General features: G+C 42.1%; 2 protein-coding genes across 6 annotated transcripts; both read right to left on the bottom strand.

Annotated features, from left to right (window-relative positions):
* Positions 1-26245: 26245 nt before the first annotated feature.
* On the bottom strand, positions 26246-69290 carry tle5 (TLE family member 5, transcriptional modulator). 2 transcript variants are annotated; one of them, XM_029751276.1, is made up of 7 exons: positions 68279-69290; positions 39234-39322; positions 36454-36517; positions 32637-32681; positions 31165-31227; positions 30750-30824; positions 26246-29759 (listed from the first exon to the last, which is right to left on the bottom strand). In XM_029751276.1, the coding sequence occupies exons 1-7, from the start codon at positions 68303-68305 to the stop codon at positions 29532-29534; spliced, it is 591 nt and encodes a 196-aa protein (XP_029607136.1). In that variant the 5' UTR covers positions 68306-69290; the 3' UTR covers positions 26246-29531. The 2 variants fall into 2 exon arrangements, with proteins under 2 accessions (XP_029607136.1, XP_029607137.1); XM_029751277.1 differs by having other exon boundaries at positions 29532-29756; positions 68279-69289.
* Positions 69291-69539: 249 nt separating this feature from the next.
* Positions 69540-140354, bottom strand: LOC115192595 (guanine nucleotide-binding protein subunit alpha-11). Of its 4 annotated transcripts, none has more exons than XM_029751273.1 (8): positions 139423-140348; positions 139135-139260; positions 84595-84779; positions 83236-83390; positions 80164-80292; positions 77518-77647; positions 75464-75617; positions 69540-75018 (listed from the first exon to the last, which is right to left on the bottom strand). In XM_029751273.1, the coding sequence occupies exons 2-8, from the start codon at positions 139253-139255 to the stop codon at positions 74828-74830; spliced, it is 1065 nt and encodes a 354-aa protein (XP_029607133.1). In that variant the 5' UTR covers positions 139256-139260; positions 139423-140348; the 3' UTR covers positions 69540-74827. The 4 variants fall into 4 exon arrangements, with proteins under 4 accessions (XP_029607133.1, XP_029607134.1, XP_029607135.1 ...); XM_029751274.1 differs by having other exon boundaries at positions 139427-140348; XM_029751275.1 differs by lacking the exon at positions 80164-80292 and adding an exon at positions 80823-80951 and having other exon boundaries at positions 139135-140354.
* Between the last annotated feature and the right edge of the window lie 3825 nt (positions 140355-144179).

Raw genomic sequence — 144179 nt, 5'->3', positions numbered from 1 at the left:
GATCTGAATACTTAAAGTATGTACACTACCGGTCAAAAGTTTTAGAACACCAACTTATTCAAGCGTTTTTTATTTTTACCTTTATTTAACTAGGCAAGTCAGTTAAGACTTGTTAACAAATTCTTATTTACAATGATGGCTGAGGAACAGTGGGTTAACTGCCTTGTTCAGGGGCAGAACGACAGATTTTTACCTTGTCAGCTCAGGGATTCGATCTAGCAACCTTTCAGTTACTGGCCCAACGCTCTAACCACAAAGCTACCTGCCGTTTTTCTTTATTTTTTACTATTTTCTACATTGAAGAATATGAGTGAAGACATCCAAACTATGAAATAGCACATATGGAATCATGTATTAACCAAAAAAGTATTAAACAAATGAAAATATATTTTATATTTGAGATTCTTCAAATAGCCACTCTTTGCCTTGATGACAGCTTTGCACACTCTTGGCATTCTCTCAACCAGCTTCATGAGGTAGTCACCTGTAATGCATTTCAATTAACAGGTTGCCTTCTTAAAAGTTCATTTGTGGAATTTCTTTCCTTCTTAATGCATTTGAGCCAATCAGTTGTGTTGTGACAAGGTCGAGGGGTATACAGAAGATAGCCCTATTTGGTTAAAGACCAAGTCCATAGTATGGCAAGAACAGCTCAAATAAGCAAAGAGAAACGACAGCCCATCCTTACTTTAAGACATGAAGTCAGTTAATACGGAAAATTTCATGAACTTTGAAAGTTTCTTCAAGTGCAGGAATGGAAGAACCAGAGTTACCTCTGCTGCAGAGGATAAGTTCATTAGAGTTACCAGCCTCAGAAATTGCAGCCCAAATAACTGCTTCACACAAGGAACAGACATCTCAACATCAACTGTTCAGAGGAGACTGTGTGAATCATGCCTTCATAGTCGAATTGCTGCAAAGAAACCACTACTAAAGGACACCAATAATAAGAAGAGACTTGCTTGGGCCAAGAAACACGAGCAATGGACATTAGACGGGTGGAAATGTGTCCTTTGGTCTAGAGTCCAAATTGGAGATTTTTGGTTCCAACCTCTGTGTCTTTGTGAGACGCGGTGTGGGTGAACGAATGATCTCTTCATGTGTATTTTCCACCGAAAAGCATGGAGGAGGAGATGTAATGGTGTGGGGGTGCTTTGCTGGTGACACTGTCTGTGATTTATTTAGAATTCATGGCACACTTAACCAGCATCGCTACCACAGCATTCTGCAGCGATACGCCATCCCATCTGGTTTGGGCTTAGTGGGACTATCATTTGTTTATCAACAGGACAATGACCCAAAACACACCTCCAGACTGTGTAAGGGCTATTTTACCAAGAAGGAGAGTGATGGAGTGCTGCATCAGATGACCTGGCCTCCACAATCCCCCAACCTCAACCAAATTGAGATGGTTTGGGATGAGTCGGACCACAGAGTGAAGGAAAAGCAGCCAGCAAGTGCTCAGCATATGTGGGAACTCCTTCAAGGTGAATTCCAGGTGAAGCTGTTTGAGAGAATTCCAGGTGAAGCTGTTTGAGAGAATGCCAGATTGTGCAAAGCTGTCAAGGCAAAGGGTGACTATTTGAAGAATCTGAAAAATAAAATATATTTTGATTTGTTTAACACTTTTTGGTAACTACATGATTCCATATGTGTTATTTCATAGTTTTGATGTCTTCACTATTATTCTACAATGTAGATACTATTAAAAATAAAGAAAAACCTTTGAATGAGGTGTTCTAAAACTTTTGACCGGTAGTGTAAATGTGATATTTCAGTTTATTATTAATACATTTGAAAAAATGTCTAAAAACCTGTTTTGGCTTTGTCATTATGGGGTATTTTGTGTAGATTGATCAGGGGGAAGAAATTAATCAATTTTAGAAGAAGGCTGTAACATAATAAAATGTGGAAAGGGGTCTGAATAGTGGAGGGGTCTGAATACTTTCTGAATGCCGTGTATGTCTCATGTCTGGGCTGTTGAATTGCTACTCTACTTTGTTCCTGTACTGTCGTTTTGCCTCTAATCGTCACAGTGGAAACAATATCCTTTATGCACTTTCTGATGAACCCCGTTACCGAGTCAGGGTTTACGAGTCAGGTATACTATTCTCAGAGGCGACCTGGACCATTTCCCAGTCTGCATGATCAAAACAATCTTGAAGTATAGATTCTGATTGGTCAGACCAACGTTAAACAGTCCTTACCACGGGAGCTCCCTGTTTAAGTTTCTGCCTATAGGTGGGGAGGAGCAGAATGGAGGCATGATCTGATTTTCTGAAGGGAGGGTGGGGTAGGGCCTTGTAGCCATCCTGAAAGGGAGAGTAGCAATGATCCAGGGTCCGTGTTGCGCGTGTAGCACAGGAGATGTGTTGATAGACTTTTGGTAGTATTTTCCTCAGATTTCCTTTATTAAAGTCTACAGTTTGCACTTAGTCCAGTGTAGTTCCTTGAGAGCCATCGCGTGTTGGCTTGGGGGGGAATATAAACGGCAGTGACGATGACAAAGGAAATTCTCTCGTGTGGTAATGTGATCGGCATTTGATAGTGAGGTATTTGAGATTGAAAGAATGGTATGCACGCCGCCTGAGTCTGACTAGGGCCCTGCTCCTTCTACCTCTTCTCTGGCATTGGCTTTGTGGTGCAGCCCCGGGATGAATAGAGCTTCCTCTGGAAGTTCCAACAAAGGATCCAGGTCAGGGAAGTCGAATTTCTGCTTGAATATCTGGTGAGTGACCGCTGATCTAACATCCAAAAGTTATTGCCGGCTGTAGGTAATAATACAAGAAACGTTCTGAGCAAATAATTTAAGAAATAACACAAAAAAAATTAAATACTGCAAAGTTGGCTAAGAGCTAGAAACAGGGTGACGGTGCCAGCTTGTGCGTGCGTGCGTGTGTGTGTGTGTGTGTGTGTGTGTGTGTGTGTTGAGGTGGTCATTGTGTTTTGATATGAATGTGGAGAATCTCCAATCTCCAGGAAACAAGACAAGCATCCAAACTTGGATCAGGCTCATTTCCATCTCACTACCGCCTCCCGCTCACACACATGGACTTGTGTTGGCAGCTACTCATATTTGTGTGTGTGTGTGTGTCTCTCTCTCTCTCTCTCTGGGTTCTATAAAGCATACATGCCTGGTGGCGTTTTGTGTAAGCTTGCATACAGTTTGTGAGGTTGTGAGTTTGCATGCATGTTACTATTGACATATTGGTTATATGTTGCCATTTTTGTTCAGTGCTCCATCTTTCCTCTATGTGTAGGACTGTGTAATATATCACACATACAGGTATAAAGGTAGCAGGTAGCCTAGCGGTTAGAGCGTTGGGCCAGTAAATGAAAGGTCGCTGGTTCGAAATACCAGAGCCGGTGAAAAATCTGTCTATGTGCCCTTGAGCAAGGCACATAATCCTAATCTGCTCCAGGGGCGGCGTACTACAATTGCTGACCCTGTAAAAACAACACATTTCACTGCACCTATCTGGTGTATGTAACAATAAAACACTATTTTGTACAATATGGTGTGTATGACGTATGTATAATGTTGTTGTATATACTGTACGTGTAGGCGTATATAAGCGCATAAATATTTACAGTACCTCCACTGTATATCTCCTGTTTATCTGTGTGAGTCAGTGTCCCTATGAAGCCAGCCAGCACATCCTTGGTGCTGCCTGTGAGTGGAGTGCTGCAGTACTTTCCTTTGGGCTATGTACTGTACTCTGATCACGCTGCTTGGCTAAAGCCAATTGTGTGACTAATTGGGATTCAGGCAGGCTGCAGTGCAAAACAGCTTTTTTCAATGCCTGGCTCTGTGGAAGGCTGGAGTGTATGGTAGTGTCGAGGGAGGACAATGTAAGTTATGCATAAGACAAAATACACACCACACCCAAAACACACACACACACACAAACGTGCATGCATACACACATCATGCATGCACAAACACGCAGTGTGCATGTCACACAGTGACAAAACCCAATGGTCAAGTGCATATATTTGGAACAAATACATAACATGTACTATGACCATGTACAGTGCATTCCGCCCCTTCCCTGTTTCCAGATTTTGTTACGTTACAGCCTTATTCTAAAATTGATTAAATAAAAAATGTTCCTCATCAATCTACACACAATACCTTATAATGACAAAGCGAAGAAAGGTTTTTATAATTTTTTAAAATGTATAAAAAACTAAAAATGTAAATACCTTATTTACAGTTGAAGTCGGAAGTTTACATAGAGTTAGGTTGGCCCATCTGCTAGCCTGATAGCCGCGGCCCGCTAGCTGTCTAGAGCATATTGGACTGTTAGCTGAAGAGATCCATTGACCAATTTCTTGGGCCACTATACCTACTTTGCCAATTGGACTGGACCCCTTTACTACACGGAACCCTACTAATCCATCACGACTGGACTACCGACGTAACAGCACGAGGAGGCTCCGCACGAGGAGGCTATAACAGACTTTGTCCATCGCGACGTCCCTCTAAGGCCCTTCTGCTAGCTTGCTAGCACCGGCCCGCTAGCTGTCTGAATCGCCGTGTCTCCAGCCAGCCTAACTAGTCACTGGGCTCCTATGATCACTCGGCTACGCATGCCTCTCCCTAATGTCAATATGCCTTGTTCTTTGCTGTTCTGGTTCGTGATTATTGTCTTATTTCACTGTAGAGCCTCTAGCCCTGCTCAATATGCCTTAGCTAACCCTTTAGTTCCACCTCCCACACACGTGGTGACATCACCTGGTTTAAATGACGTTCTAGAGACAATATCTCTCTCATCATCACTCAATGCCTAGGTTTACCTCCACTGTATTCACATCCTACCATACCTCTGTCTGTACATTACACCTTGAATCTATTCTATCGCGTCCAGAAACCTGCTCCTTTTACTCTCTGTTCCAAACGTACTAGACGACCAGTTCTTATAGCCTTTAGCCGTACCCTTATCCTACTCCTCCTCTGTTCCTCTGGTGATGTAGAGGTTAACCCAGGCCCTGCAGTCCCTAGCTCCACTCCCATTCCCCAGGCACTCTCGTTTGTTGACTTCTGTAACTTTAAAAGCCTTGGTTTCATGCATGTTAACATTAGAAGCCTCCTCCCTAAGTTTGTTTTATTCACTGCTTTAGCAAACTCTGCCAACCTGGATGTCCTAGCCATGTCTGAATCCTGGCTTAGGAAGACCACCAAAAATTCTGACATTTCCATCCCTAACTATAACATTTTCCGACAAGATAGAACTGCCAAAGGGGGCGGAGTTGCAATCTACTGCAGAGATAGCCTGCAGAGTTCTGTCTTACTATCCAGGTCTGTACCCAAACAATTCGAGCTTCTACTTTTAAAAATCCACCTTTCCAGAAACAAGTCTCTCACCGTTGCCGCTTACTACAGACCACCCTCTGCCCCCAGCTGTGCCCTGGACACCATATGTGAATTGATTGCCCCCATCTATCTTCAGAGCTCGTGCTGCTAGGTGACCTAAACTGGGACATGCTTAACACATCGGCCATCCTACAATCTAAGCTTGATGCCCTCAATCTCACACAAATTATCAATGAACCTACCAGGTACAACCCCAAATCCGTAAACACGGGCACCTTCATAGATATCATCCTAACCAACTTGCTCTCCAAATACATCTTTGCTGTCTTCAACCAAGATCTCAGCGATCACTGCCACATTGTCTGCATACGTAATGGGCCTGCGGTCAAACGACCACCCCTCATCACTGTCAAACACTCCCCAAAACACTTCAGCGAGCAGGCCTTTCTAATAGACCTGGCCCCGGTATCCTGGAAGGATATTGACTTCATCCCGTCAGTAGAGGATGCCTTGTTATTCTTTAAAAGTGCCTTTCTCACCATCTTAAATAAGCATGCCCCATTTAAAAAATGTAGAACCAGGAACAGATATAGCCCTGGGTTCACTCCAGACCTGATTGCCCTTGACCAGCACAAAAACATCCTGTGGCGTACTGCATTAGCATTTAATAGCCCCCGTGATATGCATCTTTTCAGGAAAGTTAGGAACCAATATACACAGGCCGTTAGGAAAGCTAAGGCTAGCTTTTTCAAACAGAAATTTGCATCCTGTAGCACAAACTCAAAAAAGTCCTGGGACACTGTAAAGTCCATGGACTCCCAGCTGCCCACTGCACTGAGGCTAGGAAACACTGTCACCACCGATAAATCCACTATAATTGAGAATTTCAATAAGCGTTTTTCTACGGCTGGCCATACCTTCCACCTGACTACCCCTACCCCGGTCAACATCTCTGCACCCCCCACAGCAACTCTCCCAAGCCTCCCCCATTTCTCCTTAACCCAAATCCAGATAGCTGATGTTCTGAAAGAGCTGCAAAATCCGGACCCCTACAAATCAGCCAGGTTAGACAATTTGGACCCTCTCTTTCTAAAGTTATCTGCCGAAATTGTTGCAACCCCTATTACTAGCCTGTTCAACCTCTCTTTGGAAAGATTGGAAAGCTGCCGCGGTCATCCCCCTCTTCAAAGGTGGTGACACTCTAGACCCAAACTGCTGCAGACCTATATCTGTCCTACCCTACCTTTCTAAGGTCTTCGAAAGCCAAGTTAACAAACAGATTACCGACCATTTCAAATCCCACCGTATCTTCTCCCCTATGCAATCTGGTTTCAGAGCTGGTCATGGGTGTACCTCAGCCACGCTCAAGGCCCTAAACGATATCATAACCGGCATCGATAAGAGACAATACTGTGCAGCCGTATTCATCGACCTGGCCAAGGCTTTCGACTCCGTCAATCACCACATTCTTAACGGCAGACTCAACAGCCTTGGTTTCTCAAATGACTGCCTTGCCTGGTTCACCAACTACTTCGCTGATAGAGTTCAGTGTGTCAAATCGGAGGGCCTGTTGTCTGGACCTCTAGCAGTGCCACAGGGTTCAATTCTCGGGGTGACTCTCTTCTCTGTATACATCAATGATGTCGCTCTTGCTGCTGGTGATTCTCTGATCCACCTCTACGCAGACGAGACCATTCTGTATACTTCTGGCCCTTCTTTGGACACTGTGTTAACTAACCTCCAGATAAGCCTCCAACTGCTGGCCTCCAACTGCTCTTAAATGCAAGCAAAACTAAATGCATGCTCTTCAACCGATCGCTGCCCGCACCTGCCCGCCCGTCCAGCATCACTACTCTGGACGGTTCTGACTTAGAATATGTGGACAACTACAAATACCTAGGTGTCTGGTTAGACTGTAAACTCTCCTTCCAGACTCACATTAAGCATCTCCAATCCAAAATTAAATCTAGAATCGGCTTCCTATTTCACAACAAAGTATCCTTCACTCATGCTGCCAAACATACCCTCGTAAAACTGACCATCCTAACGATCCTCGACTTCGGCGATGTCATTTTCAAAATAGCCTTCTACCCTCTACTCAACAAATTGGATGCAGTCTATCACAGTGCCATCCGTTTTGTCACCAAAGCCCCATATACTACCCACCACTGCGACCTGTACGCTCTTGTTGGCTAGACCTTGCTTCATATTCGTCGCCAAACCCACTGGCTCCAGCTCTTCTACAAGTCTCTGCTAGGTAAAGCCCTGCCATATCTCAGCTCACTGGTCACCATAGCAGCACCCATCCGTGGCACGGGCCCAGCAGGTATATTTCACTGGTCACCCCCAAAGCCAATTCCTCCTTTGGCCGCCTTTCCTTCCAGTTTTCTGCTGCCAATGACTGGAAGGAACTGCAAAAATCACTGAAGCTGGAGACTCATATCTCTCTCACTAACTTTAAGCACCAGCTGTCAGAGCAGCTCACAGATGACTGCACCTGTACATAGCCCATCTGTAAATAGCCCATCCAACTACCTCATCCCCATACTGTATTTATTTATTTATCTTGCTCCTTTGCACCCCAGTATCTCTACTTGAACATTCATCTTCTGCTTATCTATCACTCCAGTGTTTAATTGCTATATCGTAATTACTTCGCCACCTTGGCCTATTTATTGCCTTACCTTCCTTATCTTACCTCATTTGCACACAATGTATACAGACTTTTTCTACTGTATTATTGATTGTATGTTTGTTTATTCCATGTGTAACTCTGTCTTGTTGTATGTGTCGAACTGCTTTGCTTTATCTTGGCCAGGTCGCAGTTGTAAATGAGAACTTGTTCTCAACTAGCCTACCTGGTAAAATAGAGGTGAAATAAAAAAATACATTAATACTCGTTTTTCAACCACTCCACAAATGTCCTGTTAACAAACTATACTTTTGGCAAGTCGGTTAGGACATCTACTTTGTGCATGACACAAGTCATTTTTCCAATAATTGTTTACTGACAGATTATTTCACTTATAATTCACTGTATCACAATTCCAGTGGGTCAGAAGTTTACAAACACTAAGTTGACTGTGCCTTTAAACAGCTTGGAAAATTCAAGAAAATTATGTCATGGCTTTAGAAGCTTCTGATAGGCTAATTGACATAATTTGAGTAAATTGGAGGTGTACCTGTGGATGTATTTCAGGGCCTACCTTCAAACTCAGTGCCTCTTTGCTTGATATCATGGGAAAATCAAAAGAAATCAGCCAAGACCTCAGAAAAAAATTGTAGGCCTCCAAAAGTCTGGTTCATCCTTGGGAGCAATTTCCAAACACCTGAAGGCACCACATTCATCTGTACAAACAATAGTACACAAGTATAAACACCATGGGACCACGCAGCCATCATACCTCTCAGGAAGGAGACGCGTTCTGTCTCCTAGAGATGAACGTACTTTGGTGCGAAAAGTGCAAATCAATCCCAGAACAACAGCAAAGGACCTTGTGAAGATGCTGGAGGAAACAAGTACAAAAGTATCGATATCCACAGTAAAACGAGCCCTATATTGACATAACCTGAAAGGCCGCTCAGCAAGGAAGAAGACAATGCTCCAAAACCGCCATAAAAAAGCCAGACTACGGTTTGCAACTGCACAGGGAGACAAATATCGTACTTTTTGGAGAAATGTCTTCTGGTCTGATGAAACAAGAATAGAACTGTTTTGCCATAATGACCATACTTATGTTTGGAGGAAAAAGGGGGAGGCTTGCAAGCTGAAGAATACCATCCCAACCGTGAAGCACGGGGGTGGCAGCATCATGTTGTGGGGGTGCTTTGCTGCAGGAGGGACTGGTGCACTTCATAAAATAGATGGCTTCATGAGAAAGTAAAATTATGTGGATATATTGAAGCAACATCTCAAGACATCAGTCAGGAAGTTAAAGCTTGGTCGCAAATGGGTCTTCCAAATGGACAATGACCCCAAGCATAATTCCAAAGTTTGGCAAAATGGCTTAAGGACAACAAAGTCAAGGTATTGGAGTGGCCATCACAAAGCCCTGACCTCAATCCTATAGAAAAAACGTTTGACCCAAGATAAACAATTTAAAGGCAATGCTACCAAATACTAATTGAGTGTATGTAAACTTCTGACCCACTGGGAATGTAATGAAAGAAATCAAATATGAAAGAAATCATTCTCTCTATTATTATTCTGACATTTCACATTCTTAAAATAAAGTGGTGTTTCAGATTGACCTAAAACAGAGAATTTTTACTAGGATTAAATGTCAGGAATTGTGAAAAACTGAGTTTAAATGTATTTGGCTAAGGTGTATGTGAACTTCCAACTTCAACTTGTAGATGTGTGGATAAACCACTTCTCCAATCTTTTTGGCTCTATAACAAAGAACAAACAGCAAAAAGATATACATGATAAATTACAAACCTTATAATCAACTGTTAAAGACTACCAGAGCCCACTGGATTCTCCAATTACATTGAATGAACTATAGGACTAAATACAAACCCTCCAACCCAAAAAGGCCTGTGGTGTTGATGGTACATTCCCAAATATTTGGAACCAAGGACTGATAACCCCAATCCACAAAAGTGGAGACAAATTTGACCACAATAACTACTGTGGGATATGCGTCAACAACAACCTTGGGGAAATCCGCTGCATTATCATGAACAGCAGACTTTTACATTTCCTCAGTGAAAGCAATGTACTGAGAAAATGTCAAATTGTCTTTTTACTACATTACCGTACGACAGACCACGTATTCGCCCTGCACATCCTAATTGACAAACAAACGAAACAAAGCAAAGGCAAAGTCTTCTTATGCTTTGTTGACTTCAAAAAAACTTTTCACTAAATTTGGCAGGCATGACGGTCTGCTATACAAATTGGTGGAAAGTGGTGTTGGGGGAAAAACATACAACATTATAAAATCCATGTACACAATAAACACACACAGGGCAGTGGGGTGAGACAGGGATGCAGCTTAAGCCCCATCCTCTTCAACATATATATCAAGAAATTGGCGGGGGCACTAGAACAGTCTGCAGCACCCGGCCTCACCCTACTAGAATCTGAAATGTCTACTGTTTGCTGATGATCTGGTGCTTCTGTCCCCAACCAAAGAGGGACTACAGCAGCACATAGATCTTCTTAAGTCTGTCGGACCTGTGCCCTGACAGTAAATCGTAGGAAGACAAAAATAACGGTGTTCCAAAAAAGGTCCAATTGCCAGGACCATAAATACAAATTCCATCTACACACCTTTGCCCTAGAGCATACAAAAAATGATACAAACCTCGGCCTAAACATCAGCGCCACAGGTAACTTCCACAGAGCTGTAAACGATCTGAGAGACAAGGCAAGAAGGGCCTTCTATTTTTTTAATTTTTTTTAATTTAACTAGGCAAGTCAGTTAAGAACAAATTCTTATTTAGAATGACGGCCTACCCCGGCCAAACGACGCTTGGCCAATTGGGCGCCGCCCTATGGGACTCCCAGTCATGTCTGGTTGTGATACAGCCTGGAACATGCCATCAAAAGGAACATCAAATTTGACATACCAATTAGGATCTGGCTAAAAATACTTGAATCAGTTATAGAACCCATTGCCCTTCATGTTTGTGAGGTCTGGGGTCCACTCACCAACCAAGAATTCACAAAATGGGAAAAAGACCAGATTGAGACTGCATGCACAATTCTGCAAAAATATCATTTGTGTACAACGTAAAACACCAAATAATGCATGCAGAGCAGAATTAGGCCAATACCCACTAAAGGAGACATTAAATTCTACAACCACCTAAAAGGAAGCGATTCCCAAACCTTCCATAACAAAGTCATCACCTACAGAGAGATGAACCTGGAGAAGAGCCCCCTAAACAAGCTGGTCCTTGGGCTCTGTTCTAAAACACAAACAGACCCCACAGGACAGCAACACAATTAGACCCAACAAAATCATGAGAAAACAGAAAGATAATTACTTGACACATTGGAAAGAATTAACCAAAAAACTAACTAGAATGCTATTTGGCCCAAAACAGAGAGTACACTGTAATTGACCCAAAATTAAGGAAAGGTTTGACTATGTACAGACTCAGTGAGCATAACCTTGCTATTGAGAAAGATTGCCGTAGGCAGACCTGGCTCTCAAGAGAAGACAGGCTATGTGCACACTGCCCACAAAATGAGGTGGAAACTGAGATGCACTTCCTAACCTCCTGCCCATTGTATGACCATATTAGAGACACATATTTCCCTCAGATTACACAAAGAATTCGAAAACAAATCCAATTTTGATAAATTCCCATATCTATTGGGTGAAATACCACGGTGTGCAATCACAGCAGCAAGATTTGTGACCTGTTGCCACAAGAATGTGGCAACCAGTGAAGAACAAACACCATTGCAAATACAACCCATATTTATTTTCCCTTTTGTACTTTAACTATTTGCACATCGCTACAACACTGTATATATACATAATATGACATTTGAAATGTCTTTATTCATTTTGGAACTTGTGTGAGTGTAATATTTACTGTCCACTTTTTATTGCTTATTTCACTTTTGTTTATCCATTTCACTTGCTTTGGCAATGTAAACATATGTTTCCCATGCCAATAAAGCCCCTTGAATTGAATTGAGAAAGCGAGAGCGAGAGCGTGTGCCTGCTGGCTGAGGGGCAGACAGTGGATGTCAATGTTGAAAAAATCATGATGCCATGTTTGGAAAATCCTTCGGGGAGCTTTGTTGTTTAACTGGCCCAAAACAACTGTGCTACGGGAGAGTGTGGACAACACTGACCACATTTACATGCACTCCAATATCCAGTCATTATTCTGGATACTCAAGTATTCTGTTTTTGAGTTGACGCAAAAAACATCATATCCCGTTTTACAATAACCCGAAAAAGCTTGGTTAAGGGTTTGGAGTTAAGGTTAGGGTTTGGTTAAGGTTTAGGGTTAGAGGTAGAGGTCTTCATGGATCCACCTGTACCCGAATACCCAAGACCCAATCCGGGACCCAAGCGGGTCATAACATCACGGTTCTGGGTTGGATCTGATATGATTGTCAGGGGTCTCAGGTATGTATAATCTTAACTGACTTGTCTGGAAGGGCCCGTAAAGATCCGAACGCGACTGCTGCAGTAGAGAGACATTTTATAATTCCCTTGCATTTCACAAGAGTGGAGCTTGGTGCGTATTGCTTGTTGTTGGCAATCATAAGTCATCAAAGCAGCAATAGGCTACTGTCCAGAGTCTCCGTGTGTGGAAAAAAGTTAGGAGATATCTAATCAATGGAAGATGGAATTAAAATGACGGAATTAAAAGTTAAAGGAGAAGAATAGGCTACAACAACCAAGAGCCAACAGGTAGGCTGCTACTTAATATTCTGGAGTTGTTGATATTTGTAACTGTAGGATGACAAAGCGCATGCACTGCAGCCTCAATTAGCATAGCTATCTAACATTAGCCAGCTTAACTAGTTTCACCTGGTTTAACACAGTCAATATAAGTACTATGTAATCAAATTTGATGATAAATAACCTAGCTATGGCAGCTATTAGTCTACTATAGTGTGAGTCGGCTTGGTTGGTTGCTGTCTCTCATCTCTCCCTCCTCTCTGCTCCTGTCACTCACTCACAGTATGGCCCCTCCCCCGGCTGCTAGAGCAGCACCGCTCTCTTGCATGCTTTATCAGCTCCGGTTAATAAAGTAGCTTACAAAAATTACGTTTCTGCTTCTTCCCTCACTCTAATCGGAACGGGTCTGGATTTGACCAGGTCTATACAGAACGGGTCTAGTTGTCCTCCAGTCCGTTCGGAACGCGTCTCTATATTTAAAAACATTTATTTATGTATATCGGGTCCAGGTGGAAACATTTTGGACCCGTGAAGATCTCTAGTTAGGGGTTAAGGGAAATATGACTTTGAATGGGAATCAATTGTTTAGTCCGTGTGTATGTTGGTGTGTGCGTGTGTGTGCATACAATAGGCACACGTAACAAGAAAGTAGTAGGAGTGCCTGTCTGTGTGTGAACCAGTGGAGGCTCCTCAGAGGAGGAAGGGGAGGACCATCCTACTCAGTCAATTTCATAAAAATAAAAATAGTGGAACATTAAAGTTATCCTTTTTAGATAAAACTATACTAAATATATTCATGTCACCAAATAATTGATTAAAACATACTGTTTTGCAATGAAGGTCTCCAGTAGCCTCAACAGCACTCTGTAGGGTTGCATCATGGTGTAGCCAGAGGACACCTAGTTTCTGTCCTCCTCTGGGTATATTGATTTCAATACAAATCCTAGGAGGTTCATGGTTATCAACCCCTTCCATAGACGTACACAGTAATTATGACAACTTCCTGAGGACGTCCTCTAACCCATCAGAGCTCTTGCAGCCTGAACTGACATGTTGTCCTCCCAATCAAAGGATCAGAGAATTAATCTAGTACTGAAAGCATAAGCTACAGCTAGTTAGCACTGCAGTGCATAAAATGTGGTGAGTAGTTGACTCAGAGAGAAAGCTAGCTATATTTCTTTGTATTTCTTTCACTTTCACTTAGCTAGCGAATGCAGCAAGCTAGTTTAGCCTACTCAAACACCCGGCTCAAACAGAGAAGGATGCTATGTTAGCTATCTGGCTATCCAACACTGGAACTCTTCCAAGTCAGGGTTTTATTAATTTACTTCCATCAGGGCTTGCCGGTGTAACTGCTAAACTGCTTGCTGACTACAGTGTACTGCATGATTGTAGCAGGTTTACTAATACGTTAGTTCTAGTAGCTATGTTGAATATGATGTGAGCTAATATGGTGACAATGATGTAGGCTGTGTGTAGTGGTTAGCGGTAATGATATGAACATTTGGCTTGGAAAGGTTTTTACGCCTGGTCGCAGACAGTTGATGTGTTGTGTACTGAAATCCACAAGCGAATGGAAAAGGTGAGAGGATGAGAGCGTGTAGATGCTACAAGGAATTATACAACGAGCAAAATTATCATGCTGTTTGTTTGTGGCTGCTATGAAAGTGAACTGTGTTTGTGTATGATCAGGCGTGTATTCGTTCCGCCGATTCTGTTGAAAAACGTTTCTTAAATGGAAGCAAATGGAACAAAGATACACATACCTGAATATGTCCAATAGAAACTCTCGTTTGCAATTGTTGGACTAATGATTACACCCTAGATCAGCTAGATGCAGGCAAGAGTGTGCAAGGTGGTATGGAATGTGTCACTGTCACCTTGATTACTCAAATTGCTCTCGAGCTCTGCACCTACGTTGTAAACTTTCATTCATAGGCTAGGTTGTAGTAACCTCATGATTGGTATAGGGAAAACTGGAGTATTATGTAGTAGCCTAAACTTCCCGAAGTTACATTGAACTGGGTGAATGGAATATGAATGACAGTCATCCAACATGCTGTAATAGAAATAAGGCCATTAAACCTCATTAAAAGAAAGTCTCGTCCTCCCTCATCTTAAACGTTACTAACCGCCACTGGTGTGATCATCCACGTGAACAAAAGGAGAGAGGAACTGCATTACACAAGATCTGGTGGATTACACCAGATAAAGCCCTGAAATGTCCTATGTTCAACAGAAAACCGCATTGAGGAAGGCTTACTTTGTTGTACCCAGCCAAGTCCAAATGTTAAAAGAGAACAGTTAAAACACTACAGGCAATCCGGTAATGGAAACTGACTACACAACACACGTATGTGATAAGCTGTTTAATCGTCTATTTTCATTATTATTCACATGCAAAACATTATAGGCCTCAAATATGTATTGTTTTACAGAATGGAGGCAAATAGAAGTGGAAAGATAGATGGGCTGATAAACAGATGAGGTATCAAATCCCTCCCATCTCTTTCCTTCCCTCACTCCCTTTCATTTTTCTCTCCCTATCTCCCTCACTCCCTCCTTACCTGTCTTCCTCTCCCTCTCTCTCCCCATCCATCCCTCTCTCCACACACACAGCTGTGGAATGTCCAGGCAGGTTGGCTGGGTGCCTGGTTCATGTCATGCCAATTAAGTTCAGCAGCTAATAGTCTTCCATTTGGGAATCCATCCTGTTACAGACAACATTAACCCTTCCCTGAACTGAGAGTAACTAATACACACTCTCACATGCATGGAAATGGGCAGGCATGCTGTGACGAACACACACACACACACACACGCACACGCACACACACACACACACACACGCAGATGCACATACTAGTAGCTATGTTGACTATTTATTCATGTGTATGTGCGGGTGTTTGTTAAAAGCAGAACTAAAATTTGGGTTGGACCTTGTGGGTAATTCAGCAATAAAGTGATATTAAGCTTAATCTCCCACCAGCCTCCTCTGATAAATATACATACAAATATACATTTACAGAACACATGTAAACACAGCCACAATAATTTATACAAAAACCGACCCTCTCTCAATTATGCACATTGAAAACATTTTCCAAATAGAAATCCAGATGTTACATCCCCCTCTCCCACATTCCATTTGAACATGTTCTCGATATCATCAAAGCACGACGGCAGAAATGAGATACAGTACATTAACAAAGGAAGTGAAAAATATGGAAAGAGAGACATGATTGTGGGATGGATGGATGATGGTGGGGTATAGGGAGGGGGTGTTGAGAGAGGGACACAGAGAGACATCTACATCATTTGGCCTAATGACACCATCTGGTGGATGGTAGGGACATCAAGATCACACTCACACAAAGAGGAGGGAAGTGGGTGAAGTGTAATGAAGAATTTGGTTCTGGGGGAAAAACACTTATGAGAAAATTCAGTTTTCAAATCAAATAAAATCCAAATGTATTTGTCACATGCGCCGAATACAGGTGTAGACCTTTCTGTGAAATGCTTACTTACAACCCCTTAACCAACAATGCAGTTTTAAGAAAATATAGTTAAGAAAATATTATCTAAATAAATTAAGGTAAAAAGTTACACAATTAAATAACAATAATGAGGCTATATGCAGGGGGTATCAGTACCGAGTCAATGTGCGGGGGTACAGGTTAGTCAAGGTAATTTGTACATGTAGGTAGGGGTAAAGTGAGAGAACAGTCTATGACTTGGGTGACTGGAGTCTCTGACACTTTTTTGGGCCTTCTTCTGTATATAGATCCTGGATGGCAGGAAGCTTGGCCCCAGTGATGTACTGGGCCGTACGCACTACCCTCTACAGCGCCTTACGGCTGGATGTCGAGCAGTTGCCATACCAAGCGGTGATGCAACCGGTCAGGATGCTCTCGATGGTGCAGCTGCATAACTTTCTGAGGATCTGGTGACCCATGCCAAATCTTTTCAGTTTCCTGAGGGGAAAAAGGCATTGTTGTGCCCTCTTCACAAGTTTCTTGGTGTATTTGGACCATAATAGTTTGTCGTTGATGTGGACATCAAGGAATTTGAAACTCTCAACCCGCTTGACCTTACAGCCCCGTAGATGTGAATGGGGGCGTGTTCGGCCCTCCCTTTCCTGTAGTGCTGATACTTGACTCTTTTCCCACATTATACACAGTTATGGTAAAAATACACCTGTATAGTGGGCTTCTGTTTTGTATTGAATTCTTATCAGCGTGTACAGTATGTGAGCTGCCATTTTGCATTGAGTTCCCTTCAGTGTGGATGTTTCCCTGTGAGAGTAAATGTCAGAGTGATTGAGCGGGCAGCAGCGGCGTTGTCTGGTGAGGCTCTGTGGGTTGGACCAGCCAGGGATTCCCTCAGGACTGGAGCACTGTGACTGCATGTTCCACAGCTGTCAGCAGCCATTGACTCACCACTAGACACCACTGACTCACACACTGAAACTCTCACACACACTGATTCTCTCACACACACTGCACAAACACGATTGTACACACACACACACACACACACACACACACACACACACACACACACACACACACACACTCTCTATGACTGCAGAATGACACCCCTTGTCACACTAGTGACCACTATCGTCACACACCAGACCCCAAAGCCCACACACACCATATACAGGACACACACTTAACCCCCAAATGAGACCTTGAATCTGTCCCAGTACTTCATGTCAATGAGGTATCATCACTGTCGCTGTAGACATACAGTACATTCAGTGGGATTTTGTGGCTTTGTTGAATCCTCTGCATAGAAAACCATACAAATATAACTGAACCGAATTAAATCAAATCATGCCAACCCCATCCCCTCCCTCTGTCTGTTTCCAACCCCCTCCCCTCCCTCTGTCTATTTCCAACCACCTCCCAGCTGTACCTCTCCCCTCTCCGTGACCCTCAGATCCCTCTCTCCACAATTCTCTCCTTCCCTCTCGCGTCTTCCCTCCCTATGCCTCACTCTCTCTACACCTCTCTGTCACTCTTCTCTCTCCCCATCCTCTGCCCTGTCTCTGACCTCACAGTGGGGCGTCTCTGTGCAGCATCTGACCCCCTGGCCGCCTGTCTCACAAATCTCCCATAGAGCCTCTAATGGCTTCTACACATGCAGCCGTGACAGGACATTATACACTACCTGTACTCATTAGATACTGGCTACTGCTGCCGCTTCACTCTGTGGATCACACTGTGGATAGACTGGTGCTGTAGTGTGTGCTTCTATCCTTACCTGTCTTCACCTTCATGTAACCTGGAATGAAGAGCTGACCTTTACTAATCCAATCACATACTAATCAGCAAATATCTCAAAAGAGTGAGGATGGAGGCATTTCACAGTATTGGAACATGGCCCTACTTTTCAGTCCTTCTTGAATGAGATTGTTCGTTCCTCTGAAGGAGATGATCCAATTAACATGCAGTTCAAATTTGTCTTTGGGTGAAAAGCATCATTTCTGCAAGATCATTTATGACATGTATCATTTTCTCCCAGTTCATTATGACTTACAGGCTAGCCTCATGGCAGGCTATGATGGTAAATGACTTTTCTCAGCTCATTGCCAGATTATTCAGGATGTGGAGCACACTAGCTCTCATAGTGTAATAATGAGATGATCGACAGTAGGAAAGAGAGCTATGAGAGGTCCAGAGACGGCAGCGTGTACATTTACATTTTTTTATTTAACCTTTATTTAACTAGGCAAGTCAGTTAAGAACAAATTCTTATTTACAATGACGGCCTACCCCGGTCAAACCCTAACCCGGACAACGATGGGCTAATTGTGCACCGCCCTATGGGACTCCCAATCACAGCCAGACGTGATACAGCCTGGATTCGAAGCAGGTACTATAGTGACGCCTCTAGCACTGAGATGCAGTGTCTTAGACTGCTCCGCCACTCGGGAGCCCTCAAAAAGAGTGAGAGAATGTGTGTGTGTGTGTGTGTGTGTGTGTGTGTCTCTCTGTGCGTGCATGTATGTACACTGGCTTTCTAATCACACCCTAGCAGAACCACAGAGGGTTTCATTGGGAAACGCCAGTCAGCAGACAGAAAGTCACAAGCCCAGTCAGAGAGCAGGAAGAACCACACTGGCAGTGCAACGAGACCTCAGTATGACCACACCACAACCACACGCCACTCGCCCAACGACCACAGCTTAGGGGTAGGCCAGCACCAGAGCACGGTCCTCTGGGAGTGGAGACTGGAGAGGAAGGGCGAACTGGGACAACAGTACCATCATACAGTACTAAGACTCATAGGGCTGATTGATTGACTGACAAAGAGGGGGATCCAACTTATTACAACAGTAATAACCCTATCATTATCATGTCATTGACACTTACACTGTTGCTTACTGTCTGGGACAAGGGAACATTAGCAAAAAGACAGGAGTTAATAAGAGGAGAGACCATGTGACAGAAAGATATAGTGAAGAAAGGCACTATTGTACATGTAGCTGGAGGTGCTTTCCTACTTCAGAGTGGTGATGGATGGAGGTTGTAAAGGGATGAATAAGAGATGAGGATCAGGATGAAAGGGCTTTCCAGAAACAGCAGCCTTAGTCACACAGCTGGGCTGGGACCCCTGAGCCTACGGGGCCACACCACACCACAGCCAGCCTCACTGATCAACACAGACACACACACAAAGTAACAAACACACACAGTCATATGCAGTCACACAAACACACACCTCCCAAGAATGCAGATTCCAGCTCCAGCCTAACCCTATACCCAGCCCCAGTTGACATGAGAGTCAGAGGGAGGGAAGGAGGAAGAGAGGGAGGGAGGGAGGAGGACTGCCAGCCAGCCAGAGAGGTGGAAGGGAGGAAGAGAGGAGGACTGCCAGCCAGCCAGAGAGGTGGAAGGGAGGAAGAGAGGAGGACTGTGCTGGTCTGTTCAACGCTGGTCCGACCTATCTGATTCCACGCTTCAAGATTGCTTCGATCACGTGGACTGGGATATGTTCCGGATAGCATCGGACAATAACATTGATGTATAGACTGATTCGGTGAGCGAGTTTATTAGCAAGTGCATCGGTGATGTGGTACCCACGGTGACCATTAAATCCTTCCCCAACCAGAAACCGTGGATTGATGGCAGCATTCACGCAAAACTGAAAGCGCAAACCACTGCTTTTAATCATGGCAAGGCGACCGGAAACATGACAGAATACAAAAACAGTGTAGCAATTCCCTCCACAAGACAATCAAACAAGCTAAGCGTCAGTATAGAGACAAAGTTGAGTCACAATTCAACAGCTCAGACACGAGACGTATGTGGCAGAGTCTACAGTCAATCACGGACTACAAAAAGAAAACCAGCCCCGTCACGGACACCGATGTCTTGCTCCCATACAAACTAAACAACTTCTTTGCGCAGACCAGCTGGCTGGTGTGTTTACGGACATATTCAATCAATCCCTATCCCAGTCTGCTGTTCCCACATGCTTTAAGAGTGCCACCATTGTTCCTGTTCCCAAGAAATCTAAGGTAACTGAGCTAAACGACTATCGCCCCGTAGCACTCACTTCCGTCATCATGAAGTGCTTTGAAAGACTAATCAAGGATCATATCACCTCCACCCTACCTGACACCCTAGACCCACTCCAATTTGCTTACCGCCCCAATAGGTCCACAGACGACACAATCGCAACCACACTGCACACTGCCCTAACCCATCTGGACAAGAGGAAAACCTATGTAAGAATGCTGTTCATCGATTACAGCTCAGCATTTAACACCATAGCACCCTCCAAACTCGTCATTAAGCTCAAGACCCTGGGTCTCGACCCCGCCCTGTGCAACTGGGTCCTGGACTTCCTGACGGGCCGCCCCCAGGTGGTGAGGGTAGGAAACAACTCCACCCCGCTGATCCTCAACACTGGGGCTCCACAAGGGTGTGTTCTCAGCCCTCTCCTGTACTCCCTGTTCACCCATGACTGTGTGGCCATGCACACCTCCAACTCAATCATCAAGTTTGCAGACGACACTACAGTGGTAGGCTTGATTACCAACAACGATGAGACGGCCTACAGGGAGGAGGTGAGGGCCCTCGGAGTGTGGTGTCAGGAAAATAACCTCACACTCAACGTCAGCAAAACAAAGGAAATGATCGTGGACTTCAGGAAACAGCAGAGGGAGCACCCCCCATCCACATCGACGGGACAGTAGTGGAGAAGGTGAAAAGTTAAGCTCCTCTGATTACACATCACGGACAAACTGAAATGGTCCACCCACACAGACAGCGTGGTGAAGAAGGAGCAATAGCACCTCTTCAACCTCAGGAAGCTGAAGAAATTTGGCTTGTCACCAAAAACACTCAAATTTTTACAGATGCACAATCGAGAGCATCCTGTTGGGCTGTATCACCGCCTGGTACGGCAACTGCTCCGCCCACAACCATAAGGCTCTCCAGAGGGTAGTGAGGTCTGCACCACGCATCACCGGGGGCAAACTACCTGCCCTCCAGGACACCTACACCACCCGATGTCACAGGAAGGCCAAAAAGATCATCAAGGACAACAACCACCCGAGCCACTGCCTGTTCACCCCGCTTCCATCCAGAAGGCGAGGTCAGTACAGGTGCATCAAAGCTGAGACCGAGAGACTGAAAAACAGCTTCTATCTCAAGGCCAGACTGTTAAACAGCCATTCCTAACATTGAGTGGCTTCTGCCAACATACAGACTCAATCTCTAGCCACTTTAATAATTAATAATTGGATGTAATAAATGTATCACTAGTCACTTAAACAATGCCACTTTATATAATGTTTACATACCCTACATTACTCATCTCATATGTATATACTGTACTCTATACCATCTACTGCATCTTGCCTATGTCGTTTGGCCATCGCTCATCCATATATTTATATGTACATATTCTTAATCATTCCTTTACACTTGTGTGTATAAGGTAGTTGTTGTGAAATTGTTAATTACTTGTTAGATATTACTGCACGGTCGGAACTAGAAGCACAAGCATTTCGACTACACTCACATTAACATCTACTAACCATGTGTATGTGACCAATAACATTTGATTTGATGAGGGAAGAAGAGAGGACTGCCAGCCAGAAAGGTGGGGGTGGGAGGGAGGGAGGAAGAGAGGAGGACTGCCAGCCAGCCAGCCAGCCAGCCAGCCAGAGAGGTGGGGGTGAGAGAGGAAGAGAGGAGGACTGCCAGCCAGCCAGAGAGGTGGGGGTGAGGCGGGAGGGAGGAAGAGAGGAGGACTGCCAGCCAATCAGCCAGAGAGGTGGGGGTGAGGAGGGAGGGAGGAAGAGAGGACTGCCAGCTAGCCAGCCAGAGAGGTGGGGGTCAGGAGGGAGGAGGACTGCCAGCCAGAGAGGTGGGGGTGAGGGAGGGAGGAAGAGAGAAGGACTGCCAGCCAGACAGTCAGAGAGGTGGGGGTCAGGAGGGAGGGAGGGAGGAAGAGAGGAGGACTGCCAGCCAGTCAGAGAGGTGGGGGTGAGGAGGGAGGAAGGGAGGAAGGAAGGAAGGAAGAGAGGAGGACTGCCAACCAGCCAGCCAGTCAGAGAGGTGGTGGTGAGGAGGGAGGGAGGAAGAGAGGAGGACTGCCAGCCAGTCAGAGAGGTGGGGGTGAGGAGGGAGGAAGGGAGGAAGGAAGGAAGGAAGAGAGGAGGACTGCCAACCAGCCAGCCAGTCAGAGAGGTGGTGGTGAGGAGGGAGGGAGGAAGAGAGGAGGACTGTCAGCCAGCCAGCCAGCCAGCCAGCCAGAGAGGTGGAAGTGAGGAGGGAGGGAGGGAGGGAGGGAGGAAGAGAGGTGGACTGCCAGCCAGCCAGCCAGAGTGGTGGTGGTGAGGAGGGAGGGAGGAAGAGAGGAGGACTGTCAGCCAGCCAGCCAGCCAGAGAGGTGGGGGTGAGGAGGGACGGAGGAAGAGAGGTGGACTGCCAGCCAGCCAGTCAGAGAGGTGGTGGTGAGGAGGGAGGGAGGAAGAGAGGAGGACTGTCAGCCAGCCAGCCAGCCAGAGAGGTGGAAGTGAGGAGGGAGGGAGGGAGGGAGGAAGAGAGGTGGACTGCCAGCCAGCCAGCCAGAGAGGTGGTGGTGAGGAGGGAGGGAGGAAGAGAGGAGGACTGTCAGCCAGCCAGCCAGCCAGCCAGAGAGGTGGTGGTGAGGGGGGAAGGAGGAAGAGAGGAGGACTGCCAGGCAGCCAGAGAGGTGGGGGTGGGTGGGGAGGGAGGGAGGGAGGGAGAGAGGAGGACTGACAGCCAGCCAGTCAGAGAGGTAGGGGTGAGGAGGGAGGAGGGAGGAAGAGAGGACTGCCAGGCAGCCAGAGAGGTGGGGGTGAGGAGGGAGGGAGGGAGGGAGGGAGGGAGGGAGGGAGGAGGACTGACAGCCAGCCAGTCAGAGAGGTAGGGGTGAGGAGGGAGGAAGAGAGGAGGACTGCCAGCCATCCAGAGAGGTAGGGGTGAGGAGGGAGGAAGAGAGGAGGACTGCCAGCCATCCAGAGAGTTGGGGGTGAGGAGGCATGCTGCTAATAGAGCTAGGAGGAGGAGTGCACACTAAATTCATTTGGCTTTGAGCAAGGGGGAGTCTACAACACTGTGTCAGTGGTGTGTGTGTTTGTGAATGTGAGTCAGTATGTGTGTGTTTTGCGCCAAGGTTGTGTGTGTGACTGCGTGTGTGTGTGTGTCTATGAGAGCCAGAGAGTAGGTGGTGGAGGGGAGGGGTGTGTGTAAGGATGGGGCCAGGTGGAACTCTAGCTAGCTCTGTGTGTGGTGTCACTGGGATGGGAAGTGACAGGCAGGAAGCCCCACAGACAGCTGGGTAACAGCTCACTCCCACACTGGAGAGGGCTTTACACTGAACACCAAAAGTACTGCCTCTCCTCTCCTCTCATTCATTATTTTTTTCTCTCACTAGCACTGGATAGAGGGGGAGGATGATTCATAGAAAGAGAGAGGAAGAGAGAACGATAGAGGGTGGAAGAGTGAGAAGGAGGGATAAAAGAGTCTCAGGATAGATTGGGAGGTAGGGTGAGACAGGGAAATGAGAGAGGAAGATGTTGAGCAAGAACAGAGATAAAGAGAGAACAGAAAGAAGGTGAGAGGGAATTATAGAGGAGGACATGAGAGACGGGGGAGATAGAGCGGGAAGGACAGTGAAGGAGAGAATAGATAGGCAGTGAAGAAAAAAGGGGGCGATGTTTGTATTCACATGACTCCATTAAACAGTCCTCATTTCTCCAGTTAGGTTTCCTGCTACTAGATCACCAAAACAGCTACCGCAAATCCCACAGCCGACCAATGATGAGACACATTTTCCCCCCTCTCTCTCTCTCACACACACACACACACACACACACACACACACACACACACACACACACACACCTAAGGGACAGAGTAGAGAGGCAGTGAGAGGAGGATACAGTGCCTTCAGGAAGTATTCATACCCTTTGACTTATTCCACATTTCGTTGTTACGCGCTGAATTGTCAACATGGACTCCTCCAGCTGGGTCGTGTCTACATGGACTCCTCCAGCTGGGTCGTGTCAACATGGACTCCTCCAGCTGGGTCGTGTCAACATGGACTCCTCCAGCTGGGTCGTGTCAACATGGACTCCTCCAGCTGGGTCGTGTCAACATGGACTCCTCCAGCTGGGTCGTGTCAACATGGACTCCTCCAGCTGGGTCGTGTCAACATGGACTCCTCCAGCTGGGATGGGCCATACTATACACTCCACTCACACAGAGAATGAAGATGAAGACAGACACAGAGAGAAACAGATGAGAAAAAAATAAGAGATTGACAGGGAGGAAACAAGGGTTGAATTGGGTGTGTGTGTGCGTGTGCGTGTGCGTGTGTGTGTGCGTGTAAAAGAAAGACATGAGAAATAAATGAAGATTAAGATAAATAGGGAGGCCTTTGCAGAAAAAAAACAAAGACCGCCACAGATGTAAGAGTCAGAACAAAAGAGAGGGAGTGACAGAGGGAGAGTGACAGAGGGAGGCAGTGAGGGAATGACAGGAGGAGAGATAGACGGAGGGATGGAGGGGAGGATGGATGAGAAGCAGACAGATTGACAGCTTCCGTTCCCTGGGACACATGAATAAACCAGCACAGCATATATTGCCTTGGAGAGAGAGGGATGACAGAGAGAGATAGGGATGAGAGAGAGTGAGGAGAGAGAGGGATGACAGAGAGGCAAGAGAGAGGAGAGAAAGGAGGAGATGAAGAGAGAGCGTCTCCATAATCAAGCCATCAAGGAGAGCAGGAGCGAGGGAGTGATGGGGGAAGCAGCGATGTCTCTGAATGAGTCAATCATGATTAATCAAAACGCTTCTTGCTCTCCATTCAGGCGCTCCCCTCTATCTCCTCTGCTCAGTACATGCACATGGTTACTCGACATCACAATATGGTCTTCTGGGCATTTCCATCAAATCAAATGTTATAGGTCACATACACATATTTAGCAGATGTTATTGCGGGTGTAGTGAAATGCTTGTGTTCCTAGCTCCAACGGTGCAGTAATATCTAACTATACACACATCTAAAAAGACACTGTATATGTGTTAGTGTTGCTAATATAACCGTTGAAGTGAAATCCAAATGATTTTCTCAGCCTTTACGTACAATGTGTTGTGTCGCAGAGGAAAAAAACATTCCCACCACATCAGTGCTTCTCAGAGGAGTCCTGTATCCTGACAGAAAATAGGGCACTTTCATATTTATTTAAGTACTGGGCTCAGATCCAGAGGAGTCCTTGGGAAGAAACAGAGCGGGCAGGAGAGGAGGAAGCGGGTTGGAGCCACAGTAGCTCTGAGGTTTCACCAGCACTGCCTCTGAGCACACAAACACACACAGCCAAGGGCACACTGTCATTCAACACGCACAGCAGAAATAACCAATATGGATAGGGTGTGTGTAACCGCCTGTGTGTGCGCGCGTAACACTATCTGGGTGTGTAATAAAAATAGCCGTGAATGCAATGACACAAGTTGTGCGTTTGACAGATAGATGGGATATCTACATGAGGGTTGTGCGTTTGACAGATAGATGGGATATCTACATGAGGGTTGTGCGTTTGACAGATAGATGGGATATCTACATGAGGGTTGTGCAGCGGTACCAACTGGGATATGTCCCAATGTCTTCAATGTTACAATAATAAAACAGAACATCTGGTGGTGAAAAACTAAACCTCAAATCAGGAACGCCATGGAACAGACATACACTACCATTCCTCGACTACTTCATGCATCTGTGACAGACGGACATGGAGGGACACCTCAGCAATTATCCAGCAGTGGAGAAATGACACAGGATGTTTTTAAATCAACACTTCCTCCGTGTGGAGTGACAATGAACTACAGGGACCTCAAAGCTCCACAGGCATTCAGGCTGCTAGGCTAGTATTAGTCATCAAAAGGTCATCCTTCATTTAGTAGTAATACTGAGAAATGTATAGTAACATTACACCATTGATGCTTTAGCTCCACTGCATTTCCACTGGGACAAGATGCACAAGAACAAAACAGACAACAAGTGATTTGATTGACTTTATTTGTAAAGGCACCAAAAGTACTTCCTTACTGCAGAACATTTCATTTATTTATAGTAAATGTTTATTTTTATATTTCACCATTTCTTTAAATGAAGCTATAATTACATGACACAAATTGTTTTGTTTTTTTGGGGCCAAAGTATGAACTTCAGTATTTTTTCATTATACACAAAATATGTATTCAAAAAATGACCTATACAAAGCTTAAAATGCTTACAATGCTTCACGCTATGGGGCAACGGGTAAAGGGCAAACAGTGGGTCAGGGGTTAAAGAGGGACAGGTATAGATCAAAGTACTGCAGTTCCTCTAGTGTCACATCAGTACTGTAGGACAGAGCACAGGAATCATCCAGGACAGACACAGAAGATGCAGCCATATACCTGGGGTGTCCAATCAAAAACGCATATTTTGACCATTTGGCAAAACAATGTTACTCATCTAAGAAAACCAATGGTCCAAACCTCATATCTCTATCATAATCCATTCAAAAGTTATTGGAGTGTGTACCCTTGTAGGATGGCCAGAATTAGGGTGATTAAATCAATGGAAGCCAGAGAAAAAACAGGGTCAAAAATCTGGAGAATTGCATTGTGTCAGCTGGATTCTGTGCAAGAATTAAGGCTACTGGTTACCTGACAGGCCCACTTTCCCGTTGAACTCATCTTCCTTCTCGAAGCCGCAGGACATAAATTAGAGGTAATATGGATATCGATTTGAGACATGATGTAGTACTTTCTTATTTTAGTACACGGTTTTCATATTAATTCAAAATTCCTATTCCTTTTTGAAGATTCTTCACAAAAACAAGCGTTATCTCCAAAATGTCAACAGAGCAATGAGTGTATTTTCAAAGCTTTTTACATTTAATACAGCTCATGCCAATTTAGCTTCATGCGACCAGCAGAAACTTTGAAGACGACCACAAAATGTCAAATCCTCAAAAGTTGTTATGCGAAACCTGCACCGCTATGTCAACAGAACTCAGTGCTTATTACCGGATGCATTAGGTTACAAAATCAGACTTTTGGGATATAATATTAATGATATGTTAGAGAGACCCCACTGATCCATTCAGAACATGAAGAATCTTATTTGTCTTGGTAAAATGTATTTTAGAACATAAGTGAAATGATCACCAAAGCGCGTTTTCACCCACTCTGAGCAGAGTGGGTGGACACCCTACATATACACATAAAGCTTTAGATGTATAACTGTATACATAGACTGGCCCTCCACTACTAAACAAATACATCGTTAATTTAGCGGAATCTCTAAAAGCCTTTTACTCTCATTCTATTTCATAGCGATAATATTCAAACAAAAGTGTATTGATCACAGAAAATGTGGACCAAACTTTAAAACATTTCTTCGCTAATAGAAAGGAATACAGTTCCCCAAGAGACATGCGTTTGTGTGCATCTACCCACACGCATTGCATATCACTACTGTTTATGTCGATAAGAGTACGGTGTGCTGTTCACAAGCAGTATTAGACTTAAAACAAAAGCCACATGTCAATCCCAGGTTCACCACTGACTGACCAAAGTTCAAATCTATATTACAGAGGTTTATGAATGCATTCACATACGGCTATGAAATCAGAGTTTTCTTGTGACGCTTTATCTAAGACATTTACACAGATCTCTACACCCTCACAGTGTAACCCACCATCAAACAGAGGATGTCTATTAATATAAGGGGAATACAAAAAACATACAATACATCACACGCTGTATAACAAGCTGGGTTCAAAACAATGGTCAGACAATAACACCAATCCCTTCCCAGTCATACAGTAAAACCAGCAGTCAGCTTCACATCTTCTATCCCATTCTCCATAGCTCTGAAGATGCCTCGACCTTCAATCTTTACTTCTAGCCTACAGCGGCACTTACAGGTCCAGCTAATAATCGCACACTTTCTCCAACAGGCTGAGAGAAACATGTTGGGGTTTGTAGAAAATATATATATATATTTTTTTTTTTTACGTAAATGCACACCAAAATGATGGCGATTTGTGCTTTATCTACTCAAATGACTGATCAAAAACTTTCATTTAAAACTATTCATTGGCCATGGACAATGCATCCACATTTGTGAGTGCTGTATATGTATTCTATACGAGAGCTAAATCATGCATCATTTCTTCTTACACAGAGACTCATCTTTTGAGTGAAAAGATAGTGGGCGCAGTGGACATTTTGTTCTATGCCGCTGCCTAACATGAGACCGAGATGTCAACCTGTTTCCTAGAATAGACCAGAGATCCCTGTTCAAAAGAGGTGACTCAGTGGATGTCAGAGCTGCTTTCTAAAAGACTTACTGCTTTCTAGTGTTGAAGAGGCAACGGGCACTCTCCTACTGCATCACCACCAGGGAGAGAAAAGATCTGAATAAGTTTTCTATCTCGCACAATGCTAATCATCGCTGCGATCTGTACATTCAGACTGTTATGATAGTATTGATAGCATGCCTTTCATGGAAGCGGTCTAAAGTAGCTCAGTGGGTTAGACAGGGCTCTCTGGGGACTGGAGTTACCAAGTTACACGCTTCACCAAGAACACTGACATCTTTCAACTACTCTCCTTAACCTGGGGAGGAATCCTAACCTGAAAATCAAAGTGAGGCCAACAAATTTTCAGAACATTTTCTCACTGATATCAATGCAGGATTTTGACGTTAGGATTCAGACATTCACAGACAGTTTTTGCTGTTGCTTGTCTAAAAGTGTGTTTATGAAAACAGTATTGTGAGAGTTACCCCACATCAACCAACCGAATCAAGTTGACACAACAGAGGCTAGAGATCTGGGTGACGCAAGCCTGTCTGTTGGATCTCTTCTGGTTTGTTATTCCACTTATACTATGTGACATTCAGGCTCCCAGATGGGCCTTGGTAAAAGAGAGAGGAAGGAGACGCTCAGCCAGGGTGGCGTAAAAACACAGATCCATTTACCACTGGGCCATAAAGGGAGCAGAATGAGGGAAAAACAAATGAGCAAAAAGACAAGTCAAGATCAAATCACAAAAATAAAACACAAAATAAAAAGATATATACATGAAAGAAATGATAGTAAAAAAATCGATACTGTACACAAATTGGAGCAGTTGGAATGACGGCATCAGATAGGCCGTAGAATTCTAAGTGGGAGGACTAAAGGGAGGGATGGGGTAGAGGAGAGGGACTGTCATGGATAGATAGATATACAGGACCACAGCCCTCTGATGCAGCGGTAGTTAATATGCGGTGGAGGGCAGGAGGGAGCTTTAGTCGGACTTGTCCCCGTCCTCCTCACGGTGGCTGTCAGCTCCCTCGCGAGAAGCCTTCTCCTCCTTTGCCAGCTGGGCCTGCGAGGCCAGGATGGAGGAGAGGGAGAAGAGGCCTGAAGAGGAGGTGACGGCCGGCAGGGTTGACTGACTCAGGCCCAGGGGCATAGGGGTCATGGGCAGGGCCAGACCCTGGAGCTGGGACAGCTGGTGAGCCTGGAGCTGCTGCTGTGGACAACACACACACAGCTCAAACACAGGGGAGACAGAGATGGGTACATATGGCTCTCACACATGCACACACACATATATTGGCAGCCTTGCACTTTTCTTAAAAGACCTACCTATTTCTTTGAAAATAAGTTATTGGATTTTCAACATCGCAGAACCATACATTATTTTGTAAACTTAAGTTGACAATTTGAAATGAAAAAAATGAAGACAAATGGCATGGATAAACGTATTGGCACCCTGGAGCTAATATTTCACTGCACAGCCTTTGGCCAAGATAACTCCCAACAAATGCTTATTGTAGCCACCAATGAGCTTGCTGCAACTTTTATTGGAAATTTAGCCCACTTTTCTACAGCAAACTTGTCCAAGTGCTGTTTCTAGCTCTTGCCATAGGTTATGGATGTGGTTCAGATCTGGACTCTTCACTGGCCACTCCAGAACAGTCCAGCGCTTCTTCTTGAACCATTCCAGGGTGCTTTTGATGTGTGTTTGGGGTCGTTGTCCTGCTGGATGACCAACAACCTTTAACAGTCACAGTTTATAACACTGGACTCCAAAAAACCTTGATAATATACTGATTTCACGAGGTCCTGCACAAATCCAGGACCAGGGAAAGCAAAGCAACCCCACAGTACTATCAAACCTCCCCATGTTTGATTGTAGGGCGAGTGATCTTGTCTTTGAATGCTTCATTTGGTCGTTGGTGCCAATCATTTTGTCAATGCCGTTAGTCTTTATTTGCTAAATTAAAATGTTAAACTTAAGTTTACAAAAAAAACTACAAAAAAGTGTACAAACTGTGCACATCCATTCCACAACTGGTTCTTCACAAAGAACTTTTTATCATCATCAATATCATCATCATGTAAAGCACCAAACATAAAGCTCCATTAAAAGCCAGAGCATCAGATGCATCATCATAATGAAGGATTGATAATGATGAGTGTCAGACCCATAGAGGACATCCTGGAGGGAGCAGCCTACCCGGATGATGGAGTTCATCTCTGGAGGGGTGACCTGCTTGGCCCTCTCGATGGCCCCCAGGACCTGCTGCTGGTGCTGGGACACACACACACAGAGAGGGGGGTTAGATGGCTCAATACTACCAACACTGACCCTGTGCTCCTCACCCATTCAATTATTAAGTCACTAACACAAGGCTGGGCTTTGATGGAGAATCAATGATCCACTCCCATGTTGTAATGGGTCCTCTCGTCATGGACACAAATTAGCATATCTTATCTGGATCACAGCAGAGCGCTCTGGCCCCTTTCATTACAGGGCTCGCAATGATGAATGGAGATATATATGGGGGAGAGGAGTCCAATAAGAATGATCTCATTCCAGGCTGCAGGGCACCGCGTGGGGTAAGGGGTCAGGGGTTAGAGGGTGTTCTTACCTCCTGGGACAGATAGGGGAGGACTTGGGCACAGATCCCGTTCAATCTCTTCACAATCTCAGCCTGAGGAGATAAAACACATCAGCACTTAGCTTCATTTAACACCACCACAGTCTCACATCAACATACACCCCACCCTCCCAAAGGGCACTTCACAAGCACACACATATATTACTTTACGTTCCAGCAGTAATTATCATAACAAACTTCAATATGCAAAGCAGTGTTAATTGTGTTACTTTCTAATTCAGTGTGATATCTGAGAAGACACTCATTTACGATGCACCGCCATTCCAGACGAAACACCACACTTATCACTCCATCATCATGCACACTGACATCGCGCTCTCCTCTTAAAATGCATTTTGTGCCTCTTTCTATATGTGAGGAAGAATATGATGCACACACAGGAAAGTAAGAGGAAATGCCAAATGTTCTGTCAGGTGGGAGAACAATTCATTCAAGCTAACCGGAGAGGGGGTCTTGCAACTGGCAGGGATGGGATTTTGTTTTTAAAGTGGAGGGAGACAAAGAAGAAACAATAACCCCTTTTCAATATATCCCCAGCACACGCTGACTAAACTGTCTACAGCTCCTCAGCTGGAGAGAAGAGAAAGCTTGGGGAGGAGAAAGAGAACGAAAGAAAGAAAATGAGAACGAAAGAAAGGGAGAAAGAAAAAGATAGAAATGGAGAAAGAGAAAAATTGAGAGAAGACGGTGAGAGAGAAAGAGCAGGCTGAACACAAAACACAGACGTGAATTCTCCTCGACATTCAGTTCTACACATCCCCTTCAATTTCAACCCTCTAATGCTGCCGCAGTTCATCTGCACCCAGTCACACACACACACACACACACAAAGGCACACAAAGCATGCACACACACGCGCTAACATAATTGGGGATCCACACACAGCCCCCCCGATTTTGTAAATATTTCATCCCCGCCCAATAAAGGAATAGGGGTGATGAATTGTACTCATGAGGAAGAGGGCTGTGTGTGTATGAGCGTGTGTGTTCTCGAGCGTGTGTGCACGACTAGATTTTTCACTGCGTGTTCTTTGCTGCCGGTGTGGCTGTCAGGGAGGAGCCGTCAATCTTTTAGCGCACCAGACAAGGTCACAGATAAGGCCGGGTCCACAGAGGCCCATCGCTCTCCCCCAGTAGCCGGCCCATAAATTACCACCCCCCCCCCCCCCGATCTATAGGCACCGGATTAGCCCCTTAGACAGCAGTATGCTACTCTTCACTGACCATGTAGTAATATACAGAGACTAGAGCTTTACAATGCGCAGTACTGTACTGCTCCTTCCTTTAGAACAATCCCTCTGAATAGGGATGTTTTCTCAGCGATGCCAGAGAGAGATGTTTCACTGTCTGTCTACAGGGGGCATGATGATAAGAACCGATTCCCATCTCCGACAGCACCGCTGAAGGAGGGTTTCCTATTAACGTAGACAGAGAGAGACTTACCTGCTTGTGCATTTCGATGTTCAGCCCATAGGACATCTCATAGTACTGTAAAGCAGAAGGAAGATGAGGCGTTGTTATACAGTATAATAACAGAAACAGGGAAACTCCATCATGTCCTGTAAAGTGTAGACAGACTGTCTAGCAATATGCATTTCCTTCTGTCCCACAGAGCCATCTACAGGAGACATCCCCTGGTTGTCATGCATCATGTCAATACTGTTACACCAGGTAAAACCCTTCACACACACACACACCCAGTTGTCCTCCTGTGTCGCTGTGAGACGGAAAGAGATGGTGTGTGTGTGTGTGTGTTTGGTGTTAATGAGCAGGCCAGTGGCTCAGCATTAGCCCTGTTAAATCACCAGCTCTGTCTGTGAGGGCACAGGCTCCAGCGTTCAAAAACACACGTGCGCGCGACGGGGAGTGCAGGCTGACCAGCCCAAACTGCACATCCCTAAAGCAATTATAGTGCTGGGGAAATGGAGGTGCTGGCGATAGCAGCCGGCGATGCAGGGGAACCCGATAGGCAATTAAGGGAGGGTGGACCAGGCTGGGGCTACACACACACACTGATCCGCTGATGGATACGAGTGCAGCGCTGCACAGATTAGATGAGATTAAGCCAGTCAATGGATCAATTAGAGACAGAATCAGACAGCTACACGGACCTTGCCAGAGACAATGAGATTAGCTAGAGGTGGAGAGTATGTGTTGGGGGGAAGAGAGAGACGATGACAACACCAGAGACAAAAGGACCACAGATGAGACTAGAGGAGGAATCATAAGAGGGAGGAGAGACAGAAAGACTGAGAACAATGACATGGAAAAAAGAGAGAGAGAGAGAGAGAGAGAGAGATGGGCACAGGGCTACAGAGAGGAAGGGGTGGGAGAATATATACAGGAGACAAAGGTAAAAGAGCAAGATGGTATTTTCAATATTGCTGTATGTTGTAGTTGCTAGACTGAAATGGTGCCAAATTAAATTTGTTGTAAAAAAATGTCCTAGAATAAAAGGTGAAAATATGTTTTGTTGACATATTGTTGCAGTGTTAAACATCCCCCTGCCTGTAGAGGTGGTGGTAGGTGGTATGAATGCAGTGTTTCCCCTATATTCATTTAGCAGCGGTGCCCCAAATATACACTGATCAAAAATTAAAAACGCAACAGTTCATATAAAGAAATCAGTAAACTGAAATAGGCCCTAATCATTTCACATGACTAGGAATATAGATATGCATCTGTATCCCAGCACGACACATCTCCTTCACATAGAGATGATCAGACTGTTGATTGTGGCCTGTGGAATGTTGTCCCAATCCTCTTCAATGGCTGTGTGAAGTTGCTGGATATTGGCGGAAACACTGTCGTACGTGTAGATCCAGAGCATCCCAAACATGCTCAATGGGTGACATGTCTGGTGAGTATGCAGGTCATGGAAGAACTGGGACATTTCCAGCTTCCAGGAATTGTGTACAGATCCTTGCAACAGAGGGCCGTGCATTATCATGCTGAAACATGAGGCGATGGCAGCAGATGAATGGCACGACTATTGGCCTCAGTTACTCGTCAAGGTAACTGTGCATTCAAATTGCCATCGATAAAATGCAAGTGTGTTCATTGTCCTTAGCTTATGCCTGCCCATAACATAACCCCACCACCACCATGGGGCACTCTGTTCACAACGTTGACATCAGCAAACCGCTTGTCCACATGAGGACATACACACCATCTGCCATCAGCCCAGTACAGTTGAAACCGGGATTCATCCATGAAGAGCACACTTTTCCAGCAGTCTGCAGTCAGGTCAAGACTCTGGTGAGGATGACAAGCACTCAGATGAGCTTCCCTGAGACAAAAAAAAAAAACAATTTGCAGAGGGATGCACCTGATTGGCAATGATGTTCAGATATCCTGTGGCTAGGGCTGGGCGATATGGCCAAAATCTCATATCGGTCATTTCATATCCCGATAACGATACATAACACGATATACATATTTTCTGTCAATTCAATGAATAAATAATTTATATAAAATGACCACATCCGCTGCCATCACCTCATATTTCTTATTACATTTTGATTATACTCAACAAATAAAAGGTATTTGCATTTGGTACATTGGGTCGAGTGTTAGCACCAACTCACGAATCGCCCGTTTCTCGACCGTGTAAATTGGGGCCATGTCTTTGCAGATGTAAGTTGTAACCGCAGCTGTTATCTCCTTCCATCTTCGTGATTCTTTGCCATATGGTGTGCCGCGGGCAAAAGCCTCTTGCAACGTCTGAGTCGGGGGTTTGTTTTGACCACTCAACTGTACTTTTTTGGGTCTCATCCGTAGACTCTCTCCGTACTGTTTCACATGATTCATGCGGAGGTGGTAAGAGGTTAGTTGTGTTTGAGCCTGTTGTCGGGACCGGCCTGCAGCATATTTTGCAGAGGACGGTTTTCTGGTCCGTGTCAGACTTTTCATACCCAAACCACGTCCATGCGACCGAAGTAGCCCCTCTTTTAGGTACGAGCTCCGTGTCTCCGTGCTCTGTGTCACGTTCACTCTCCTCTATGTTTGTTTGTGTGGCAAATTTCCTTCCACACCGCACATGTGTGAAAAACGCAAAGCGACGTCCAATTGACGAAAAATATTGCTGTAAAGAGTGCGATTTGCGACACAACGAAATAAACGATAGAGCATAATATGAAACGATATATCGTGTGACGATAGAATAACGTCTATATCGTCATATCGCCCAGCCCTACCTGTGGCATTCAAACATTGCTCAAGACTACCAATGAGTGCCATGAAAACACACCCCACACCACCACCAACAGCCTGTAATGTCAACACATGGCATAATGGATGCATGTACAGTATTCATGTGGTTTTCTCCATACCCTAATCCTCCAATCAGCTTGAAAGAGCAGGAACCCGGGACTCATCAGACCAGGCAATGTTTTCCAATTCTCCAGTGTTTTCGTTCCTTAGCCCACTGGAACCGCAGTTTCTTGTTTTTTTGCTGAAAATAGTTGAACGCTGAGGTCGTCGGCTGCCATACCCCATTTGTGTCAAGGTATGACGAGTTGTGCATTGTTTTATGGGTCTTTGGGCACCAATGTTGTACTGGACTGTCAGTTGACTAACTGTAGCCCATCCGTTGCTCTGCACAATTCGTGTCAGCCTCCGTTGTCCTCTTTCACCAATTACCTGTTTTCGACCACTGGCTGGATGTCCTTTGGAGGGTGGACCATTCTTGATACACACAGGAAACCGTGGAACGTGAAAAACCCAGCAGCGCTGCAGTTCTTCACACACTCAAACCGGTGCGCCCGGCACCTACTACTATACCCCATTCAAAGGCACTTAATTAAACCTTTTGTCATGCCCATTCACCATCTGAATGGCACCCATACACACACCTATGTCTCAATTGTCTCAAGGCTTAACAATCCTTCTTTAACCTGTCTCCTCCCCTTAATCTACACTGATTGAAGTGATATGATGACATCAATAAGGGGTCATAGCTTTCACCTGGATTCACCTGGTCAGTCTACATCATGGAAAGAACAGTTCCTAATATTTTGTACTCAGTGTATATGTACCAAACAGACCTAGCAGTCGCACACATGAGCGCACAGCCACCGCTTGCTCCTCATCTCCCTACAGTGCATCAGTTATATTTCAGATGGTGTCAACATCATTACATTGTAATGCATTTGAGTATAATGTCCTTTTAAAAAGTGACATTGACAGAGCAGGGTCACTCACACAGTAGCACACACACAGGCTGACACAGGCAAACACAGACACACAAAAAAAACCTCACCATGATATAATGACGTTGCATCTCAGACTTCTCACTGGCCAGCTTGTCACACTCCAGCTTCAAACTGCAAAGAGATCAAAATAGAAAATCTTTAGGCTCCAGGAAGCATCACTCATACCTCTTCAGGAAGACAGGAAATGAATTCATCCTTCCCTCATCGGATCTAACAAGGTGTCAATCCACCAAAAGAGAAAAAAGCCTCCCAAATAAACCCTAATAAAATACCCATATTCACACCCAGAGTGATTTAAATGTCCTGCCTATAAAAAGCGGACGGTTGGTGGATGTGGATGACGTGGATGTGCAGCTCTGCTCTGTGATGCGTCGCAGACAGCCATTAGCTGTAATCATGTCACAGCGCTCGCTGCAAGAGTTACAGGAGGTGACAGGACAAAGGAGGCCAAGTCTCTACTGTCACACCACTTATCACAAGCTTTCATATTGGAATGGCGTTGGTGTTGACATCCCCCTCTGTAGAGCGTTCCAGTGCATCAACATTAACCAGGAGGGAGCAGTTCTGAATATCAGACCAGGGTTTATAATGGTGTGTTTACGTTAAGATTGTTTTTGGGATCTAGATCTGTGCCGTCCGCGTCACTGTGAATGAAGACTCAAATTAGGCAGAGCGTTAGCTGTGGTGAATCCTCATCATTGTTCCCAACTGGGAAAATGCTGCTCATAGCCACCGCTGATTCTGTCACTGACATGGAAAAATAGTTGATGCAAATGGGATCACATCAGTGGCGCCGTTAACTCAGCCCAAAGTGAAAAGGTTAAAGGATTCTTTATTTATTTTTTCACAACCAAATCTCTATTTCTGATGTATATGCCATGTTATAGATGGGTCCAGACACCTTTGTGATTTCACTTGTTTTTGATAAACATAAGTTTATACTATAAGGACAAACCCGCTCTATACTTCTGCATAGGGGACTAGAAGATTAGGGATGAGATTCACAATGACAATACACAGAGCTTTGCAGTTTTTGAAAAGGAGGCATTTGTGTTTGTTCATGTCTTTTCAGGGCCCTCATACTGCACAACTCGAGAATGAGGAAGTGATTCGTTGTTTGGGGTAAGTCTACCAAAAACAAGTGAAATCACCAAAAAAACAGGTGTCTGGACCCTTCTATAACATGCCATTTACATCTAAAATTTAGTTCTTTTTACAAACAAATATTTTCCTTTAAAGAATAAACCTCATTACAATTCAACAGCAGTCCTCAGATTCTCTGACCAAACAAGTGCTCAGGGGGGCGCATTTCATTCAGACAGCTCCCTCTCTCCCTCCATCCGTCCGTCTCTACTCCTCTTTCGCCTGCAGCCTTCACTTAGCCAAATCGCTTTTTCCTCCTAAAAAAATAATATCTGCAGCAGCGCGTGCGCAAACACAGGGGTTGGTTGTCATGACGACCAGCCTCCCCTGCTGCCACCCTACCTGAGAGCGGATTGTGATTGTCTTTGTGCGCATGTGATTGGTGGAGGTGGCCCGGGGGCTCGGAGAGACACTCTCAAACGACACTTTGATGGAGTTTTATTGCCGCTCCTTCCGCCTCTAAATCGCTCCTGCTGTCATCTTTATTTTGATTTATGTATTCCCTGATCTATTTATGCATGTGGGGGGGGGGGGGGGCACGACAGTTACAATGCTCACTACTGTGCTCAGGAGACCACCTGCAGAACATTTCCCTAAAAGGGCTGAACGCAGCGTTCTACAAAGCCTCGTCTATGGCTCCTCAGCTCAAATCATTAGGCAGCGTGTATGCAAGCTCTGAATACGGCGTAGAGAAAAGGTATTCTTTCAACTGCTTCTGAAGGGGGTTAAACGGTGGGGCGGTGGGTTGTCTGGGGAATTACACACCAAAGCCCAGGCTCTGAGGTGTTCCTACTACACTAGGAATGGACTGATGATCAGAGACAGAAATTTCACACAATGAACAAACATGCAGGCTTTTATCTGCTTCTCCTCTGATGAAGCTCAATAGAACAGGGAGGAAAGAAAACCTCAGCCAATACACTTCCTAGTTCCTATACCACAGGTAAATAGACGGAGGGAATCAGAGGCAGTTGTAGCCCTGCTGCTTCAAAGGCTTGAAATCCATAAAGTGGAAACCTTCCTTGGGTAACATGAGATCCACGAACTCCACACATTTAGTCATGAATCAAACAGAGCAATACACTGTACTCTCGTATATCTCAATCCAGGTAAAAAATAAATGACCTTGTACCATCTAGCAATTGCCAATCTTGTTAGGTTGTGGTTATAGCAGGACATCAATAACAGTAATTTCTATTACATGAAAGAGAACAAAGTTCTAGACTAGGGTTCTAAATAGAATTGACACACACATCCATTGGTCTGCTCTTAAAACATATGCCCTATTTTCATGTCTTCTCCTCCGGAACAACAGCACACTCCTAGAATACGTATTCTTTCAACTGCTTCCATCTGCCTCTGAAGGGGGTTAAACGGTGGGGTGAAATAAAATGTATTAGTCTTGCTGTGATTTATTTGATATTCTAGTCATGTAGGTTATTCCAGTGGGCTTTTGCACAGAACTATGTGCAGCAGTGTACTCTAGTACTGCACACTGTATACTTACGCAACATAACTCATAGCAGAATATAATTCAAGTGTTCTAATCTGTACACTCACCTACAAAGATATGGTTATGCTCAGAGTATTCGCAAATGGCAGACAGGTTTAGTATCTTAACCCCTAGTTCCTCAGATAAGCCTTGGTTGAAGGGTTTGTGTGAGAAACAGTGCTAAATGGATACCTGTGGTATTGTGCTTGGAGGAACTGGAACTCGTCCTTGATTCGGTCACACGAATCGGAGGTTGTGAATTTCAGCTGCTGCGATGAAGCCTGCAAGACGGACAGACAAACACCATCAAAACACGTCAGTGAAATACAACTAGTCTGGCCTGGTTCACACTAGGGTCGTTCCATCTCAAAAAGCACATGGGGATTGACAGAAACCATCTAAGATGATCGTTTCTGTAGTTACTGTTGAAACATTTCGGAGAAATTAAGTCAATTGATTGCACCCAAATGTACCATTTTAAATTGTAGGATTCAGATACAGTACCTTCAGAAAGCATTCACACGCCTTGACTTTTTCCACATTTTGTGTTACAGCCAGACTTTAAAATGGATTAAATTGAGATTGTGTCACTTGCCCCATAATGTCAGTGTATTTATGTAGACATTTTTACCAATGAATAAAAAATGAAAAGCTGATATGTCTTGAGTCAATAAGTATTCAACACATTTGTTATGGCAAGCATAAGTAAAAATGTTGCATGGACTGAGTGTGCAATAATACAGTGCCTTCAGAAAGTATTCACACCCTCAACATTTTTCCTCCAAAAATTGTGTTACAAAGTGCGATTAAAATGGATTTAAATTGTCAATGACCCTACACAAAATACTTGAACGCCAAAGTGGAAGAAACATTTTTTTTTTTTTAAATTGATGGAAAATAAAATAAATATATCTTGAATAGATAAGTAGTCACACCCATAATTCAATACATGTTAGAACCACCTTTGGCAATGATTAGAGCTGTGAGTCTTTCTGGGTAAGTCTAAGAGCTTTGCACACATAGATTGTACAATATTTGCATATTCATTATTTAAAAAAATGAAACTGTCAAGTTGGATGTTGACCATTGCTAAACAGCCATTTTCAAGCCTTGCTATAGATTTAAGCCAATTTAGGTCAAACTGTAACTAGGCCACTCAGGAACATTCAATGTCTTGGTAAGCATCTCCAGTGTATATTTGGCCTTGTGTTTTAGGTAATCGTACTGCTGAAAGGTGAATTTGTCTCCCAGTGTCTGTTGGAAAGCAGATAACCAGGTTTTCCCTCTAGGATTTTGTGCTTGGCTCCGTTGTTTCTTTTAATCCTAATAAACGTCCTAGTCCTTGCCAATGACAAGCATCCCCTTAACCTTAACATGATGCAGCCACCACCAGGCTTGAAAATATGAAGAGTGGTTCTCAGTGATGTGTTGGATTTGCCCCAAACATAATGCTTTGTATTCAGAACAAAAAGTTAATTTCTTTGCCACATTTTTGGCAGTATTACTTTAGTGCCTGATTGCAAACAGGATGCATGTTTAGGAATATTTTTTTTTGTACAGGCTTCATGCTTTTCATTCTGTAATTTTGGTTAGTATTGTGGAGTAACTACAATGTTGTTGATCCATCCTCAGTTTTCTCCTATTTATTTATTTAACCTTTATTTTACTAGGCAAGTCAGTTAAGAACAAATTCTTATTTACAATGACAGCCTAGGTACAGTAGGTTAACTGCCTTGTTCAGGGGCAGACCGACAGATTTTTACCTTGTCAGCTCGCGGATTCAATCTAGCAACCTTTCGGTTACTGGCCCAATGCTCTAACCATGAGGCTAACTGCAGCCCCAATCACAGCCATTAAACTAACTGTTTTAGAAAGTCACCGTTGGCCTCATGGTGAAATTTGCTTTTATGGAGGACTGGCTTGAATTGTGAGGATGACCACAATTTACTTTCATTATGAGCCAAATCTTAGTTTCCTACTCAAAGTTGCAATGGAAATGTTGTGATCTAGTTCATAAAAAAACACGAGACCAGCGCAATAGACAAGTGTGGTGGTATAGCAGGAACAGCGGCATCTAGTGGTCAAAACCTGATAATTTCAAACTACTGTATGGTAAATAATGCAAGAGACATCAATTACTAATGTCTCTGAACAGGGTATGAAGAAGCAATACTCCAAGCCCCAGCATCATACTACTTGTCAAACAGAGAATTGATACTGTATACTGGTTGTTGCGGTGGGATTGGCCTGGGGTCTGTGGGTGGCTGGAGAATTTTTTTTGGGGGGGCCCTCATCTTACTCATTGGTAGGAAGAAGTTTTGTCCAAATCGGATGTAGGGTACTATATTTATTGAACTTATTTGAATCCTATAAAGTTAAAATGGCCAATTTGGGTGCAATCAATTAGCTTACATTTTCAGATTTTAAAAGAAGTATACAAAATAATGTTTCAGGAATGTCAATCTTACCTGTTTCTAACTACAGAAACAATTTCAGAAAAATCTGAGATGGTGGGTGTCATAGTTTGCTGAAATGACTCAACAGTACGAGTGGGTATTGTATGGTCATTACACTTTACAAGCAGTGGTGGTAATGGATGTAAAATATAAAACGCAACATGTTAAGTGCTGGTCCCATTTTTCATGAGCTGAAATAAAATATCCCAGAAATGTTCCAGTCGCACAAAAAGCATCTCTAAAATGTGCAGAAATTTGTTTACATCCCTGTCAGTGAGCATTTCTCCTTCGCCAAGATAATCCATCCACCTGACAGGTATGTGATATCAGGAATCTGATTAAACAGCGTGATCATTACACAGGTGCACCTTGTGCTGGGGACAATAAAAGGCCACTCTAAAATGTGCAGTTTTGTCACACAGCGCCACAGATGTCTCAAGTTGAGGGAAAGTGCAATTGGCATGCTGACTGTAGGAATTTCACCAGAGCTGTTGTCACAGAATTGAGTGTTAATTTCTCTACCATAAGCTGCCTCCAATGTTGTTTTAGAGAATTTGGCAGTATGTCCAACTGGCCTCACAACCACACCAGCCCAAGACCACCACATCCAGCTTTTTCACCTGTGGGATCGTCTGAGACCAGCCACCTGGACAGCTGATGAAACTGGGTTTGGACAAGCTAAGAATTTCTGCACAAACTATCAGAAATAATCCCGGTGGAAGTACATCTGCATGCTTGTTGTCCTCACCAGGGTCTTGGCCTGAGTGCAGTTCGGCGTTCAGTGGGAAAATTGTCACCGTTGGTTGCCACTGGCACACTGGAGAAGTGTGCTCTTCACGGATGAATCCTGGTTACAACTGTACTGGACAGATGGCAGACTGTGTGTGTGGCGTCATGTGGGCGAGCGTTTTGCTGATGTCAACGTTGTGAACAGAGTGCACCATAACCATTGCGAGAACTTCCAGTGCGCGTTTACAGTGACCACTGAGGCTGTACCCCTACAGTTTTAGACAGTAGCCAATAGACTCTCAATAGACAATAGCCAATAGATTGTGGCTATCAAGCATAATGTAGGCATACCAACAAAACCAATGGAGCAAATCCCACAACATTTTCACATATATAACCTACAGTAGCCTATATTTGGTGTTCAATGCTGGCCTACATTGCATGAGACTTAAACAGTTTACATTATGAAGGGCTTGAATGTTTTTTTACTTGGTCTGTAACACCATGGGCCAAATAGGTGACTGTACATTGTATGATGCAAGAAACCACTTCAAAATAAAATTAGTTATTATTACCATACAGAGAATTAGACAATGTAGGCTACCCCTCTGTTGATTTGCATATTCAAGCCTCTGAAAATACTACACTGCCCCTTTAATTAAGACATAAGCTTTATAACTGACTGGCTTTTCAAAGACAGCTTGAAATGTAGCCTACACATTTTGTGCTCTTGTAGGAAGCAGTAACTCCCCATTGCTGACCTATACTTATCCATAATTGGGTTAATTACTCGTTAACTAGCAAAGATTAGCAATAAATGTGCACACGCTCTGCTCTGAAACATGCATTAACTCACGGGTGATTGAAAGCCCACTCGTGGGCTACCTGCCAATAGAATTCTACACTGTTGCGCTTTGGCTCTGCCTACAAAGTCACAGACTGAATTTTGAAAAGTTAGATTCTTTTTTGGGGATTGAAAAAGGGGCTGCTATGATGTTGATTCGATCACAGAAAAAAAACATCTAAATAGTACAAACTAATGGGGCGAACTCAATGAAGTCTTTCTCTGCGCGGCCTGGAATTTCTTCAGCATGGCAGTCCTGGAGGAGGTGTGCGGCTTAAGAGGGAACATTGGTTATGGTATGGGAAGGCATAAGCAACAGACAACGAACACAACTGCATTTTATCGATGGTAATTTGAATGCACAGAGATACCGTGATGAGATCCTGAAGCCCATTGTCGTGCCATTCACCCGCCGCCATCACCTCATGTTTCAGCATGACAATGCACGGCCCCATGTTGCAAGGATCTGTACACAATTCCTGGAAGCTGAAAATGGCCTGCATTCTCAGAAATGTCACCCAATGAGCATGTTTGGGATGCTCTGGATCAACGCATACAACAGCGTTTCAGTTCTAGCCAATATCCAGAAACTTTACACAGCCATTGAAGAGGAATGGGGCAACATTCCACAATCAACAGCCTGATCAACTATGTGAAGGAGATGCCTCGTGCAGCTTGAGGCAAATGGTGGTCACACCAGATACTGACTGGTTTTCTCCTACCTTTTATTGAAGGCATCTGTTACCAACAGATGCGTATCTGTATTCCCAGTCAAGTGAAATCCATAGATTAGGGCCTAATAAATTAATTTCAATTGACTGATTTCCTTATATGAACTGTAACTCAGTAAAATCTTTGAAATTGTCACGTTGTGTTTCGTTTTTTGTTCAGTTTAGTTGTGTCTTTGTGCCAGACTCACTGCAGCTTTATACCCAAATAGGAACGTTTTATATATTTTTTTGCAGATTGCATAATGGGTCAAGTGGGAAATCTCTAAAATGTTCCCACTCTAAAGAGTTTCAAAGCAAGGCATAACTGCATATATTATTTTGCAAATCTGCAATTTCAGCAATAATAACAGCTATACAAAAAAATTACCTGTCACATTCAGAATCCCATTCAAGACATTGCAGAATTGATGTTTGTGATGAATCATAAATGGGCTTCTTCACTAAAAAGGAGTCTCACTACATTGGGAGTTTGGACAACACTTACAACATGTTGGAATACAATTATTTTCCTTATAATTTCAACAATGCAACCAGTTTGGAAATGTGCACCCTCCGTCTTGCTGTAGATACTGTGACGTCAGGAGGTACGCCTAATAGTAGACACCTTTTCCTAAAAAGAACACAGCTGGTTCCAGATCCGACAGATTGACTGACTTGAGGTTTTGCCAAACCCGTTTTAACTTTGAAAAGATTTACAGACTTTTGATAGTCAGTATGTTAACAATCCTAAGACAAAGGAAGGCTAAATGCTAGGCCACATTCCCTACAATCAAAACACTTGGAGACCAAGTGAAAACCGCTACGTACAAGTAGGCCTCATCCATTACAATCATCGTTATCACTAAGCAAAATCTCTACACAAACATAGCCTACAGGCTCAAATTTCCAATTGATCTAACCTTTAACATCTATCCAGCCAACCGTTGCAAAGACAAAGCAAACCGTGGCTATAGTCAGCCTGACGGTGCAGGTAGCCCCCAGACAGAGCTAGGACTGGGGAGGGAATCTGGCTTCCTCAGTGTGTAACAGTGTGCAAACACTTAATATACCAAAAGGTTATCGGAGTCAATAGCCTCAGAATTTATATACCTCGACATTGCTCATTCTGATATTGCTCGTTACAAAATGACAAACTTTTATTTTTCACTTTTTGGATTATGTGTGTATTGTTATTGTATTGCTAGGTATTACTGAACTGCTGGAACTAGAAACATAAGCATTTCGCTGCACCGGCGATAACATCAGCAAATCTGTGTACGCAACCAATAAACTGATTCGATTTGAGGTACTCCAGGCTATATAAACATGCAGTAGTACTGAGTCTACTGTTGATGGTGCAGTGCTGCAAAGTAACCGAAACAAGAGTCTCTATGGGGCCTTAGAGCACACAACAGATGGATGCACATAATGTTAATGAAATACTGCCGTAATATTGTGACACATGCCATCTGGTGTGACGAAAAAAGGTGCCTGCTCGCTGTGAGAGCGTAAAACGTGTGTGCATGTGTGTACGTGCATGTGAGAATGTGTATTGTAAGTATGAGTGTGTAAGTGCGCAAATGTGTGTTTTAGTTTGTGAAGTCAGCACGTCTCAATGCAGAGAGAGATAAGCCTCCATAAAGATGCTCTGCTGCTGCCAGTGAAGCCAACACCTAGTCCTTGGAATGAATCATGCACACGCATACATAAATAAATCCAGCCTACTTTTACTCTGCCTCTCTCACAAACACACACAAGTACTGTTCACACACAGCTCCAAAATGTAGGACAATCCCTAATTTGATTCTGCCCCACTCCTTTGAGACGCAATTAAAGCATAAAAAAGCTTTGTGCTCTGGTGGGGCAATAGTCTTCACTGACTACATGGGATTCATAATTTCAGGCAATTTGCAGCCCCCACCCATCCCTTTCCTCCTCCCCCACCCAGCCCAACTACTGAAAAAAAAACAACAACATATAATCCAAGTGAAATCTACTCCGCACCATAATGTCTATCTTAAACAAGGATTACAAATCCAATCCTGTTTCTGCTCGGCAGATCAGACCACAGGCTATGCTTCATGCATGCGCACACACGCCGACAATAACACAGAGTATCATCAGAAAACATCCTCCTCAATTGTAAATCCTGCCTGAGGGGAACAGCAGCGTGGGGATTGCATTTCCTGGAGCTCCGGCTCCCTGTTTACATCTCCACGGTAAGGAGAGGAGGGGGGGGGGGGGGTTTAATCATTCACCAATGACAGGATATTGCCATGACCAACTTCTGCATCACCACATTCAGGGTGGAACAGAACCAGCAGGGAATCTCTCATAGACAGATAATTAGAGGGGGATAAGGGAAATATGATACGCAACGCAAATCTGTTTACTAACGCATATGGACATTTGAACAACACTTAACACAAACCTACCTGAAACACAAATTGTTTACTGCCTTAGATGGACTCCTATAGCGACAGTAAACAAACATAGCACACAGATGTGCGTAACTTGGGGGACGGGGACAAGACGCCTCCCCCCCCCAATATTAGAAACACATAAATTTGACCCCATCCCCAATATTATAACATGATCAGTTTGATGGATTTGAAAACATTTTCAGACTGTAAAGCACCAGGCAGCTACTGGCTTTATGTGGCTTTAAAACTGACTCAGTTCCTCATTTTCTACAAAACAAAAGTATACTGAACAAAAATGACAACAGCTCTGGTGGACATTCCTGCAGTCAGCATGCCAATTGCACGCTCCCTCAAAAAATTAGATATCTGTGGCATTGTGTTGTGTGACAAAACTGCACATTTTAGAGTGGCCTTTTGTTGTCCCCAGCACAAGGTGCACCTGTGTAATGATCATGCTGTTTAATCAGCTTCTTGATATACCACACCGGTCAGGTGGATTAATTATCTTGGCAAAGGAGAAATGTTCACTAACAGGGATGTAAACACATTTGTGCACAACATTTTAGATAAATACATTTTTGTGCATATGGAAAAATTCTGGGATCTTTTATTTCAGCTCATGAAACCAACACTTCACATGTTGCGTTTATATTTTTGTTCAGAATATGATTAGATCCCCAACCACCAAATATGCTTTCGGTTGCGCCCGGTCCCCAGAGGCAACCGGCTGACATACTGCTTTGATCTGCAGTAACAGTTCAGCGGCACGCACTTGCTCTCTCTCTTTGTGGTGTTCGCTGTGGAGAGGTAGCTACAGGGATCATAATTAAGGGCGTGCCGTAGAAAATATGTCTGGGATGGTTCTGGCATCATAGATCCAAAATCCATACAACCACTGTAGGGCTTGCATCAAAACATGTTAAAAATGCAAATGAGGTTGATGCCACAGATCAGAACGTTTAGCTTAAAATGTTGATGTGTGTATTTCTTCACATTATAAGCACACCAATGCGCACACAGCAGTGGCTGTTGAATAATGAAAGAATGTTGATTTGAAAAGTAATAGAACATGAAAGAAATGCTGGTTACAATGGCATAAGGAAGTGTTTATAAAAAAATCCCTCAACATTTCTATGGTCTTACTTTGGCAAGGCTACTTCGAAAGGTAAGCCTAAGACATGCCTCAGAAAATGACAATCTCCAGGTTTTAAAACAATTACATTTATGGTTAAATAGTTTCAAAATGCTGACTGCCTCCTCTCAGATTGCAAGGTGGGTGATGGGTGATGCGCAATAGTCACTGGCCTTTCTCTCCGCTCGTGACCATTTAATTCTGAACAAACTGTGCCTCGAGTAGGCCTGGGTCAACAGAATATAGCCTTTAGACGTGAATGTTAATTATCCTACATCACATTTGTCAAACATGACTGGCGTTTAGCCTATATTTATGTAATTAAAAGTCTCATTAAAAGTTTGGTTACATTTTCTGGCGCCTCCCTCATGTCAGCATTGGTGTGGACTTATCATATAGGCTACACTTTGAGATGTAGACAAATTATTTATGTACAGGTAACTGCCAAAATAAAGGAAACACCAACATAAAGTGTCTTTATGGGGCGTTGGGCCACCATGAGCCAGAACAGCTTCAATGCACCCTGGCATAGATTCTACAAGTGTCAGGAACTCTATTGGAGGGCTGGAACAACATTCTTCCACAAGAAATTCCACACACTTTAAACTAGAGGTCGGCCGATTACGTTTTTTCAACGCCGATACCGATTATTGGAGGACCAAAAACGCTGATACCGATTAAATCGACCGATTTTTTAAATGTAATTGTAATAATGACAATTACAACAATACTGAATGAACACTTATTTTAACTTAATATAATACATCAATAAAATCAATTTAGCCTCAAATAAATAATGATACATGTTCAATTTGGTTTAAATAATGCAAAAACAAAGTGTTGGAGAAGAAAGAAAAGTGCAATATGTGCCATGTAAGAAAGCTAACGTTTAAGTTCCTTGCTCAGAACATGAGAACATATGAAAGCTGGTGGTTCCTTTTAACATGCGTCTTCAATATTTCCAGGTAAGAAGTTTTAGGTTGTAGTTATTATAGGAATTATAGGACTATTTCTCTCCATACGATTTGTATTTCATATACCTTTGACTATTGGATGTTCTTATAGGCACTTTAGTATTGCCAGTGGAACAGTATAGCTTCCGTCCCTCTCCTCGCTCCTACCTGGGCTCGAACCAGGAACACATCGACAACAGCCACCCTCGAAGCAGCGTTACCCATGCAGAGCAAGGGGAACAACTACTCCAAGTCTCAGAGCGAGTGACGTTTGAAACGCTATTAGTGCGCACCCCGCTAACTAGCTAGCCATTTCACATCGGTTACACCAGCCTAATCTTGGGAGTTGATAGGCTTGAAGTCATAAACAGCGCCATTCTTGAAGCACAGCGAAGAGCTGCTGGCAAAACGCACGAAAGTGCTGTTTGAATGAATGCTTACGAGCGTACTGCTGCCTACCACCGCTCAGTCAGACTGCTCTATCAAATCATAGACTTAATTATAACACAATAACATACAGAAATACGAGCCTTTGGTCATTAATATGGTTGAATCCGGAAACTATCATCTCGAAAACAAAACGTTTTTCCTTTCAGTGAAATACGGAACCTTTCCGTATTTTATCTAACGGGTGGCATCCCTTAGTCTAAATATTGCTGTTACATTGCACAACCTTCAATGTTATGTCATAATTACGTAAAATTCTGGCAAATTAGTTCGTAACGAGCCAGGCGGCCCAAACTGTTGCATATACCCTGACTCTGTGTGCAATGAACGCAAGAGAAATGACACAATTTCACCTGGTTAATATTGCCTGCTAACCTGGATTTCTTTTAGCTAAATATGCAGGTTTAAAAATATATACTTCAGTGTATTGATTTTAAGAAAGGCATTAATGTTTATGGTTAGGTACAGTCATGCAACGATTGTGCTTTCTTCGCAAATGCGCTTTTGTTAAATCATCCCCCGTTTGGCGAAGTCGGCTTTCTTTGTTAGGAAGAAATAGTCTTCACAGTTCGCAATTAGCCAGCTGGCCCAAACTGATGCATATACCCTGAGTCTGTTGCAAGAGAAGTGCCACATTTTCCCTAGTTAAAATAAATTCATGTTAGCAGGCAATATTAACTAAATACGCAGGTTTAAAAATATATACTTGTGTATTGATTTTAAGAAAGGCATTGATGTTTATGGTTGGAGCAACGTGTACCTAAGCGATTATATGCAACGCAGGACAGGGAAGATAAACTAGTAATATCATCAACCATGTGTAGTTAACTAGTGATTATGATTGATTGATTGTTTTTTATAAGATAAGTTTAATGTTAGCTAGCAACTTACCTTGTAAGAACTTACCTTGGCTTCTTACTGCTAAGTTAAATAAAGGTGTAAATTATTAGAAAAAATTTTTAAAGGCCAAATCGGCATCCAAAAATTCTGATTTCCGATTGTTATGAAAACGTGAAATCGGCCCTAACTAATCGGCCGACCTCTACTTTAAACCCATATGCTCCTTTGAGAGTGTCTTTCAAAGTCACTGAGATCTCTTCTTCTAGCCATGGTAGCCAAAATAATGGGCAACTGGGCATTTTTATACATCACCCCAAGCATGATGGGATGTTATTGCTTAATTAACTCACGAACCAGCCGTGTGGAAACAGCTGCTTTCAATACAGCCTACTTTGTATCCCTCATTTACTCAAGTTCTTTTATTTTGTCAGTTGCCTGTCCCTTTATGAAACCTTTATTTGAATATTATTCCAGTATTGGCCTTTTTATACGCACATTTTTTTTATGTGAATTTCTTGCTCATTTGACAGACCCATTTATTTATTTATTTATTTCAGTAGTACCCTTATTAGCCGTTTAAAAATCACTGAATGACCTAGGTCCATGAATAAACCCATGTTGGCATTTCAAAACAAAAATAAACAACAAATGTTAATTTGGGATGGTTGAAATTGCACTTCGGGACGATTCTGGTATGATGAAAAAAGTTAGTCTCTAGCCCTGGGCAGCTATATTCATGAGTGTCCCCATGTATAAATGTTTGAACATTAAAAACAAGTAAAAGTTCATGAACATTTCATAAATGTATTCCTATGTTGTGAAACTAGTAAACTATCAGTGATGAGATTGTGTAAAGAGTTGTACCGACTGATGCAATGCTGAGTTGTCTATTTTAGCTAGGCTAACGTTAGATGGCTAGCTAGCACAGTATCTGCAGTTTCAAATGAGCAGCACTCAGTGAGTCAGTGTTCACTCTAGTGAAAAAGTAGCTAGAGCCTTTAATTTATGGCTTGGGGGCGCCATTTTCACATCCGGATTAAAAGTGTGCCCAAAGTTAACTGCCCGCTACTCAGGCCCAGAAGCTAGGATATGCATATAATTGGTAGATTTGGATAGAAAACTCTAAAGTTTCTGAAACTGTTTGAATGTCTGTGAGTATAACAGAACTTATTTGGCAGGCGAAACCCCCGAGGACAAACCATCCAGGAAAAAAAATATTTGAGGTCACTCTTTTCAATGGGTTTTCATTGAGAATCTAGAATTCTAAAGGTAGTTGCTTGCAGTTCATATCGCTTCCACTGGATGTCAACAGTCTTTAGAAATTGGTTGACGTTTTTCCTTTGTGTAATGAAGAAGTAGCCCTGTTCAGAACGAGGGTAGAGTGAAGTGTACTGTTTGATAGAGGCGCGTGACCTGAAAAGCACGCTCCACTTTGTTTTCCTCCGGTATTGAACGCAGTTTATCCCGTCTAAAATGTTATCGATTATTTACGTAAAAAAAATACCTAAAGTTGTATTAGGAAAGTTGTTTGAAATGTTTGGACAAAGATTACAGGTAATTTATGAGATATTTTGTAGTCATGTTGCGGGAGTTGGAACCGGTGTTTTTCTGGATCAAACGCGCCAAATAAATGGACATTTTGGATATATAACAACGGAATTAATCGAACAAAAGGACCATTTGTGATGTTTATGGGACATATTGGAGTGCCAACAGAAGAAGCTTGTCAAAGGTAAGGCATGAATTATAGCGTTATTTCTGGCGGGAAATAACTGGCGGGATGAAATATGATTGTCTGTTTGTTTGATGGGGTGCTGTCCTCAGATAATAGCATGGTTTGCTTTCGCCGTAAAGCCTTTTTGAAATCTGACACGGTGGCTAGATTAAGATTAAGTTCAGCTTTAAGATTAAGTTCAGCTTTAATTTGGTGTATTGCACTTGTGAATGTAATAAAGTTAAATATTTTTTATATTTTCTTTGGAATTTGGCGCTCTGCCATTTCACCGGATGTTGTAAAATCGATCCCGTTAACGGGATTTGAGCCATAAGAAGTTAAATAGAGGTCAAAGAGGATAAAAGTGCAGGACATAATATTTTTGGGAGTAGTACTGAGAACTAACTGAATGAATGGCTACATAGCTAGCTAGCTAACTTCACTGTACAATTCAGAATAGACTGGCACTATGTAGTGAGCTAGCTAGTGTTGTGTCTTTGCTATGGATTAAATGATATGACATGCTATTTTATAAAATCAATTCTGTAATTAATATTACCTGATTAAACTAATCATGTAAAGGTAATTAACTAGGAAGTCGGGGCACCATAGAAGAATGTTTATAGAGCTGTTGTCTTCCGAATAAACTCTTAAAGACCTGGTAATCTTTTATATCAGCAGTCAATTATTAATCGTCACCTTATTCAGTCTCATCTGAACGTCGTAAATTCTTGGTTATCTTCACTAACCCTGGCTAACAAGTTGAATCAGCAATACCATTTTTTTTATTTATTAACTAAATAATCACACAGAATTACATATACACAGGAAGGATCATACATTGATTACTAATTATGTCATAAAAGAAAACATCCCTAGCGGAATAAACTGATATGACGGCTGGTTATACAAAGAAAGAGGGGTGGGTTTGAATGAAAGCCTTACCTTATGAAGCTATGCCATCGTAAATCAGAATCTTATGCATTCTAAATAACCACCCATTCGGAAAAAGAAAATGAAAGAAATATATTTACTCTGAGCTGCGCTTTAATAGATTGGCCAAAGATGGAAGGCTGGGTTGCCCAGCAGAGATCTCCCTTGTCCTTTGAAGAATATTTCTGGGCGGATACGTTGTAGTCTGTCGTCGTGTGGTAGAACGGATACGTTGTAGTACCCAGTCTTTCTGAAGAGATGGTTCGTCCTTTCCTAGGCCACACACATTTACAGCGGCTGCTGAAAACTCGACGTCTAGGTTGTATCACTTCTTTAGTGAATAAGAGTTCAAAGTTCATACCAAGTTGCCATACTATAAGCTCATGCTATATTCTGGCTGGTATTGTCGAAATTCATCCTTCCAGCGTGGCGATCGTCACCTCCATGTTGAAATTCGCCCTTCTAAACGTATGAACATCAGTCCTCACGTCGTCGGGAACACAATGTTAATTTCGTTCAACCATTTGCAACCAGAGCTCACGCTGAGGTTGGCTTAGTTCGCCGTCAATTGGGTCACAGGGGCTCTTATAGAAATGGAGAAAAGGGGTTGGTTCATTTCCAACCATTCACGTGGGCGTGGCCACTGATTGAGCATTTTTTTCTTATGAAAACAATTCTCTCATTTTAAAAACTAAAACTACATTTAATCTTTTCACAAATAGTTTCATATTTAAACATTTAAGTTGATTCTAGGTGAATCTGATAACTAGAATGTGTAGACTTTCCAAGATACAGTTTGTCATCCTATCATCAGTAATAATGTCTCAGACGACAACTGATCTGACATCATATTCTTTAAGTACCAACGGATACTTTCAACTGGTTGGATTACCTAAAGATTGTTCTTTCCCCCAACCTTTTGATGTTACAATACTCTCTCTATGTTAACAAAGGGCTTTCCAAGAGACCATTCTGTAGAGTGGAGAGAAAAGGGATTTACGGGGGGGAAGGGGGGGGGGTCATAAACCACCCCCAACCTGGCAACGTCATGACACTAGCTATAGCTATTGCCACATAGTAAATAAATAATTTAGCTAATAAAAAGAAAAGAATTCTGCTTAATAAGCTAACCCAATCATTGTTAAGGCCATCCATTTTCCCCCCATATTATAATGGTATTTGGTCATGTGATTATGGCAGGGTTCAAAGATAGGAGAGAGAGAGAGAGCACCGCTCACGTTGAGACAGGGAGAGGACGAACAGGTCATCAGGTGAGAATTTGAGTTATAAAAGCACTATCAGTTCAACTCATCTTCACTGACTGTAGCCCAAGTGCTATAACAAATGTTGTTGCCTGCATTTTGATTTCATTTGGTTGTCATGGAGATTGAAGACGTGGCTGCTCTTAACAATGACACAAAGCAGATTGAACTGTTGCCGTCTGTCATATCCACCAGGAGAAGCTGGATACCATAGATAGGAAAACAATATGCCCAAATGTCATTTCTGCCAGTGACCCGCATAAACAGGTATTTGGTGCATTTAAGTAAATTGAGGCTGTAGAGCTGACCCCTCTCTGTACCACTATATGCCCACCTTTGTATAAGGTTGCAACCAGTTATTGACTGTTTTGAATGTGTATGTTTTTTACTTTATGGTGAATGATGAGTTGTTGCTATGTATTTTTTTTAATCTATTGCTTGAGCATGACGCCATACTGATGTTCATGTTGAAGTCTACTGCTTGATCCATATTGAAGCATTAGGTTTTGACTGTCACTGAAATATTTTATGAATTAATACAGCAATTAAATTATGTAACCAAGTAAGAAGTTTCTGGACTCAGACTGCCTCGACTCCTTTTAAATGAACTTGGTATAAGAAACGAGTTATTCAAGACCATATACTAGACAAGCGTAGTAAAGGGTACACAAATAGAATAATGGGTTGACATTTAAATGCCGCTAAAGGGGTGGTGACTTTCTGAACTTAAGAGTAAGAACACAGTTTAAAGTAATACAGAAACATTGGTGTGGGGGGGTGGCATGCCCTTGGACCACCCTGGAGGTGTGTTGACACCGGAACTCATTGACTCTGACCCCCCCCCCAATATCCACCAAAGTTACAGCCTTGCACACAGACCTACATAACAGGGAATATACTACAACGGACGATAAGATCTTCCATCCAAGAAGAGCTCCCACAAACAATTCCATCTAACCGCCCCAGCGTAGAGGTTGTAAAGCAGTGTACCCAGTGGTGAGCGTGAGCTGGCTGGCTCAGGGCTAACCCCTGCATGTTAGGGGCTGAGGAATTGGATTGTGTCTTAAGTGCCGGACTGGGCTTTAGACACAGCAACAGGGAGTCTAATCCAGTTTGGGCCAGGAATTTGATTATTATCGCCATGGACCAGGCTGGGGCTTACCCCCATTCCAGAGACGCAGTTATCCCCCACCCTGAGCCCAGCTGATTTGACCTCGTTAAGATGCTTTAAAATGTGATTATTCTACTTTTATCACTTCTAGTGAAGTGCACTCGCAAACATAGGCTGCCCCCACCCCACCGCAAAGCCGGCCAAGAATGGCAGTCAAAACGCACAACGCAATGACATGGAGGGCATACCAGCACACACAAGCCAGGGCAAGAGCACAGGGGCTGTAACAAGCCGAAGGAGACAGCCACGCAAGGGGAAATTTGTCACGAGCGGGGAAAGCAGTGAGGGCAACAGGGCTGTAGGTTTGGAGACCATGGGCAAGATTCAAAATATCCTGGTGAAGGAGGCTGTGAGATTAGAGAGTGTGTGGTTGTGCCTGTGATTGATGTCTCGTTCTAAAAAGCAAGGTTATTACTTACAAGGGTCCAAAAGGGCAGTACAATGATTACTCCCAGCTTCAGAAACAAATAAAAAATGGACAATGAAAGCAGAAGGCTGGAAGGCCTGACATGCATCGGACACTAAAATGCTCCCTCTGGACCCTGACTCCTATCTGCTAAACAACGAAGGTAGCTACCTGGCTAGTTAGACCCAGCTGGCCCACAGCCTAACCCTGGGCACTACCAGTCCAGTCTGGGAGTGCTTCCTGCCATAGATCTCTGGGGTTTTCAATGAGCTCCAAGATTAGGTGTTTTGTTGCTCAAGTCTTTCTCCTGCCTTGCGTGTATGAAGGGAGAGAGTACAGCTAATTCTCTTCTTGTCTGGTCTCCGCAGTGCCTGTGTTCTGGCAGGTCTGGGGCCTGTGCCGGGGTTGGCCAATCAAAAGCCCCCTCGCCTAGCCGCTTTGTTCCAGTCCAGTGCTCTGCTCAGGGGTGCGGTTACACCCCCCCCACACCCACACAGCCACTGCTGAATACTGATGGAGGCACTGCTCCACTTCTAACCCCCCTTCTCACACACTCCCACACATACTGCTTGTACCCTCACTGACACACACACACACATACAAACATCCTCATCATGCTCTGCTTTCTCCCTTTCATCATCCTCCACTTTGTCCTTTTCTTTCTCCTCACACACACACACACACACACACACACACACACACACAGATTCGGGAATAAGGTATGCAGACAACAAAAGGCCAACCCACACAAACAAAGCATGCAATCATTTATGAACACATAAAACAGAGGCTCATAAAATATACCCCCACACATCACTCAGAGAGAGCGGCCAGATGGGCGGTAACAGGTGTCTCTTCATGCAATCTTCAGGTCTCTGAATAATAAGAGAAACAACTCTTTCAGGTAGCACAATATAAATGCTGTGGTTCTTTCACTTCTCTAAGGATTTGAGAAGTAATGAATTCTAACCAGGAGCTCAAAATATATATTTTTTTACATACTCACTTGCAGCAATGGCAAAGTCACATTTTCAACACTATTTAGCCTTAGCATTTCATCTAGTTGGCAATCACTGAAATTGCTTTTAGTGAAATAAAATGTTTTTTGGGGGGCAGAACCAGTCTCGTGTGTTAGTCCTCCATAACTGGGACGTATGAACCCAGGATGGGGAGAGGTGTATGGTGTGCATACCCTGCATAGAATGTGTGTTCATGATGGGGAATTGGAGACTGTCCCAATCCCCCAACCCCATAGTCACTTGATAACCAGCCAGTGTGGCCCCCCACAAAAATCCATATCACCTGTGACCCGTGGCCTGCACTCAGCCCTCAATAGCTGTGCCCCCCCGCGGGGTTGGTGGGGCACTGGGCCCTCTGGCATACTAATGAGCAGCCCTGACATCTGCTGGCTGTGTGTGTGTCAAGCTCCACATTTAATTTGTTCAAAAAAACAGAATGCAGATGAGACCATTGAAGCCACTAAGGATATCTGTGTGTGTTTTAAGACATGTCTGTTATTGAGGTTGTGTATGGGTGAGTAGGAGAGTGTGAAAGACACGGGAAATCTTTATTTTAAAATGGGTGTGCAATCATTAGTGCATTGACGAGTGGATGTCAGCTTTGGCTAGAGAAAGGTGAAGATGGCACCCTTGTGTGTGTGTGTGTGAGAGACAGCGAGAGAGTGAGCGATTGAGCAGGGGTGGGTGGGAGTTTGTTTAATGGGCGATACAGGGGACCAGGGATTTAACCCCCCCCTCTCCCGTTGGAGGCTTTGGATAAAAAGGCTGGGGGCTGTACTATTAATTCAAGTGGCCTTAATAATGCCTGTGCATCCTCTGCCCCAACCCTCCCACCACGGCATCAGATCTGGGAGGAAACTCATGATAAAGCGAAACAAGCGGGGTGTGTGTGTGTGTGTGTGTGTGTGATCATGTACCTGTGAATCAAGGCCAAACTTCTTGTATTGTCTATAGGTTTGAGATTTTACTCCCATATTGCCACATTTAGCAGCGGCGACAAGCTGTTCTGTGGGTTCTACTTACAGCAGAAATAGCTTTATCCATCATCTGCTTATCACTCACAACCAAATGTATGCAAATACACCTGGGTTGAAACACCTGGTGCTGGTAACAGGGGCTTGAAAGATGAGAGATCATGCTGTAACTGCTACACTACCGCCTGGACTGTAAGCACATTCGCTTTCTTAAACCTCATTTGCACAGGAGTAGTTTTATTGGGGGAGATAATTATGTGCACGAGCAGAAACTACCACATCAGTAATTTAAGTCCCATCCGAATCTGCCGAAAATTCCAGCCGAAAACCTACTAACTCCAAGGTCCTCTGATACTACTAGTCCTGTGCGACTCGACATCCCTATGTTTTGAGAGACATGTCCAAGGATAACAGGTGTTGCTCGAAGTTTGAGCAAGAAAACAATTGATTCAATAAATTAATGCTTAAAACAAATGTGCTGTGCAAAGCCTATATATGAAGGGCCTACATGTATAAACTTTCACGGTGGATGCTTTTGTTTATATGTTGCGACAATGAATTGAACATCGCCAAATGCACACGTAAAAAAAGTGTATATTTAATGCAACCCTTGCTGTTAATAGATCGCAAAGCAGCAATTCAACTAAGCTAAACTTTTTGAAATGACAAGTTCACTATCATAACACTACCATAACACATGCATCTCAAGTGAAAGTGCGCTGTTGAGCACACATCTGAAGGCTGGGGGGATTTTAGGACGTCTTCCACTGCGGATGGCTAAAATATTCTAATGATTATGATCACACTTCCTTCATTCAAATATTATGGCGACGCTACACCAAAGAAGGTTTGGTGCGATTTAGAAACTTGGGAAGCCAAGCTCAAGTTATCAGTGTAACCTGTTATCGCCTGGACATGTTGAAATATCTTCACGCCCAGAATGAAGGGGTAATACTTACATAACCAACGTTCTCTAGTAATACTAGTCCTGTGTGAATAGGGCTTCAAAACCATTCAAATTATAACACCTTAATTGCATAGGAATAAAGGTAAAATAGCGTAAACTTAAAATTGTCACCATAACTTGGAATATACTTTGTTTATTACAGAAATATATGAAGGAGAAATATTCTACTTTAAGCATTTCACAGTTTGAGAGAGCATCTCAGATCTTAATCTCCAGTTTAAATCTTCCATCATGACAGTTCTAATCTGACACATACACTACCGTTCAAAAGTTTAGAAAAGTCCTTGTTTTATTTTTAATAAACATAAAATTGATCAGCAATACAGTGTAGACATTGGTAATGTTGCAAATTACTATTGTAGCCGGAAACAGCAGATTATTTTATGGAATATCTACATAGGCGTACAGAGGACCATTATCAGCAACCATCACTCCTGTGTTCCAATGGCATGTTGTGTTAGCTAATCCAAGTGTATCATTTTAAGAGGCTAACTGATCATTAGAAAACCCTTTTGCAATTATGTTAGCACAGCTGAAAACTATTGTTCTGATTAAAGAAGAAATAAAACTGGCTTTTTTTTTTTTACTTTAGACTTGTTGAGTATCTGGAGCATCAGCATTTGTGGGTTCGATTACAGGCTCAAAATGGCTTTCTTCTGAAACTCATCAGTCTATTCTTGTTCTGAGAAATGAAGGCTATTCCATGCGAAAAACTGCCAAGAAACTGACAATCTCGTACATCGCTGGGTACTACTCCCTTCACAGAACAGCGCAAACTGGCTCTAACCAGAATAGAAAGAGTGAGAGGCACCGGTGCACAACTGAGCAAGAGGACAAGTACATTAGTGTGTCTAGTTTGAGAAACAGATGCCTCACAAGTCCTCAACTGGCAGCTTCATTAAATAGTACCCGCAAAACACCAGTCTCAACGTCAACAGTGAAGAGGTGCCTCCGGGATACTGGCCTTCTAAGCAGACTTGCAAAGAAAAAGCCATATCTCAGACTGGCCAATAAAAAGAAAAAGATTAAGATGGGCAAAAGAACACAGACACTGGACAGAGGAAGATTGGAAAAAAGTGTCAGACAAATCTAAGTTTGAGGTGTTTGGATCACAAAGAAGAACATTCGTGAGATGCAGAAAAAATGAAAAGATGCTCGAGTGCTTGATGTCATCTGTCAAGCATGGTGGAGGCAACATGATGGTCTGGGGGTGCTTGGTGGTGGTAAAGTGGGAGATTTGTACAGGGTAAAAGGGATCTTGAAGAAGGAAGGCTATCACTCTATTTTGTAACGCCATACCATACCCTGTGGACGGCGCTTAATTGGAGCCAATTTCCTCCTACAACAGGACAATGACGCAAAGCACAGCTCCAAACTAAGCAATAACTATTTAGGGAAGAAGCAGTCAGCTGGTATTCTGTCTATAATGGAGTGGCCAGCACAGTCACCGGATCTCAACCCTATTGAGCTGTTGTGGGAGCAGCTTGACCATATGATACGCAAGAAGTGCCCATCAAGCCAATCCAACTTGTGGGAGGGGCTTCAGGAAGCATGGGGTGAAATCTCTTCAGATTACCTCAACAAATTGACAACTAGAATGCCAAAGGTCTGCAAGGCTGTAATTGCTGCAAATGGAGGATTCTTTGATGAAAGCAAAGTTTGAAGGACACTATTTCAATTACAAATCATTATTTATAACCTTGTCAACTTCTTGACTATATTTCCTATTCATTTTGCAACTCATTTCATGTATGTTTTCATGGAAAACAAGGACATTTCTAAGTGACCCCAAACTTTTGAATGGTATTGTATCTACAGTGCCTTCAAAAACTACTCATACCCCTTGACTTATTCCACTTTGCCCCATGACAAAGTGAAAACAGGTTCATAGAAATTTTTTGAAATGTATTGAAAATGAAAACAGAAATCTCAGTTACTTACAGTTGAAGTCAGAAGTTTACATTAGAGGTCGACCGATTATGATTTTTCAACGCCGATACCGATTACTGGAGGACCCAATTAATTGGCCGATTTTTATATATCATCAGTATTGTTGTAATTGTCATTATATTTGTAATAATGACAATTACAACAATACTGAATGAACACTTATTTTAACTTAATATAATACATCAATAAAATCGATTTAGTCTCAAATAATGAAACATGTTCAATTTGGTTTAAATAATGCAAAAACAAAGTGTTGGAGAAGAAAGTTAAAGTGCAATATGTGCCACGTAAAAAAAGCTAACGTTTAAGTTCCTTGCTCAGAACATGAGAACATATGAAAGCTGGTGGTTCCTTTTAACATGAGTCTTCAATATTTCCAGGTAAGAAGTTTTAGGTTGTAGTTATTATAGGACTATTTCATATACTTTTGACTATTGGATGTTCTAATAGGTACTTTAGTATTGCCAGCCTAATCTCGGGAGTTGATAGGCTTGAAGTCATAAACAGCGCAATGCTTAAAGCATTGCGAAGAGCTGCTGGCAAACACAGTAAAGTGCTGTTTGAATGAATGCTTACGAGGCTGCTGCTGCCTACCACCGCTCAGTCAGACTGCTCTATCAAATCATAGACTTAATTATAATATAATAACACGCAGAAATGCAAGCCTTATGTCATTAATATGGTCAAATCCGGAGACTATCATTTCGAAAACAAAACGTTTATTCTTTCAGTGAAATACGGAACCGTTCCGTATTTTATCTAACGGGTGGCATCCATAAGTCTAAATATTGCTCTTACATTGCACAACCTTCAATGTTATGTCATAATTACGTAAAATTCTGGCAAATTAGGTCGCAACGAGCCAGGCGGGCCAAACTGTTGCATATACCCTGACTCTGCGTGCAATGAACGCAAGAGAAGTGACACAATTTCCCTAGTTAATATTGCCTGCAAACATGAATTTCTTTTAACTAAATATGCAGGTTTTAAAAATATACTTCTGTGTATTGATTTTAAGAAAGGTATTGATGTTTATGGTTAGGTACATTCGTGCAACGATTGTGTTTTTTTCCGCAAATGCACTTTTGTTAAATCATCCCCCGTTTAGTGAAGTTGGCTGTCTTTGTTAGGAAGAAATGGTCTTCACGCAGTTCGCAACGAGCCAGGCGGCCCAAATTGCTGCACACTAGTTAAAAGAAATTCATGTTAGCAGGCAATATTAACTAAATATGCAGGTTTAAAAATATATACTTGTGTATTGATTTTAAGGAAGGCTTTGATGTTTATGGTTAGGTACACATTGGTGCTACGACAGTGCTTTTTCGTGAATGCGCTTGTTAAATCACCGTTTGGCGAAGTAGGCTGTGATTCAATGATAATTTAATTTAACAGGCACCGCATCGATTATATGCAACGCAGGACAAGCTAGATAAACTAGTAATATCATCAACCATGTGCAGTTAACTAGTGATTATGTTAAGATTGATTGTTTTTTATAAGATACGTTTAATGCTAGCTAGCACCTTACCTTGGCGCCATGCTGCATTCGCATAACAGGTAGTCAGCCTGCCACGCAGTCTCCATGTGGAGTACAATATAACCAGCCAAGATCGGTGTCCAAAAATGCCGATTACCGATTGTTATGAAAACTTGAAATCGGCCCTAATTAATCGGCCATTCCGATTAATCGGTCAAACTCTAGTTTACATACACTTAGGTTGGAGTCATTAAAACTCGTTTTTCAACCACTGCACAAATTTAGTTTTGGCATGTCGGTTCGGACATCTACTTTGTGCATGACACAAGTAATTTTTCCAACAATTGTTTACAGAGATTATTTCACTTAATCACAATTCCAGTGTGACAGAAATGTACATAGACTAAGTTGACTGTGGCTTTAAACAGTTTGGAAAATTCAAGAAAATGATGTTATGGCTTTAGAAGCTTCTGATAGGCTAATTGCCATCATTTGAGTCAATTGGAGGTGTACCTGTGGATGTATTTCAAGGCCTACCTTCAAACTCTGTGCCTCTTCGCTTGACATCATGGGAAAATCTAAAGAAAATCAGCCAAGACTTCAGAAAACAAATTGTAGACCTCCACAAGACTGGTTCATCCTTGGGAGCAATTTCCAAACACCTGAAGGTACCACGTTCATCTGTACAAACAATAGTACATAAGTATAAACACCATGGGACCATGCAGCCGTCACACCACTCAGGAAGGAGACACGTTCTGTCTCCTAGAGATAAACATACTTTGGTGCGAAAAGTGCAAATCAATCCCAGAACAGCAGCAAAGGACCTTGAAGATGCTGGAGGAAACAGGTACAAAAGTATCTATATCCACAGTAAAACAAGTCATATGTCGACAAGTCATATGCAGCCCAGCAAGGAAGAAGCCACTTCTTCAAAACCGCCATAAAAAAGCCAGATTTGCAACTGCACATGGGGACAAAGATCGTACTTTTTGGAAAAATGTCCTCTGGTCTGATGAAACAAAAATAAAACTGTTTGGCCATAATGACCATTGTTACTTTTGGAGGAAAAAGGGGGAGGCTTGCAAGCCGAAGAACACCATCCCAACCGTGAAGCACGGGGGCGGCAGCATCATGTTGTGGGGGTGCATCGCTACAGGAGGGACTGGTGCACTTCACAAAATAGATGGCCTCATGAGAAAGGAATACTATGTGGATTTATTGAAGCAACATCTCAAGACATCAGTCAGGAAGTTAATAAAGCTTGGTCGTAAATGGGTCTTCCAAATGAACAATGACCCCAAGCATAGTTCCAAAGTTGTGGCAAAATGGCTTAAGGACAACAAAGTCAAGGTATTGGAGTGGCCATCACAAAGCCCTGACCTCAATCCTATAGAAGATTTGTGGCCTGAACTAAATAAGTGTGTGCGAGCAAGGAGGCCTACAAACCTGACTCAGTTACACCAGCTCTGTCAGGAGGAATGGGCCAAAATTCCCCCAACTTATTTTGGGAAGCTTGTGGAAGGCTACCCGAAACATTTGACCCAAGTTAAACAATTTAAAGGCAATGCTACCAAATACTAACTGAGTGTATGTAAACTTCTGACCCACTGGGAATGTGATGAAAGAAATAAATGCTGAAATAAATCACTCTATTATTCTGACATTTCACATTCTTAAAATAAAGTGGTGATCCTAACTCACCTAAGACAGGGATTTTGTACTATGATTAAATGTCAGAAATTGTGAAAAACTAAGTTTAAATGTATTTGGCTAAGGTGTATGTGAACTTCAACTAAGTATTCACACCGACATTGCCCATTATTCTTTTCAAAATTCAACAAAGTCTGGTTGTTGATCATTGCCAGACAACCATTTCAGGTCTTGCCATAGATTTAAGTCAAAACTGTAACTCGGCCACTCACTGTCTTTTTGGTAAGCAACGCCAGTGTAGATTTGCTCCTGTGTTTTAGGTTATTGTCCTGCTGAAAGGTGAATTCATTCTGAAGCAGGTTTTCCTCAAGGATTTTGCCTGTGCTTAGCTCCATTTTTTTTTTACTCTCCATTTGTTTATTTTCTAACCTGAAAAATTCCCCAGTCCTTAACGATTACAGGCATTCCCATAACATGATGCAGCCACCATTATGCTTGAAAATATGGAGAATGGTATTCAGTAATGTGTTGTATTAGGTTTGCCTCAAACCTAAAACTTTGTATTCATGACAAAATGTTAATTTACTTTGCCACATTTTTTTCAGTATTACTTTAGTGCCTTGTTGCAAACAGGATGACTGTTTTGTAATATTTTCATTCTGTACAAGATTCCTTCTCACTCTCAATTACATTATTTTTGTTCAAACGCAACAATTTCATTGATTTGACTTAGTTACAGTTCATATGAGGAAATCAGTCAATTTAAATAAATGAATTAGGCCCTAATCTATGGATTTCACATGACTAGGAATACAGATATGCGTCGGTTGGTCATAGATACCTTAAAATAAATATTATGAACATGGGCCTCACAATTTCATATTTTCGTGCACTTAAATTGCCATTGATAAAATGCAATTGTGTTAGTTGTCCGTAGCTTATGCCTGCCCATACCATAACCCCACCATGGGGCGTGGTTCAATGTTGACATCTTTCTGGAAGATTCACTTGAAGCCAAGTTTCAACCTCTTGGCAGAGGCAACCAGGTTTTTGGCTAAAATGTCCTGGTACTTGCAAAGTTCATGATGCCGTTGACCTTAAAAGGAAACTCCCAAACTATATTTTGGTATTTGTTTCATTAGTGCACTGTTGATAGAGTCCCACAATTTTTTGCATGTCAGCAAGTTTTCAAGATATAACTTTCAAAATACAGAAAGTGTCTCAGTCAGTTGAAGGGTTCTGTAGAATGGGATGGGGATCCAGTTAGCTCCTAATTGTGTGAGAGACCTCTTTCCTTCTCCTCTGCACACTGATGAAGTGGTTGGAACCTTGGCAGTCTTCTCAGACACACTGCCAGTCTTAGAACAGAGACGCATCCCGCGGCTGCATGCACAAGGGCACTCCATTCATATCACGAGACATCCAGGCTGTAGCCTAAGCAAACAATTCCTCCCCCTTCTACATTGGCACTGGCAATGACAAATTGTTGCTATGGAGCAAGCACACCGTGGTAATATAATAGTCTTGTAATAGTTTTTGCCGACATTGTATTCCAAAACTTCCATTTCAGTTTTTTTGGGGCTGGGAACGACAGGGTCTACACAGCACCAACACCGTGCAAATGCAATTGCTTGTTTAGCACATGACAGTGATGTGAACATTTCAAATAGACGTTTACTGAAGTGTTCATTTTTTTATCCGAATATGTACACAAATGTGAGTTATGTGACCATGGGTTGAGAGTCAGTTTTTTTCCATAGACCAATTTCTATTACCATGGGAAATTGGGAAAAAGATTTTGGCCTATTCCAGTCATAAAAAGGCACCCACCAGGTTTAGTTGTTTTCATGCTGGGAAATATGCGTTCCATTACACACAATAGCTAGGTTTTAATATGAATGGAGACAGATTTTTTGGTGAATATTGTAAAATATGCATAAAGAACATTCACATTTTCCCACGAGAGGCGTTTCCATGAAACTGACTTACATTTTAGTCATTTAGCAGACGCTCTTATCCAGAGCGACTTACAGTAGTGTTGGCATACATTTCATACAATTTTTTTTTCTCCCCCCGTACTGGTCCCCCGTGGGATTCGAACCCACAACCCTGGCGTTGCAAACACCATGCTCTACCAACTGAGCCACATTGAGGACAAAATGCTGTGTGTGATGACGTAGTGCACATAAAAAGTACTTTTGCAAAAACCAAGAAGTTCAATGTGTTTCCATCTACCAATGGCTGCCAAATTGCAAACTTGCCCAATCTGTTTTTGCCGCATGCTCTCTAGACATTTCGCTGATAAAGTCGACAGGGTAGGTTATAAGATATGGATAAGACAATATCATTTTTATTTGCTAACTTGCAGCCAAGCATTGATCATCATCTCACCAACATTCAAATAATACCATCAATATTTATAGGAAATTTGCATCAAGCTCATCATCAAACTCTTTTGGTGGGGGTCGGGGTGGTCCGACCCTAGTTAAGTATTTCTCTCTACGCGTAGTCTGACCTTGATCTTAAGCATGACAATAGCATGCTATTCACCCGCTATTTGTTTCAGGTGGAGATCAAAGAAATTAATGTGTCTACAGATACACCCTATTTGATTTCTAGAATGTTTAATTTATATGCCTGGACTTTTTCACTGTATAAAAAAAAAAATGTATTGTGTTAAATATTAGCCACTATTGGTAGCCACCGTCAGTTATACCCACATGCATTTATAACCGTGTTATTTTCCTTACACTTTGCACCATTATATATTGTTTGTTTACGTTTCCTGTTACGTTCGTGTGGCTGTTCCTGAGGATCTCTTGCAATAGTGAATAATATTAGGCTAATGTATTACAAGTTGTGAAATAATTTGAATCATTATGGAACGCAGACCATATGTATCAGTTTAAACCTGGAGCACGGTTCATGATGACTGGACCGTTGTCACAGTTCCATGATAAGTGAGGAATATTAAGGTAGATTTATAGACTACTGTTCAAATCATATTCTACACTTTTCTCACCTTCCAATATGTCGTGGATTGAACAGTTGAATATGGTAATTTTCAGGATGAATCAAACCAGAGTATTTTTGATAAACCAATATATTTTGTGTAAAGGCGTTCCAAAATTGTACAAATAATATACAATAGAGTATTTTTGAATGTACAAATTGGTGCTGAAAAGGAGACGAATGCGTGTATTTACATGGCCTTCTCTCATTGATCCCTAATGTTCTGAACATTCTCTCCATATACTCTAGTAAGTTAGATTTTTTAAAAGATGTCTTTATATAAATGTACTGAAAACCCTATTAAAAGACAACTCCATGAGGAAAAACACAGCAAGTGGGAGGGTTTTCACCAGGTGAATTACATTTATTCAGCGCATGCAAGGGAACAACGCCTGCAAAGCCTATTACGCACCGGCATATGGTAACGCCTTGTTCACACCGATAGTGTCATTGCGCAAAATAGTATGCAGAATCATCTGGATGTGTGTGCAACAAAAGTTCAACATTCACCTTCTGCTACCATTTCTGTCAAGTCGTCTACGCATACAGTTTGAGCATACATTCGATAAATCCAAAGTATGCACCACACAGAACGCGCTGCAACAGCAATGCTACAAGGCAAACGCAGCGTTCCACTGGAAATTAATTACTTCTGGTCGGTGTGATCGACGCATAACGCTTCGATCACACGGCCAGCATCATTGCGCAAAATAGAATGCAGCATCATCTGCACATTTATGCAACAAAAGTTCAACATTCACCTTCTGCTACCATTTCTGCATACAGTTTGACGCATAGGTTCGAAAAATCCAACGTATAGACAAGAGTAAACGCACTGCAACTGCGTCTGCAACGCTGCAAGGCAAACGCAGCGTTTCATTGGAAATGAATGTAATTCTGGTGTACCAAAATGCAATCACACTGTCGGTGTGTTTGAAGCTTAAGCCTGAACAAGAACTACTGAGAAGTGCGTAGGAAAGGCGTGCGTGTAAAAAGCGTACATTTCCTGTCTGAATCAGGCCCTTAATGCTTTCCCACGTTGTGGTAGTACAACTTGGCATATCATCCCGAGACTCCAAGTTAACTTCGACATGATGGTTTGCGCCATCAATTTTCACGTAATTAATTTTACAGACAAAAAGATACAATGTTGAACGAAATTGTACCGACACTTCATGTTTCCATAACACCTGTCGTGTTTTTTTAAATGTTATTTATTAATAAGCCATTACTATACTTGCATAACAACTGGATGGAAACGTTGTTATTAAGGCACAACACAGACCTACTACATGGGTTGCAGGCCATGAATCGCAAGCCAGTACCAGCTCTACCCCTCAGTATTATTCTGGATACTCAGGTAGATACTTCACTGAAGTATTTTATTGTCAAGAGAATCATGTAGACAGCCGTACGTATCGTTGTCAAATAAACTATAAATTCCATCGACAACAAATCATAGACAGGCAGTTCTGATTTCGAAAGTTAATTATCTTAAATGTTTTAACATTGGACATTAACCAAATCTCCCCCAGTTCCTGTATCATGTCTGCAAAGTCTCTCAACTTCTTCAATGTCATCATTTGGGGCTCCCTGTAAGAGTGATCGCTACACTGTATGCATTACGTTGTATACTTGTAGCTACAGTAAAATAGCCACCCGTTCTACATTTCCCATCTGCCTTGCAATCCAAATTAATTAGCAATGCAAATCATGCCGATTCTGTATTGAACAGAACAAATATTGTAATTGTGTCACCGACAGTTTGATGCAAATACCTGGAAATGAGCATGATTCTTTTCCACTTTAATTAATAACCTGTGAAATCGCAGTCAACAAAAGGCATACAAATGTATAAGCACAACAAGTAGCTAAGCATAATACGGGTCACTGGTGGTTAGGCATAAATAGGCCCTAACTTATGTCTGGTTTGGTAATCAAATTGCCCCAGGGGTTCTGCTTAATTCAGATTTGAAACAAAATGTGACGATCATTTTTCTTGATGGAAGTGACATGCTGAAAGCATAAAAACCTTTGATGCAATACAAAGTAACGATGTCTGCTCATTGTGTAGCTAGATACAATCTAACTGGCACACGCAGACAAACAAGTTTATTCAAAAAATGATCTACTGATTCTCAGAATATTACATTAAATCCACTTACTGAATGTCTGGATTGTGGAAACATCATGTCAATTCCTTGTTTATTGTTTTCCTTCCCAAATACGATGAATGATGAGTATTCAAAAATGCAGCCACAAAAATATTGGCTTGTTGTTCCCCTCTTTGTCCGTATTCGCAAGCTCGAAGCTAGCCAATAATCGCACGAGTTGACCAGATCACTAGCGAACGCTAGTTATTGTCCCCAAAATTGGTGATGCAGCTGGCGTTAGCTAGCTAATCAATATCTCCTGTTTGTCCAGGTGTATATCACTCGACAGAAGTAGCCTAGCAGCTACCAGCTGGAATCTCGTTTTCGTTGGTGATGAAATACAAACCTCAACCATTTGAATGGTCCTTTCTTAATTCTTCAAAGGCTGTCGCTCAAAATGATTAATCGCTGTTGCTAACGTCAGTTTTCAGGTAACTTAACTAGTACACTAGCTAGCTAAATATAATATGCATATAACTACAAATGTTATGGATAACGCTAGGTCTTTTCGTGGTTTCTTTTGTTCGGTCTTCTTTCACCGTGTTTTCGCCAACGCAACAAAGCCAGCTAAAGCTATATGTCCGCGAACACACAACGCTTCAGAGGGAAAACTGCTCGAATTCGCAAAAATAACAAAATGGACCTCCGTATTCGCTTAAATTGAATTCCTCCCGTTTATTAATAACTAGTGCTGGTAAACAAACAGTTGGCGCAAACAACTACTCAAGCTTAAATCATTACATTAACAAATCTTATAGTAAACTTTAAAGTATACACTTGCTCAGCGTCTGTCAAATCTGTCCCTAGCCGAAATCCGAATTTGTGGCGGAGGCTGAAGTCGACATTCCATTCCTAAGGCAAGTTGCGACGTTACAAAACGCCCCACAAAGATATCCACCGTACAGAACAAATCATATTCTATGCCAATTGGAATAGAACGCAGTGGGTGTTAAAGAAAATGTATTTCTATCTGAAACGTTCTACGTTGCACTTCTAAACATGCCCCAAACGTCATCCCAGAAATGTAATGGCTAAAGAACTAGCGCCCCCCGTGGAAGGGAACACCAAAATTCCACCTTGAATGAGTACACTAGCTGCATTTAATTTGTTTTCTATTGTTTCCCACTGGTATCAACAACAAATGTCAACCACATAAAATGTTTGTCTTCTGGATGCTTTTTTTGTTTAAATCATAAAGCAGCATAGGCTATATTTCAAAATCTAATTGTTCAGAAATTAGTTCATAATATAGACAGATAACACCAGCACAGAGTATAGGAACACATTTTATTCCAATTTAAAACAGATACTTTTTCTTTAAAGGAGAAGGCTATGAAAATCATTTTCATGTTTGAATGAGGTTCAGGCAACAGTGGTTGAAATGAAACATACAAAAGAGAAATATGGCTAAAATACTGTAAATCAATACCCTTTAGGTCCCTTTTCTGGAGGGCTTTGCATTAATACAGTCCCCCTTTCCCCACCCAAACCAACACATGCAATTAAAATGTGATTTCTTTAAAAACAGCAGTTTATCATTAAATACAGAATAAAATTCACCTTTTTCATTTTCATTTATTTATTCATTCATCTTAATCACATACTTAGTGTTTATTTGTTTTAAAAAGTGGACCATGAAATATATAGGTCCTTATTATGATTTTTCACAACATTGGCACTTGTTAAGAGTCTGGCTCTACAAAGAAAGGGGATTGGCACATTCATTATTGTACATCATTTACATTTGGTATACTTAAGAAAAAAATACGTTACTTTCAATTCATACACCACTACACAAAGTTTATTTAACCTCTTATTTAAAAATCTATCATATTAAGTGCTCCTAAATACAAGAGTTCAGGTAATGCATCAGCCTTACAAAAGAAACAAAAAGATGCAATGATAGCTTTTAGCATTTCTAGGCATCCATCACATCAGTATGGATCTCAAGAAAAAGCATTAACCATCAAGTGTATACACATCTCATAGTACCAACAAAACGTGCTTGAATGAACATGTAAGTTGCATGAATGCAGGAAGTCCCATTGCTGCAGCGCAGGTTCAGTGCATTGACCCGGGAGAAAGAAAGGATTGAAGATCAAGTAAGAGGAGACAACAGCTGATATTCTAAAAAACACCATATTCATTAATTCACCGATGAATCCAACTGCTACAGTATATTACCCCTTCGGTACCTTCACTTGGCAAAGCATTACAATAAATAAAGTTTAACAGGCTTATTTCAAAATGAACTGTATGGAAAAATGGTGGCAACTGTTTGTATATACTGTAGTGCTAGTCAGTCTATGGCATGGACTTGCCTCTAGTAGTGTATTCCTTCCTCAATACCCACTGTGCTGGTTTTAGTGATGACAGTACTTCTTCCGTGTTCTCCTACTAGTTATTGTGATGCTCAATTAGTGTGCTGTAGAGGGTGCACATAGCTACATACACACTGTCCATAGTCCACATGTGGAGAAAACCAATGTACTTGGTTTAAACTGACACTGACTGTATGCCCAGAAAACCCATGGTAGCATTCTCATATCTGCCAACAGCAGGGAGGGAGGCCGGCCTACGCCAGACATTTGTACAGTGTTTTTTGGAGCGAAGCAACCACACAGCACATCATACACCTCAAAACCACTGGATCACAAACGGATGCAGATACCTACAGCAAAGAGAGCAAAAGGTGTACAATGTAACTAAATTAATGCAAAACCACTGGGGGGTTACAAGCATGAAGAGAGCCCAGCATGAGTGTCATGTGTAGAACTAAACCCTACTCTACCTAAGCAAGTAAACCACAGGTCAAAGGGGATGGAGTGTGCTTCTTGAGGTAACAGAGCAGCACAGAAGCAGTAACCACTCTAAAACAAGCTGCCTTGTTGGTGGTGATCTGAAGTACCACTGGCAACATCTCAGTCCAGCCTGCCCTGGCAAGAGACCTTCGTACTCCTGAGAGAGAAATGAAAACTTGCCAACAAGCTCAACAAGTTAACCAAAAACATCCGTTCAGACATATGCAATTAAGACAAAAAGTCTGTTCAAATTTCAAATTTAGTTGAAAGCCTCATCTGCAGTTGCACAGGAAGCATTCATATTTCTGCTTCTTATGTACAGTTCACAAATAATGTGGTATATAAAGTATTAGGTGGGGGACCATTAACAAAGGAAGGCCTTCAAATACAAGTTGTGCAACACCAAACATCCCTGACAACTCGCAAGCTGGCTTCACGACGAGGCCACATCCACCGTGGGTTAGCCAAATGACAAGGCATTACAAAATGTCCAACATGTTTCAACATTTTTAAAACACTGTGGCACATAATTAAACTAAGTCCAAAAAAAGGTAATACTTTTCCACCTTCAGTGAAAGCAACATTTATAGATATTTCCATGAATTGAAAAAAACATTTAACAACTGGTGTAGAGACAATGTAGAGGAAAGGTAAAAGTTGGACCTTTCAGCCAGGCTAGTATACAGTGGACATTAGTTAAGGGGGACTGAAGAGTATACCCAAGCCAACATTATGGGCAAAACATTCTTAGGTTGCAATTCAATGTAATTGTAAACACACAGCAAGATCTTAAACGGAGCACAAACTTCACTTTGCAGGGTAAGTGCTTGCCATGTACAGTAGAATGTGAAAAATATTTGGGCACCCTGCACTCAATTTGGCCATTATTTTTGGCACCAAAAATACAAGATATGAAAAACAAGTCTGTCATCATGATAACTCTATAAAGTGTTAAGTTTCACCTAACCACTCTCACCCTACGCTCTCTGGAGTGCAAATAGCACTGTGGCAATCATATGTCTTCCAGTCATGGTCTTTCTTAGTATATAAATGTCAAGCATAGAAACATGACTAGTAGGGCACATAAAACACAAACCATCCACAACAATGGACTAAAGCCAAGCTGAAGACATAAATGGCAGGTGGGAACGGAAGAGCACAATAAAGATTGGCTGAGGCAGGCAGCTATGCGATCCCCTTGTGGTTTTACTAGGCTCTGCTCGGGCCCAAACGGGCTGGTCAAAGTTTACAGGCAAATAGCCAGCAGAATTCATCCTCCAATGATCACCAACTGGCATCCCTGGACAGTTTGCACTCAACCTGTGGCAATAGCCTTCCCCTTGGCATCAACACACCCCAACACTGGCTCCCTGATTCATAACACCCACTTTAATTGCACCTATTGCTCTATATCACCCATAGAGTCCTTTAATTCTCTGTCAACTTTGCTAGTAGTAGCCCTTATAATGAAAAGTTATGAAAACTCACCTGAATTACGTTGAAGACAAAATAGCAATCTATCGACATATTGTTAGCTATGGAATCTTAACTATTAAGCAAAAGACAAGATATTGGATTAAAAACCAATACCAAACTAAAATCTTAAATTTCAAAAATGCAAGCACAGACCAGTTAAATTCAACCACTGACGAGTTTCCTTTTCTCTTTTTTTCCTATTTGCATAATGCACCAACCCAAAATGGAAAAGAATCTTCCCATTCTCAAGCATTTCGAAATTGAAGCAGAACATAACTGCAACTACCAAGTATGATGTCTCTAAAGAAAGATAGATCACGTGCCGATATTATTATTATTATTTTTTTTACAGCAGTATGGACCCCATCTCTCCCAGTCTCCCATCTGATGGAGACACTTCTAGATGGAAGCAGAGAGGAAGAGTCAGACAAACAACATCTAGAGCTCTGGTCCATAAATTAGACAAAAAAAAATTAAAAAAGACTTCACTTATTTATCACTACCATTTCTCATTTCTATTGGCCAAAAAGGGAAAAAATATCCAATACCTTTAACAAAGAGAAGCTGTACTGACACCGTGTGGAGGACCAACTTGTGACTTAAGTTAGCTGGCAGCACTAAAGATTTCTTTATTACAACAAACTATTGCTCCTTACTACTCCTTTATGTCATCTGCACAAGTACAGCAAGTTGTTTACCTTCATTGGAAGATAACCAAAATGTAAAAAAATTCACATAAACACAGTATCAAACAATTGTAATTAATTAGGCAATTGTCCAAAAGAAACTGTATAGTACAGCAAATATAAATTAGTTTTGCCTAAATTAGTGTACCAAACTTTTCAATGCAACTATGAGAGAAGACATGTAAATATACACATTTCGTTTCAGTCATCTCCATCACCCCATTCCCCAACAAGTTGGTTTTGTTCATCATATCCGAACAGTTTTGGGGGATACAACTGATACTGGCAACTTGATTGGATTTACAGCACACAAAACATAATACATTTGGCAAATGGTACAGCATTTTAAGGAGTAAAAATCATGACAAATTAAATATAACTAGTGCTGCAGTATATTCATATTGTTGTTTTAGTTTTAGAATGTTACAAGATGCTGCCAATTCAACAAGTGGTTCTGTGAAAAATGTAAATGATGTTTTGTCTAAGGGACGGGGGAGCAGTGGATTAAGGAGGAAACTTTAACAGTCTCCAATCATGTAGGTTACATCCTCTATTGGATAATTATGACTTTCCTCTTGGAAATGAGAAACGCTGCGGTCTTGTTCATCTTTAATTAACATCTTCATCGGGAAAGTGGTAGTACCAATAGTCAAACTCACCTAAAATAATTCTTAATATACACAGATCAATTTACTTCATCTCTCCCACCCTTGCTCTGTCTATGTGTGAGCATCCACTTGATTGTAACACACACCCACACACTTTTTACATTCAACAGTGCAAGGTGACTTCTAGCCTAGTGTGAGGTTAGGAAAAAACACACCTCAAAGACCATGTAGAGTTGAGCTTCCCCCCCGCACCTGTTCCAACAATATTCTATGCAGTTACCCACAACCCCCTGCAGACTGGTGGGTGCCCAGCCTCCCCATCCCGCAGACAGACCCTGCTGACTGTGAAGGGGGGGCACTGGCTTTTTCCTGCTTTTCTACACCTCAGCTCACCTCTCCTTCCTTTAAATCACACCAGCACCCAAGCCACCAAATCAAACAGACTTCTACCTACCTCCAAGCCCCCCTCCTTTAACAGGGGTGACCCAGAGACGCAAGCCACACCAGGTGACAAATGAGAGCTGTCAACCACCAAGTCAAGTCAGAGCAGCCTCCGAGTATGTATGTATGTATGTATGTATGTATGTATGTATGTATGTATGTATGTATGTATGTATGTATGTATGTATGTATGTATGTATGTATGTATGTATGTGTGTATGTGTGTATGTGTGTGTGAGTGTGTGACATTAGGAGGGACGCAGGCTGCAGTGGGCAGGGAAGAGAGGAGTGGGGGGAATGACTGGAGCTGGAAAAACACATCCAATTAAACCATAGATAAGGAGCAGGAGGATGTTGGGACCAGGGGTGAATAGAACCTGGAATATATTACGCATGTGTGACCGAGTGTGTGTAAATGCATGTTGGTGAATGTGTCTGCATGTGTGTGTTAGTGCAGGTGTGTGTGTACGGTTTCATTTGTTGGGGTGTGTGTATAGATGTGTACTCTGTGCTGTGTGTGGGCTGCCGGTTTCTCTCAATTTCTCTCGCTCACACCAAGTTGTACTCCTTCAGGTTGAGCTGCAGGATGGTGTCTTTGACGGCAGCGAACACAAAGCGGATGTTCTCTGTGTCCGTGGCGCAGGTGAAGTGGGAGTAGATTATCTTGTCACTGTCAGGGTTCAGGTCCACAAACATCTTTAGGATAAACTCCCGGCCCGCCTGAGCGTCTCTCTGGGGCCCTAGGGGCACACACACACACACACACACACACACACACACACACACACACACACACACACACACACACACACACACACATTATCCCAAAGCTACAGGCAACAGGACACATCACTGTGTACCTGTGCTACCAACGAACACACAACATTTCAAATTGAAAGGATGACATGTTACATGATCTCAAAAGGTAAGTGATTTAAATCCTGAATGGTGTGAATTTGTATTACATTTCAGTTCATTGTCTAGCCACACGGTGTCACTAAATACTAACAAAAATACATTCAGGTCTGTTCAAGCCACCTATAGTTTGAAATGAATAATGTTCCAATAATAAATCAATAATATGCATTATATTTGATAATTTTCCTCAGTAGCTGCCATGGTACTGGACATGGCCACATTAGCCAGTGCAGAGAGGTGCTAGGATAAAGGTAAAGAGTCGTTTACCATCAAACTCGGGGAAGTAGTCGACCAGATGGGAGTAAGTGATCTTCTCCTCCAAGAGGTCCTTCTTGTTGAGGAACAGGATGACGGAGGAGTTCTGGAACCAGGGATATGTGATGATGGTCCGGAACAGAGCCTTGCTCTCCTCCATCCGATTCTGACAGAGAAAGAGGGAGGTAGAGCGATAGGGACAGAAAGGAGAAAGGAAAGGATGGTCAGAACTCGCTTGGTTCCTTTATTTGATCTATATAAGCTATGCACAAAGTAGTCTATTTTGCATAGATAACAAAATATAATCACAGCGACTGTTCAAACAATAAACCAAAGAACTTTGAGGCCTTCAAGTCCACCCAAAAGGTGTTTTGTTTAGAAGTAATATCTACGTGATTCCAGGCTATTTTGAAACGGTAAAAACAGCTGCTAGCAATGTGCTTTTTCTCCGTGAGCAAACATGATAAATGTTATATTTTTGCTGATATGGGAGCGAATATATTCAGGCAGTATATCAAAACTGGAAAAATGTTGTAGGTTGCACTGGCAAGTAGAAGACTATTTGCCAGGGTATATTATTTCATTATAAATCTGATTATTTCACATGGTGGAGATGTGAGAAGCTAAAATGCTAGCTTGCTTGCAGTTTTTAGCAAGCTGCTAGCAGAGTAGCCTACAGCCAAATGGCAGGCACAAAATGAGGTAATGTAAAACAAACCTAAACTTTTATTACATGTAGCTATTATTCAAATATGCAATTGGTTTTCTTGCTTTGAAATTAGCCAACAGTGGTGATGTTTTCAGCGTGATTATTAGGTAAATGAAAAACAAACATATGTTTTCATTATTCTATGTCATGCAAAAACATTTGAAAATATGCTAATTAGTGTTAACATTTTGTTCTGTTCAATTATCTAAAATCAACCAATGTATTTCTTTCAATTCATCTATTGGGCCAAAAAACTTGACAGTAAATGTTACTTTTCCTATGAAGAAACAACCCCTTCTCTACTAGAGCAAACCCATATATTTGGTGGCAGGTAGCCTAGTGGTTAGAGCGTTGAGCCAGTAACCGAAAGGTTGCTAGATTGAATCCCCGAGCTGACAAGGTAAAAATCTGTTGTCATGCCCCGGAACAAGGCAGTTAACCCACTGTTCCCCGGTAGGCCGTCATTGTAAATAAGAATTTGTTCTTAACTGACTTGCCTAGTTAAATAATAAAAACTTTGGTCATTCATGAGCTCATATTAAGATACTGCTATTAAATCAAGCAGTACTAACAAAATAGTGAATCTAGCCCAAAAAATAAAATAATAATCTGGCTTGAAAACACATGGCCAATTGCTACTGCATACAACTCAATTCAGTGTAATTTTAAATGCCTGACTGCACTTGATAAAAACAATGAAATTGTCTAGTGAAACAATCATACGGCTTTCAAAATATTATTGTACCCTAGAGACCAATTCACAAAGACTCCCATGGCATTTATAGGAAATAAAGGTGGGGCAGTGATGAGATGTATTACTCTCATCCTCCAAATAAGTTCACCAATTTTTGCGGGAGGATCAATAAATATGTAGTTGAAAAATATAATGGGTGGAGTAATGCGCATGTTAGGGTTAACTTTGCTCTTGTGAGTTTGCTGTGGTCTGCGTTAAGTCTATGTGAGAGCAGATCTTTGGCATTATATAATCCCATTCTCCATGCAGAGGCACCCATCCTGTCTGTGTGTAAGGAGGGCCTGCTCTGCTGCTCCTGTGACATGATGTTTACTGTCAGATCAGGTAGATCCAGTAGCGTAGATCCAGTAGTGAGAGCAGTGCAGGAGGATGTGGATGTCTCTACCCTCCCAAATACTCCGCCTGGCAACGTGGTGCAGTGCTGTATGAAACACTCTCTGTCATATGACCCATCAGACAGTTTGTTGTTCTAAACCAGCTCTCTCCGATGACTAAACAGCCTGATCATATTATCCTCATTTCATCTGGAGCTGCAGTCAAAGGGACTGTAAATAAGAGACTAATGACAGTGTGCCTGGTGTGTGTGCGTGTGTTCAATCTCACCTCGTTGTCAGACTCCACCAGAACCTGGTCATACTCGCTGAGGGCAACCAGGAACATGATGGATGTGACGTTCTCAAAGCAGTGGATCCACTTCCTCCTCTCTGACCTCTGACCCCCTACATCCACCATCCTGATTGGACAGGACCAGGATGGAGAGATGAATATAGGAGAGAGGTTTTCAAAATTAGGCTAAATTCAGACATTGATGGCAAGTTAAAAAGGGGTTTTATTGTGGTAACTAGGGTATCCAACTAAATCATTTGGTGAAACTTAAACATTTAAGGTTAGTCTCGTTATCCCCTTTTAGGATGCATAATGCCCAAAATCTAGCAATGAATACGGCTAACTGTCAAACAAAGCAAAAATATAATGGATATCAAGGAATTAAAATGATTGTTACATTGGGAAATTACTGCATTTTAGTTACAATTGAGAACAGCACTTATAATGCAATAAGATGTATACCCTTCTGGTCTGCTTTTAAAATACATCAGTGCAAAGAAGCACTCAAACACACTGTTTTTACCATCATATACAACTATTTGGAAAACATGATTATGTGGACATTATGTTCCTTTCTGGTCAGGATTGTAAGTTAGGCAGTTATATGTTAACGTATGAGAATTAAACATTGCATACTGTACATGCGACATGCATTATCCTATCAATAACTTAAATTGATAACAATTAAGTTTGATAACTTATTATGCACTAATGCAACATGCAGTACAGTAAATCAAAGAAGGTGCAAGGACAGGTTAAACGACCCAAGATGAACCAAAAAGAAAAGAGAAAAGGTGTGCACTGTGCAGAGCCACATCCCAGCCCATTCCCAGCTAAGTGGATGCAGGTGTGCCAGAGAGGCCAGATCGGGACGGCATTAGCCCGCTTGGAAGCAGCATCCAAGTCAGCCAGTGACTTCAGATTCAGAGCACAAGCCCAGCAGCAGTGTGGGGAGGTAGGCCAGTGCAAAAAGGAGAGAGGAAAGGGGGATTAGAGGGGGAAAAGGGAAGGATATAGAGGGGGAGAAGGGAAGGATACAGAGGGGGAAGGAAAGAATACAGGGAGAGGGGAAGAATGGGAGAGCAGAGGGAACCTCCATCACAGATCAAGCAGGGGTACTGAGTGGAGGCAAGGATTTGGGAATACCGCTACAGTTGTTTTCAAAACATTATTTTCATGGATTTCATAGAATTTTGCATTCATAGATGATGGATCAGGTTAGCCATCATGCAACTCAGAAATCCTTCTATTTTCCAACAGTGGTTTAGTTGATGGGAGATATCTATTAGTCTATATCCATGTTATCAAAGGAGGATCAGGGTTTCTTTCCTAGCCTAGTGAGCAGCAGCTACCTCTGTCCGTCCCTGGCTGGCTCTTCCGCAAAGTGAGAAGGGGAGGCGTTGATAAATGGGGTCCTCTAGGATGCCTGCCTAAAATAAAAGCTCCTTCGCATCAGCCGACCTCCTTTCCTGTAGCAGTGATGGGTGACCTACTTAGAAGGATAGGCTCTCCTATGGAGGATGAGCCCAGAGAAATCATGACATTCTCAACCACTTCAAAAAGGCAATTAAGAGAGGGAAGCGCCACGGCCGAAAGCAGCAGACATGCATGTTTACTTTGTCCTCATGAAATCCTGCCTTGTGCAGCTGCTGCGAGTACAACCCGGGCTGGGCTGCACCAGACCCCATCACTCTAACACACATTGGGTTGGGGTGGAGAGGGGGGGGCTCCTTGCATCACAAGTCTCTCCCTATCTGACTAGCCAAATATTCTCATTGAGATTTAAATGCGGATCGTCTGGATTTGCTTCAATCCTAAGGAATATCTCTGTAATATATTATTATATATGCTACATGTCCTTAAACACTGCTGTAGTGATTCACAGCCTATCCATCCAATATCAGTAGAGTGAAGCGATGGAGAGATCCTCGAGTCCAACCTCATTGTGAGCCTGGGAGTTATTTCTAGCGCTGCCGCGCGTAGGAGGGGCTGACATGCTGGCTTCCTATCGATTTGCACTCTTTTGTAATCGCTCGTTCGCTGGTTTCATCTCCTCATGATTATCCTCTTGGAGGAGGAGGGGGCTGTTCTACACCTTGGTGCCCAGTGATCAGTCTCTTCCGCCTGGCCACTTCCAGGAGGCTCCCCCTCCCTCACCTCGACTGGCTTGGCCCAGACGACACTAACAGGCAGCATGCCTGGTTACATCATGACGACACCAGACTGGTTACAGTCGTGGAGTACACGGTTTCTCAACATCCCTGTTATGATGACTAAATCTTCAGATGACTAGCTGATATTTAGCTCATCATTCTACTCCATCCAGTATTGTACCATGCAAAGCAAGGGGCTGAAGTGTTGTTCAGTGTTCATCTCGAGGATTACATAGCGATAATTAAGACTTGATGGGCCTGAGACAATTATGATGGGTGGGTAAAAACTGGAGATCAAACAACAATGAGGAATAAAATTAAGCAGCAGGTGAATCAGTGATATTCATTGTTCCTGTTGATCTTGTGAGGGAGAAAATGATCAATGTTCTCTGATGTTATCGCACAGTCAACATGAATATTGAAACAATGATTTATTTCAGAGGAAATACAAAACACTGGGAAGGGAGTAAAAGTGTGAATGTCTTTCTACCTGAAAATGATGCTTTGCAAGTCGAAAGGGTATTCAATGATCCCTGTGGTGGGGATGCGAACCCTAAGCACATCTTGTTGGGTTGGTAGAAAGTTGGGTTCAGCAATACGATCCAGATCGCTTAGATAGCTAGAGACCGGGAGAGAGAGAGACAGGAACGACAAAGAGAGACAGAGATAGAGAGTGAAGCATTACAGCAGATACCCCCCTCCAAAGCAAGTGGACCAGTCAGTCCCAAACAGGAGAACCCATTCCTGAGAGCTCTGGGGGGTGACCCTTCACCTGCCACCTCTACCACCTACTAATCCCCCCAATCATCTCCCAGAAAGTGAGTACAGTACCTGATAGCAGCTTTCAGAGACTCTGTTAAACCTTGCATTTGTTTTGCTTTTCCCAAAACTTTTCCCATAAAACCTTCATTATATTGGGTTCAAATTGAGGCAGTCCGCAAGTTCAATAAGATCTGGACTAAATACCCCTTTTCCTTTTTTGGTTATAGTTAGGAGTAGTGATTTGGCCTCAGACAGACTCAGAGCTGCTGATAGGAAGGAGTCTCAGAGAGCACGCTACCAGGACCCAGGGCTGTGCGGCCAGCAGCAGTGGGGGTGAGGTGGAGCTAGAATAGTGGCGGAGGTATAGGCAGCACTTCACACCAGTACCTGAAGATTACATTCTCCAGGTCAAAAGGGTACTCAATGATGCCAGTAGTGGGCACTCGAACCCGCAGCACATCCTGCTGAGTGGGCACGTACCCCTTGGTCGCTATTCGCTCTAAATCTCTAAAGTAACTGTAGAATGAAGGTGGACACATGACACGTGTGCCTGACGCTGCACAATCACCTGCACACATGCATGCAGACAAAAACCAGGTATACACACACCCTCACTCTTTCTCATGGAAACAGAAATACATACAGATAATCACATACATTGCACCCCTTGACTTTTTCCACATTTTGTTGTGTTACAGCCTGAATTTGGAAATTGATTTAATTAAGATATGTAGTCACTGGCCTACACACACACAACACCATAATGTCAAAGTGGAATTATGTTTTTCAATTTTTACAAATGAATTAAAAATGAAAAGCTGAAATGTCTTAAGTCAATAAGTCTTCAGTCCCTTATGGCAAGCCTAAATAAGTTCAGCAGTAGAAAGTTGCTTAACAAGTAAAATAATATGTTGCAGGAACTCACTCTGTGTGCAATAACAGCGTTTAACATTATTTTTTTAATAACTACCTCACCTCTGTACGCCACACATACAGATAATTGTAAGGTCCCTCAGTTGAGCAGTAATTTCAAACACAGATTCAACCACAAAGACCAGGGAGGTTTTCGAATGCCTCACAAAGGGCACCTATTGGTAGATGGGTAAAAAAAAAAAAACAGACATTCAATATCCCTTTGAGCATGGTGAAGTTATTAATTACACTTTGGATGGTGTATCAATAGACCCAGTCACTACAAGAATACAGACATCCTTCCTAACTCAGTTGCCGGAGAGGAAGGAAACTGTTCAGAGATGTCACCTCGAGGCCAATAGTGACTTTAAAACAGACAGAGTTTAATGGCTGTGATAGGAGAAACCTGAGTATTGATCAACATTGTGGTTACTCCACAATACTAACCTAAAATGTCAAGAGTGAAAAGAAGGCCTGTACAGAATACAAATATTCCAAAACATGCATCCTGTTTGCAACAAGGCACTAAAGTAATACTGCAAAAAAATGTGGCAAAGCAATTAACTTTTTGTCCTGAATACAAAGTGTTATGTTTGGAGAAAATCCAATACAACACATTACTGAGTACCACTCTTCATATTTTCAAGCATAGTGGTGGCTGCATCATGTTATGGGTATACTTGTAATCGTTAAGGACTGGGGAATTTTCAGGATAGAAAATAAACAAATGGAGCTTAGCACAGGCAAAGTCCTAGAAGAAAACCTGGTTCAGTCTGCTTTCCACCAGACACTGGAAGATGAATTTACCTTTCAGCAGGACAATAACCTAAAACATAAGGCCAAATCTACACTGGAGTTGCTTACCAAGAAGACATTGAATGTTCTTGAGTGGCCTAGTTACAGTTCTGACTTAAAATAGGCATGAAAATCTGTGGCAAGACTTGAAAATGGCTGTCTAGCCATGATCAACAGCAAACTTGACAGAAGAATAAAAAAAAGTATGTGCAAATATTGTATAATCCAGGTGTTAAGAGGCTTACCCAGAAAGACTCACTGCTGTCATCGCTGCCAAAGGTGATTCTAACAGGTATTGACTCAGGGGTGTGAATACTTACGTAAATTAGATATTTCTGTACTTAAATGTTCAATACATTTGCTAACATTTCTAAAAGCATGTTTTCACTTTGTCATTATGGGGTATTGTGTGGTGAAAAACAATTATGGCACTGTACATTAATATATTACAGCTGTATCCTGTTACTCCTCACAAAGTAACGGTAGGCAGTATCCGTTTGTAACAATTATCACTAACCCTGTTAGGGGGCCTGAATCACAATAGCTCAAGTCTTTAGGGCCAAGTAACATAACATCCTAAAATGGTCCATGTGGACATTTGGGTTCATTTTTACAGTCCTGATAACCTTATCAGTCATAAAAATACAGAGTAGCCTAATCACTACATTGATTCTGAGTCATATTACAACAAAGTGTTTTGTCCCTGGAAAGCTATAAGCATTAGTCATGGTGACAAAGTGCTTACTCTGCATTTTAGGGTTGAACAAATTCAGACCTATAATTCTACATAACAAACATGAAATTCAGGTCTCGTTAGGTTAGTTCAAATAGAACTAAGGTGGAGCAGGATGAGAAACGTTGCCGTCTGTTCTTCCTCTTTCCATCGCTCAGTTTTTTTCCTCTTTCTTTTGGTCTCTTTAAATCTCTTTCACTTTCTCCTGCGAAACACTATTTAATAGAGTCAGGGAGAGACGATATTCACTATTATGGTAACTCATTCTCTTCAATTTAAAAATCTCAATCTCTCTCATTCTAACACTTTCAATCTCTAACCACTGTAGCTATTGTGTGTGTATGCCAGAAATAGACTTACTATTTGGTTGAGTCCGAGAGCTGATATTCGCGTCTGCGGTCGTAGGCCTCCTGGATGCCAGGGTCTGTCCAAAGCATCTTTATTGCACTGATGTAGGGCTGTTCGAAGGAACACACCTTCTCCACGTCCACTTCTCGCACGAGCAGCGCGTTGGACTGGGGGGAGGAAGAGGACACCAGATAGGGGAAACAGTTGGAAAAGAGTAAAAGGTTGGACAGCGTCACTCACACTCACTGTAACAGTGCTCCAGGATTATTTAGACATTTCTGCATTCTGATCAAAGTTAAAATCAGAACATGTTAGGTCATTTGTACAGACTATTATCGATAGATTTAGGCCTAAAGACAGACTACTGTCTTGCCATTGATACATCCAGGCCTCTCCTCGGCAGTGACTTAGTGTCTGTACCTGGACAGAGCAGATTGGAGTAGCTGTAGCAGTCCATTATGTTTTATGGCATGGTTTACAGCCACTTTTATGGTCTATTTGAATACAGTTTGCATTTGATGATGCGGACATATAAAGCTGTGGCTGGACAATTCGATGCGGAGATTGCCAGCCAACAGTTGCCAGTGAGCGGTCCTATGAGTGGATGAAAATTCAGACAATGCCAGGAGAGAATTAGTCAGTAGCTGATTTTGTAGTAGTATTCCCCTCCTAGGCTATACTATGACTAGGCTATACTATGACTAGGCTATAGAAGTCCTGATGGGTGCACCTCTGGTTCACCAGTCCTAATTCAAATACATACATTTCACTTGCTATGGATATCTGCATTCAATGCCAAGTTACATGCATACAGTTGAAGTCGGAAGTTTACATACACTTAGGTTGGAGTCATTAAAACTCGTTTTTCAACCACTCCAAAAATGTCTTGTTAACAAACTATAGTTTTGGCAAGTCAGTTAGGACATCTACTTTGTGCATGACAAGTAATATTTCCAACAATTGTTTACAGACAGATTATTTCACTTATAATTCACTGTATCACAATTCCAGTGGGTCAGAAGTTTACAAACACTAAGTTGACTGTGCCTTTAAACAGCTTGGAAAATTCCAGAAAATGATGTTATGGCTTTAGAAGCTTCTGATAGGCTAATTGACATCATTTGAGTCAATTGGAGGTGTACCTGTGGATGTATTTCAAGGCCTACCTTCAAACTCAGCGCCTCTGCTTGTCATCATGGGAAAATCAAAAGAAATCTGCCAAGACTGGCCACTAACCATTTGCTGCTCCTATTAGTGATCCCTAATGTAGCCTCTAGATATATATAATGAAATACATTGACCAATATGGTCATTGTCCAATGAGTGGACCCCAATCCCCACCCCCTCTCCCTAACCCCCAGTCAGACTCACCTTGTTCTGTTCATACTTGTACTGGATCTTGAGGGTCTCGGAGGCCCGGATCATGGACTGCATGGAGGTGAAGATGTTCTGATACACCAGCTTGGTGAAGCCTCTTTTGTCCTCGTCAGTGTAGCCCGTCCCATGGATGATGCGCATCTGTTTGATGAATGTGCTCTTGCCACTCTCGCCAGTGCCTGAGTAGACAGACAGGACAATGGACAGATTAGAGCAGGGGCTCCCAAATGGATTCAGTTTGAGAGTGTAGTCCACTATCCAAGACACTGCGGTACTCTTTTATCCACAGAGAAATATGTTGTATCCCTCACAGCGCAGATACAGGCTCCCTATGTTTAAGATCGAATCCATAGCTGTGAAACTGCCATGTCCATTTGCAAAATTACAAGGAAGTTAGTTGAAATAACAAACACGTTTTTTCCCCTCGGACATCATTGCACATGCAGTTGAACAGCAGGGTATGTCCGATTATTATAATTTTTTACCATGAATGATGGATGCTCCTTTACTCTTTTTATGAACGAAACAAAAACATTAAAGGCTCCTAGGCAAGTGGCAGTTTCACCTAATGTGGATTCCTGCTTTAGGGCGATTCCACGCCTGGATAGCCCAAAAATATTTTTGTTATCTCAGATTGAAGTAAAATTAGCAGAGCCCACTCTGGAAATGTGATATAACTGTAGAGTTTATTCTTTAAAACAACACAGTAGGTCTTAAAATAAATAAACAAAATAAAAAGGGTACATTTGAGATATTTAATGTTTAGTAAGTTAACTTGATATTTTCTTTATATTGACATATTCCATATGTAAACATTATAAGAGTATAAGGACACCAATATATTTTCTGTATCATGTACGGTTCACAGATCATAGGGTCTTTCAGGAGGCATGTATAGGTCTAAAAGGTGGGCACTTTAAAATGGCCACTTTCATCATGATTTTCCCCAAAATTGCTTGTGATACAAATGTAAAAAGCATGTCAAATAAGCTTCATCCCTATTCTGACGTTTTTATGTGAGAATTGCCAAAACAATGACCCCAAAAATATTTTCTAGCTATCCTGTCTACACATTGCTGGACATATTGTATTTTAGTATATTTATTGTACATTTGTACATTGTTTCTACTATGTTCTGCAAAATTAATGCCCCCCTGGGGAAAATAAAGACTTTACATAGACGATTAGTGGGCACACTAACACAGACACACACTCACAGGTGAAACTTCTGCCCTGGCAACCCAGTTTCCTTTCTACCAAGAGACCTAAAGCTTAGCACATAATGCTACAAGTGTAACACGCTACAGGTGCATAATGCTACAAGTGCTTGAAGAGATTTGTGCAGAGAAACAGCCTCAGGTGGCCTATACTGTGTGCAGACATTCCCGATGCCCACACATACTACTACAGACCTGAGACTAAATGAATCAGGCACCATAGAATAGCAGCGCTCATCATGGAGAGTGAAGGAAGTTGTGAAAGACTGTCCCAGTGCAGGTCCCAAACCTTTTGTATATTTATATAGACATTTCTAACGGTTGTGTCCAACAATGGTAAATTTGAGAATGTTGAGTCTACACATAAAATAGCAAGTGTAAAGAACGTTTAAGTATTAGAGCACTACCCCGCCCGCTGTCTTTCCAAGATAATTCGTAAAAATCCAAATAACTTCAGATCTTCATTGTAAAGGGTTTAAACACTGTTTCCCATGCTTGTTCAATGAACCATAAACAATTAATGAACATGCACCTGTGGAAAGGTTGTTAAGACACTAACAGCTTACAGACAGTAGGCAATTAAGGTCACAGTTATGAAAACTTAGGACACGAAAGAGGCCTTTCTACTGACTCTGAAAAACACCAAAAGAAAGATGCCCAGGCTCTCTGCTCATCTGCGTGAACGTGCATTAGGCATGCTGCAAACCTACAGTCGCTGGACCAGACAGGACTGTCAAAAAATGCTCTTCACTGACGAGTCGCGGTTTTGTCTCACCAGGGGTGATGGTCGGATTCGCGTTTATCGACGAAGGAATGAGCATTACACCGAGGCCTGTACTCTGGAGCGGGATCGATTTTGAGATGGAAGGTCCGTCAAGGTCTGGGGCGGTGTGTCACAGCATCATCGGACTGAGCTTGTTGTCATTGCAGGCAATCTCAACACTGTGCGTTACAGGGAAGACATCCTCCTCCCTCATGTGGTACCCTTCCTGCAGGCTCAACCTGACATGACCCTCTGGCATGACAATGCTGCCAGCCATACTGCTCGTTCTGTGCGTGATTTCCTGCAAGACAGGAATGTCAGTGTTCTGCCATGGCCAACGAAGAGCCCGGACCTCAATCCCATCGAGCACGTCTGGGACCTGTTGGATTGGAGGGTGAGGGCTAGGGCCATTCCCCCCAGAAATGTCCGGGAACTTGCAGGTGCCTTGGTGGGAGAGTGGGGTAACATCTCACAGCAAGAACTGGCAAATCTGGTGCAGTCCATGAGGATGAGATGCACTGCAGTACTTAATGCAGCTGGTGGCCACACCAGATACTGACTGTTACTTTTGAGCCCCCCTTTGTTCAGGGACACATTATTAAATTACTGTTAGTCACGTCTGTGAAACTTGTTCAGTTTATGACTCAGTTGTTGAATCTTATGTTCATACAAATATTTACACGTTAAGTTTTCTGAAAATAAATGCAGTTGACAGTGAGAGGACGTTTCTTTCTTTGCTGAGTTTATATGCACTGTACAGCCTTACCTATGGCTTGTGCATTGATGAAACTGGGTATCAGCATACTCATTGACACCCACAGAAAACAATTCTCAAAAGTTTACACAAATATTAACATTAGCTCCTATTGCAGGACTGATGACTGTGGAAAATAACCTTCCCAGTCAGTCTATTGTCCATATTGGATATTAATATTGCACTCTTACCTATGAAATGGGGTATCAGCCTACTCAGTGGCACCGACAAAACACAACTCAAATATTACACTGAACAAAAATAAGCACAACACGCAATAATTTAAAAGATTTTACTGAGTAATAGTTCATAAAAGGAAATCAGTCAAATAAAATAAATTCATCATCGTTTTTACAACTGGCAATACTGATCTGCTTCTGTTGGTCACGTTTTAAAAAAGTAGGGGCGTGGATCAGAAAATCAGTCGGCATCTACCTTTGCATTGACTTGATCAGGCTGTTGATTGTGGCCTGTGGAATGTTGTCCCACTCTTCAATGGCTGTGCGAAGTTGCTATATATTGGCGGGAACTGGAACACGTCGATCAAGAGCATCCCAAACATGCTCAATGGGTGACATGTCTGTTGAGTATGCAGGCCATGAAAGAACTGGGACATTTTTCAGCTTCCAGGAATTGTGTACAGATCCTTACGACATGCGGCCGTGCATTATCATGCTAAAACATGAGGTGAAGGCGGTGGAAGAATTGCACGACAATGGGTCCCAGGATCTCGTCACGATATCTCTGCATTCAAATTTCCATTGATAAAATGCAATTGTGTTCCTTGTTCGTAGCTTATGCATGCCCATACCATAACCCCACCATGGGGCACTCTGTTTACAATGTTGACATCACCAAACCACTCATCCACATGACACCATACACGCTGTCTGCCATCTGCCCCGAACAGTTGAAACCCAGATTAATCCGTGAAGAGCACACTTCTCCAGCGTGCCAATGGACATCGAATGTGAGCATTTTCCCACCGAAGTCGGTTACGACACCAAACTGCAGTCAGGTCAAAACCCTGGTGAGGATGACAACCATGCAGATGAGCTTCCTTGAGACGGTTTCTGACAGTTTGTGCATAAATTCTTTGGTTGTGCATACTCCGTTTCATCAGCTGTCCAGGTTGCTGGTCTCAGATGATCCCACAGGTAAAGACAGACAGATATTGAAGTCCTAGGCTGGCGTATCAGCCTTACACATGGTCTGCTGTTGAGGCCGGTTCGGCTTACTGCCAAATTCTCTAAAACGACTTTCGAGGTGGCTTATGGTACAGAAATTAACATTAAATTCTCTGGCAACAGCTCTATGGAACATTACTGCAGTCAGCATGCCAATTGCATGCTCCCTCAACTTGAGATATCTGTGGCATTGTACTGTGTGCACATTTTTGAGTGACCTTTTATTGTACCCAGCAGAAGGTCCTCAGATCCTCACAGTTCTACAGCTGAACCATTAACAGCATCACAGCTTAGTAAGGCAACTGCAAGGCACCTGACCGCAAGGTGCTACAAACGTTGGTGAGTATCAGCTATCCCAGATGACAGTGTGATTATGCTCTCCTTGGTCGACGTGATTAAGACCTTTAACCTGTTTGGGATAGGGGGCAGTATTGAGAATTTTGGAAAAAATATGTGCCCATTTTTAACTGCCTCCTACACCAACTCAGAAGCTAGAATATGCATATTATTGTTCAGGTTTGGATAGAAAACACTCTGAATTTTCTAAAACTGTTTGAATGGTGTCTGTGAGTATAACAGAACTCCTATGGCAGGCAAAAACCTGACAAGGTTTCAAGCAGGAAGTACCCTGTCTGACAAGGAGTCATGCGTCTTGCATCTGTTTATTGAAAAGTAAGGATCTTAGCTGTAACGTGACAATTCCCAGGGCTCCGATAGGCTCTCAGAACCCGGGAAATACCTGAAGGTTGACGAGGCAGCCTCAGGCTGAAACACATTATCGCCTTTGGCAAGTGGCGGCTCAGAGGACCTTTGAATGAGGCGCGTGCACGATTCGCTCCTGAGGAGAAATTTTATTCGGCTGTTTAGGCTCAATGCATATTCCCGGTCAGAATATTATCACTTTTCTACGAGATAAATGGCATAAAAATTGGTTTTAAACAGCGGTTGACATGCTTCGAAGTACGGTAATGGAATATTTAGACATTTTTTGTCACGCCAATGCGCCATGCGCGAGACCATGATGTAGCATTCTGATAGTGTCTAGAACTCACGAACAAAACGTCGCTGTTTGGATATAACGATGGATTATTTGGGACCAAACCAACATTTGTTATTGAAGTAGAAGTCCTGGCAGTGTATTCTGACGAAGAACAAGCAAGGTAAGAACATTTTTCTTATAGGAAATGTGATTTTGGTGGAGGCTGACCTGGGTGGGTGTCTAAATAGCTAGCCCTGTGATGCCGGGCTATGTACTTAGATTATTGCAAAATGTGCTTCCTCCGAAAAGCTATTTTAAAATCGGACATATCGAGTGCATAGAGGAGTAATGTATCTATAATTCTTAAAATAATTGTTATGCTTTTTGTGAACGTTTATCGTGAGTAATTTAGCAAACTGTTAGTAAATTCCCCGGAAGTTTGCGGGGGTTATGCTTTTTCTGAACGTCACATGCTAATGTAAAAAGCTGTTTTTTGATATAAATATGAACTTGATTGAACAGACATGCATGTATTGTATAACACAATGTCCTAGGTGTGTCATCTGATGAAGATCATAAAAGGTTAGTGCTGCATTTAGCTGTGGTTTGGGTTTATGTGACATGATATGCTAGCTTGAAAAATGGGTGTCTGATTATTTCTGGCTGGGCACTCTGCTGACATAATCTAATGTTTTGCTTTCGTTGTAAAGCCTTTTTGAAATCGGACAGTGGGGTTAGATTAACGAGATTCTTGTCTTTAAATAGCTGTAAAATAGTCATATGTTTGAGAAATTGAAGTAATAGTATTTCTAACGATTCAAAAATCACGCCACTGGATTTCAGTGGCTGTTACGTAGGTGGGACGAGTTCGTCCCACATGCGCCAGAGAGGTTAAAGAGCTTAACATTCACAAGGACAGATGGATTACCAGGTCACATACTCGGCACATGCACTGACCAGCTGGCAAGTGTCTTCACTGACATTTTCAACCTCTCCCTGACCCAGTCTGTAATACCTACATGTTTAAAGCAGAGAACGATATTTCCTGTGCCCAAGAACACTAAGGTGACCTGTCCAAATGACTATCACCCCTCACATCTCTAACCATGAAATCCTCTGAAAGGCTGGTCATGACTCACATCAACACCATCATCCCAGAAACCCCATACCCACTCCAATTCGCATACCGCCCAAACAGATCCACAGGTGACGCAATCTCTATTGCACTCCACACTGCCCTTTTCCACTTGGACAAAAGGAACACCTACGTGAGAATGCTGTTCATTAACAGATCTGCATTCAACACCAGAGTGCCCTCCAAGCTCATCACTAAGATAAGGACTCTGGGACTAAACACTTCCCTCTGCAACTGGATCCTGGATTTCCTGACGGGACGCAGGTGAGGGTAGGCAACACAGGGAAGGCAACAACACATTCGCCACGCTGACCCTCAACAAGGGTGCCCTTAAGCAGTGCGTGCTTAGTCCGCTCCTGTACTGTTCACCTACGACTGCGTGGCTGCGAACGACTTCAACACCATGATTACATTTGCTGAAAAATTTGGCATGGGCTCTCAGATCCTCAAAAAGTTCTACAGCTGCACCATTGAGAGCATCTTGACTGGCTCCATCACTGCTTGGTACGACCGCAAGGTGCTACAGAGGGTAGCGAGGACAGTCCAGTACATCAACTGTTCTGCCTGCGGCTATGGAACCCTGACCTGTTCACCGGACGTGCTACCTGTCCCCGACCTGCTGTTCTTAACTCTCTAGAGACAGCAGGAGCGGTAGAGATACTCTCAAAGATCGGCTATGAAAAAGCCAACTGACACTTACTCTTGAGTTGCTGACTTGTTGCACCCTCGACAACTACTATGATTATTATTATTTGACCATGCTGGTCATTTATGAACATTTTAACATCTTGACCATGTTCTGTTATAATATCCACCCGCCACAGCCAGAAGAGGACTGGCCACCCCTCATAGCCTGGTTCCTCTCTAGGTTTCTTCCTAGGTTTTGGCCTTTCTAGGGAGTTTTTCCTAGCCACCGTGCTTCTTTCACATGCATTGCTTGCTGTTTGGGGTTTTAGGCTGGGTTTCTGTACAGCACATTGAGATATCAGCTGATGTACGAAGGGCTATATAAATAAATTTCATTTGATCACTCGGGCCAAGCTCCCTGCCATCCAGGACCTCTATACCAGGCCGTGTCAGAGGAAGGTCCTCAAAATTGTCAGACTTCAACCACCCATGTCATAGACTGTTCTCTCTACTACTGCCACGGCAAGCGATACCGATGCACCTAGTCAGGAACCTAAAGGACCCTGAACAGTTTCTACCCCCAAGCTATGACTGCTAAATAATTAATTAAATAGTCCGGGTAGCAATTTGGTTAACTATCTGCAGTGATTTTTGCAATAACTTTTGACTCATCACATATGTTGCTGCTACTGTTTACTATCGGCCATGTGCTGCCATCCTGTTAGAAGGTAACAGATTATTTTATTACAGTGGTTAAGATGGATTTCATTGTGTTCCATTGTGTTTATCGCCCCCTAGTGGAGCTTTCTGGTATTTAGAAAGACTGTCTTTCAGCGCAGTTATTTCTTGTCACGCTTGAGCCTCGGAAAATATTTGTTTGTAAGTTCGATTCAAGCATATTGCTAGTGATGATAATCTTATTATTGATAGAATTGCTTACTTATCAATGTTAGTTGGTTGCATTTACTCACACAAATTGCCTTGCCTTTTATGTATGCCGTGAGCTGTATTACTTTGCTCGTGTGTCATGTAAACGAATTGTAAAACATACAATACTGAAGTTTTGTTAATGTTTCTAGTGTAATATGCTTTATTGTACAGAGGTGGTTGCACATTATTAGAGTAATTAAAAGAGTTAGCCAATTACCAATTGAGTAACAATTAGTTATATGGTTTGGCATCATGCCAGATACATGGTACCTTAGCATGTGCTTTGAATTTATGCAACTTCATCTTGAAATGTATAATGTACAGCTACAGTATGTCGATGTGAATTGAATACTAAAGTATATTCTTTTCTGTATTTTGCAGTTTCACAACAAATGTTGTCAATATATTAATTCAAGAAAAGTCACGCCTTGGGAGTTTTATTGAAGACTTAGTTGTTAGCTATCCGTCTAGTTTTGCATGGGAACTCAATTCAAGGGCAGAATAGGCCACTTTATTCCTAGTTACAGTACCTTCGGAAAGAATTCAGACCCCTTGACGTTTTACACATTGTTACGTTACAGCCTTATTCTAAAACTGATTACATTGTTTTCCCCCCCCCCTCATCAATCTACACACAATAACCCATAATGACAAAGCAAAAATAGGTTATATCACATTTACATAAGTATTCAGACCCTTTACTCAGTACTTTGTTGAAGCATCTTTGGCAGCAATTACAGCATCGAGTCTTCTTGGGTATGATGCTACAAGCTTGGCACACCTGTATTTGGGGAGTTTCTCCCATTCTTCTGTGCAGATCCTCTCAAGCTCTGTCTGGTTGGATAGGGAGTGTTGCTACCCAGCTATTTTCAGGTCTCTCCAGAGATGTTTAATCAGGTTCAAGTCCAGGCTCTAGCTGGGCCACTCAAGGACATTCAGAGAGTAGTCCCTAAGTCACTCCTGCATTGTCTTGGCTGTGTGTTCAGTGTTTGAACCGCCGCCCCAGTCTAAGGTCCTGAGCACTCTGGAGCAGGTTTTCATCAAGTATCTCTCTGTACTTTGCTCTGTTCATCTTTCCCTTGATCCTGACTAGTCTCCCAGTCCCTGCCGCTGAAAAACATCCACACAGCATGATGCTGCCATCACCATGAATCACGGTAGGGATGGTGCCAGGTTTCCTCCAAACGTGACGCTTGGCATTCAGGCCAAAGAGTTCAATCTTGGTTTCATCAGACCAGAGAATCTTGTTTCTCATGGTTTGAGAGTCTTTTGGTGCCTTTTGGCAAACTCCAAGAGAGCTGTCATGTGCCTTTTACTGGCTTTTGTATGGTCACTATCATAAAAGGCCTGATTGATGGAGTGCTGCAGAGATGGTTGTCCTTCTGGATGGTTCTCCCATCTCCACAGAAGAACTCTGGAGCTCTGTCAGTGTGACCATCGGGTTCTTGGTCACCTCCCTGACCAAGGCCCTTCTCCCACAATTGCTCAGTTTGGCCTAGGAAGAGTCTTGGTGGTTCTATACTTCTTCTATTTAAGAATGATGGAGGCAACTGTGTTCTTGGGGACTTTCAACGCTGCAGACATTATTTTGTTACCCTTCCACAGATCTGTGCCTCGATAATCCTGTCTCGGAGCTCTATGGACAATTGCTTTGACCTCACGGCTTGGTTCTTGCTCTGACATGCACTGTCAACTGTGGGACCTTACATAGGACAAGTATTTGCCTTTCTAAATCATGTCCAATCAATTGAATTTACCACAAGTGGACTCCAAGGTGTAGAAACTCAAGGATGATCAATAGAAACAGGATGCACCTGAGCTCAATTTTGAGTCTCACAACAAGGGGTTTGAATCCTTATGTAAATAAGGTTTCTGTTTTTTTATTTTACCGTAATTTCTGGACTATAAGCAGCAACTTTTTTCCCAGGCTTTGAACCTCGCGGCTTAAACAATGACGCAGCTAATATATGGATTTTTCCCGCTTTAAATTATTTTTTCTCAAAAAGAAAAAACACATTCTGTGACGTGCTCAGTTTTTTGGCGGCATGAAGCTTTCATTAGACCAATGAAATTGCCGAACGGGTTAAGGTCAAACAGCTTTGTTTACTGTTTAGATTAAATCGAGCGCTCTCAAACTTCCCATCATTCTGATTACGGTAGTCATTTTGTCACCCTGATTCCTGGGGGCACAACAAAGTATTTGCAGCCACTCAACATCAGTGTAAATCGTGCATTTAAGGTGCCGCTCTGTGTTCAGTGGGAGGCTTGGATGACAAGTGGGGAGAAATCCTTCACTAAAACGGGCCGCATGCGAAGAGCAATTTATGGTCAAGTCTGCCAGTGGGTCCTGACAGCGTGGAGCATTGTCAAAAAATCCACTATCATCAACTGGTTTCGAAAGGCTGGACTGCTGCGTGTTGAAGAGGGCTCAGCGGGGGATTTGCCTCCGGATGAAAGTGACGAGAGCGACAATGAAAACGATCCAATATCGGATTAAGCAATTCTGAGGCTATTCAACTCCGACACCGAAGGAGATGGTTTCAGTGCACAGGAGGAGGAAGATAGTGACCAATGACTTTCTTGGTAGGCTACTGTTTACTGCAATTATTATTTTTTTGGTTACAAGCCGTGTTTCGTTAAAGCCTATTTATTTTTGTTACAAGCCGTGTTTCGTTAAAGCCTGTGTAAAGTTAATTTGTTTCAATGTACCGGTAGGCACCTGCGGCTTAGACGTGCGGCTTATTTATGTTCAAAATAATATTTTTTTTTAAATTCAGTGGGTGCGGCTTATATTCAGGTGCGCTTAATAGTCCGGAAATTACGGTAAATAGATTTGCAAAAAAATGTAAAACCTGTTTTCGCTTTGTCCTCATGGGGTAGTGTGTGTAGATGAGCGAAAAACAATTAATCAATTTTAGAATAAGGATGTAAACATAAAATGTGGAAAAAGTGGTCTGAAAACACCCCGAATGCACTGTAAGCTGAAGCATGGGGTTTGTCCATCTGCATTTACCCCATTGGACACATCCTGATTGTGATTATTAGTAATTTTATTCTAAATATATAAAATGTATAATTGTTATTCACTTGAAAAATTTGATTTTTGGGGTTTCTACTACAAAGTATGTCATTGCCCTTTTAAGACGCCACTGTCCCCTTTGAGCTCTGTTGGGTAGCGATGGCATTCTGAGTCTTTTCTGTGAGCCGGACCATTTCGCTTTCAAACAGCTTTTCGTTCAGTCTTAGAACATGAAAAACAAATGTAAATGTAAAGCCTAAAACATTGCCTACCATTATGTCAGATGGTGAAATTTTTACCTGACAAAATTAGATGCCTTGCAACAACAAAAAATGTACACACTGAAAAAATTAGCGTGGAACAGAATGAGGCTCTCACCTCATTATATTGTTCCTGCACTTAGGAATTACCAGAGAATGTTTTTACAATTTATCTGCAGATAATCGATGTCTGGAGTAAAAAAGCTATATTACAAGTATGCAAATCAGGGAGCCAAATGAACAGCTCTTTCACATAGGCTATTTGGTTCCCGACATTCCCCAAAAAGAAACTTAATAAAAATTAAAAAAGCCTTTCGTTCATGAACGACGCATCACTATTGTTGTGCAGCTGCTTCTAAACAATGCTTGAAACTCCGGTAGTAACTGAATTTGTAAAACGCTGCCACTTGCACAATTGAAGGAGTAAATAAATAAAATGGTAGCAATGGGGGAAAAAACTGGGAGCCCAATTTTTTTAACAAAGTCCAAAAGTCTTTAATAGATTTTCCAAAACTGCTTTCAAAAGTTTAATCCCGCAATTGCATATTGAATGTTTCCCTCCCTATTGTAACTTGAATACACAGCGAGAAGAATCTCTCACATAAAACAAACAAGCTGACTAGGTAAACTATTTTACTATTGGGTTGTCTGATTTTGTTTTATACAACATTACATTGCAAAAACAGTAGCACTGAAAAATTGCATCCTGACTGGTGTGATAACGTATACGTTTTTAATTACTTTGCCAGCAGCTACAGTAGGCTTCACACCACTGTTTGAGTTGAGGGCCACTGGGTATTATAGAATTCCCTTCATCTGAACATCAGTGTCAGCAACTATCATTCATGTCAGTTCAGTGGACACAGCATAAAATATCAAATATTTTGGAATATATTTTCATAAAACAGACATGCTTCAAACCAGACACCCCCATTCCCACAGAGATTTAGAATCCATATGACGGAAACCGCCGCACCTGTCAGGAAAGCCTCATCAAATGAAAACGTGTGGTGGGCAGGGTCGGTCCTTCACCCACTCCAACAAGCCATCCTCTCCACTCCCAGTACCGAGAATGTCTCCACCGCTTCAGCAGCTCTCCTCGCTCTCTGTTCTCCTCCTTTCTCCCTCTACATAGTCTCCTCTTCAATACCCATCCTTTCCTCCACTCTCTCCCTCCCACTGTCCTTCTGCCTCTCTTTAGTGTTGAGTGCTACCCGCTCACCCTGTTTGTTCTGCCATTGTTGCACACATGCCAGGCTGGGGAGCAACATGAAATAGCCCATTAACATCTGTTCTCTTTGTCTCCGTAGACTTGGCTGCATGGTGGCTGCTGCGGCTCCTTTCAGATCTCAGAAGCCCGAGCAGCAAGACAGGCAAGCAGTGGGCTTTCAAACCATTACAGACTAAAGGGAAGCACAGCCGAGCGCTGCCCAGTGACACGAGCCTACCAGATGAGCTAAACTACTTCTATGCTCGCCTTGAGGCAAATAACACAAACAGTGCATGAGAGCACCAGCTGTTCCGGAAGACTGTGATCTTGCTCTGCGCAGCCATTGTGAGTAAGACCTTTAAACAGGTCAACATTCACAAGGCCTCAGGGCCAGACGGATTACCAGGACATGTACTGCGAGCATGCGCTGACCAACAGGCAAGTGTCTTCACTGACATTTCAACCTCTCCCTGTCCGAATCTGTAATACCAACATATTTTAAGCAGACCACCATAGTGCCTGTGCCCAAGAACACTAAGGTAACCTGCCTAAATTACTACTGACTTGTAGCACTCACATCTGTAGCCATGAAGTGCTTTGAAAGGCTGGTCATGGCTCACAACACCATCATCCCAGAAACTGTAGACCCACTCCAATTTGCATAGCGCCCCAACAGATCCACAGATGATGCAATCTCGATTGTCCTCCACACTGCCCTTTCCCACCTGGACAAAAGGAACACCTATGTGAGAATGCTATTCATTGACTACAGCTCAGCATTCAACACCATAGTGCCCTCAAAGTTCATCAATAAGCTAAGGACCCTGGGACTAAACACCTTTCTCTGCAACTGGATCCTGGACTTCTTGACGGGCCGCCCCCAGTTGATAAGGGTAGGTAACAACACATCAACCACGCTGATCCTCAACACAGGGTCTCCTCAGGGGTGCATGCTCAGTCCCCTCCTGTACTCCCTGTTCACTCATGACTGCATGGCCAGGCACGACTCCAACACCATCATTAAGTTTTCCAATGACACAACAGTGGTAGGCCTGATCACCGACAAGACAGCCTATAGGGAGGAGGTCTGAGACCTGGCAGTGTGGTGTCAGGACAACAACCTCTCCCTCAACGTGATCAAGACAAAAGGAGATGATTGTGGACTACAGGAAAAGGGGGACCAAGCACGTTCCCATTCTCGTCGATGGGGCTGTAGTAGAGCACGTTGAGAACTTCAATTTCCTTGGTGTCCACATCACCAACAAACTAACATGGTCCAAGCACACCAAGAAAGTTGTGAAGAGAGCACGACAAAACCTATTCCCCCTCAGGAGACTGAAAAGATTTGGCATGGGTCCTCAGATTCTCAAAAGGTTCTTCAGCTGCACCAATCGAGAGCATCCTGATTGGTTGCATCACTGCCTGGTTTGGCAACTGCTCGGCCTACAGAGGGTAGTGCGAACGCCCCAGGACATCACTGGGGCCAAGCTTCCAGCCATCCAGGACCTCTATACCAGGCGGTGTCAGAGGAAGGCCCTATAAATTGTCAAAGTCTCAAGTTCTTCAGATAGTAGCTACCGTTCGAAACTATGCCATTTCCTGCACTGAGAAAAAAAAACAAAAAAAAACATAGGCTAACAAAGGATAGGCCTAGTGTTAGGTGGACGGATTGAGGACATAAGCCTTTATTTTTAAGACATTGTCCATTTTGACCATGTGCCAACCAGGGCCTCATATTTAATCAGGAATTATTTTTTACGGCCTCTAATAAAAGAATAATCAGTAGGCATATAATGTGTGCGTGTGTACACTACATGACTAAAACTATGTAGACACCTGCTCGTCAAACATCTTATTCCAATATCATGGGCATTAATATGGAGTTGGTCCACCCTTTGATGGTATAAGAGCCTCCACTTATCTGGGAAGGCTTTCCTCTAGATGTTGGAACATTGCTGCAGGGACTTGCTTCCATTCAGCCACAAGAGCATTAGTGAGGTCGGGCGATTAGGCCTGGCTCGCAGTCGGCGTCCCAATTCATCCCAAAGGTGTTGGATTGGGTTAGGGCTCTGTGCCGGCAAGTCAAGTTCTTCCACACTGATCTCGACAAACCATTTCTGCATGAACCTCGCTTTGTGCACGGGGGCATTGTCATGCTGAAACAGGAAAGGGCCTTCCCCAAACTGTTGCCACAAAGTTGGAAGCACAGAATCGTCTAGAATGTCATTGTATGCTGTTGTGTTAGGATTTCCCTTCACTGGAACTAAGGGGCCCGAACCATGAAAAAAGCAGCCCCAGACTATTATATATATATATATCCCTCCACCAAACCTTACAGTTGGCACTATGCAGTTGGGCAGGTAGCCTTCTCCTGGCATCCAGATTCACCCATTGGACTGCCAGATGGTGAAGGGTGATTCATCACACCAGAGAACATGTTTCCACTGCTCCAGAGTCCAATGGCGGCGAGCTTTACACCACTCTAGCTGACGCTTGGCATTGCACATGGTGATCTTAGGCTTGTGTGCGGCTGTACGGCCATGGAAACCCATTTCATGAAGCTCCCGACGAACAGTTCTGACATCGCTTCCAGAGGCAGTTTGGAAATCTGTAGTGAGTGTTATTTAAGCGCTTGAGCACTCGGCGGTCCGGTTCTGTTCTGTTCTTTTCTACTTCGCAATAACAGCACACACACACACACACACACACACATATAGTGTGTGTGTGTTGTAGTGCTGTATGCTTTAGCGTGTCCTGCGTTGCATATAACAGATGCATATAACAATTTCTCATTGAATCACAGCCTACTTCGACAAACAGGTGATGATTTAACAAGCGCATTTGTGAAAAAAGCACTGTTGCACCAATGTACCTAACCATAAACATCAATGCCTTTCTTTAAAATCAATACACAAGTATATATTTTTAAACCTGCATATTTAGTTAATATTGCCTGCTAACATGAATTTCTTATAACTAGGGAAATTGTCACTTCTCTTGCGTTCCATGCAAGCAGTCAGGGTATATGCAGCAGTTTGGGCCACCTGGCTCATTGCGAACTGTGTGAAGTCCATTTATTCCTAACAAAGGCCATAATTAACTTGCCAGAATTGGTTGTACAATGTAACAGCAATATTTAGACTTAGAGATGCCATCCGTTAGATAAAATACGGAACGGTTCCGTATTTCACTGAAAGAATAAACGTTTTGTTTTCGAAATGATAGTTTCCGGATTCGACCATTTTAATGATCAAAGGCTCGTATTTCTGTGTGTTATTATGTTATAATTAAGTCTATGATTTGATAGAGCAGTCTGACTGAGCGATGGTAGGCACCAGCAGGCTCGTAAGCATTCATTCAAACAGCACTTTTGTGCGTTTGCCAGCAGCTCTTCACTGTGCTTCAAGCATTGCGCTGTTTATGACTTCAAGCCTATCAACTCCCGAGATTAGGCTGGTGTAACCGATGTGAAATGGCTAGCAAGTTAGCGGGGTGCGCACTAATAGTGTTTCAAACATCACTCGCTCTGAGACTTGGAGTAGTTGTTCCCCTTGCTCTGCATGGGTAACGCTGCTTCGAGGGTGGCAGTTGTCGATGTGTTCCTGGTTCGAGCCCAGGTAGGAGCGAGGAGAGGGACAGAAGCTATACTGTTACACTGGCAATACTAAAGTGCCTATAAGAACATCCAATAGTCAAAGGTATATGAAATACAAATCGTATAGAAATAGTCCTATAATTCCTATAATAACTACAACCTAAAACTTTTTACCTGGGAATATTGAAGACTCATGTTAAAAGGAACCACCAACTTTCTCATGTTCTGAGCAAGGAACTTAAACGTTAGCTTTCTTACATGGCACATATTGCACTTTTACTTTCTTCTCCAACACTTTGTTTTTGCATTATTTAAACCAAATTGAACATGTTTCATTATTTATTTGAGGCTAAATTGATTTTATTGATGTATTATATTAAAGTTAAAATAAGTGTTCATTCAGTATTGTTGTAATTGTTATTATTACAAATAAATAAATTTAAAAAAAAAAAAAAATCGGCCGATTAAATCGGCATCTTTGGTCCGCCAATAATCGGTACCGGTGTTGAAAAATCATAATCGGTCGACCTCTACTCTCCCCTCTGTGATAAAGCTGCATTGGTGTGTCAAAGCCCTGACTGGAGTTTGTCTTCCTCAGAGAGAAGCTCTGCTCCTCAGTTAACTTGTTTTCAGGCTAGACAGTGTTTCCTACAGATGGTCTGACTTCAATGAGAGGGCCACAATTAGCCTCACACGAGCACTATCCTTGAAACCGCTCTCTCTCACTGAATCCTACTGAATGAAGAGGAACCTCAGATACTCAACGGAACCCTGGAGGCAGCCCAGTGAGACGGGGAGGGAAGTGAAGGGACCTAGTAAAAATGTTCAGATGTCATATCAGGTACTGTGTGAGTCAGCGATTAGAAGAACTGGACAAGGCATGAGCAATCAAACGAATCAGGAGGAAGGATTATTGTGTGATGGTGGAGACAGTTGCCAGTTCTCTCAATTTCTAACACTTATGAGCACAGAAGTTACTCACACAGTTGACCAAATTACGCAAAATTTTACTTCTGGGTTAACAGAGATTAGAGAAGCAGAGACGCGTCATGCCTAACCACACAACCGGGCGTCAACCTCTCTGATAACCATGAGCTCGGAGTGATAATAATCAGTCAAAACAGATCCATTTCATTTTGTGGTGGTAGCTGAAGGCAAAGGGATGCTTTTCCAAACTAATGGAGGGCAATAACTTGAGGCTGCGGTTGGCTTCCTGACTGAGGAGAAAAAAACTGCAGAAAGTTTGACAGAGTAGAGGAGTAAATTATTCCCATAATGTTCCCATGCGATGTGATGAGGCAGCCAGAATGTCATCGGGACACTGGCTGGATACGAGGCCCCAGGCTGTGTTCACAGGGAGACTTCAATGGGTTTGGCGGTTAGCAGGCCAGGTTTAAAAGGAACTCAAAACCCTAACACTTGGGGACCCACCCGGCCGCGGAGATTTGCATTTAAGATTCCCGTCTCGATGTTGGACAGCTGCTCCAAACAAGTTTTGCAGTACTGATATATACAATTCTTCCTTATTCATTTCCCGTGACCCTGTCACAAGATGATCCCTCCCTCCCCCAGTCCCTCCTCCCCCTCTTTGTCTGTGCTGGTGTATCAGCAGCAGCTTGGTCAAGGCTGCTTCCTGTCCCTGCCTGCGTGGAGCAGACTTGTAGGCACTAGGTAGCCTGCATCTCAATAGTCTTCCGTTGTCCTCTTTTTGTCTCCTTTCCTTCATATGCACTAAGGTCAAAGAACTAGACAGGCGAAACCAAATTGGTAGACATCCTCCATATTCACCTAGCCTCTGTTTAAGACTTAAGATGCAGCTCCGGCCTCACCACTCGCTGCCAAGGCATTTCCTCAGGCCCTGGACATGGATCCTACAGGCTGCAGCCTTACGACAAGACCAAATTACAGTCATTTCTCCCGTGCCTCTCACAAAATGATAAGCATCAGGAGGGTAGGAGGGAGGGAGTGGGTCAGAGGAGAAATTGCCATCCGGGTAGATTCGTCTGTCTTTAGCAGATTCTGTTTGTTCCGCTGACTGAAATCAGAGGAGTAATCTGAGTATCCACTGAGTGGGCAGAGCGAGACAGAGAGGGAGAGCATCTCTGTGGAGAGCAGCTCTATTCCAGTTGGAGAGCGTTCCCAACAATCTTTTCCTTCTAAAGGACTTAAGATGTCCATTAATATTTTGCCTATTTTGGTTCCCATCTAATCAGAACTAGCAGTACTGGAATAGATATATTACCCACTGGGTAAAGGACTAGTGGGCTTTGCAATCTCTCCTTGGGTTAATCTAAATGCGCTCCGACCGTCTAACTTCTCTCTCTGGAACTCAGAGAAAGCAACACAGGGACTGAGCAAGCGAAGCCCACGCTGGTGACGCCTGACAACGCAGACAGACACACATCAGACACGGTCTTAAAGGTTTAGGCCTTTCTAGGCCACAAGGGGTGGCCTAGCCCCATATCTTACATGTCGTGTAATAGTGTTTTGGTATCATAGCATCATCATAATCCTAATGAATTTAACATTTGGATAGACTCACTCACCTTAGATCCAATAGGGAGGATCAGACAGGGATACACAAGTGTGCAGCAATGCCATGTCTGGGAGTGACATAGGAGAGGGTTATCTGGTTAAGGCTTTCACAAGCTGGCACAGAACTGACGAAACTCGGGGTGTGTCAATATCACTGTTTGCTCAACCAACAGAGCAGTCAAACACAGGTTATAACTATACTGAACTAACATATTAACACAACATGTAAAGGGTTAGTCCCATGTTTCATGAGCTGAAATAAAAGAACCCAGAAATGTTCCTGTCGCACAAAAATCTTGTTTCTCTCAGTTTGTGTACAAATTTGTTTACATCACTGTTAGTGAGCATTTCTCCTTTGCCAAAATAATCTATCCATCCGACAGGTGTGGCATATCAAGAAGCGGATTAAACAGCACGATCATTACACAGGTGCACCTTGTGCTGGGGGCAATAAAAGGCCACTAAAAAGTGCAGTTGTGTCACACAACTAGGGCTGTCCCAGACAACAACAAAAAATCTTGGTTGACTAAGAGTCGTCTGTTCTTTCAACCAATTGATTGGTCAATATTTAATGTGCATTCTTCCATATATTGACACATCCTATGTGTTTTTAATCAACTATATTCACTGAGCTTGTCGGATGCTTTAAGCACACAGTTTGATTAAATAATTAAGACACACAAATGACTAGAGGGAGTCCGACCAGCAAATGATTTGATTGCGCGGGCTGGGCTCAGACTTGGTGCGCTGTGTTAAAAAAGAAAGAAAAAAAAAGACAGTAAGTGACTGACTAGCACCCATTGTCTTGCTCTGCTCCCTGCTGCAGCAACCACCACATAACAAAGTGTTTATCGTGCTGTCATTGTTGCTGAAACACAATTACAGCCATTACTGACTGAAAAGTTGTCACTTAAATCCCTAATTTGTTTAGGAAAAACATGTCATATTCACTCAACCCTTGCTCTCTTTACCTGACCAATGTATGCATCGACTGCACGTGACCAAAGACCTATTCGCACTGGACTAGTATTACTAGAGAACGTTGGTTGTAATTGTTACTCCAGAATGTCCAGGATTCCAGAGGACGATTCGGGCAGGATTATGTTTTTCTAAACTGACCCCTGTAATTCTTGATTTTTTTCCCAACAAATTGACAGTTACGATGGGAGCCTGGAGGTTTTTAATTCTAGGCATCTAGGCGTGAATATACAGTATTTCAAAATGTCCAGGTGATTCCAAGTTTCTAAACCATCTTTCCTATAGTGTCGCCATAATACTTGAATTAAGGAAGTGTGATCATAATCATTAGGATATTTTAGCGATCCGCAGTACGTGCTAAAATCCCCCAGGCTTCAAATGTGAGCTAAACAGTGCAATTGCACTATAGATGCATATTTTTTTTTTTAAAAGGTCAGTTGTATGCTGCTTTGCGGTCTATTAACAGCAAGGGTTGCATTAAATAGGCTCAATATTTTTTACTGATCAATTCATACGCACAAAACAAACAAAAGCAATCACAGAGTTGATAGGCTACATGTAGGCCATTCATATATAAACTTATGCGTCGCACTTATATCAATTTATCGAATCAGTTATTGTTTTCTTGAGCAAACTGCGAGGAACACCTTTCAAACTCTGAAATTTCCCCCCAAAAACAGGGATGTCGATTCTGGCTGGAATTGTTACTCTCCTGCCATGTAAAAATAACTGACAAAGCAGATACGGACGGGACGAAAATGACAGATGTGGTGTTTTGTGCTCGTGCACATAATTACATTACCCAACCTCCCACAGTAAAACTAATTGCGTCCGAATAGGGCACAATAGGGCCTGACATTTAGCAAATAATAATCATATCAATAAATTGGTTATAACAAACTCTGAAAACCGTAACAGCAAAATGGACGCAGAGGACGTGACAAAAACTACAAACGGGAATACATTTGAAAATACTAGAGTTCAAGAAAAATAAGGAGAAGCGCTGCGTTCATATTATGTTTGCCAAACAGGTGCTGTATAGATTACAATATAATTTTTAATCGTTTGGAACAAATGTAAACACTAAATAAAGTATAAGCGTACCAGAGAGTCTGTTGTAATGTTTTTTTTTGTTAAGCCTTTATTACAGTAAAGAATAAAAAGTCGCATACATTCATTCGTGAATGCAATTTCCAAAATGGAACGGCTTATTTATTGTATAAGCTAATTATTGAAGGCTCGCTTTATTTTATTTTAAAACTAAAATGCTTGATTGCATTTCAAATCATGAATGACATGAACAAATGAATGATTTATATAGGCTACTGTATCAGTATTGAAATATAGGCCTAAGTTAGTTACAGTATTAAGACTTAACAGGATGTACTCTTAGTCCTACAGCTTGATGGTGGTTATACAAGGCTGCTATACTAAAGCCTTCTAATGACATTATTTATGATCATAATAATACCAATATGGAGATCAAGAAACAGGAGCATTATATTTATAAATATTCAGACAATTTGGAACAGTGTAAACACTAATTAAATTATAAATAATACCAGAGGCTATTCTAACAAAAGTATAAAGCCTTTATTACATCAAAGCAAAGATTTAAAAATTTGTGGAAAAAAAAGTGAAATTGTTTACTTGACATGTAGCGTGAGGCTTGGTGCTCACGGAATTAGTAGGTTATTAAACAAACACTCAAAACAGGCAAAGGAACCAGGATCGGTCTTATTTCTGTAGATATTTTGATAGTTTATAAAGGCAGGCACATTTAACAGTTAAGCTATTGATTAAAGACCTAATTAAGTTGGGGTGTCCTCTCTCCACACTTTTCATAGACAATTAAGCAAGGGCTGTTTTCTCATCTTCTCATTCTGCTGCTGCCTCCGCCGCATTGTTCTCAACCCCAATATGCTGGTTAATTCTCCTGTTATGCACATAGCAACATGGTCTAGGAAAAGGCGCCTATTCAACAGCGCACTAATGTGTTTCAGAACCGTAGACAGCGACCACTATCCAACGAGGGAGAAAGCGCATTTGTTATAAAATTATATTTTCTTATTAGTGTTGCACCACTGTTTATGTAAAATAACCAAATACCATTTCAACAGCACGTCAGACTGATGGACTGTGCCATCCCCACGGCCTCCACAATGGATCGGTCCACTCAGCGCGAATCAGATGGGTGTCTTGTACACCATGATAAAATGTTTTTTTTTTTGCTACTTCTCAACTAAAGAAATCTCGGTCAACCAATAGCCTATCAAGCAAACAATCGACTAAATGGGGTCAACCCTACACAAGACACTGCCACAGGGAGCATACAATTGGCATGCTGACTGCAGAAAACGTCCATCAGAGTTGTTGCCAGATAACTGAATGTTCATTTCTCTACTATAAGCGGCCTCCAACGTCATTTAAACCGGCCTCACAACCCAGACCACGTGTAACCACGCCAGCCCAGGACCTCCACATCTGGCTTCTTCACCTGCGGGACCGTCTGAGACCAGCCACCTGGACAGATGATGAAACTGAGGAGTACTTCTGTCTGTAATAACGCCCTTTTGTGGAGAAAAACTAATTCCGATTGGCTGGGCCTGATTCCCTATTGGGTAGGCCTGGCTCCCTAGTGGGTAGGCCTGGCTCCCTAGTGGGTAGGCCTGGCTCAGTGACTGTGCCCCTGCCCAGTCATGTGAAATCCATAGATTAGGGCCTAATTTATTTATTTCAATTGACTGATTTCTTTATATGAACTAACTCAGTAAAATTGTTGCATGTTGTGTTTATATATTTTTTCAGTACACAAGTACCAGGCCATAGCCTTTCTTCGCACAGTACTGTCCAGTTAACATCAATGAGCAATTTTCATACCAAATACACAATCTCTGTTCATTCATTTCAAATCACATTTATTTATAAAGCCCTTTTCACATCAGCAGATCTCACAAAGTGCTTATACAGAAACCCAGCCTAAAACCCCAAGAGCAAGCAATGCAGATGTAGAAACACGGTGTCTAGGAATAACTTCCTAGAACAGGCTCTGATATATGCACTTCTGTGCCGTTCAGGACGGCCTAGGTGCTCAGTGTCTGTGTAAATCACAGCCATGTCTAATGTGACACTTCTAGATTGCTGGGTCTACATCTCACTAGAACAAAATGAAAATAACTCCATTGATGAAGCACTGCAGTCACAGTGGCCCATAAGATGAGTGAATATATTTTAGGCCTATACTTATGTGGGTGAACCTATAATATGGTTACCATTTACCTGACGATTTTATCAAAAGCGACACTGTACAGTATTTTGAGTAGGAGGCCCAGGCAGGAATTAAACCCACAACCTTGGTGACATGGTGTTGCCACAACTTTCCAGCTGTTGACACCTCACTCCAAGCCACTAAGACATTGGAACGGTCATTACCTCAGCAGCAGCAGAGCAGACCTCACAGCCTCCACCACTAACTGTTCTATGCCGGTCAGTCTCAGCTCTGTCTAGGACGCTAGTGATTATTATGATTATTAGACATGGAAATCATGTGGCCACTCTTACAGTTTGCATGGCGATAAAGCTCCCATGCAAACACCCTCTAGTCGCCAAGGTTTTTCTGGATCAAAAAGGTGGTGGGCGTGGCAGGGGGCGCCGTCAGCACAGCTGAATTTTAGAGGTCCCCATCATGGCGGTGTGGAGAAACGTTTATATTTCTAAGCCAATATCCTGTAATTCGACTCATTGTGCTATGCAGCTGAGAGAAAGGTTGCAGTTTTACAGCACATTTCCTGTGATTCTTCATATTTCTGCCACGGAGAAGAGAAAATTGTGCTGTTTTAACGGTCATTTCCTGCAATTCTACACATTTTGCCATGGCTAATGCCGTGTTTTTTTGCTCAAACATTAAATCTATACTCTGAAAATCATTGCTTTGGGATTTTTTAAATTCTCCTTGACTGTATAGCTTTTATTAAGTTTAAGTAGACAAAGCATTTTCCATCCCGAAAATGCCAAATATATTGAAACCATTTTGTAGACTTTGGACTTACGCGACCCGAATAAAAATGCTTAGCCGGGCCGCCAAAGAATTTCAATGGTACAAAAAACACTGGCCTCATCTCACTGTAGCCACCACTAGTTAACATTAACACAGTGATAATACACCACTTTGAAAAAAACAATGCCACTGCTTCCCATCTCAAAAGAGAGGCATGCCACTGTATCTGTAACAGATTGGAGTTATCCCTCTGTGGAAGTCTGAGCTCACCCACTGTGGGCAAAGGTACTCTAGACTTAGCCGAGTCATCCCGGGGTCAGGATTAACATGTTGCTAAGATTTCCTACATCCCATTAATAGCTGGGTGGAGATTGTATGGAACGTCCCATTGATAGCTTCTGTATAGATCAAAATGAAATCACCTGATTTTTATGTAAGCAGCAGTCAGCTCACACATGAAAAACAATTCAGAGCATTCAAGAGAGTTGGGGCCATAATTAATGGCAAGTGAGACTACTGGTACACAAAACAAATGCATGTGGTTGGCTGAAGCAGATAGCTGTATTAAATACAAATCTAGGATTCTCTATGTTGTGTGCCATAAACTAGAATGACAGGTCAGGCTGTACAAGCCATTTCATATTTCAAATAAGCTCATGAGTGGGCAGTTCCCATTAGGCAGGATTAGACGGAGCGGCATTTCCCGAGCTAAACTGACCAAGACGCACCAACACATATAGGCTACCTTACCATTTAGTAGGGCTGGGAATTGCCAGTGAACTCACGATACAATATTATCACGATACGATATGTATTGTGATTCTATACATATTGCGATTTGATGTTCAAAACCATGCTCACCATATGTCTGCTGCAGATGGACAAGAGAGCCATGAGAAAACGAGTTTTGATATGTCATGGAAATAAGTGCTGAAAACAAATTGTCTCCCTATTTAAAAAGAAGATGGATAACAATGGTGCAGGTGGAATTTTGGTGCAGGTACAGCAAAGTAGCACAAAAACAGTATGATTTCAAAGAAAGTTCACATGTATATTTGAACTTTTTGAACTTGAAAACTAAAGCTACGTTCAAAAATAATAATATTGCAATATTGTCCAAATGATACATCATCAAAAATACATTTCCCGATATGAAACTATCGATTGGGTAAGCAGTAGGTCTACCCACTATCAAAAGCAGGGGCACAAAATATTGTCCATGCTCAGTGTCCCTCTCCAACAGAATGCTGTTGGAAAGACACCTCTGTAGCGCTCCACCAAATTTACAAATCATGTAGCCAATAGCCTACAATAGAAAAACTAACGCTTTCTGTAGCCTACAGGCTGGAGATCAAATTTCTGACAATGTCATGAGGGCGGCAATTTTGTCTCACGTGGGCGCAGCAGAACAGCCAGGAACGGGCCTGTGTGTGGGCCATTAGCAGCTATGGATGAGTAAATGAAGCAGTTTAGTGGCAGCCAGGTGCTCAAGAGTGGTGTGCCTTAGTCAGTACAGTTGCTGGTAAAACATAAAATGGGTGTCAAATCAAAAGATAATTATTTGGGTGTGCCGAAAAACAAACACTTTGTCTTATCACCCAATCTCCTCTGCATCTCAACAGGTGCTGTATGTGCAAATTAAACAGATAACCAGCCATAAAAAACACACAGAATTAACATATGCCCTATCAAAGTAAATATGAATAGTTTGTGGGGGGGTACAAGCAAATAAGTTTGTCTATTATTTCCCTGAGCAGAATGACACACCCCTAGAAAGGTCTACGGTAGACCTGACTCACATAAATGCACTGGTCATCACTGACACAGCAGCAACCCCATCCAATAAAGGTGTGGATCTCGGGACTTGCACCAGTGTTCCCCTAAAATGACTCACACAAGACGGATTCCCAAATTAGCTCAGTTTTCCAACTGTCTAAAATGGATCTGATTGGTCAAAAAGGACAATTAGTGGAGAAAAAAATAAAAATTCGAATTGGGCTGATTGTGTAAACGCAGCCTATGAGTTGGATCAGTCTGAGCTGACTGTGTGTGTGTGTGTGTGTGTCTGAGCTGACTGTGTGTGTGTGTGTGTGTGTGTGTCTGAGCTGACTGTGTGTGTGTGTGTGTCTGAGCTGACTGTGTGTGTGTGTGTGTGTGTGTGTGTGTGTCTGAGCTGACTGTGTGTGTGTGTGTGTGTGTGTGTGTGTGTGTGTGTGTGTGTGTGTGTGTGTGTGTGTGTCTGAGCTGACTGTGTGTGTCTGAGCTGACTGTGTGTGTGTGTGTGTGTGTGTGTGTGTGTGTGTGTCTGAGCTGACTGTGTGTGTGTGTGTGTGTGTGTGTGTGTGTCTGAGCTGACTGTGTGTGTGTGTGTGTGTGTGTGTGTCTGAGCTGACTGTGTGTGTGTTTGTGTGTGTGTGTGTCTGAGCTGTGTGTGTGTGTGTGTGTGTGTGTGTGTGTGTGTGTGTGTCTGAGCTGACTGTGTGTGTGTGTGTGTGTGTGTGTGTGTGTCTGAGCTGACTGTGTGTGTGTGTGTGTGTGTGTGTGTGTGTGTGTCTGAGCTGACTGTGTGTGTGTGTGTGTGTGTGTCTGAGCTGACTGTGTGTGTGTGTGTGTGTGTGTCTGAGCTGACTGTGTGTGTGTGTGTGTGTGTGTGTGTGTGTGTGTGTGTGTGTGTGTGTGTGTGTGTGTGTGTGTGTGTGTGTGTGTCTGAGCTGACTGTGTGTGTGTGTGTGTGTGTGTGTGTGTGTGTGTGTGTGTGTGTGTGTGTGTGTGTGTGTGTGTGTGTGTGTGTACTGTACTGTGAGTTGAGCCATAAGGGAGACTAGGCATCTACCACCCCACGAACAGATTGGGGGGGAGGGGGGCAATGTAGCATGTTTTGTCTCCCCCATACACTTTGGTTCTGAAATCCCCTTCACCCCACTACCTTGCCAAGTGTTTTAGCTACTAATGTATCAATATTGATTGTTTACAAATTAGCTGTGTCATAGCCAATGAATATCTCTCCCCCTCAACGTCAAATAAATACAAAGGAGTGGATTGTGGCCTTCAGGAGACAGCAGAGTCATCAAGCCCACATCAACAGTGGAGAGGGTGAAAAGCTTCATGTTCCATTCACACAGACAGTGTGGTGAAGGCACAACAACACCTCTTCAACCTCAAGGAGGCTGAAGAAATTCATCTTGGCCCCTAAGACCCTCACGAATTTGTACAGATGCACCCTTGAGAGCATCCTGTCGGGCTGTACTGCATCACCGCCTGATACGCCAATTGCACCAACCGCAGGGCTCTCCAGAGGGTGGTCCAGTCAGCCCAACGCATCACCGGGCCTACCCTCCAGGACATCTACAACACCCGGTGTCACAGGAAGGCCATGAAGAGCAAAACGACCTCAGACACCCAAGCCATGGCCTGTTCACCCCACTACCATCTAGAAGGCGGAGACAGTACAAGTGCATCAAAGCTGGGACAGAGACAAAAACAGTTTAGATCTCCAGGCCATCAGACTTAAATTGTCACCACTAGCTTGCCTCCGCCCAGTACACTGCTCTGCACCTTAGAGACTGCTGCCCTTTGTACATAGTCATTGAACACTGGTCACGTTAATAATGTTTACATACTGTTTTACCCAATTCATATGTATATTACTGTATTCTAGTCAAGGCTCATCCTATATAACTACTGCTGTACAAACCTTTCCTATTCATATACTGTCTATACACACACCATTTCATACATGTACACTCACCTGCCAGTTTATTAGGTACACAATGCCGTTCACAAAAATGGATTGCTCCTACATACAGTGAGTCACGTGGCCGTGGCTTGCTATATTAAGCAGGCAGACAGGCATCCGGTTACTGTTCGATTGAATGTTAGAATGGAAATATCAAGTGACCTAAGCAACTTTGTGTGGGGTATGATTGTTGGTGCCAGGCGCATCAGAAACTGTATCTCAGAAATGCCCACCCTGCTGGACTTTTCACACACGGCAGTGTATAGAGTTTACAGAGAATGATGCGACAAATAAACATCCAGTCAGCGGCAGTCCTGTGGGCAAAAACAGCTCTTTGATGAGAGCGGTTAAAAGAGAATGGCAAGAATTGTGCAAGCCAACAGTGGCCACAGACAAATAACAGGGCAGTACACCAGTGGTGTGCAGAACGGCATCTCGGAACACAGAACTCGTCGATCCTTGTCACAAAAGGGCTATTGCAGCAGACGACCACACCAGGTTCCTCGTATCAGCTAAAAACAACAAGCGGCTCCAGTGGGCACGCAATCACCAACACTGGACAATTGAGGAGTGGAAAACGTTGCCTGGTCCGACAAATCAAGGTTCCTGTTGTGTCATGCTATTGGCAGAGTCAGGATTTGGCGTAAGCATCATGAGTCCATGGACCCATCCTGCCTGGTGTCAACAGTACAGGCTGGTGGTGGTAGTGTACCACTGTCCAACCTGCAGCAACAGCGTGATGCCATCGTGCAGTTGCTGGACCAACATCCCTGTGAAACTTTTCCATACCCTGAAGAATTCAGGCTGTTCTGGATGCTAAGGGGAGTCCGACCTGGTACAAAATGCGTACACAACAAATAACATTTCATTTGATTTATAGCACAACTTTGGATTTAATCTCCCCCCCCCCCATCATCTCAAAATTGAATGGTTTTGACCATTTGGATGTTTTTAGTGGTCTTCTCTTCCCTTGCTTCAGCCATGAAGTGCGCCTCACACAGGCAATTGCTGTAGCATCCTCGTTATGAAATGATTAACTTCACCCTGTATATCTAAAACATGACCATATACAGTGCATTCAGAAAGTATTCAGACCCCTTCACTTTTTCCACAGCGAGGTGGAGGTGACCAAGAACTCGAGGTGACCAAGAACTCGGTGGTCATTCTGACAGAGCTCCAGCGTTCCGCTGTTGAGATGGGAGAAGGACAACTCTCTGCATGATTCCATCAAATCAGGCCTTCATGGTAGAGTGGCCTGACGGAAGCCACTACTCAGTAAAAGGCACATGACAGCCCTCTTGGAGTCTGCCAAAAGGCACCTAAAGGACTCTCAGACCATGAGATAAAAAGATTATCAGGTCTGACGAAACCAAAATATAACTATTTGGCCTGAATGCCAAGCGTCACGTCTGGAAGAAACCTGGTACAATCCCTATGGTGAAGCATGGTGGTGGCAACATCATGCTGTGGGGGTGTTTTTCAGCGGCAGGGACTGGGAGACTAGTCAGGATCGAGGGAAAGATGAACGGAGAAAAGTACAGAGAGATACTTGATGAAAACCTGCTCCAGTGCACTCAGGACCTCCGACTGGGGCAAAGGTTCACCTTCCAACAGGCCAATGACCCCTAGCACACAGCCAAGACAATGCTGGAGTGGCTTCGGGACAAGTCTCAATGTCCTTGAGTGGCCCACCCAGAGCCCGGACTTGAAACCGATCGAATATCTCCAGAGAGAACTGAAAATGGCTGTGCAGCGACGCTCCCCATCCAGCCTGACAGAGCTTGAGAAGATCTGCAGAGAAGAATACAGGTGTGCCAAGCCTGTAGCGTCATACCCAAGAAGACACAAGGCTGTAATTGCTGCCAAAGGTGCTTCAAAAAGTACTGAGTAAAGGTTCTCAATACTTATGTAAAATGTAATCAGTTTATAAAAAATGTGTAATAAATGTTAAAATAAATGTTTTGCTTCATCATTATGGGGTAGCGTGTGTAGATTGATGAGGGAAATAAACAATTTAATCAATTTTAGAATAAGGCTGTAACGTAACAAAATGTGGAAGAAGGCAAGTGGTCTGAATACTGATTCTTTAAAGCAAAACTACCAAAACTATTGCTGATGGTGAACATGAACAATGGAAATAACATCTATTGTAAGCGCTGTTCAACAGGTATAGCCAGATGAGCTCTCTCCGGTAGCTTACAATTTTCAACAGCACGTACAGTTGCAAAAAAAAGTATGTGAACCCTTTGGAATTACCTGGATTTCTACATTAATTTGTCAAAAAATGTGATCTGATCTTCCTCTAAGTCACAACAATAGGAGGTGTGCTTAAACTACTAACACACAAATTATTGTATTTTTCTTGTCTATATTGAATACATAATTTAAACATTCACAGTGTATGTTGGAAAAAGTATGTGAACCCCTAGGCTAATGAATTCTCCAAACTGAGTCAGCTAATCTGGAGTCCAATCAATGAGACGAGATTGGAGACATTGGTTAGAGCTGCCCTGCAATATAAAAAAAACTCACAAAATGTGAGTTTGCTATTCACATGAAGCATTGCCTGATGTGAACTATGCCTCGAACAAAATCTCAGAAGACATAAGAATTAGGGATGCACGATATATCGGTGAACATATCAGAAATCGGACGATATTAGCTAAAAATGCCAACATCGGTATCGGCCCGATGTCTAGTTTAACGCCGATGTGAACAACCAATGTCAAAGCTGACGTGCATACCTACATAACATAGGTGCATGACGTAATGACGCCACATAAAATGTTGCATTACACGTGCAACACAGCATTCCTAACCTAGCCCACAATGTCTGCTGTGTGGATCGAGCAGTCAACAAGTCGAGATGTCATTTGAAAGAGTAAAAACATTTCAGCGAGACAATTCAAAGGCAAAATCCATTAACGCCAAGATAAAGGAATTCATTGCCCTTGACAATCAACCGTTCTCTGTCGTGGGTGATGTTGGCTTTCGCGACTGGTCGAGCACCGGTACACACTAACATTACCAAGTGCGCTATTGTTCAGATGTTGCCCTACCGGAGTTAGTAATAGCGTCACTGCTATTAGCTTCACGACATACTATGGAACGCCGTTTGGGTCTTTGCGTGTCAAAAAAGATACGTGAAATAACACCATTTGATGCGTTAAATAAGCTTTTTAAATTTGACACGTCAAATAACACCGTTCTATTATAGAATGTTGTGTGTTCTGAATTTGCATGTGCAAGCCAAGCACCACCGCTAGCAGTACCACTGTCAAAACTGTACAAAAAAAAAGTCTGCAAACAAGCAAATACCGGCCACGAACGATGGGTTTACAATACCGCGTTGGCAATAAAGCATTATTTGTTCGACCGCAACTTCTGGGGTAGCTAGCTAGCTTTAGCTTGGTACCTAGCTAGCACCAATACAACCAGCCTGAAAACAAGTACCAGTAAAAACTGCAGTCATTTTCACTATTCTTAGCAATGATTTAAGAATCCTTGTGACTAAGTGTTAGCTAGGTAGCCACTTGTTGTTAGCCTATTGAAATTGAACTTCAGTTGATAAAAATAAATGGCTAGCCAGCTACTTAACCCTGTTGCCCAAAGCTAACATTCTAAGCAGCCAGCTAGCTTCATCTGGCAAGTGAGGCTCGACCTGACCGGGTTATGTGTTGTGAAGCTAACCACAATAAGAATTAGGCACAATAGTGGAATTTGCTGTTTGCATTCAAAGTAAAAGTACCTCTTTGAAAGTGATGCAGAAGGTTACAATTGACATTCATATTGCACTGTACAGCTTTGCCTAAGGATTGGGGAACAATGGAATGGGGTATCAGTCTACTCAATACCCAATATATTTTTTTCCTAACATCCTCCTCAGAGTTATCAGACTCCAAAACAACCATGCAGTATTATTATTCCTCAGGAATAGTGTTATCAATACACATAGGTTGACAATAAATGTGTCTCAATTCACAGTCCTGCAATAAGAGCTACAATGCTAATGTTCTCTGGGTGTCATGGAGTAGACTGAAACCCATGTCATTGAGCCACAATCCATAGGTAAGGCTGTACAGTGAAATAAGTATGCCCCCAATGCAATTAATTCTAAAGTATAATACATCCAGAGTGACCAACAGATTTTTGTCCAATTAACAAATGATTGTCTTTTGTTGATTTTATATAACATTCCAACCTTGTTTAGCATGATCTATTCAATTATGGCATAATTCTACTATTTGTATTCATTTGCATCACTGTCAATTACATACTTTTATTTTGAAGGCTAATTGCAAAGTCCACTATTGTGGCTAATCCTTATTGTGGCTAGCTTCAAAGATGGGGCCGACCACCATTAATCAAGTAAGAACGTCTTATAAATTAAGGTTATTTTAGATGACACCTAGCTAGTTAACTATATAGCTACTGAAACAAATGTCGTTTTGCTATGTTTTTGGGGAAGAACATTGTTTGCATCCATGAACTAGCTAGCTTTAAAAAAAAATAAAAAAAATAAAAATGATGATCAGCACTGTAGGTGCGCGAGACAACTTTACCAGCATCATAGCATACGTATCGATGAATCGTTGTGACATATGAAATACAAGTGAGTGTAATCAATGTGCAATAATTACGTAAAAAATGATGAACGCGTTAAATTGTGACGTGCAGTCATTTTCAGGTCCTGATTGGTCAACAAGCGTAAACAGTGTTATTTGACGTGTATTTTTCTTTTTACATGCAAAGACCCAAATGACGTTCCATAGAAATCCAGGTTGAGAATGAAACGACTGAACAATGAAACAGCACAGCAAGTAAGTGAAAGAAATGGGTTTTGATTATGTTTTACTGGTAATGGGGACATACGTCAATGCCAACAAAATAACTTTTTGGTCAGTGTGGTGCGTAACCTTTATTTAACTAGGCAAGTCAGTTAAGAACAAATTCTTATTTACAATGACGGCCTACCCCGGCCAAACCCGGACGATGCTGGGCCAATTTTGCGCCTCCCTATGGGACTCCCAATCACGGCCGGATGTGATACAGCCTGGATTCGAACCAGGGACTGTAGTGATGCCTCTTGCACCGAGATGCAGTGCCTTAGACTGCTGCGTCCGTGTGTATTAACTATTTAACTGTAATAGAATGCTAAAAAAGGCCTCTAAAATGTTAAATATCGGTATCATTTTTTGGGGGGGCAAGGAAAATATCGGATATCAGTATCGGCAAAAATGTCAGTTGCGTCACTATTAAGAATTGTTGACTTGCATAAAGATGGAAAGGGTTACAAAAGGATCTCTAAAAGCCTTGATGTTCATCAAGGTGAATCAAACTGTCTATAAATTGAGGATGGTCAGCAGTGTTGCTACTCTCCCTGGGAGTGGCCGTCCTGCAAAGATGACTGCAAGAGCACAGCGCAGAAAGCTCAATGAGGTTAAGAAGAATCCTAGAGTGTCAGCTAAAGACTTACAGAAATCTCTAGAACATGTCAACAGAGATGTTAGCAAGTCTACTACACGTAAAAGACTAATGAAGAATGGTGTGCATGGGAGGACACCATGGAAGAAGCCACTGCTGTCAAAAAAAAAACATTGCGGCACGTCTGAAGTTGGCAAAAGAGCACCTGGATGCTGGCAAAATATTCTGTGGACAGATGAAACTAAAGTTGAGTCGTTTGGAAGGAACACAACACTGTGTGGAGAAAAAAAAGGCACAGCACACCAACATCAAAACCTCCTCCCAACTGTTAACCTGTTAGGGCTAGGGGGCAGTATTTACACGGCCGGATAAAAAACGTACCCGATTTAATCTGGTTACTACTCCTGCCCAGTAACTAGAATATGCATATAATTATTGGCTTTGGATAGAAAACACCCTAAAGTTTCTAAAACTGTTTGAATGGTGTCTGTGAGTATAACAGAACTCATATGGCAGGCAAAAACCTGAGAAGATTCCATGCAGGAAGTGGCCTGTCTGACAAGTTGTTCTTCTTGCCTCTGTTTATTGAAGACTGAGGATCTTTGCTGTAACGTGACACTTCCTACGGCTCCCATAGGCTCTCAGAACCCGGGAAAAAGCTGAACGATATCGAGGCAGCCCCAGGCTGAAACACATTATCACTTTTGACAAGTGGTCGATCAGAGGACAATGGGCTTAGGCGTGTGCACGAGTCGACCCCGTGCTTTATTTTCTTTCGTCTGTTTACCTAATTGCAGATTCCCGGTCGGAATATCACTTTTTTACGAGAAAAATGGCATAAAAATTGATTTTAAACAGCGGTTGACATGCTTCGAAGTACGGTAATGGAATATTTAGAATTTTTTTGTCACGAAATGTGCCATGCTCGTAACCCTTATTTACCCTTTCGGATAGTGTCTTGAACGCACGAACAAAACGGCGCTGTTTGAACATAACTATGGATTATTTGGGACCAAACCAACATTTGTTATTGAAGTAGAAGTCCTGGGAGTGCATTCTGACAAAGAACACCAAAGGTAATCAAACTTTTCTAATAGTAAATCGGAGTTTGGTGAAGGCTAAACTTGCTGTGTGTCTAAATAGCTAGCCCTGTGATGCCGGGCTATCTACTTAGAATATTGCAAAATGTGCTTTCACCGAAAAGCTATTTTAAAATCAGACATATCGAGTGCATAGAAGAGTTCTGTATCTATAATTCTTAAAATAATTGTTATGCTTTTTGTGAACGTTTATCGTGAGTAATTTAGTAAATTGTTAGTAAATTCGCCGGAAGTTTGCGGGGGGTATGCTAGTTCTGAACGTCACATGCTAATGTAAAAAGCTGGTTTTTGATATAAATATGAACTTGATTGAACAAAACATGCATGTATTGTATAACATAATGTCCTAGGTGTGTCATCTGATGAAGATCAGCAAAGGTTAGTGCTGCATTTAGCTGTCTTCTGGGTTTTTGTGACATTATATGCTAGCTTGACAAATGGGTGTCTGATTATTTCTGGCTGGGTATTCTGCTGACATAATCCAATGTTTTGCTTTCGTTGTAAAGCCTTTTTGAAATCGGACAGTGTGGTTAGATTAACGAGAGTCTTGTCTTTAAAATGCTGTAAAATAGTCATATGTTTGAGAAATTGAAGTAATAGCATTTCTAAGGTATTTGAATAACGCGCCACAGGATTCCACTGGCACGTAGGTGGGACGATTTGGTGCCACCTACCCTAGAGAGGTTAAGTATGGTGGAGGGAGCATCATGATTAGGGCTGCTTTGCTGCCTCAGAGCCTAGACAGCTTGCAATCATCGATAGAAATTAATTCCCACGTTTATCAAGACATTTTGCAGGATAATGTAAGGCTCTCTGTCAGCCAATTGAAGCTCAACAGAAGTTGGGTGATGCAACAGGACAACGACCCAAAACACAGAAGTAAATCAACAGAATGGCTTCAACAGAAGAAAATACACCTTCTGGAGTGGCCAAGTCAGAGACATTCCAAGAATATTGCTGAACTGAAACAGTTTTGTAAAGAGGAATGGTCTAAAATTCCTCCTGACCGTTGTGCAGGTCTGATCCACAACTACATACAACGTTTGGTTGAGGTTATTGCTGCTAAAAGGAGGGTCAACCAATTATTAAATCCAAGGGTTCACATACTTTTCCCATCCTGCACTGTGAATGCTTACACAGTGTGTTCAATAAAGACATGAAAACATAATTGTTTGTGTGTTATTAGATTAAGCAGACTGTCTATTGCTGTGACTTAGATGAAGATCAGATCAAATTTTATGACCAATTTATGTAGAAATCCAGATAATTCCAAAGGGTTCACATACTTTTTCATGCCAATGTAGATAACCTAGCAAATTACATAGGTTTCCCAACTAATAAAGCCCAATATCACATAAGCCATTTTAGCTGAAAGTACCACGCAGATCAGGAACAGGCAACCTACCTCACATTGATCAGCTCATGAAGCTGAGCACAGTGCGCAGTTTGACTAGCCTACTGATATTGCCTGGGGCTGTTCGACATGAGTAATTGATCTACAAGTAATTTTGTATATCAATTACTCAACACCATTACACACAGTTTGACACTAAAGGAGAGCGGAGAGGACGCATCAGTAGTCACAAAATATTAGGTATTTTGGTAAGGTACAATGAAATCGCTTTTCTGACGGATGCATGCTACATTTCGATTGGTTTGGGTCTGCAGACTGATGCACTTGTATCCTAAAAAAATTCTAATTCGGGGACCAATACATATCGGTGAATCTCTACATCCCTACTCTGCATTCAATGTGTCAGCTGGAACACAGAGCAGAGAGATGAGAACACGCACACTTCTGAGTCCTGGCGCTCAGCTCTCTAACACACACACACACACACACACACACACACACACACATCTTGGAGGGTTTCAGCACAGGGACTGAGTGTGTCAGTGGATGTGCTGCCTGGCACAGTGGCGGTGGAGGGAGGTAGAGGTGGGCCACCCAGTGGGAGGCAGAGGGGGCTGGGGACACAAATCCACTCACAGCAGAGCAGCATCTCATTAGCCAGAGGAGAGCTCGTCCTGGACATCAACAAGTTGAGCTGCCTGGGATCTGAGTCTGGAGCTCAGCAGCCTAAATACACTTCCTTCTGTTCCAGAGAGCAGGGTCTTTCAAAACACCAAAAATGTAGGACCGGGGGGTTAGGTGGCTAGGCGACCATCTGTCTTGACCTATAATTACAGCTACCTAACTAAAAGGCATATGTACAAGAACGTTACATGCACTCCGACACACACATACAGTCTGGCATGAATGAAAGTGTAACAGAGTAAACCTCACAAGGCTGTTGCTGCTGCAGCTCAGTTCTGTACACATTTATTCACTTGTAACTTTCATTTGCTACAACGAGGAGTGCACCTCCTAAGCCGGCTCCTCTAAACAGCTAACACCATCAGCCACACCCCTGAGAAGAGCACAATTCACAAAGGAACAGCACATTTATTTAGTTCTGAAACACGACAAAACCACCACTACGTCGGCGTTGTTAAATGGAAGCCACAGATGCTCAAATCCAAGGTCATTAATTAACCCTTTTAAAATAATTTATGAAAGTGAAATGATTACTCATTTTGTTCACAATGTAATTTCCCTCATTAAAATTGAGTAACAAAGACTGTCAACCTGTGTGTACTGAACACTATTCAGAAAAATTATCAATGTAATTCTCAAATGTGACTGTGATTAGCTAAAAACAAATATATAGTAATACAGACCCCTCCACCTGATAACAGTTTGCCACTGGAGGGAATCCTCAAGGTCCTTGTTTATCTTTGCAATTAGTGATTTTCAAGGCATTAACACCAATGAAAAGTGCTCGACATTCAGGGCTGCCCGCTGGCCCGGGGAAGATTTAGAAATGTTTCGGGCCAGTCAATTATCCCAGTCAGTAAAAAAAAATTATAATAATATTGCAATTTTTATCTAGGCTATATAAATGATTAGAAAAATATGAATTTCCGAAGCTGTTAGTTCATTATGTCGACTGTTTATTACACGTGCACCACACACACACTTCGTTTGAGATAATCGGTAGGGCAGAGAGAGAGCGCAGCACTCAAACCACTGGTTGTTGAGTGGAGCAGCTCACTGAAGACAGACAGTGGTAGGGGTAGGAAAAAATGTTGCAAGTTATGATATCTACCAGTAAATGTTAAGGACAAAGGGTATGCAAACCAGGTAATTAAAAATGTAAGTCTTGGAACATTAGCAATGCGCAATTCAGTCATCATGGAACAGCCTACTTTGAATTCAGACATTTCCTCAAGCCAAATGTTGAGCCCTGAATGACATACAACTTAGGGACGCATGTGTTTTTATTGATCTATACAATATATAAAATACCTTTCATTTCTAGCATTCAAAATAAAATGCTAAAATCTTAAAAACAACCCAATTTGCTTGCACTAAGTACCTTAAAATAATGTAAAAAAATTGCAGTATAAAGGAATTGCATTGTTTACTCAAACCGTTCAATATAAACAAAAACACATGACGTGTTTTTAATGGTTGCAAAGGCGAGTGACACAAATGCCACCGCAATACAAGAACAACCAAGCACAGTGCACTACAGAATCAACAGTAGTGAATATGGATCCCAAATGAAGTAAGGATGAATTAGATAGAACTCAAGTTCAATCGAGTTCAGGCTTAAATGAACAAACAAAGACGCAATGCAATATGACATTATTATAATAGTTTGGGGAATGGCCTCGAGGGGAAAGGAGTTCCAATGACAGGCCTTAAGGTTATTTATTATAGCTGCTGGTGGTAGGGAGGTGGATGGTTTTCGAAAGCTGTTGTTGAAAATCACCTTTTGAGAGAACGAGGGTAATTTGACATAAATACATCAAGATTTACGCACACTGGATGAGAGAAAGGTGATGATTGCAAAAGCCCATAGGTTAAACAGCTAGCATGAGGAATGTGCATTATTATGAGGTGCTTAGAGGCTATAAGGTAAATAACAATGTGCACATGGATAACAGGAAAGAGAAAAAAACAATTAAGCTCTGCTGATCTGTTTGTATTCATTCCCACTATGCCCGCAGAATAGGAAATAAAGTGAATTATGTTATGCTTACTGGATGAAGTTAAATGAGCATTCAGACCAGCCTTAAAGATCAAACTTCCGTAAAACTACATTTGATGCCATATTGCTTCACACTGCCATTCTTTGAATACTAATATCATTTGACATCCTTTTCCATCCCCTAACTGAAAGATTACAGCAATTTAGAGTTGATCTTTGAACATTTTCATTTTACCATCTCATTATTTCTTTGGGAGGAAAAGCAGGGCAATATTTTTCCCTTCTACTTTGATATTTTTAGTCAATGTTTAACAATATCCTTGCCAATTCAGATGCCTGCTAACACACTGCCACTGAACTGGGGAGTTGTTGGAGCCTTAACAGGGCTGTTAAAACCTTTCACACTTCTGGCAAGACAATACCTTGGCCTATACATTATGTCATTCCTTGCTCCTACATCTGTATTCACCAGTGGGTAGGGCCAGGAATCAGCTATGCAGCCTGGAGCTTTCCTAAACAAGTCACATGATCAGGAAAACTCCAACGAGGTTTGTTAAAATTCCTCATCACATTTCAACCGACAAGAAACCTGACTTTATGGTCTTATAGAAGGGCCAGTGAAGTGTAATCTTGATTACTTTCCTCCTTTTCTGCAGAGACCTCACCAAGGCCAACTGTGCTGAGGAAGACCAGGCTTGTTTTCTCTGAGGAGAGATATTGTATGAAGCAGTGTTCATGACTATGGCCATACACTTAAAGCCAGCTGCTAACTAGCATGACTGACTAACCTAGTCACGACAAGAACTTATGTCAACTACAGACAGGACTGTGACATGGTGGTAGGGAGGTCATTTCTTCCATGAAGCCATAAGGTAAACGTTCAGAAACAATATACACTGAACAAAAATAAACACCATGTTAAGTGTTGGACCCATGTTTCATGAGCTGAAATAAAAGATCTGAAATGTTCCATACACACAAAAAGCTTATTTCTCTCAATATCGTGCACAAAGTTGTTTACATGGGGCGGCAGTTAGCCAAGCGACTAGAGCGTTGAGCCAGTAACCGAAAGGTTCCTAGATCTAATCCCTGAGCAGACAAGGTAAAAATCTGTCATTCTGCCCCTGAACAAGGCAGTTGGCCTACCGGGAAAAAGCAGGTTGTCATTGTAAATAAGAATTTGGTATTAACTGACTTGCCTAGGTAAATAAAGGTTAAATAAAAACAATTATACACTACCGTTCAAAAGTTTGGGGTCACTTAGAAATGTCCTTGTTTTTTTTTAAGAAAAAATGCAGTTTTGTGGCAGCTTCATTAAATAGTACCCGGTAAACACCAGTCTCACCGTCACCAGTGAAGAGGCGACTCCGGGATGCTGGCCTTCTAAGCACAGTTGCAAAGAAAAATCCATATCTCAGACTGGCCAATAAAAATGAAAGATTAAGATGGGCACAGACACTGAACAGAGGAATCTGCCTAGAAGGCCTGCATCCCGGAGTTGCCTCTTCACTGTTGACGTTGAGACTGGTGTTTTGCGGGTACTATTTAATGAAGCTGTCAGTTGAGGACTTGTGAGGCGCCTGTTTCTCAATCTAGACACTAATGTACTTGTCCTCTTGCGCAGTTGTGCACCAGGGCCTCCCACTCTTTCTATTCTGGTGAGAGAGTTTGCGCTACTCTGTGAAGGGAGTAGTACACAGCTTTGTACGAGATCTTCAGTTTCTTGGCAATTTCTCACATGGAATAGCCTTCATTTCTCAGAACAAGAATAGACTGACGGGTTTCAGATGAAAGTCCTTTGTTTCTGGCCATTTTGAGCCTGTAATCGAACCCACAAATGCTGATGCTCCAGATACTCAACTAGTCTAAAGAAGGCCAGTTTTATTGCTTCTAATCAGCACAACAATTTTCAGCTGTGCTAACATAATTGCAAAAGGGTTTTCTAAATGATCAATTAGCCTTTTAAAATGATAAACTTGGATTAGCTAACAACGTGCCATTGGAACACAGGAGTGATGGTTGCTGATAATGGGCCCCTGTACGCCTACGTAGATATTCCATAAAAAAAAAAAAGAAGTCAGGCGTTTCCACCTACAATAATAATTTACGACATCAATGTCTACACTGCATTTCTGATCAATGATGTTATTTAAACGGACAAGATTGTTTTTGCTTTTCTTTCAAAAACAAGGACATTTCTAAGTGACTAAACTTTTGAATGGTTGTGTATATTTAAATGTACATCCGTTAGCGAGCATTTCTCCTTTGCCAAGATAATCCATCCACCTGACAGGTGTGGCATATCAAGAAGTTTATTAAAACAGCAAGCTCATTACACAGGTGCACCTTGTGCTGGGGACAATTGTCACAACACAATGCCACAGATGTCTCAAGTTGAGGGAGCGTGCAATTGACACGAATGTCCACCAAAGCTGTTGCAAGTTAACTGAATGTTAATTTCTCTACCATTAGCTGCCTCCAACGTCACTTTAGAGAATTGGGCAGTATGTCCAACCATCCTCACAACCGCAGACCACGTGTATGGTGTTGTGTGGGCGAGCGGTTTGAGGATTTCAGTATTGTGAACAGAGTGCCCCACGGTGGTGGTGGTGGGGTTATTGTATTGGCAGGCATAAGCTATGGACAACGAACACAATTGCATTTTACCGATGGCAATTTTAATGCACAGAGATACTGTGACGAGCTCCTGAGGCCCATTGTCATGCCATTGATCCACCCCCATCACCTTATGTTCAGCAGGATAATGCACAACCCCATGTCGCAAGGATCTGTACACAATTCCTAGAAGCTGAAAATGTTCCAGTGGCCTGCATACTCACCCATTGAGCATGTTTGGGATGCTCTGGATTGACATGTGCGAAAGCTTTTTCCAGTTCCTGCCAAATTATCCAACAACTTCGCACAGCTATTGAAGAGTGGGACAACATTCCACAGGCGACAATCAACAGCCTGATCAACTCTATGCGAAGGAGGTGTCGTGCTGTATGAGGCAAATGGTGGTCACACCAGATACTGACTGGTTTTCTGATCCACGTTCCAATTTTTTTTAAATTTTTTTTAAGGTATCTGTGACCAACAGATGCATATCTGAATTCCCAGTAATGTGAAATCCATATATTAGGGCCTAATGAATGTAAATTCACCGATTTCCTTATTTGAACTGTAACTCAGTAAAATAGCTTAAATTGTAGCATGTTGCTTTTATATTCTTGTTTAGAATATGTCAACCTGTGTGTCTCAAAACCTTATCTGTATGAAACTTGTATGAAACTGCACCATATGATTGGAGAATTGTCAAATTCAATGAGATCGGATGTTTCTGGCTAGGTCTAAGGCATCACATCGCAGGGCTTGAAGAGTCACGACAGACCCGGGTTCGATCCCAAGCTGTCACAAACAGCCATGACCGGGAGTCCCATAGGGCAACGCTGCTGGGTTTTTTACAATCAACAGTTTCCGGTGTGTATCAAGAATGGTCCACCACCCAAAGGACATCCAGCCAACTTGACACAAATGTGGGCAGCATTGGAGTCAACATGGGCCAGCATTCCTGTGGAGCACTTTCGACACCTTGTAGAGTCTATGCCCCGACGAACTGAGGCTGTTCCGAGGTAAAAATAAAATAAAAAGGGGGGTGCAACTCAATATTAGCAAGGTGTTCCTAATGTTTTGTACACTCAGTGTAGTTTACCCAGTTGCAGTTTTCCATTTTTACATGAAGAGTGTAAAGTTGGTAAAATAGTTTTACCAGCAGTATGGCACAGTCAGGAGAAGCTACATTTCTAAAAGTTCCAAGCGGTAAAAACTATTTGTTTTGAGACAGGGTTGTCACCAAAACAATGTTGTATTCATTAGGTATGTAGCTAATTTTGAAAAGGCGCATGATGATATATTACAAGCTCAAAACATATTTCAGCAAAAATGACAATTATGACAGTAACTGTGGCCTTTTGCATGACAATTAAGCCTAGCCCTAATCGTTACCCAAAATGCCATAATCGTCAGACTTACTTGGGATCTAATAGTGATTGACCACCTCCACTGATGGACATGGATGTTTTAAATCTGCTTTGTAGCAATTTCTAGATGTGGTAGCCGATCACAACATAGATGTATTTGTATAGAGATCTGCCAGCCCTGTCCAATTTTTTTGAGTACCAGACGCACGATGCAAATTGGAGAACTAGCACGCACCGAATTGGGGTTTACCTTCCACGGAGTGGAAAAGGGATTTGTCCATGTGTTTACGTACAGCTGACAGTCGGCAAACTCAGCATCACAACAAACAGTAGGAGGAGGCAGACACTGGGTAGTTATGTCGAATAATGATGTATTAATCTCCATTTCCAGTGACACAAACTTCATACATGTCTGTGTTGCAGCTCGAGAATCGGGATGTTAGATTTACTCAGTGGATTTATTTTTTACTAAAAAGCAAAAAAAAAATTTTTTTTTTTTGAAATCAGGCCCTACTCATTTCTGCGTACTTTTAAGATCTCGTACATGGACAGAGAATTGGGTAGTTGGTACGCAAAATGAGTGCATGTTGGCAGGTCTGTGTATATTTGAGATGGGATACATTTGCAGAACAAAGCCTATGAATGGATTGTCATCTGAATAGTTTGTTAATGTAATTGGATTTCAGAAGTTATTTTTAATGTCAGGTGTAGACCTCAGCCTAAGGCCATTCATTAAAATGTGTACAATTTGCCCAACTCCCTGGAAACCCATTTGTTCCCAAAAGCCACCCTTAATCCAGATATAGGCCAAACACTATATTCTCTCCTGAATTAACCTGAAACATAAAAACACAAAAAAGATTTGAGTCGCTAGAATCTCCCAGAACACCCAGGTTTCCTGGCCTCCGTTCACACACTGCTAGTGTAGCAGCTAGGCCTTGTTCTTTGCATTTCCTTTCATAAAAGGCCATCATGCCTTAGTTGGTTTATGAATTGGCAATAACTGTTCCAGAGTTAATAAGGCAGTGGTCAAAAAAAGAAATCAACGGCTGGCTATATTAAAAACTCTTAGTATGCTTAACCAATGCCCCTTGACAGAGATCAGCTTGTAGAAAGACCTTGATGATCCAGGTTTTCCGGATTAAAGCCTATGGTTTTAAACACACTAAGAAATAGGCTTCCAAACAAATCTCATTAACACTGAGAAGAACCAATTAAAATGTGCAATTATGAGTAGCAAATAGAGGGAAACCGGACAGAGTTTCTGAACAAGTTTAACACATTCTGGAGCAGGGGAAATCTACCTGATAATGTAGCAAAACATAGCCTATTGGTCTAACATTTCAGTAACACCTTCAAAATACTGTACATTTCCCAGTATAAAATAGTCACCTACAATAAGCCTAATACTTAATTCTTGAGCACCAAAAATATGGCCTGGTAAAGTACAAAAGACTAATTTTCAAATTCACATTACGTACATTAGTGTTGTCGAAATATCAGAATTTTGGCTTCGATACCAGGTTCAGTATCACGATTAGGTTTGCACATTCCGTGGGAATTAACGGGAATATGGGAATTAATGGAAATATGCAAATTAATATTAATACCACTTAAAATTTAGATGTTTTTTGTATTGGATATATTTACCATATAACATAAGTCAACATAATTGAAATTATTAAATCCTTCCAATAGAAAAATAAATAAAATGTACTTACAAATTGAACTTTAATGAAATGGGATGATTTCACTGAACAACAAAAGAAAGGGAATACTGAATGATCCATAGCATCTCCCACAAACGTTTTCAACATACATCTGTAAAATGATAGTCTAGAAACAAAAGCTTTGGTTTGTCTTCCTCTCAAGCAACCATGTCTTCTCCCTGGACCTCCTCAATGTCCACCTCTTGAACATCAGACTCTGAGGCCTCATCTTCACTGTCACTTTCCAACCTTGTTGAGCATGGCTTGTTATCAGGCTCAAAAAACCTCAAATTTGGCACGGTGGAAAATTTGGCCTCATCCAGGCCAAGGTGGTAAGACACGGTAGTGATGACACCATAGGCCTTGACGATCTCTGCACCAGACAGGATGCTCTTGCCAGCATACTTGGGGTCCAACATGTACGCTGTGGCGTGTATGGGCTTCAGGTAGAAAGAAGTCTTAACACTTTTTGATGTATTTCAGAACTTCAGTTTCCTCTGCTTGGGGCAACAGTGAAGTGGGCAGGACGGTACAGATTTATTCTCTTACATCTGCAAGCAGATTCTGAACATCAGACAGGATGGCATTGTCTCCCTCAATCCATGCAATGGCAACTGCTATAGGTTTCAGGAGTTTCAGGCTGCTTACCACTCTCTCCCAAAATACATCATCCAGGAGGATCCTCTTGATGGGGCTGTCCATATCGGCAGACTGCGATATGGCCATTTCTTGGAGAGACTCCTTCCCCTCCAGGAGACTGTCAAACATGACGACAACACCACCCCAAAGGGTGTTGCTGGGCAGCTTCAATGTGGTGCTCTTATTCTTCTCACTTTGCTTGGTGAGGTAGCCATTTCTTTGGCTCGCTTGTCGTGTATCCATTGTTTTCAGTGCCATGATGTCCTTGAGGAGCAGATTCAATGCATGAACAGCACAGCCAATCGGTGTGAAGTGAGGGTAGGACTCCTCCACTTTAGACCAAGCAGCCTTCATGTTCGCAACATTGTCTGTCACCAGTGCAAATACCTTCTACGGTCCAAGGTCCCTTACTACTGCCTTCAGCTCATCTGCAATGTAGAGACCGGTGTCTGTTGTCCCTTGTGTCTGTGCTCTTGTAGAATACTGGTTGAGGGGTGGAGATGATGTAGTTAATTATTCCTTGCCGACGAACATTCGACCACCCATCAGAGATTACTTCAATACAGTCGGTTTTCTCTATGATTTGCTTGACCTTCACTTGAACTCTGTTGAACTCTGCATCCAGCAAATTAGTAGATAAAGCATGTCTGGTTGGAGGAGTGTATGCTGGGCGAAAAACATACAGAAATCTCTTCCAATACACATTGCCTGTGAGCATCAGGGGTGAACCAGTGGCATACAAAGCTCGAGCAAGACATTCATCAGCATTTCTCTGACTACGTTCCTCCATTGAGTCAAAAACAACTTCTGTTTCCAGGAGGACCATGAGCTGTTGCTATCAATAAGGTGTCCGATTCACCATTTTCACCTCGAATAGAAGTAGAGGGACTTTTGTCAGAGGTTGCTTGTTGTGAGCGCTGAGGGAACTTTATGCACTTGGCCAGATGATTCTGCATCTTTGTTGCATTCTTCACATATGATTTGGCACAGTCTTTGCAAACGTTACACAGCTTTTCCTTCTACATTAGCTGCAGTGAAATGTCTCCACCCATCAGATAGCGCCAGTGGCATTTATCTGTAAGGATTATAAAGAAAAAAAAGAGTAAAAAAGAAACAATACACAATTCCATGTACAGATAAATAGTTAAGCAGTTAGATTAAACAACTCCTTTGTAAGATAAATGTTTTAAAATGAAACATGTATGGAAACAGGTGAATTAACACTCCTCCGCTAGCAGGCTCAAGCAAGCTAAAACCCAAAATGGTAGCAAAAGCTAACTAGCAGAAATTTTTAACAAGTTAGAAATGATTTAAACACACGTCGCTGTAGGCTACTATTTACTAGTTAACAAAAAATTATTTATGTCATAAAATATACTCACCCCACCCAGTATTGTAATCAAAACTTACCAGAAATCATGTAGTCCTTGGCTCAGACATGTGTAGTAGTGTGGGCTCAATAACATCTCATTAGTGTGCAAGATCTTGAGAATCAGCTATACATGTGATGGAAGAATGCACTGCGCATGCAGAGGGTTGCAATTCCATTGAATTGGGGATAGTTTAACCAAAATATGCCACAAGACCTAGAATTGCCTTATGTGTATCCCACAAAAAAAGGTTCACTGTTGTAAGCCAACTTTTTTGATGAATTTAAGCAAAATACCCGGGCTTAACTTATGGAAAATTTTCGGAATGTTTCCGACCCTTTGCAACCCTAATCACGATACTCGATACCATCCCCAGGGCATAAAATTAAGTTTTTGGTCTACCAGCCACTGCGGCAGGTAGATTTAAAAACCTACGGCTCAGATGTTTTTACTAGCTACATTTTTTCTTGCAGGTAAAATTACACCAACAAAACATGAGCATGCTTTGTAATGTTTCTAAAACATGTATTAGTAGTAAGAAGTAATGTGGTATATTGTTTAATTTCATTTTTTGTGATGTGATTCACTTAACCAAAATATCGCCTTTAAGGGCGGGAGGTTACTACGGTAACACGACTCAGTCATGTTTGTGCCTACGAGATTTGAGTCTTGACTAGTAGAAACGTTGTCTTCTCTTCCCTAGCAGTTGAAACTCAAACATAGAAAAACTACCTAGCTTATGAACAAAATGTGAATAGCCAAGAAACACAAGGACAAAGTTTCACATCAGTAGACTTCCGTTTCAAGTAAATTAGACCAACTTTTACACCTGTGCGCCGCTTCATATGCGCACAGCCCCAGACAGGCAGTGTTGCAGCGCCTGTATAGAATTCGCAGTTCTTAAGACTTCGTGTGATTAATTTACCAGCTATGAAGAAAATGGCAGAAATACTTAGAAAACATCTACTGCAACATTTATTTTACTATAAATAATTGAATATTTTTTATTAACAAATGCAAATGAGCACTGTGGACTTAACATGACCGATTAATTAGGGCCGATTTCAAGTTTTCATAACAAATCGGTAATCGGCATTTCTAGATGCCCATTATGGCCGATTACATTGCACTCCACGAGGAGACTACGTGGCAGGCTGACCACCTGTTACGTGAGTGCAGCAAGGAGCCAAGGTAAGTTGCTTGCTAGCATTAAACATAACTTATAAAAAACAATCAATCAATCTTAACGTAATCACTAGTTAAACTAGTAATATCATCAACCATGTGTAGTTAACTAGCTTGTTGTGCGTTGCAAATAATCAATTTATCATCGAATCACAGTCTACCTAGCCAAACGGGTGATGATTTAACAAGCGCATTTGGTGCAACAACAGTGCTTTTTTCACAATGTACCTAACCATAAACATCAATGCCTTTCTTAAACCTGCATATTTAGTTAAGAAATTCATGTTAGCAGGCAATATTTACTAGGGAAATTATGTCACTTCTCTTGTGTTCAGCGCAAGCAGAGTCAGGGTATATGCAGCAGTTTGGGCCGCCTGGCTCGTAGCGAACTGTGTGAAGACCATTTCTTCCTAACAAAGACCGTAATTAAATTTGCCAGGATTTTCCATAATTATGATATAACATTGAAGGTTGTGCAATGTAATAGCAATATTTAGACTTATGGATGCCACCCATTCAATAAAATACATAACGGTTACGTATTTCACTGAAAGAATAAATGTTTTGTTTTCAAAATGATATGGTCAAATCCGGAAACTATTAATGACCTAAGGCTCGTATTTCTGTGTGTTTATTATAATTAAGTCTATGATTTGATATTTGATAGAGCAGTCTGACTGAGCGGTGGTAGGCAGCAGCAGGCTCGTAAGCATTCATTCAAACAGCACTTTACTGCGTTTGCCAGCAGCTCTTCGCAATGCTTGAATACAGTGAAGTTTATGACTTCAAGCCTATCAACTCCTGAGATTAGGCTGACAATACTATAGTGCCTATAAGGACATCCAATAGCCAAAGGTATATGAAATACAAATGGTTTCGAGAAACAGTCCTATAATTCCTATAACTACAACCTAAAACTTCTTACCTGGGAATATTGACGACTCATGTTAAAAGGAACCACCAGCTTTCATATGTTCTCATGTTCTGAGCAAGGAACTTAAACGTTAGCTTTTTTTTTTTACATGGCACATATTGCACTTTTACTTTCTTCTCCAACAGTGTTTTTGCATGATTTAAACCAAATTGAACATGTGTCATTATTTATTTGAGACTATATTGATTTTTATTTATGTATTATATAAAGTTAAAATAAGTGTTCATTCAGTATTGTTATAATTGTCATTATTACAAATATATATCATACATTGTATGATAAACATTAAAATATGATGGCCATGCATACATTTTGCAAAAACTACCTTGCTTTTTAACTATCAATTAATTTGTGGCTGCTAGCCAAACAGGGTTGCATTTCTGTCATCATCTGATGAAAATTAAGCTATTTTATGCCTAATGTGTTGCACTAATGTATTTTCTGTAAAGGAAAACTATATTTGCATGCCCCTGATCACTCTATTGAACCAAAAAAAGACTTTCAAATGCAGGTGAAATACACTGCTCAAAATAATAAAGGGAACACTTAAACAATGTAACTCCAAGTCAATCACACTTCTGTGAAATCAAACTGTCCACTTAGGAAGCAACACTGATTGACAATACATTTCACATGCTGTTGTGCAAATGGAATAGACTAGAGGTCGACCAATTAATCGGAATGGCCGATTTATTGGGGCCAATTTCAAGTTTTATCTTATAAAAAAACAATCAATCATAAACACTACTTAACTACACATGGTTGATGATATTACTAGTTTATCTAGCCTGTCCTGCTTTGCATATAATCGATGTGGTGCGCATTCGCGAAAAAGGACTGTCTTTGCTCCGACGTGTACCTAACCATAAACATCAATGTCTTTCTTAAAATCAATACACAAGTATATATTTTTTAATATTTTTTAAACCTGCATATTTAGTTAATATTGCCTGCTAACATGAATTTATTTTAACTAGGGAAAATGTGTCACTTCTCTTGCAAACAGAGTCAGGGTATATGCAGCAGTTTGGGCCGCCTGGCTTGTTGCGAACTGTGAAGACTATTTCTTCCTAACAAAGACAGCAGACTTCGCCAAACGGGGATGATTTAACAAAAGCGCATTTGCGAAAAAAAGCACAATCGTTGCACGACTCTACCTAACCATAAACATCAATGCCTTTCTTAAAATCAATACACAGAAGTATATACTTTTAAACCTGCATATTTAGCTAAAAGAAATCCAGGTTAGCAGGCAATATTAACCAGGTGAAATTGTGTCAGTTCTCTTGCGTTCATTGCACGCAGAATCAGGGTATACAGAATCTGTCTCGTTGCGAACTAATTTGCCAGGATTTTACGGAACTATGAAATAACATTGTAGGTTGTGCGATGTAACAGGAATATTTAGACTTATGGATGACACCCGTTAGATAAAATACGGAACGGTTCCGTATGTCACTGAAAGAATGTTTGAGATGATAGGTCATTAATATGGTCAAATCCGGAAACTAAGGTATATTATATTATAGTTAAGTCTATGATTTGATATTTGATAGAGCAGTCTGACTGAGCATTGGTAGGCAGCAGCAGGCTCGTAATAGTCAAAGATATATGGTTTAGAGAGAAATAGTCGACGCGTCATAATTCCTGTAATAACTTGCGGCTGAACTTGAAAGGGGTTCCTTCGTTATTTTACCGTTCATGTCTTCCATAGAGAATGTCTTGATCTACTTCAAATAAGGTCTGTGTTTTGTGCTTAAACCGCCTCGGCGTTTTGATACCTGTGTAAATCTCACTAGGTAACGTTTGTCAACATATTTTCATAAATCCACTCTACAAAAAAAATTATTTGCTTATATTGTTCAGAGTTATATCCTATGGAAATCTAGACAGTTATAAAATTGGCAAGGTGGTGTAAGCCTAAACCAAACACAGACCTTATTTTAAGTTAATCTAAAAATATCCTATGGAATAAATGAAGGAACCGCTTTTCAGATTTTGCTAGAAGGTGTCATGGGAATTGTGACTCGCACTTTGGTAGTCAATTCTTACCATGCCCATTATTAAAAAATAGGATTTCCAGCATATAGAAATTACAGTTTTTGTTTTCAGCATTCATCACAGGTAACTTAAACTCTATTTTTATTATTCAAACAGTTGAGAGTATTTGTCTCCTAAGCAGACTCTTCAGTATCGTTGTCACTTCAGAGCTGTGTGTGTGTATATATATACACATATAAAAAAAAAAAATCACAATAATAAATCGGCCGATTAATCGGTATCGGCCTTTTGGCCCTCCAATAATCGGTATCGGCGTTGAAAAATCATAATCGGTCGACCTCTAGAATAGACAACAGGTGGAAATTATAGGCAATTAGCAAGACACTCCCAATAAAGGAGTGGTTCTGCAGGTGGTGACCACAGACCTCTCCTCAGTTCCTATGCTTCCTGGCTGATGTTTTGGTCACTTTTGAATGCTGGCGGTGCTTTCACTCTAGTGGTAGCATGAGACGGAGTCTACAACCCACACAAGTGGCTCAGGTAGTGCAGCTCATCCAGGATGGCACATCAATGCGAGCTGTGGCAAGAAGGTTTGCTGTGTCTGTCAGCGTAGTGTCCAGAGCATGGAGGAGCTACCAGGAGACAGGCCAGTACATCAGGAGACGTGGAGGAGGCCGTAGGAGGGCAACAACCCAGCAGCAGGACCGCTACCTCAGCCTTTGTGCGAGGAGGAGCAGGAGAAGCACTGCCAGAGCCCTGCAAAATGACCTCCAGCAGGCCACAAATGTGCATGTGTCTGCTCAAACGGTCAGAAACAGACTCCATGAGGGTGGTATGAGGGCCCGACGTCCACAGGTGGGGGTTGTGCTTACAGCCCAACACCGTGCAGGACGTTTGGCATTTGCCAGAGAACACCAAGATTGGCAAATTCGCCACTGGCGCCCTGTGCTCTTCACAGATGAAAGCAGGTTCACACTGAGCACATGTGACAGAGTCTGGAGACGCCGTGGAGAACGTTCTGCTGCCTGCAACATCCTCCAGCATGACCGGTTTGGCGGTGGGTCAGTCATGGTGTGGGGTGGCATTTCTTTGGGGGGGCCGCACAGCCCTCCATGTGCTCGCCAGAGGTAGCCTGACTGCCATTAGGTACCGAGATGAGATCCTCAGACCCCTTGTGAGACCATATGCTGGTGTGGTTGGCCCTGGATTCCTCAAATGCAAGACAATGCTAGACCTCATGTGGCTGGAGTGTGTCAGCAGTTCCTGCAAGAGGAAGGCATTGATGCTATGGACTGGCCCACCCATTCCCCAGACCTGAATCCAATTGAGCACATCTGGGACATCATGTCTCGCTCCATCCGCCAACGCCACGTTGCACCACAGACTGTCCAGGAGTTGGCGGATGCTTTAGTCCAGGTCTGGGAGGAGATCCCTCAGGAGACCATCCGCCACCTCATCAGGAGCATGCCCAGGCGTTGTAGGGAGGTCATACAGGCACGTGGAGGCCACACACACTACTGAGCCTCATTTTGACTTGTTTTAAGGACATTACATCAAAGTTGGATCAGCCTGTAGTGTGGTTTTCCACTTTAATTTTGAGTGAGACTCCAAATCCAGACCTCCATGGGTTGATAAATTGGATTTCCATTGATTATTTTTGTGTGATTTTGTTGTCAGCACATTCAACTATGTAAAGAAAAAAGTATTTAATAAGATCATTTCATTCATTTAGATCTAGGATGTGTTATTTTAGTGTTCCCTTTATTTTTTTGAGCAGTGTAGTTTAAAAAGTACATTTGATGTCTGCCTTTGCAGACATCAACGGAGGCCCTTTGCGATACCACAAAAAAATCTAAAAAGTTTTAGCCAAAGTCATAGAATGGCACTTGATCCAGACAGAAACTCAGCAACTGCTCTGTTCAATCATTGGGCATCTTGAGTTCCACATCATTACAGTTGAAAAATTGTATGTCAGTCTTTTTGATACAGCCATGTATGCATTAATTAATCAATTTGACTTTGTTTTTTACGAATCTAACTACAAAACAATGGTAAATCTCTATTCATAAACTGGGTAAATCAAGATGTAGCCTAGGTCTATTCACAATACAGGTGAATGCTTATGATTTAATAGGAGTGTGTGCCTGCAGAGTTATTGAGCTTGTATTAGGTGATTTCATTTGGCTAGAGATGACAATCCCTTCCATTTAGTACTTATTTTATAGGCAACTGATAGGAGAACATTTTACTGTACTGATCAACATTTGCATTAAAAAAGCTCTCTTTTATAAAAGTGTGCGCTGTCTCTTTAAGAAAGTAATGATGTCATTTCCAAGGCAGAATGTGGCTATGGAATCTAGTGGAAACCAGACAGGAGGAGAGGGAGATGGAGACGAAGACGTGAATGAGTTTGTTGAGAGAGAGAGACTAAGTGAATTAATAATTTTTTGGTGACAATCTTAGAAATCAGAATATTTTGCATTATGGTTTAAATATTATCACAAACAAAGTACTAGGGCAGTGAATTAATCTGTAAGCTAGCATGGAAAGTTAGCCTACAATTAAAGCTGGAAGCTTCTGGTATCGTCTTGAATTGTAAAACAAAAAAAAGTGTTCTAGCCTGTATGGACATTGTTTCAAGAACAGTAATGAACAGTTTCAACATCTCTACATGCAGTGCTGCATTTATTGAAGTGTGTTAACTTCTGTGCAGCATGAGTGGGGAGCTAACAATGCAGGCCAGACAGCTCTAGCAATGAATGAGTAAGTAGAGTAGACACTTTGCACTATAAAAGGGGCTGCACAGATTGAGAGGATCAAGTCTGTCTATCACGTGAGATACATTCGGTACTTCAGTCAAATGTAACTAATTCTACTACCAAACCATTTATTGAAAAAGTACCAGTTTCGGTATAAGCGCAACACTAATGTCCACTCCACCAGCGTTTGTGCTGATCCAAGCTGTAGTGCTGTGTGAGAGTAAACTATGTCCATGCTGGTATTCATACTGTACATTGGTCACTCCTTATAGAAATCAGTTGCTACTATTACAGCAACCATCAAGATCAAACCAGCCATTACTAGGGCCATGAGTTTTTCCTAACCTCACCAAGAAAAACTCTGGTTTCTAGTTATGAGTTATCAGGTCATGTGGTCAGGTAAAACTTATGGCCCTACTTACCATCCCAATGGGTTAAATTATGCAACTTCTCTCCCTACTACACTGCTCTGCATGTAAAGAAAAGTATGAACAAGGTGAAGTCAGTTGTGTGATGCCTCTATGTTGTCCAAGAAGCCTCTATGTTGTATTTCTTACAACCATGTCATCAACCTGACAGTCACTGTGATACAGCTCAGTTATGTCAGCCCTGGAGGCACAGCGGCACAAAAGGCCCACCACGAGGATGTCTGATTTTGTGACCCAAGCTCCAGATTATGTCTCTGATCTAATTATTTTCTTAATTGCTGCTCCTTCCCCCCAACTATAAAAACACAAGAACGATCTGAAGAGACATTAGCTCTGACTACAGAACCCATGAGACTTAACCCACTGTAGCTTACTTACTGAACAGCGTAAACTAGCCTATACTCTAGTAACGCATGCAAAGTTGATTTCAGTTTGCCATTCAAACTATAGACATCTATGATAACATCATTAATCTTTGATAAAAACAGAAGACAAATCTAGAGTGAACTAAGGTCAACTGAGCCAGTGTTTGTTGTTCAGTGGTGGTGTTGAGGCTATACGCAGGTATACCAACTTTTTCTTCCAGTGGGCACTTCTTCACTTCTTAATCCCAAAGTAGTGTAGTGGAGGTTTACGCCATATTAAAAATGTAGTACAAGAGAGAAATCATGCACAAAGTAGCCTACACAAACCACATGAAATATATATTGACATGCGCACCATTTCAGTGGAATAGACTAGCATCTAGGCAGCAAGAGCGCACAGCTCTCAACTGGTTATTGCATGGAGCAGCTCACAGAAGAACGACATCGGTAGCCGGTAGGGTTGGTAGGAAAGTAATTTGAACTTATATCTACCAGTAAATGGTAACTAAGGATATGCTAACCAGGTATTGAATAAGTTTGGTCTGAAGCCTTGGTTGAATCTTTGCCATGCGTAATTCAGTCATCATCCGCTGTTTGAATAAAAATGTTTAAAGGCTTTCCCAAAATAACCTTCCCAATTAAAATGTTGACTGCAAAGTATGCCTACTTAGTAGAATGATATAATGATAATTTGTATCAATCGAGATGGCATTTGATTTGCAAACTCTGCCATCACATACGGCGGCAGGTAGCCTAGTGGTTAGTCCAGTAACCGAAAGGTTTCTGGATCGAATCCCCAAGCTGACAAGGTAAAAATCTGTCATTCTGCCCCCAGTTAACCCACTGTTCACCGGCAGGCCGTCATTGTAAATAAGAATTTGTTCTTAACTGACTTGCCTTGTTAAATAAAGGTTACATTTAAAAATAAAATGAGACAAAAATACAGTACAGAAACACAACTAGCCAAAGGGTCTCTTGCTAGGTGAGCAATTGTAAACAGCAACTACACCCCAAAATGTTTTATTTTTTCCATTTTTCCCAGACCTAAAAAATGGTCTCCTGATAATAAGCATTGTTGAGGTCTTACATCACATGTCCTTTTTCTATACAACAAAAATGTGATTGAGAGTGAAAACCTGAAAGATCTATCAGGAAAAAGAAAACTATAGGCAAACATTTTGGCAAAATTATAGTATAGCCACTTCTCCAGGAACCACTGGTGTTGATGAATGTACAGCTTTGACAGATGGGCCATTTCAATGTTACCATCATTTGTGTAGAAACATAGGTGTTGGGCCTATGTAGTAGCAGGATTTCAAGTACAGTGTTCTTCTCAATGCCATTCAAATCATAAAGTGAAATCGGCTTTATATAAATCGGATAATGTAATCAACATAGGGAAACTGGTTTACTTCAGCAGTCCTGTTATGTAATTGGGGCAACTTGCTTTGCATACTATAAATCTTCATACAGCAAAAACACTGTCATATCATTAGACATAGCAACAGCATAATTTATGCCCTGATGAATGGTATCACTTCAGCAGTGATGCCTTATTGACTCCGACATTTAGAGCAATCACATACGAATTCCAGCAATTTAAGATTTATGCATCTTTCTGCATAATTCAATTATGGGTTAGGGGTGTGTATGGAGGAAGAATGGTTTAATGTTACTGTACCCAATAAAAGCAGTTTCAGTTCCCTCCTCGCGTCTCGCTTGTCTCGGCGAAGCTGCTTATCGATCTCGGCGTTGATTCGTTTGGACTCCTTCGCCTCCTCGCTCAGGCAACAAGCCATCATGGATTCTAAAGTCATCACCGCAGTATTTAAAAGCCCGGCTTGAATGGGGCGCCCACGCCTCACACTTAGTAGCAAATAATTGTTCTGATCCCTTTTGTAAATCAGAATGGACAGTCCAGTGGTAAAAACAAATGAGTGTTGTGGATGCAACAAATGTAGTCAGTTACCTACGATTAAGTTTGTCCTCCTTCGAAGACGCCTGTGTGCGACCTACTGTAGCATTGGCAGCAGCTACACCGAATATTTCACAGCCTGCAAGTCTCGTGCAACTGTCAAGTTTGAGTTAATATAGTTGAAGCAGACACAAATATAGATAATAGGGCCCAGTTTGCTATGCTAAACTCGACAGCAACTAGCCAGCGACGACAGCTGAATTTGCTAGCTAACACTTGACAGTCATCTGGATAACTAATTTAGCTAGCTATTTTGCGTTTCTCTCCAAAAACGAACAATCTATGTCTTGCCAAATGTTGTAGTTGGCTCTAGCATCAACTCCTCCAACGCATCTAAATTGCCGTGTGCTTACCAACCCAGGTCCTGGAGACAAGGGGACAAACTTGGCTGCCACATCTGTACAGTCTCCTGCTTCGCCTAGCCGCCCCAGAACTAATACCTTAAAACGCCCGATAAGTGACAAAGAACGTCTGTGAAACGGTCCATCAGCTAACTAAAGGAGTAACTAGTTGTCAAACGGCAAACCACAACGGGGATTTAAGAAAAATATAAAAGCCGCAAAATAATCCTTAAAAAAAGCTTTATTTAGCTAGGATAGGAAGCTAGCAATCTCGTGTGTTGCTTTTGCTAGCTAGCTAAATATGGCTTACTCGCTAGCGGTAACGTTAGCTAGCTGGCTAAAATGGATAGCTAGCCATTTATATTACATTTAGCTAGCTAACGTTCTTCATTGTGGTAACATTTTCCAAAAACATAGCTAGCTATGTAGACTCAAACTAGCTATCAAAAATGTATAAAAACCTAACTGACAGCAAAAGTGACCTTATCTGTTTTTCGCCCCCCTTTGAATATTTTTCCTTCATCCCTCGGTGTGATGTACACACTACTTTGTTGCTGGCGACACTTCGGGAAAAAGTGACTGACAGAGCGAAATGCAAATCAAAACGGAGAATGGAGGCGGTTAATCATAAGGGAATGGGTTGGGTTTACGCTGTCTACGGGCAGGTTTTAAAAGTTTGTTAGAGAAACCTACAAACTCTTTCCTTGTCACTAGTTACCCCAGCCACAAAGTCGAAATTGGCTCGTACAAATTCATGAAATCAGAAATGTACTTTTTGGTCATTATATAAGTTAGCAGTGGTTATAGTTAGGTTTGAAATCACAGTTTAATACGGTAATTTGTAGAAATTGGCGTGGTTTAGATATAAGTATGACAACTAGTGACGAACTATATCCTTTCGAGGAACGTCAACCACCGTTCCAGATATGACTGGATAGACAACGCCCATCCCGTCAAACGTCGTTAGTCACTGCCGCGTTTTGTTTTTATTTTACTAGGCAAATTCTCATTTACAATGACGGCCTAACGGGAAACAGTGGGTTAACGGCATTGTTCAGGGGCAGAACGACAGATTTTTACCTTGTCAGCTCAGGGATTTGATCCAACAACCTTTCGGTTACAGGCCTAACGCTCTATATATACTCATCGAAGTTACTATTTCCTAGTTGTGATGTCAGAAATACAACTTTGTTTAATAAAATATTGTCTATTATATATACAGGACCAGCCAAAAGTTTGGACACACCTACTCATTCAAGGGTTTTTCTTGAATTTTACTATTTTCTACATTGTATTAGAATAGTGAAGACATCAAAACTATGAAATAACAAATTTGAAATCATGAAGTAACCAAAACAAGTGTTAAAATAATCAAAATATATTTGAGATTCTTCAAAGTAGCCACTCTTTGCCTTGATGACAGCTTGCACACTCTTGGCATTCTCACGACCTAATCCATGATGTAGTCATCTGGAAAGCATTTCAATTAACAGGTGTGCCTTGTTAAAAGTTAATTTGTGGAATTTCTTTCCTTCTTAATGCGTTTGAGCCAATCAGTTGTGTTGTGGTAAAGTAGGGTTGATATACAGAAGATATGCCTATTTGGTAAAAGACCAACTCCATATTATGGCAATAACAGCTCAAATAAGCAAAGAAAAATGACAGTCCATCATTACTTTAAGACATGAAGGTCAGTCAATCTGGAAAATTTCAAGAACTAGACATTTTCTTCAAGTGCAGTCGCAAAAACCATCAAGCGCTATAATGAAACTGGCTCTCATGAGGACCGCCACAGGAATGGAAGACCCAGAGTTACCTCTGCTGCAGAGGACAAGTTCTTTAGAGTTATCAGCCTCAGAAATAAATGCTTCATGGAGTTCAAGTAACAGACACATCTCAACATCATCTGTTCAGAGGAAACTGCATGAATCAGGCCTTCATGGTCGAATTGCTGCAAAGAAACCACTACTAAAGGACACCAATAAGAAGAAGTGACTTGCTTAGGCCAAGAAACACGAGCAATGGACATTAGACCGGTGGAAATCTGTCCTTTGGTCTGATGAGTCCAAATTAGATTTTTGGGGTTCCAACCTGTCTCTTTGTGAGCTGCAGAGTAGGTGAACGGATGATCTCCGCATGTGTGGTTTCCACCGTGAAGCATGGAGGAGGAGGAGTGATGGTGCTTTGCTGGTGACACTGCCAGTGATTTATTTAGAATTCAAGGCACACTTAACCAGCATAGCTACCACAACATTCTACGGTGATACGCCATCCTATCTGGTTTGCGCTTACTGGGACTATAATTTGTTTTTCAACAGGACAATGACCCAAAACACACCTCCAGGCTGTGTAAGTGCTATTTGACCTAGAAGGAGAGTGATGGAGTGCTGCATCAGATGACCTGGCCTCCACAATCACCCAACGTCAACCCGTTTGGGATGAGTTGGACCGCAGAGTGAAGGAAAAGCAGCCAACAAGTGCTCAGCATATGTGGGAACTCCAAGACTGTTGGAAAAGTATTCCAGGTGACTACCTCATGAAGCTGGTTGAGAGAATGCCAAGATTGTGCAAAGCTGTCATCAAGGCAAAAGGTGGCTACTTAGAATTTATTTGGTTACTACATGATCCCATGTGTGTTATTTCATAGTTTTGATGTCTTCACTATTATTCTACAATGTAGAAAATAGTAAAAATAAAGAAAAACCTTTGAATGGTACTGTATATCTGCCTAGGTGATGAAACCTTCAGTAATGGAATTTAACTTCCTTATGGTATAAAATAAATTTTGGCAAGATAAATATGAGTGTTAAGGTTCTGAATCGTTCAGTGGGGTCTTTCTCTAACATATTAACATTATATCCAAAAAGTGTTTTTGGGCAATAATTTCGTAACCTAATACATCCGAAAATAAGTTTGGAGCTCTGTTGACGGTAGCGGTGCAGGTTTCTATTAACAGCTTTTAAGGATTTTACACTTTTTGGTCGTCGTCTTCAAAGTTGTTTCTGCGGGTCGCAAAATGCAAAATTAGCATGACAGGAGCTGAATTAAATGTAAAAGGCTTTGAAAAGAAAAAGCTTGATATGCTCAGTGCACCGTTGACATTTCACTGAGATACACTAGTTAATGTGAGAAATCTTCTAAAAAGAACAGGAATTTCGAATTAATAGGACAAGCGTTTACTAAAATATTAAAATAATATGTCATGTCTGAAAATCGATATCCATCTTACCTCTATATTGTTTTGTATTCTGCAGATTCGTAAAGTAAGATGACGAGTTCATTAGGAAAGTGGGCGTGTCAGGTAGCCATTAGCCTTAATTCTTGCACAGAATCCATTCTAGCTGACGCGATGCAATTTTCCTGATTTCATTCTGTCCTCCATTGATTTAGTCGTCCTAATTCTGCCCATCCTACAAGTGTTAAAACTCAAATAACTTTTGAACGGATTATGGTAAAGACATGAGGTCCAGACCTTTGTTTTCACTAGAGGAGTATCTACACAATTAACATATTATTTTACCCATTGGTAAAAAAAAAAACATTTTTGATTGGACACCCTATACGATATTAGAGTTACCGCTCTAAGGATGGAAATAAGACACCATACAAGGTGAAGGAGCATGGCGGGAGTAGATGTCCAAAGTGAAACAACAACCTCCCAAGCCCCCCAACCCATTAAACTTAATCTATATCATGCTGAAACAATTAGGATTATTCAGCATGTCTACAACCTTTTCAACAGTAACATCTGTTACCCCCAGTAACTCTTTTGCCATATCCACAATAACCTTCAACCTGGCATTTCTGCTTTCCACAACCGAGTCGTGTTGATAACCTTACCAATGAAAGCTATGAAGTTAACTTTATTCACTATCAAATTGTCCTTTGACACAGCACATTAATGAGTGCAAGATTGCTGAAAATGTCTCAAAACCATGCCAGGACCAGCAGATTCTCCAGCCCAACATTTGGTCCACTTAGTACAGAAGCAGCCATGGAAGCTCCATCATTCCGCACTGTAGTTCCACCTATCTATCTTTCAGCCTCTGCATACAATACATCATGACTGATTCTATATCTGTGAGCCTCTCTAGCCTCTCTCTGCACCTGGCATCCACCAAATGCTACACTATGTTCCCCTCAACAATTACAACACTTAACCTTCACATATCTATGGAAATAGATATTGGGACCCCAGTGATGACTCCACTAGTATAAGAGAACATGGCTTTTAATCTTCTTCCCTTTAAGCTTTTCCATTTGCAGAATCTTCCCTTGCTGAGCCTGGCTAACACAACATATGAACAATCTACCATTTCCGATGAACTCATTTGACTTCACCTATCTCTTTCTCTACAACGTTGGTTAGTCGGATTGGGTGTAAATGAGGCCCTGTGGTCTTATCAAACA

Source organism: Salmo trutta, chromosome 4 (genome assembly GCF_901001165.1).
Source record: "Salmo trutta chromosome 4, fSalTru1.1, whole genome shotgun sequence".
NCBI lineage: Eukaryota > Metazoa > Chordata > Actinopteri > Salmoniformes > Salmonidae > Salmo > Salmo trutta.
The sequence above is the reverse complement of the archived record's forward strand: the minus strand, read 5'-3'. Positions and strand labels throughout refer to the sequence as shown.

Excerpts from the sequence above, each read along its gene's own strand:
- tle5 (XM_029751276.1), bottom strand. The coding sequence starts at position 68,305 with ATGATGTTTCCACAATCCAGACATTCA. Across the intron at positions 36,518-39,233 it reads CTCCAAGCACAATACCACAG|TTTGAAGCTGGAGTGTGACA; the intron begins GTATCCATTTAG and ends ATCTCTTTGCAG. Across the intron at positions 29,760-30,749 it reads AGATGAACTCCATCATCCGG|CAGCAGCTCCAGGCTCACCA; the intron begins GTAGGCTGCTCC and ends TGTTGTCCACAG.
- LOC115192595 (XM_029751275.1), bottom strand. The coding sequence starts at position 139,270 with ATGACTTTAGAATCCATGATGGCTTGTTGCCTGAGCGAGGAGGCGAAG. Across the intron at positions 83,391-84,594 it reads ACAAGTATGAACAGAACAAG|TCCAACGCGCTGCTCGTGCG; the intron begins GTGAGTCTGACT and ends TCCTCCCCCCAG. Across the intron at positions 75,618-77,517 it reads TGGTGGAGTCTGACAACGAG|AATCGGATGGAGGAGAGCAA; the intron begins GTGAGATTGAAC and ends TTTCTCTGTCAG.